The 143,133-nt window shown below is 40.2% G+C and overlaps 9 protein-coding genes across 17 annotated transcripts in view; 4 read left to right on the forward strand and 5 right to left on the reverse strand.

Annotated features, from left to right (window-relative positions):
- Window positions 1-9,776: 9,776 nt before the first annotated feature.
- On the reverse strand, window positions 9,777-19,050 carry rab15 (RAB15, member RAS oncogene family). The gene is made up of 7 exons (XM_087805716.1): window positions 18,804-19,050; window positions 12,735-12,795; window positions 12,607-12,667; window positions 12,459-12,536; window positions 11,003-11,092; window positions 10,870-10,935; window positions 9,777-10,800 (listed from the first exon to the last, which is right to left on the reverse strand). Exons 1-7 carry the CDS (start codon window positions 18,925-18,927, stop codon window positions 10,639-10,641), a joined length of 642 nt encoding a protein of 213 aa, XP_087661842.1. The 5' UTR covers window positions 18,928-19,050; the 3' UTR covers window positions 9,777-10,638.
- An 832-nt stretch (window positions 19,051-19,882) lies between these two features.
- fntb (farnesyltransferase, CAAX box, subunit beta) lies at window positions 19,883-25,509 on the forward strand. The gene is made up of 12 exons (XM_087806052.1): window positions 19,883-20,084; window positions 20,829-20,893; window positions 21,692-21,764; window positions 22,224-22,315; window positions 23,189-23,335; window positions 23,397-23,480; window positions 23,541-23,627; window positions 23,684-23,813; window positions 23,871-24,003; window positions 24,068-24,179; window positions 25,075-25,189; window positions 25,291-25,509. Exons 1-12 carry the CDS (start codon window positions 19,986-19,988, stop codon window positions 25,408-25,410), a joined length of 1,257 nt encoding a protein of 418 aa, XP_087662178.1. The 5' UTR covers window positions 19,883-19,985; the 3' UTR covers window positions 25,411-25,509.
- Window positions 25,510-26,404: 895 nt separating this feature from the next.
- On the reverse strand, window positions 26,405-32,915 carry max (myc associated factor X). Of its 7 annotated transcripts, none has more exons than XM_087806054.1 (5): window positions 32,735-32,915; window positions 32,478-32,504; window positions 28,404-28,535; window positions 27,896-28,019; window positions 26,405-27,466 (listed from the first exon to the last, which is right to left on the reverse strand). In XM_087806054.1, exons 1-5 carry the CDS (start codon window positions 32,768-32,770, stop codon window positions 27,279-27,281), a joined length of 507 nt encoding a protein of 168 aa, XP_087662180.1. In that variant the 5' UTR covers window positions 32,771-32,915; the 3' UTR covers window positions 26,405-27,278. The 7 variants fall into 7 exon arrangements, with proteins under 7 accessions (XP_087662180.1, XP_087662179.1, XP_087662185.1 ...); XM_087806053.1 differs by having other exon boundaries at window positions 27,896-28,034; window positions 32,735-32,914; XM_087806059.1 differs by having other exon boundaries at window positions 28,428-28,535; window positions 32,735-32,910.
- An 8,053-nt stretch (window positions 32,916-40,968) lies between these two features.
- Window positions 40,969-44,841, forward strand: slc10a1 (solute carrier family 10 member 1). Its single transcript, XM_087806426.1, has 7 exons — window positions 40,969-41,154; window positions 41,223-41,309; window positions 41,374-41,486; window positions 42,561-42,765; window positions 43,647-43,825; window positions 43,882-44,081; window positions 44,771-44,841. The coding sequence occupies exons 1-7, from the start codon at window positions 40,969-40,971 to the stop codon at window positions 44,839-44,841; spliced, it is 1,041 nt and encodes a 346-aa protein (XP_087662552.1).
- Window positions 44,842-45,000: 159 nt separating this feature from the next.
- srsf5b (serine and arginine rich splicing factor 5b) lies at window positions 45,001-49,760 on the reverse strand. Its single transcript, XM_087805799.1, has 8 exons — window positions 49,654-49,760; window positions 49,337-49,480; window positions 48,215-48,285; window positions 47,988-48,152; window positions 47,808-47,880; window positions 46,687-46,760; window positions 45,872-45,979; window positions 45,001-45,788 (listed from the first exon to the last, which is right to left on the reverse strand). The coding sequence occupies exons 2-8, from the start codon at window positions 49,460-49,462 to the stop codon at window positions 45,476-45,478; spliced, it is 930 nt and encodes a 309-aa protein (XP_087661925.1). The 5' UTR covers window positions 49,463-49,480; window positions 49,654-49,760; the 3' UTR covers window positions 45,001-45,475.
- Window positions 49,761-50,688: 928 nt separating this feature from the next.
- susd6 (sushi domain containing 6) lies at window positions 50,689-82,695 on the reverse strand. 2 transcript variants are annotated; one of them, XM_087805913.1, is made up of 7 exons: window positions 82,460-82,694; window positions 74,364-74,526; window positions 57,783-57,977; window positions 56,148-56,342; window positions 55,105-55,243; window positions 53,921-54,396; window positions 50,689-52,889 (listed from the first exon to the last, which is right to left on the reverse strand). In XM_087805913.1, the coding sequence occupies exons 2-7, from the start codon at window positions 74,485-74,487 to the stop codon at window positions 52,864-52,866; spliced, it is 1,155 nt and encodes a 384-aa protein (XP_087662039.1). In that variant the 5' UTR covers window positions 74,488-74,526; window positions 82,460-82,694; the 3' UTR covers window positions 50,689-52,863. The 2 variants fall into 2 exon arrangements, with proteins under 2 accessions (XP_087662039.1, XP_087662040.1); XM_087805914.1 differs by lacking the exon at window positions 57,783-57,977 and having other exon boundaries at window positions 82,460-82,695.
- A 1,884-nt stretch (window positions 82,696-84,579) lies between these two features.
- On the forward strand, window positions 84,580-89,185 carry LOC148067785 (acyl-coenzyme A thioesterase 1-like). 2 transcript variants are annotated; one of them, XM_087805908.1, is made up of 4 exons: window positions 84,580-84,621; window positions 85,359-85,817; window positions 85,883-86,085; window positions 87,535-89,185. In XM_087805908.1, the coding sequence occupies exons 2-4, from the start codon at window positions 85,364-85,366 to the stop codon at window positions 88,123-88,125; spliced, it is 1,248 nt and encodes a 415-aa protein (XP_087662034.1). In that variant the 5' UTR covers window positions 84,580-84,621; window positions 85,359-85,363; the 3' UTR covers window positions 88,126-89,185. The 2 variants fall into 2 exon arrangements, with proteins under 2 accessions (XP_087662034.1, XP_087662033.1); XM_087805907.1 differs by having other exon boundaries at window positions 84,580-85,817.
- Window positions 89,186-90,370: 1,185 nt separating this feature from the next.
- gpr176 (G protein-coupled receptor 176) lies at window positions 90,371-98,881 on the forward strand. The gene is made up of 3 exons (XM_087805909.1): window positions 90,371-90,683; window positions 96,119-96,371; window positions 97,297-98,881. The coding sequence occupies exons 1-3, from the start codon at window positions 90,476-90,478 to the stop codon at window positions 98,474-98,476; spliced, it is 1,641 nt and encodes a 546-aa protein (XP_087662035.1). The 5' UTR covers window positions 90,371-90,475; the 3' UTR covers window positions 98,477-98,881.
- Window positions 98,882-140,880: 41,999 nt separating this feature from the next.
- Window positions 140,881-143,133, reverse strand: part of thbs1b (thrombospondin 1b) — a 12,434-nt gene continuing 10,181 nt past the window's right edge. The window contains exons 21-23 of the mRNA XM_087806596.1: window positions 143,056-143,133; window positions 142,858-142,997; window positions 140,881-142,778 (exon numbers count right to left, since the gene is read on the reverse strand). The exon at window positions 143,056-143,133 is cut by the window's right edge and continues 20 nt beyond it. Coding sequence (XP_087662722.1) covers window positions 142,771-142,778; window positions 142,858-142,997; window positions 143,056-143,133 — 226 coding nt within the window. The 3' untranslated portion in view covers window positions 140,881-142,770. The remainder of the gene's footprint in view (window positions 142,779-142,857; window positions 142,998-143,055) is intronic.

Here is a 143,133-nt window from a genome sequence, read left to right on the forward strand (position 1 = left end):
CCTCTCTTTTTATTTCTATCAATACTTTTCTGTTCTTCATTCCTGCCCTTCATTGTTGTCAGATAATACTGCGTACCTTATCTAGATTAGATAATAGAACATTCTTCATTTTTTGTTATGTCTTTACTTAAAGTACCATGTTTACTTCCTTCCATCCTATCCCCTAACAATAATGATAGTCTGCTAAAATCTAGTCTTTACAAATATAAATATATTTATGTATATTCAGAGGATTTGGAGCAGACGATCATTAATGAGCAACGTTCATGTACGGTGGTCGCTTTTCATGCTAATAGCCGAAACAATACAGTTCTAATTACCGATCGTCGCTGCTTTTCATCTGGAATTTAGGTCACATTTTTGTTTTACACAGTGCTTTGTTCATCTCAAAGGGGGAGAAGCATAAATTAATAGAGGAATTCACTGGTCATTTTGTTTTTGTCGCCTTTGGTTTGACACTGTGGATCTAAAAAACACCCTAAGAGTCTCCAAGAACGTCTTCTGTCACCTTCTTAAACAGTTATCACTAAACAGGTTCTGATCAAAAGATCATCAGATGTGTCGCACAGTTAATGGTTTTATAAACAGTTCTAATCACAGAACTCAGACATACCTTGGTAGGTGGTGCATTTGTTGTTTGCAATGAAGGAAACATGACATAATGAAAAAACATTCGAGAAGCATAAAAGGAATCCAGTGGAATGAGTTAACAAAGGGAGCAAAGGATGACAAAATGGTCGGCTGAGAAAAGGAAGAAAGGATGTTTTGATGTTGGCATTGAGAATGAAATAAGAATTATCTGTGAAGAAAGTAAGGAAGTAAAAAAATTGAAAGGATGAATGAAGGTAAGTGGAGAGAAGAAAGGTAGACATTGAAAAGAGAAGATTGGAAATAATAAATGCTGAAATGTTTGTTAGGAAGAAATAAATAGTAAAACTGGCTAATGAAGGATGGAAGGACAAAGAAAAAAGGTATCAAATAAGTGAGGAGAGGAGGATTGGTGGAAGGAAAGAGAAAAAAGGTTTGTTGAATTAGAAAGGAAAGCTTGAAAGTTTGGGATTCAATAATAAAATAGGACGAACAAAGAGAATGGGAGGTAGGGACATTTATAGAGCTTTTCTAGACCAGTGTCACAAAGCGCTTAAACAATCAAAATAATACTCAAAAAAGATATGCTGTCTAGTAACAAAACTATGGCATGTTATTTTGAGCTTTGTCCTCCAGAGACATTAGAGCTCTTGAATGAAATGTCTTTCATTAAAAGTGCTGATCAACAGCTCAGCCGACAGGTACTGGGGATGTCAATGCGGGAGTCGGGGGGAATTCCTGGTTGCTCCTGGGAGCTGGCAGTGGAGGAAGAAGAATGGGTCCCATTCAGTTGACCCACTCAAGCAGCTCATGCTGCACTAATGGAGATTGACACGAAGAGACACAATCACTCTGGACCTGGAAGAGCTTGTTGTGCACCTGATTGTGGGATTTTACACGTGTTGGGAGGATGTTGAGCCTCGGAGAGGGAAGTGGCAGACGTGTTCTAAACAAGGTATCAGGTGGACGGTGGACAAGGGAGTCCAAACAAACACAAAGCTGTCCGTCTCCATTACGGTCACCGTAGTTTATTGCAGCAAAAATAAACAGGTGAACCTTGAACGTCGGTGTGGAAATGCTTTTTTTCTTGGCTCAGATTTTCAGCTCATGCTATTTTCTCAGAAGTCAGAAGAGAAATTTTACAAGGAAGGACGGAAGGAAGGAAGCGTAGCTATTAAATGGAAGAAAAAAAAGACAAGCCTTATTTTGTAGGGAGTTTTAATTCCGTAAGACATCAGACTTTTTTGTGAAAAGTCTGGATAGACTAGAGACAGAAGTCGTACCATGAGAGTAAAGACACATGAGACTGAGGTAAAGACCAGGTACTGCAGAAACACTAGATGGAAGTAAGTAAGTAATTTTTATTTGTATAGCACTTTTCCAGACCAGGGTCTCAAAGCACTTAAACAATCAAAAAAATACTCAATATTTAAGCTGTTGAGCTGTACTTATTGTTTTATGTAAAAAATCAATAAACAAATATCTTAAAAAAAAAAAAAAATACTCAATAAAGTATATACTTTAGACTATACTAAAGTCTACTAGAATAATACTATCAGTTTAAGATAACATTGATAACACAACAGGAGTTCCAGAAAATCAAAGAAAAGCCTGAACAAATAAAAACGTCTTACGATGTTTCTTAAAGGAGTCAGTAGACTCCATCAAGAAGAAAGTTACATAGACAACTGTTTAAATGAAGACTAAAGTGGACATGATGCACAAGACTGAAGACATCCACGACAGAAGAGACACTAGAAAGAGGACATATACGACTGAAGAGAGAGAGAGAGAGAGAGAGAGAGAGAGAGAGAGAGAGAGAGAGGGAGGGAGGGAGGGAGGGAGGGAGGGAGGGAGGGAGGGAGGGAGGGAGGGATGGATGGATGGATGGATGGATGGATGGATGGATGGATGGATGGATGGATGGATGGATGGATGGATGGATGGATGGATGGATGGATGGATGGATGGATGGATGGATGGATGGATGGATGGATGGATGGATGGATGGATGGATGGATGGATGGATGGATGGATGGATGGATGGATGGATGGATGGATGGATGGATGGATGGATGGATGGATGGATGGATGGATGGATGGATGGATGGATGGATGGATGGATGGATGGATGGATAGATGGCGCTCTCCATCTCTGTCTTTCTTCTTCTGACTCTCTGTTCTGTCACCTCTTGTGAAAACATCACGTAAACACCGAGGCGACAGTCTTTCATTCCCTCCATGCTGCCTGTTAACTGTGCAGAACCGTGCGCACATCCAGTATTCATGGGTTGTTTGAAAATGGGGTGAAACAGACAGAAGTCAGGTTTAGAAAAAAAATCCTTTATTGTTTGCAGCAGAAGAGGAGCTGGAGATTTGAGTCAGAGAGGAGCGGTGGGAGGATGACATCACAGAACCCTGCAGAACAACAAGTGCCCAAGACATGGATTTAGAACAACGTGTTCCCTGGAGCTCTAGCATAAATACTTCTATACGTTCTGATATAGACGACCCACCAGCACGTGTGCGAGTGTAGAGAGACCTCTGATGTCAACATAGTGTTGATACAAATGGAATGGAATTAGATAATGGCCGGTCCAGTTCAATAGCCTCTTGAGTCAGTGCCCTCAAGTTTTAGGTCAGTCCAGGGTAAGAGCACTTTCATCTCGGGACCATAGGTTTTGGGTCAGAGTCCATTGTCATGATCATTTAATCTCAAAAACAGTTTTAGGTCACTATAATATATGTACCCTCTAGACTTAGGTCTCAGGACCCTCTAGTTTTGTGTGTCAGAACCCTCTAGTTTTGTGTGTCAGAACCCTCTAGTTTTGGGTCTCAGGACCCTCTAGTTTTGGGTCTCAGGACCCTCTAGTTTTAGGGTCTCAGAACCCTCTAGTTTTTGGTCAGTACAGTAGTAGTACTCGCCGAGTTTCTGTCCCTTGGATCTCAGGGCTCTACTGTTTTAGCTCATTCCAGTCTCTGGATCCTTTAGTTTTTTTGTCAGTCCAGTATAAGTACCCTCTACTTTTTGTTCCCTTGGCTCTCAGGACTATACAGTTTTGAGACAGTCCAATCTTAGGACCCTCTAGTTTTGTGTCAGTCCAGTATATGAACAATCTACCTTTTTGTCCCCTGGGTCTCAGGACTCTACAGTTTTAGGTCATTTTGGTATCTGGACCCTCTAGTTTCAGGTCTCAGGATCCTCTTCTTTTTTGTCAGTCCAGTAATGGACTCTCTTCTTTTTTGTCCCTTGGGTCCCAAGACTCTAAGAATTTAAGTCACTCCAGCCTTAGGAACCTCTTGTTTTGTATCAGTTGAGTATTAGAACTCTTCAGTTTTCTGTACCCTGGATCTCAGGACTATACCATTTTTGGCCAGGCTGCTCTCAGGACCCTCTATTTTTGGGTCTCAGGACCTACTAGTCTTGGATCAGTACAGTAATAGAACTATTTGGTCACTTGGGTTCCAGGACTATACAGTTAAAGGCTACTCAGATCAAAGATCCTTAGTTTTGTGTTGGTCCAGTATCAGAACTCTCGTGTTTTTGGATCATTGGCTCACTGAGATCTCAGGACCATTTGATTTTGGGTCGCTCCAATATCAGGACTCAATGGTTTTCTATCCCGCAGGTCATAAAACCCTGGAATTGCCAGTCTTGGACCCACAAGTTTGGTTTTCAGTTTCAGTATTCTTCATTTTTCTGTACCTCAAGTCTAAGGATGGTTTTGGGTCACTTTGATCCCAGCACCCTACAATTTCAGGGTCAGGACCCTCTCCTCTTCTTTTATTTGTGAAGTCTGATGGTCAAGTTTCAGCTCTTTCAGCTTTATGTCACCAAATCCTCCAGTTTAAGGGTCCCCAGTCTCAATCGCCCCTTGACTTTAGCTCCTTAGCGCTAAGTCTATGTAACTTTCAACGTAATCCAAATTTTAAGATTCAAATCTTCTGTTTTTATTTAGGGGGATCCCATATCACCGTAAGTAATGACGCTTCCCACTGATGGATGAACACCACACACATCTGAAGGTATGAAAAGGAAACATCTGAGTATCACCTCCTCCTGCCAGGGCAGCTCCACTGTTCCTGCAAAGATGGCAGGAGTTGAAAGAGAGTGATTCATTGTGCATCAGGAAACGTCTCCTCAGACGCTGGAGGACTGGGATGCTGTAATAGGATTGAAGGGAAGGAGGCAGATTAGTGCTCCTTATAGTCAACCTGCTGATGTGGAGAAGAAAACACATTCAACACCGATTTACTATTTTGTAGGGAGCGGGTTTTGAAGTGGATGGTGTGTTTGGATATATTTTAGTTTTCTGAGAGATTGAAGATTATCTCCATTGTTTTGTCTGTGTTTTATCACAGGAATGAAAACACAAGGGAGCTGCAAGAATATCATGAAGGGATGTTTTTGATGTGGGTTATCAATGAATAAAATGGCTGCGTTGTAAATATATTGTACATTTAGTTAAATAACCAAAAAAAGAGCATTAACCTTTCTTTGTAAACAAATTTAATAGATGATTGGCAATGGTAAATGTTTAAAAATATTGAAGATTCCCTAATCTGACACAAGGGGGAGGCAGAAACACTATTTAAAAAACTATGGATTATGGCTTTATCAGTTAGTCTTGCTCATCTTACCCTTCATAATTACAAAGTTTAACGTCTTTTTTTGAATCATAAACGTTTATTGCCAGAGTTATAAACACAACGTAGCATATAGTTTGTGATGTGAGTACAGAATAAAATAATAAAAAAAGATAACACAAAAAATAAGCTTTAGAAAAAACTTAACCAAGCCCCATATATTCAATATTTGAGCTGGTCTGGCTTCAGACCACACTTCTTAGGCCCCTCACCTCCTCTTTATGGTTACTTGCTATATATAGCCAATGTTTTTTTTTTAAATTTTTTCTTCAATATAATGTTGTTCAAGCAATATTGTTTTTTTTCTTAAAACTAGTATTTTTTGTCACATAAGATATCTCTGTTCGACTGAACAATTGGAGAATTTGATGTATGACGTCAAATAGGTTTTCTGTAATATCTATTTATGTTTTTCCCATATTTAGTGTCTGCATATTGATTTCAAGACACAGATCTGTAAACAATATATAAATAAATCCCACTCAATCAACAACATCATGAAATACAACGTCAGAGTCCAGAGCGTTACCACGGACACAGCACGCCATCGACCGAGGGTAAAAAATAGTCTCTAAATGACACGTTTAAGTGGAGGATTGTGAGCGGGGGGGTGCTGGTGTTTATAGCTCCTGCCACCCGTGGTCGCTACCTGTATATCCAAGAACCACCTCCATTCATGCACTTCAAACTGCCTGGCGAAAACATCAGGGGAGTCAGCGAGGAGGAGCAGCTGCTGCAGGAGAGCTGAGGAGACCAAGCTCGTGTCGTGACTTCCCCACGTCTCGGGGGGGAGGTGAAGATGGACATGAGATGAACGAATAAGTGTCATTGGTGGACATGAGAAGAAGTCATCCTGCTATAAAGTGGGCCAACACTTGTCAAAAAATGTCAAACACAAATGGCCGGGGGGGGGCCAGAGCTCAATTTTTGTCCGGACTGGGTCGAGGCTACGTGTGAGTGGCTCAGTAGTTAGCTTGATCGCCTCACTTTCAGTGTGGAGTTAGTATGTTCTGCCCAGTGTGGCGTGGGTTTACTCTGGACACTCAAAAACATTCAGAGGTAATAATGGGCTTCACCCATGCTGCTTTGTTTAACAATGAGTCCCTTGGAGGTGGAAACTTTTCTGGGATTGATAACGCGGGGTCACACAAACCCTGACTCTTGACTAATCACAGCAAAGTTAGTGTGGTTATGGTAAACAAGTGTTTACATATACAGTGGTCCCTTGTTCATTGTGGCGGATACGTTCTAAAAATAAACCCGCAATAGACGAAGATAGAAGAGCTTTATTTTTTACAATTATTATACATGTTTTAACGAGATAAAACCCCTAACCACACCCTTTTATACACTTTTCTCAGGCAGACATCAACATTTTCTCACAGTTAAACACTCACAAAGTTCAGTTCAGTTTAAAAAAAGCAAGAACAATATTAGTAAGTAAGTAAGTAAAGGTTATTTGTAAAGATCTTTGTAGACCAGGGTCACAAAGCGCTTTAACAATCAAAAACAATATACAGTTAAAACTATATACTATAAAAGGCCAAGTAAATAAAACCAAAGATCAAAAGCTGTTTTCAAGCCCAAACATTTTTTAACAAATTTTATTTTGATAATCAATCTACGGGGTATTTCAATGAAAATAGAGTTTTGTACAAACTGACACTGGTGATACAATAAAGGAACAGACACTTGCTCTAGTAGAAGAACTCACATTTCCCCGAACCTTAAATCTCTTCACTGGCTGCCAGTTTCTTTCAGGATCAACTTTAAAATTCTGGTTCTTACTTTCAGATCTATTCATGGTCAGACCTTCCATCAGTGATCTGATCCAGACTTACACCCCAGCTCGGGTTCTAAGGTCTGTGGATCAGAATCTAATCCTGAACACGCTTCCGGACCAGAGGAGAGAAATCCTTCCAGGCTGTTGCTCCTAAACTTGGAACGATCTTCCTCTGTGTTTGATGATCTACTGACTCCTTCAAGAAACATCTTAAGACACTTTTATTCATGCTTTTACTTGATTCTCTGAGACTCCTGTGTTGGTCTTATGTGTCTTGATCTTTTAAATATATATATATTTTATTGGGAATTGTTTTGATTGTTTAAACGATTGGTGACCCTGGTCTAGAAAAGCGCTATATTAATATTACTTAATTACTTGCTGACTTACATCAACACATAAGTTAAACTTTAAGGTATTATTCCCTTATGTGATATGATTAAAGCAGTTGCTTGAGTGACTGAAAAATGCAGTCGAGTGAAAATCTCTCCATGTTGTGATTAGTGAAAGAAGAGACAAACACTTCACAGGTAGAGGTTACGTGACGGCGCATCGAAGCCAAATAAATCCTTTCTGGGAAAATGAAAGCACGTCGTCCTTCTTTCATACAGCAATTACGTCCACATGCAGCCAGTTCAACGTGTGAAGAGCAGCAGCGGAGGCTCAACAAGAGGACACGAGGCCTCCGATAATTACAGCTCCTGAACCTCACATTCATTTGTTTGGAGCAGAAATAAGACTCTGGCTTTGATGTCTCTTCATTTTGACCGAGCACATAGAGGAACACTGACCATCTTCTCCCTGTGAAGCAGCCAAAATAAACATTAAAAATGGATTCCTCTCTATTTGATGACGTTCTTTTATGGGGTTTCTTCTTCTGAAAGTCACACTTTAGATTGTGACATTTTCCCGCCAAGAAAAGGACTTGCACAAGTGACCCGATACAGAGTATGTTGTGTGTTTTTGTCTAACTGAACATCTCTGCGACATAAAGAGCTCTGTGTCTCCCACTGCTCGCCCACGCTCTGCAGCTCTATCCCAAACCTTCACACTCCTTCTCGCTCCATATGGATGAACGTCAGGCTGCTTCCATTTGGTTTGGGATTGTTGCTGCAAGTGACAAATGATGATGTCTGAGAACAAAACAGTTCTACGTGAATATTCATGATTATGATAGTTACGTTGAACACAGCGTCAACAGAGTAAGAGGATCGCACCTATTGAAACACAGGAATTGTACTGACAACTAGTGGTACATCCATGTTACTGCAGCGGTGTCAACTCATAAAATCACTTATTTTATTATATATATGCATTGACATAAAAATATAAACATTATATGATTTAATATGATTATTTCTGTGCAGACATATTTCACAGATCATACACGCCACTGGTTCAACACCTAAATGTGTTATTAGAAGTGACGTCATTCTGATGCTGATCATGAGGACCAGGAATTAATACTTTTTGTTGTTTCAAAGTCGTTGCTGGTTAACTATTAATAAACATGAAAAGTTAATCCAAAAATAGTCGACGATTGGGATCCGTTTAGCGGACTTTAGAGGCGGAGCTGTGCTGCTCCCTAGCGGTCAAACATCATATATTCATTCTTCAACGTCTCCATGAACGCAGACAAGGTTCACTGACTAAATTTAATTTAATGTCTCTGCAACATATTCATATTCTTAATAATGAATCATCTAAATATCCTGACAAGAGCTTGTACTTGCACATCACGAAAATAGTTTAATTATATTTAAGTATTTCTCTGAATATAGGTAGATTAGAGAGTATTTACTAGCATACAAGATAAAAAGCATTAACTATAATAATTATTCTACCAAGAATAACAACAATTATTATTTTTATTTTAATTAAAATATCCCAAAAAAATTAAAAGTACAAAAAAATGTGTTTTCAAACCAGGACGACTGTTCATCAGAAATATCTGTTTTTTAATTTTAAATATGTTAGTTATAGTTAATTTAACTTTTTAAATATCGCAAACAAGATTAAAGGCTAAGAGACATTTTTTAATCCTTTTGTTGACCTGAAATCTGTCACGTTAATTTAAATTTATTTTAAACTTTTAAGAAGCAGGTGACATTTCGACAATCACTCAAAACGATGAAGTCATAAATGAACCCTGAGAGGAAATCAGAGTCATATGTTGATGTCTTAATTAAAAGTGATGTGTTCATGAAGCCACACGGTTCAGGACCAGAAGAGAGAAATCCTTCCAGGCTGTTTCTCCTAAGCTTTGAAACGATCTTCCTCTCTCTTTGCGCTTCAAGAAACATCTTAAGACGTTTTTATTTGTTCAGGCTTTTCCTTGATTTTCTGGAACTCCTGTTATCAGTTTTATCTTGATCTTTAAAGTATATACTTTATTTAATATTGTTTTGATTGTTTAAGCGCTTTGTGACCCTGGTCTGGAAAAGCGCTATACAAATAAAAATGACTTAGGCGCTATATAAATAGAGATTATTATTATTATTATTATTAATATTACTTACTTACTAACTTCATGCAGCAGTATCATGTTGTTCAGAGTCCACTAGATGGCGTCTCTGCACTATTTTCCTTTGTCTTGAACAACTGTTATAATGAAACATTACCTTATTTTGAAACGGATGACGCCACCTACTGACCTCTGAACAACATGACACTGCTTCATGAAGCTTCATCAACACATCTCTATTAATTAACACATTTTCCAGGTACATATGATGAAAAAACAAACAAGGATGCCCCCTAGTGGCTAAAAATCACAATTAACTTTTTATGAGAAAGAAAAAAACGCAGACACGTGTGTATTTTGTCAGCCGACATCTTCGCTCGCACAACAGCATGAAGCACGAATACAAGTCATCAACAGGTTATCAGAGTTTCAGAGTCAAGAGCGGGAACAATAGCGTCGCCATCGCCATTTCTAACTTCACTGAAGTTGAAACGAATCAACGGACACAGGGGACGAGTCACATGCAGAAAGTGGTTCCCGTGAGGAGGTGGAGCCGTCCAGAGATAAATACGGAAAAGTAGATCATGATGAGGTCCTGCAGTCGCTCGTATGTACACGGTAAATGTTTTCATTTTCCAGGCCTCGTCCAGGCGTCTACATCCAGACTTCAATGTACATAGTGTCTTCATCTGTCCATCACTCCAGAACAAAACCTGAAGGTTCATGACCTCCACCTGCAGAAGAACCTCGTCTCTAACCTGGTTCAAGACAGACTAGTTTATATTGTGTAGTTTGAATCCCACTGGTTTGTATGTAAACATGAGGCGAGAACTTCACGTGATTCAAACATTAAAACATATTTACATCCATTGAAGGCTTCATTCTCCAGAGTCGTGAAGACTCGAGGGTGATTTTTGCTACTGATAATATGATGACACGACTTGTCTCTGTACCCAGCTTATGTCGACAAGTTGCCACGGTAACGGCATCCCTCACCATCTTGCGGTGGTTTCAGTGCCGCTTCACTGAATGTCTAAATTGAAAAAAAATCGAGCGGTTGATGAAACGGCAGCGAAGACGAGACCTTCATGATAAATCGAACTTTCCTGGAGGTCTCTTCCGGACCCTCAGAGTCCAGGTCCGTCTCCTCCCTCCTTCAACACCAGCAGCCTCTTCCCTCCTCACCTGCCGCTCCGTCACGCAAACCTTCTTCCTCCTCCAGGTCGGCCAGGTTCAGCTCTTCGTTCATGGACGCTCTGAGAAGATCCAGGTCCTTCTTGTTGGCTGCAAGAACCTGCTCGGACAGTCGCGTGAACGTCTGGAGAGAGTGAGAGAGAGAGTGTATGTGATGAGTGTATGTGTGAAGGTGCGTTCAGGGTCTGCTCACCTCCGTGATGTTCTGGTTGGTGAAGGCACTTGTCTCGAAGAAGTCCATCCCGTACGCGTTGGCGAGCTGTAAGATTCAAGAGTGATGTCGTGGTTCTCTTGAAGGTTGGTTCTACTGGAGCTGGAACACTCACTTTAATGCCTTGCTCAGTGGCCACCTGCCTCTTCCTCACGTCATCCGATTTGTTCCCGACCAGAATCTTCCGGACCTTCTGAGGAGCGTACTGTCAGGTTCGGGAAAGTAAGAAAAGAAGTACATTAAAAATATAATTTTATTTTTAATTGACTTTGTGTTATAATTTAATACGAATCCATTGTTTTCATTTTTTAATAAAAAATGTACAGTATAATTGTATGTACTAATAAAAATGCATTGTTGCTAAAATGTTAATTATAGAGAAATAATATTAATAAATAAATATAAGAATAAAATCAAAAAGGTGCTAATATTGAACCGAAATGTGTTTTAAAATAGAATTAAATAAGTTATATATATATATATATATATATATATATATATATAGAGAGAGAGAGAGAGAGAGAGAGATAAATAAATGATTAAATCAAGTCAAACTATAATTAATGTTAATACTAATTTCATGCTATTTGTGAAAATAAATAGATATTTTCAGCAAATATACACTTCTTTTAAAATGATAAACCTAAATATACTGCATTAAAACTACAATTTTAAAGAAATTATTCATTTCATAAAATACAAGTGATTAACTGTGTTAATCACTTGTATATGTTGCCTTTAATCAGGACACAAGTATGGAAGTATATCAGTGACATCAGAATATTAAATGGTTGAAATGAATATTAAAAATACTGAAATGTATTCTCTCTTTTTTTATGAATTTAATTATAATTTTGCGAAATTTTCTATTTACAATTTACATGCAAATATTCACTGTGTTTGTTTATCAAATTTTGCAATTATACTTTTCATTAAAGATAAGGAACAATGAGATCCTGCTAGATCCTGAGGCCTGAGGATGAGAGGATACAGTGTACTCCAGCAGGTTTTAAAGCTGATGTTTGGACATATTTTGTGTTCGAAAAAAATGAAAGCAGTTACGATGTCATCAAATTATTTTAATAATTGGAATTTGGTAATTTCTTTATTGAACAGTTGCATTTATTTTTTTTTAAAGAAATTGAATTTAATAATTTCTTGATTGAAATTATTTTAATTAAAAAATATGTACTAGTGCCACCATGATCGGCTCAAGGTTCGTTAGTTTTATACCAACATTTTTACATTGAATGTAAAAGGCTATGAATAGAAATATTATAATATTTATATTATATAAAACTCCAGAGTATTTTATTTTATATTTGATTAATTAAAAATAATTATTAAACCTTTTAATTTAGAAATTCTTGAAATCAATAATTGAAAAAAAAACAGAAAAACAACAGGATTTCAATAAAGAAATGAAAAGTTCCAAAATTTCAAATACTCAACTCAACTATTAGATATTGTGATGGCACTGGTATACTTCCGCACAGTGTAATACTTCATATTTAAGCAGTTTTAAACACAATCCTGAGGACGATCTGATGCAAACATCTGGTGATCTTCACCTCGTCCACGTCGCTGGCCCACTTCATGATGTGCTGGAAGGAGCGCTCGCTGGTGATGTCGTAGACCAGGAAGATGCCCTGAGAGACACGCGAGAGGAACGTCCATGAAATCGTGAAACATAAACAGTTAGATGTCGTGGACAGGGACCTGGGCTCGTCTGTAGTACTGCTTGGTGATGGTCTGGTAGCGTTCCTGCCCCGCCGTGTCCCTGCACAACAGACAGGCTCAGAAACATCCAATAAAAGCGACTTCAGATGTTCCAATATGTCTCTCACCATATCTGTATCCGGACCTTGATACCATCTATTAGCAGAGTTTTCATTTTGAAGTCCACGCCTACAACACCAGGACCACGAGGTGAGACAGACGCACAATATTGTTGCTCACAGAATATTGACAAAACAAAACATGGTCAGTCTACAGCAGCAGGATCATCTGTGAGCTGTGGTTCTCAAACTGTGGTCGTAATCTTTTGGCCACAGGTTCATAAAGGAAGGAGATCGTGAGAACAGGAAGTACAACAAAGTCTTGTTGATCTGATCTTTCTTTTGTAAACTCATCCTCTTCTGATCCTTCGGAACCAGTTTACACTCTTACTTGTAGATTCAAGAAAACATCGATAAACTTAAATATCGCGATATTATTTTTCACGATACTGTATCAGTATTCAACGATACTCCTTTTTTTTTTTTTTATAAAAATTAGATACTTTCAAAATGTTTCATCGAATTAATTAATAACCTTTTTTTGGTTTTCAAAAACATTCTATTTTTATAATTGTTCTTTTATGTTTTATATTTACAAAATACAATTATGCCATTTTTCTATTTACAATTAACATGCAAATAAATACCATGTTTGTTTAATTTTTGCCAGTACTTGGCGGCGTTCATTAAAGCTAAAGGAACAATGAGATCCTGCTAGATCCTGGCAATGACTGAGGACGAGAGGATACATTGGACTCTGCTGATGTTTGTTTGTTTGTTTGAAAGCAAATGAAAGCAGTTACGAGGTCTGTAAATTCTACAACACCAGATTCAAATACTCGACAATACTACACATATATATTTGTTACTACAGTTTACGTTATATAGCAATATATTGTATTGTTGGCCTTGTGTATGGATCACTGGATGAACGTGTTACACACTTTCTTTGTCAACTTCTATTCTTCAAGTGAATTCGATACAGATTTTATTCACACATTTCTGTGTTTATTTTTTAATGTGAATTTGATTTTTTTTAATGGTTATTTTTTGTTGGTAAATTTTTTTTAAACGATACTTAAAACTATTTATTTTTTACCACACTTTTACACTTCGCTCTTAATGTAGCACAATATATTCAACCTATTTACTTTGAACTTTGTTATCTTTGATATTTTGAAATCACTCAAATAATAATCTGTTCAATTTTAAAATGAAAACATTTTTTTTGACAAATTATTAAAAATTGGATTATGAATTTTCACTTAAAAATAAAATCCTTTTTGATTTGGAATCAACAATTCCAGACATTTTAGTTTTGATATTGTGTAATGTCAGGGTCAAGGTGACCCCAAGGCCTGAAAACAAATGTATGACGTCCACCACTGCATTTGTATTTATGGAAGCCAGGGAGGTCGTTCGCCTTGACCCAGAGACAACACAAGGGATACCACAAACACATTTGTTTTCAGGCCTTTGAGTCACCTTGACCCTAAAAAAACACAAGGGATACCACTAACACATTTGTTTTCGGGCCTTCGAGTCAACTTGACCCAGAGACAACACGAGGGTTGAAAAAAAGTATTTATTAGTTTATTAGTTTATAAACATAGTTTAATGATAATATTTAAGTTCGTTAATCGTATTGCATTAGATTGTACATTTTAAACGGTTAATTAAAAACAGTGTTTCATAAAATATCTTTATAAATATGGTTTAAAATATACATGTACATCTCCCTCTGGGTGTATCACAGCATGTGAAGTCATGGGCAGATAATGATCACGATGATAACTATTAAAGGTTGGAAGTCTACTTTGGAAGCTGCTGACGGTTGTCGACGAGTTCTCTCGAGGTGAGGACCGACATAAAGGTCGCACTGATGACTCACTAAGGTGGAGGTCGGAGCCATAAGAAGACAAGCAGGTTTGTGTGGTCGTTCCATTAGTGCCCCCTGCATCCCCCGCTCCTTAGAAAATAGTTGGTGGATCCAATGAAAAGACCATCACAAAAAGAATCCAGGCCAATATTGTAGATGGACCTCTGGACTTTGCCCATGTTTTCCAAGCAATACGAGTAGAACGATACTGGGGGTGTTCGGAAAAAAAATCTGAGCCGCTCTACTAGAAGAACTCACATTTCTCTGATCCTTAAATCTCTTCACTGGCTGCCAGTTTCTTTCAGGATCAACTTTAAAATTCTGGTTCTTACTTTCAGATCTATTCATGGTCAGACCTTCCATCAGTGATCTGATCCAGACTTACACCCCAGCTCGGGCTCTGAGGTCTGTGGATCAGAATCTACTGATGGTTCCTGAACACGCTTCAGGACCAGAGGAGAGAAATCCTTCTAAGCTGTTGCTCCTAAGCTTTGGAACGATCTCTGTGTTTGATGATCTACTGACTCCTTCAAGAAACATCTTAAGACACTTTTATTCGTGCTTATACTTGATTCTCTGAGACTCCTGTGTTGTTCTTATGTGTCTTGATCTTGTTTACTCACGTTGTGACCCTGGTTAGAGAAAGATCTTTACAAATAATGACTTACTTGTACAAATGCCAACAAAAGAATTTGGATAAACTAAGTGACAATTTGAAAACACTTCTCGTATGCTTCATTTATTGGACCGACACTGACAGGAACCAGAACCGTGGCAGTCGTCTGTTAATGGAACATGTTGGAGGTTCGGTACCGGCGGAGGGAAGTCCATGTAAGACCCGAGGAAATATCCAGAGCCGACTCGTCTAATTACCGGGACAAGATCAGCTACGATAACGTCGAGGATGACACGAGCCAGAAGTCGTGTTTTCTTAGTAGTTTTTCACAAAATAAACAATCGATAAGAATGTTTTTTCCCTACGATGAAAAAGCATTTGCTTCGTATTCTTCCTGATCCAGGCGAGCGAGATGAGAAATGAAACAGTATTTAACGGCCTTGTGATGAAGTCCAGATCACGAAAGAGGGTCAGTGAAGTCTCTGTTGATTTAGTGACGACACAGCAGCTCATGTTCCTCAGAGACTGTGATGATGGCGTCACCGAGACAACAGGAGGTTAAACTCAGCTGACCTTCCACAGCAGCATCTTCTCACATGGAACCCTCGTCTCTTTCACACTTTTGTTTTTATGTTACGACTCTAAGTCTATCTCTTCTAACAACTCAACGACCGATGACCGTAACTTACGTCCCTCAACGTCACAGCGAAGGTTGTGAAATTATTTATTGATCGTCCAATCAGAGGTCAAGGGATTTTTTTATTGACTCATTTTTCTCCACATGCTTGTCCCACATTTACCACATCTCACTTTAATCCACAAACAAGTCCAACTTCTCTCCCTTTTATTTATTTTAATTTTCATATTTGTTTCCATATATTTTTTTACTTCAGTATTTCTCAATATTTTTCACGTTTTTTTTCTCCAATATATATTTTTTAATTCATGAAACATTTTCTTCACATTTTTTTTTAAGTCTTATTTTGCAACATTTTTTGTACATGTTGTGCACTTTGACAATCAGAATTCTCATATACATTTTCACCGAAAAACATATTTTTCAACAAAAGTCTTTTTTCTGTTTTTGAAGTCATTTTTGATCCCTTTTTTCAGCATTTCTCTTCAACTTTTATTTGCATTTTTCCACGGGACTGAGGATGTTTGCTTTGCTTGGTCCTCCTTCACTGCTGTATCTTTGGGTGATATTTCAGCACTATTGAACAAGATGACACCCTCCTCTTGCTCAGGTGACGTCCTTCCTTGTAGGCTTTTTATCAAAGTATTTGATGTAATTGGCCCCTGGGTAACCAATATGGCTAACCTCTCCCTTTCCACAGGGGTTTTTCCCAATGCATTTAAACATGCCATTGTGGAGCCTCTGCTCAAAAAAACAGGCTTAGACCCAACTGACCTCAGTAATTTCAGGCCTATTTCTAAGCTCCCTTTCTTGTCCAAGATCTTGGAGAAGGTGGTGTCTGAGCAGCTGTCTTTGTTCCTGGATCAGAGCGACATCCATGAGAAGTTTCAGTCTGGCTTCCGTAAACATCACTCTACGGAGACAGCTTTATTGAAAGTGTCCAGTGACATCATGATGTCGGCTGACTCGGGTAAATTCACTGTTCTGGTTCTCTTGGATCTGTCCTCAGCCTTTGACACAGTTGATCACCAGATCCTGCTGAGAAGACTGAGGGATGAAGTGGGACTGTCTGGTTCTGTGTTAGAATGGTTCTCATCTTACCTTTCTGGGCGCAGTTTTAGTGTATCTGCCAATCAAATGAGGTCTGAATCGGCAGATCTGTTGTGTGGAGTCCCTCAAGGTTCTGTTCTGGGTCCTTTATTGTTTTTGCTGTACTTGATTCCCCTCGGTAAAATCATTCAGAGATTTCCAGATGTTTCTTATCACATTTTTGCTGATGACATCCAGCTCTACTGCTCTTGTGATCCAACTGAGCCCCAGAGGCTGAACAGCTTAGTCAATTGTTTGCTAGAAATCAAACAATGGCTGAGTGAAAACACTTTACAGCTAAATGTGGACAAAACTGAAACACTGGTGATTACTCCTGATGATAAGATTCCGGGGTTGAGTCAGTACTTGGGTGACTTAGGTCAGTCTGTCATACTGAGCCTGAGAAACCTAGGTGTTGTATTTGATAAAGACATGTCTCTTGTTCGACACTGCAGAAAACTGACCAGAAACTGTTTCCTTCAACTGAGAAAAATCTCTAAACTTAGGAAAATGTTGTCGGAACATGATCTGGAGCTTGTAATCCATGCGTTTGTTTCTTCTCGTCTGGACTATTGTAACAGTTTGTTTTCATGTCTTAACAAGAAGGAGCTGTCTCGTCTGCAGTTGATTCAGAACTCTGCAGCGAGAATTCTGACCTGCTCTAGTAGAAGAACTCACATCTGTCCGGTCCTTAAAACTCTTCACTGGCTTCCAGTTTCTTTCAGGATCAACTTTAAAATTCTGGTTCTTACTTTCAGATCTATTCATGGTCAGGCTCCTCCTTACATCACTGATCTGATCCAGCCTTGCACCCCAGCTCGGGCTCTGAGGTCTGTGGATCAGAATCTACTTGTGGTTCCTCGCACACGGCTCAGGACCAGAGGAGAGAAATCTTTTCAGGCTGTTGCTCCTAAGCTTTGGAACGATCTTCCTCTCTCTTTGCGCTTGATGAAGTCTACTGACTCCTTTAAGAAACATCTTAAGACGTTTCTATTTGTTCAGGCTTTTCCTTGAATTTCTCGAACTCCTGTGTTGTTCTCAGTATTATCTTTATCTTTAAAGTATGTACTTTTTTGAGTATTGTTTTGATTGTTTAAGCGCTTTGTGACCCTGGTCTCGAAAAGCGCTATATAAATAAATATTACTTACTTACTTACTTTATTCTCCCAGATGAATGGTTCCATTCAAGGAAAATATTATTAAATAAAATGATAAAAACACTGAAAATAAAGGAGAGTAAAAGCCCATTGATGAACCCAGTTAAGGATTAAACGGCGACATCACACAAAAGCCAGTCTGTAAAGAGTGTTTTTAAAAGAGATTTAAAAAAGAAGCCAGTGTTGCCAGATGTTCCAATATTTGTGTAGTAGGACCTGCTCTGAGACGTCCACGTGGGGTCGAGAGACTCACATTTATTCTCTTATCATTAAATAAAAAAGTCCTACTTTTTGTCCGTCAGTTCGACTAAAATTAACATTTCATTAGGACGTGATTAACAAATGATTGATGTCAAAACATATTGACTTATCATTCATTATAGAAATGTGTATTTATTTGACGCTTCTTGTCATTTGAGGGCAAAATTTTGAGGGATTTCTTCTGAATAAACCAAAACTAACTCAAGTATTCTTTCCAAACAAAGACCTGCAGTATGTTTATAAACCACTAACATGGATTCTCCATATAAACCCTCCAAAAAAACTGTATTTAAAAAAACTGTAAACCTGACATTGTCAAGATTCCTGCTCATGTAATTTAATGTAACACTATTTAACCATTATATTCGTGTGCAGAACAATAAGTCTATTTTAATACATTTCATTGAACCGGTTTATTGAATGCACCTGAGATACTTTCAAACTTGATCATAATTCTCTGCTTCAGGTGAATCAAAAATAAATGTCAATAAAGACTTACCAATGGTGGAGATGTGTGAAGGATGGAATTCATTGTCGGTGAATCTGCACAACAGGCATGTTTTCCCGACACCGGAGTCTCCGAGCAGCAGGAGTCGGAAGAGAACATCGTACTGTTTGGCCATGGCTGGAGGAGGAGGAGGAGACGCGCGAGCTAACTCGCTGGAGCTCGAGCGATCCTCACACACATGCGTCCCATGTCCACGGAAACACTCGACATCAGTCTTTGTGTTCCAGGGATGCTGAAGGATCTCCGGTGGGTGCGGTGATGGACCGCTGTCAAGCGCGCGCGGGCACACGACTTCCGGTTTGCTTAAAGAAAATAAAGGCGTACTCAGAAATAGAATAAATACTCATAAATAAGTACTCATAAATAAAGCAAAACCTATATATTTTCTCTGTATATTATCAGAGACACAACTTGTAGATGGTGATGGAATCAATTCACAACATAATCCAGCTGTGATTATGAATACAATCTCTATGTTGTCAAATAATAACATTGTTGACGCGGTGGCAGCCAACAATACAATATAAAATAAATACAAAATGATATTAATAATGATAGCGAGTAAATATAATACAATTAAAGTATATAAAACAAAACGTTTGAATTAAATAAATGTACAAAATAAATAAATCTTTAAATTCATTTCAGCGCTAATAATCAGATTATTTTCCAACAGATTCTCCGAAATAAAAAAGTTACCTTGGTTTTTATGAGACGCCATCTTAGTGGATGTTTTCAACACAGTATAAATTATTAAATTAATCATTGATTTAAAGTTCAGGATTAAAAGTATATGAGGAAATGAATTTCATATCCGAAACATTTATTTACACTTTTGAATCTTGGTTTGCGCGACAGTTTTATTTTGAAAGATTTGTAAAAAGCAGATCCGGTTTAGTAGCGCGTCCATCCACCTTATCCGCACTGTCTAAAATAAAATACCGCTAGATTTAGTATAAATGTATATTTAAGTTTTATTTCAAATAAACTAAACACATTTTTAAAGCGCGTGGCTCGTGGTTTAGCGGCTTTATTTTTGTCCCAGCGGGGCCGTCGCCGCGGATGTGACGTCACTTCCAGCGGCTCAGCTCGTGAAGCGGATGACTGACCAAAACAAACTCTCTGAGCAGTTTTTCCTCGCCTTCGCCCCCTCGACACGCTCTCCGCCCCGCCATGGAGGGCATCACGACGCCGCTGCGCTGCTTCAGAGACTTCCATCACGAGGAGAAGTTCGCGGACGACGAGGTGCAAACTGTGACTTCGGTGGAGCAGGTCAGAAGCTAATGTGGCTAATGCTAACGTGGAAACTGTTCGCGACATCCGTTATTGACGAGGATTTAACACTTAAACTACCTTCATCTTCTTCAAACCCGTTACAAACTCTCAAACATCTACGAAAAAACACATTATTTCAGTGCATACCGGTGAATTCAAAACGGCGTCCGGTGGCTTTTAGTTAATAAGATTAGCTTGGTTGACTGATCGTGTTAAATGCGAAATTTAAACACAACTTTTAAGCTTTTAAAAAGTACACTTTGTTTAACCATTCACGTATATATCAAAGTTACATTTAATGTAATCGATTGATTAAATGTATCAAACGTTTAAATTCAACAAAACACGTAAAACAAGTATTTTTACTCGTACGTTTGTGTTGGTTTTATGATCAGAACTAGTATGGCACTTGTTTTACTAAAAAAAAAATATATATATACACAAATATAACGCCAAGTCATGGTATTGTTGCCAGGGTTACAAATACTATGTAAATACAGATGTTTAAAAAAAAAATCCCAAGAGTGTTCAACAAACCTCTAAATAGAATCTGAGTAAATAAAATCCATTAAAACAACAACTCACAGCAGATTTGACGCTGATTCGGTGTCTCACCACTAGGTGGCAGTATCAAGTCCAGGATGACAGGTGGAGCGAGAATCTAATAAGTGTGATGTAAACTTATGATCAACTCTGTGACCTCAGATGTCCTCGTAAAGATGATTGTTCTTTTCTTGACAGAAAAAAGTGGAGCGCACCATAGAGGAGGTCATCAACGCTTACAAGCAAATGCACTGTTTACCAGAGTGAGTGTGTTCACGTGTGTGTACCTTTACTGCCTCATTGTACATGAGGGATGTTCTGGAGAGAATCTGTTTTAAACGAGTATGATGGACCAAGTGACAAGTTATGGATGATTATCACAAGTTTAAATGCAATGAAAATATATAATATAAAGGCAAAAGAGAGATGGAACTCCTGTTGTGTTATCAGTTTTATCTTGATCTTTAAAACATATACTTTATTGAATATTGTTTTGATTGTTTAAGCGCTTTGTGACCCTGTTCTGGAAAAGCGCTGTACAAATAAAAATTACTTACTTACTTAATTGCATATTTTGGTTCTAGACACATGTTGTGGGTAAATTTAAGTCCTGTCGACAGAAACAAAATGTCTTTTTGTTTTTTTTGATACTATATCGATATTAAACAGCACTGTATTGATTTTGTTATTTGGCTTAAAATAAGAACATTTATTTGCAATAACCATGCAAATATTCAAAGCGTTTGTTAATTTTTGTGTTGCAATTAAACTTCCGGTAGCTAGATGGCAGCAGTCGTTATGTCCTCCAGCTAAAATGCCAATGAAATCCTGTTATTGTTTGGATATATTTTGGTTTGAAAACAAATTAAAGCAGTTACGACTTTGGCAGGAGTCATGTGGTCAGTAAATTCTGCAACACCAGAGTCGAGTACTCGACAATACTACAAATATATCCTTATTAGTAAAGTAACACTATATATCGTTGTCCTGTATTGGGTCCTTGCCTACATTTTTCCTAGTAATTCTAGCAGCCATTTTGATTCTCCTATTCTTGTGCACAGGCCGACGCTCCTGCGCGAACAACACTACCAGTATCTCAAGAAGGGCCTACGACATCTATCGGACGCTTACGAGGTCGAGTATCACCGGAAATGCATTGAATATTATCTTTTTATATTCATTTGTGCTGCATGGACAAGTTAATGGTTGACGATTCACAACTTTCTGATTATGAAAAGTGGGAAAATGAGTGAACAACACCATGGTCACACGTCTCTCCAGCCCGTTATCTGTTCTCATCTCACAACGTGCTCCTGATCTGTTGCCATGCCAGCTCACAGATGAAAGTGTTTGCCTTTAGCTCAATGTCACACTGGCTGTTAGAGACTCTGTCTTTGAAGCCCAGAGAGCAACGCACGCACTCACGCACGCGCACACACACACACACACACACACACACACAATGGTGTCACTTAAGGAATGTTCATGATTCTGAGCTCACATGTTACGACTATAATACAACATGTTACTGTAATGTTTTTTTAAATGTAATATTTTGATATCTTTGAACCTGATCATGTGTGGTCTGTGCAGTGCCTGGACGCCAGCCGGCCCTGGCTCTGCTTCTGGATCCTTCACAGTCTGGAGTTACTGGAGGAGCCAATACCTTCTGCCGTCGCCTCAGAGTGAGACCTGAAAAAACACACACATAGTGTACATTCTACACACACATATACATTCTGGGCATGCCCACATATACATGCACACAAACATACACATTTTACACAAACATCTGCACAAACACAATCAACACTCCCTGACATCATGCAGACACCCACACACGTATATTCTGCACACAAAAAACAACTTCTGGACACAGACACGCACGCACACACACCTCAACACAAGCATGCATACACGCATTCTGCCACATACACAGGCGCACACACACAAACACATTCTACATAAAAGTATACACACACTATAAATACTACACAAACTCATTCTATCCACATGCTCACACACACATAATATACACGCATACACACAGTGGTAACACACATCAACAGCTGTGAAGGCGTCATGGTGTGATGTTCCTCAACAACACAGTGGCACATGACACACCACACATGGAGGCGTCGCACACAGATGGGACACACAAGAAAAACAAGCACACACTGAAACCTGTACAGATGATGCACAACAGACAAAAGTGAGAATTAAAGCAGATTAAATAAATAATTTCAGTATTTGTTTTATTTTTATTTGCCAATTGAGTCACTTCTTTATTTCACATCACAGTGTAGCCACAGCACAACAACCTGTGTTGTTTTTGTAATGCCAGCTTCTAGAATACAATCCCAAGAAATACTTTTAAGTAGAACAGAAGGACGATTAAAAGAGTAAAAATTTTCGTATTTGTGTTTTAGGTCAATTTTACAATAATTGACACACGTCACTTGCGTTAGTTCACCGACCTGCCAGTAGAGGGAGCTCATTGCCTTGTTCATTTGTCAAGTGAAGCGCGTTACTATGCGCCTTTATCCCCTTCACTCTAGCGTGTGCCACTTCCTGTCCCGCTGTCAAAGCCCGACGGGGGGTTTCGCAGGTGGACCAGGACAACACGCCCACCTCGCTCCCACCTACGCCGCCGTCAACGCTCTCTGCATCATCGGAACGGAGGAAGCTTACAACGTGATTGACAGGTGGGTTTTTTTGTGGACTTGTCCTGTATTTACCTGAAAAATGTATGTTTATCTTTTCAAGGGAGAAGCTGCTGGCGTTCCTGTGGTCGGTCAAGCAGCCGGACGGATCCTTCGTGATGCACGTGGGCGGAGAGGTGGACGTCAGGTGAGAGAGAGACTGGCGCTCACACTTGATTGACGCGGGAGTGACTGGGGTGTGTGGCAGGAGTGCGTACTGCGCGGCGACGGTGGCGTCGCTCACCAACATCATCACCCCTCAGCTGTTCGAAGATACCACCACTTGGATCCTCAGGTACCGACGAGTCCCTTCAGCTCAGAGTGTTTGTTTCTGACGTGATCCGTGTTCAGCTGTCAGAACTGGGAGGGCGGCCTGAGCGGCGTGCCCGGCCTGGAGGCTCACGGAGGCTACACCTTCTGCGGCACGGCCGCCCTCGTCATCCTCGGCAAGGAGCACATGCTGGACCTGAAGGCTCTGCTGGTGAGACACGAGGACCAGGAGTCAAGGTCTGTGGTTTGATTGAGCGTCTGTCTGCAGCGGTGGGTGGTCAGCAGACAGATGAGGTTCGAGGGAGGATTCCAGGGCCGCTGTAACAAGCTGGTGGACGGATGCTACTCCTTCTGGCAGGCCGGACTCCTGCCGCTGCTCCACAGAGCGCTCTTCAAAGAAGGTCCGCCTCACACACTAGTCCAGGCAGTAGATGGTGGACAGTAACAATGACTCGCGTGCTGCAGGAGAGACGGCGCTGAGTCCAGAGAGGTGGATGTTCGAGCAGCAAGCTCTCCAGGAGTACATCCTGCTCTGCTGCCAGAACCCTGCTGGAGGTCTGCTGGACAAGCCGGGCAAGTGAGTGAATGCACGACACTCTTGAACACAACACCAGTAGACAAATGACACAAGTGGCTACAACATGCACTGTGGCACTGAAGAGAAGGTGGAAAAAATGCAATATCACACAAATGTGTGCACAAACAAAGAAGACAAATGCACAAGAAATGCAAACATACACGCACAATCACCGAACACGTATGGGCACACACACAAGAAAGACAAGAAACTCATACAAATGCACCCATACGCACCCATCACACATATATTCACAAGAAATGCACACATTATGTGTACATACATAGGAAACACACACATGAATGCACACATACACAAGAAACTGACACACAAAGAACACACGCACGAAAACAGCTTCCCCAGGACACACTAGTGTCAACATCTACACGACAACGAATCATAACAATTTGGCTGCAGATCAATCAACACCAGCTTCTGCTTCAGTGTTACGTGTGTGTTTTTTCAATTGTGTCGATAAAGTTTTCATGTTTTCTCACAGCAATGACTCTTAAGCTTTAATGAACAATTTTTGAACAATACAAGTTCATAGTGATTGTTTTTATTCAAGTTTAAAATGTTGGTAAATAAAATATCACTGTTGATTAAAGTAAAGAATTTTAAGTGCACATTAGTCAGAAACATACAGTAAGTTCTATCATTTATCTTTTGTTTACTCTAACTACGAATCTAAAAGAAAAACATTTTTTTGTCTAACTACTGGAAGGGCTTTGATGTCGGATGATCAGGTGTTTGAATGGATTAAGAAAACATCAAGTGGTTTTATAGAGCAAATGCGTGAATCAAAGGTGAAACGTTCACACCTCTAAAGCAGTGATGACTGACTCACAATGAAGGGGTTCTGGTTGTCTTGACGAACCACCTCTCTGTGCTTCAGGTCCAGAGACTTCTACCACACCTGCTACTGCCTGAGCGGACTCTCTGTGGCTCAGCACTTTGGGAACTCTGACCTTCACCACGAGTTGATTCTGGGCAAAGACGAGAACCGACTGGTAAGACCTCTGTGACCCAGAACCGTCTCCGATGAGTCTCCGTCGTGACCTTTGAACTTTCACCCGTCACAAGGTCATAACGCAGCGTTGTTCCTCCTCAGGCTCCGACTCACCCCGTCTACAACATCTGTCCGGAAAAGGTGGCTCTGGCGCTGCAGCACTTCCACCGGCTGTCGACCGCAGGAGACTCCGGTCACATCTCAGAACCAGCTGCAGAATGAAGTCCTCGACACACACGTGGAAACTCAAGAGGCAGGAAGTTGTCACAGCTTCAGTTTGTTGCTAAATAAGTTAATAAATGTTTACGAAAGCTTTTTTTACATTCGTCTCTGGAGCTCCTTCATTTACCCTCGTTTCTAAATGTTCTCATCGACCACTGAGACGACGGCTGCGCTCCACGTCTCTCACAGATGACAGGGGGCCTCAGTTAGCAGCAACCCTTTAGCTGTGATCGATTTAAATGACTTGATTCAACTTCTGCGATCAGATAAAGTAGTGGTAAACTAGGTTGTCTAAATGAAAACTAAACACTTGAGGATTGTAAAACAGGGAAAAGAATAAACATTCAAATGAGAAATCAGAAGTGCTCTCCGGACGGTCAAAACAAAGTGGAAGATGCAAGAGAATAAACTCAAGAAATGTCAACAGTCGACACAACCTGTTGAATTTAGAAAAAGTACCATCAGCTTAAAAATGGGTTTCATTGCCCTCTTTTGAATAAGCAAGAGGTCGGAGGTTTGAGAGTGAGAGTAGCAGCCAGGCAGAGAGAACAACATCTAGACCAGGGGTCTCCAAACCGGTCCTCAAAGGGCCAGGGTGGTGCAGGTTTTTGTTCCAACCGATCAAGAGTCTTCAGAGTGTTATCAGTTGATTAACAGTCTGGTGTTGCTTGTTTAAGATGAAACCTCATTGGTTCAACTACATGCTTGATCGGTTGGAACAAAAACCTTCCCTTTGAGGACCGGCTTGGAGACCCCTGGTCTAGACAGTCGTAGAAATCTTTGAAAATGAATCTAAAATAAACTAGGTGGAAAAGACTTCAGTCGGTGATGATTTAAATCTTCAAAAATAACTGAACCAGTCCTGACCCGATACATCAAAAACTACTCATAAATAACCTAAAGGTCGACAATGAACACAAAAAAAACATAATGGAGGTGAAAGACAACACGTTCCTCGCTCCTCTTTGAACTCTTGGAAACAGGAAGTGATGCGTTGAAAGGATAAAATAGTTTATTTATAGTCTCATAGTAAAGGTCGGCCTCAACTTGCAAGACGATTGTTGGCAGTATGTACAACATACTCGTAAGTTCCACGGAATGGAAGCGGACATTGTAGCTTGTCGTGTCCTTCCGACTGAAACGATACTCAAACACAAAATTTTCCTAAACACACAAAATGCTTCCACCCCCCCCCCCCCCCCCCCCCACGTGGGAGGGCGGGCGGGGGAGGGGCAATATCTGTGTAAAGCACATCACATGACGGTTCTTGAGACGGGAGCTGCTGACATTCAGTATCTACGAGTGACTCCCCGGTGTCTTGGTGACTACGAAACTATTTTTTTTAGCAAACATCCAATCACGGCTCACCTTTTCTTTTATAATGTCATTCTACGTTCGACTACTAAGAGGACAAAATACCACACGAGTTCAGGAATATTAAAAAAACATCAATTTCAACAAAACCACTTTTTCTTCCGTACAAACGGTGGCGGCAGCAAAAAAGCTGCGGTGGGCCTGAGGTGGGTCGGTTCACATTCGTTCGTGGGGCGGAGAGAGGCTAACTGAGGAACAAATGAAACAGTGCTGGAGAGAAGCTCCGAAAGACGACGGGAGGAGGAGCTACACTGGGGAGGGGGGGGCGTTGAGTCCTTGAGTAGCCGAGCTGCCTCTTGTGGGGTAGTTGACCAGGAGACGGAGGCAGAACTGAAGCTCTTGCGGTATCGTCTCGCCGAGCTCCAGGAGCGGTGGGAGGTTCTCCGGCTCCGGAGGTCTGGAGAAGCCGGTGGAAGAGGGTGGACGGGCCTCGAGAGTGACGATGGCTCCTCTCGCCACCGAGCCGCCGGCCCACAGCGGGGCCCATCGGGTCTCTAGCTGGCCTCCATGCGCAGCTTCTTCCTGCTGGGCGGCTCCTCGGGTTCCGACTCGGAGCTGGAGTCGGAGCCGCCGTCGAAGGCGGAGACGGCGCTGCCTTTGGGGTTGGTGTACAGGCTGCTGTCCGAGGACGAGTAGTTGGTCTGCAGCTGCGTCGAACCCTTCACCTTCTCCAGGGCGCGGACTGAGGGGGGGAGACGGACGTCAGGGAACACGCTGTTGGAAGTACCGTATCGGTCCGAGCACTTCCTTCCTAATGAAGTCACACGCCGCGAACAGGCTTTTTAAAAGCTTTTCTACAATTTAACAAAACCAACCGTGTGGTATCAAGGCTCCTCTAATCAAAGTTTCGTTCTTGCATAAAAGATTTTAAAAAGACGTCGGCATTTGAAGCGTGTGACGTCAATACTTAAGGAGAGTCTGGCCAGAACGAGGAAGTGCTTCGGGAGGTCCACGAGCAACAACCCCAAATTTTAAGAGCGGAACACGTCGCCCACAAACCCTTCATCCACCGAGAAACATGCAATCAGAGCGACACATCTGTGTGTGTGCGTGCACTCGGGTCCGAACTAGAATGTGCCGTGGTTGGCTGTAGGAGAGTCACTGCAGTTACCTTGCTGCTCCAGCAGGGCGTTCTGCCTCTTGAGGTCGTCAATGTCCTGCTGGTGCGTGAGGTTTTTCCTGCGCATGTATTGGATATACTCTGTGGCTTTGTCTAGGATTTGAGCTCGCGACGCCTGTTTGGTAGACTGCTGTTAGTGACACATGCAGAGGTTGAAGCCATGGCGCCAGGGGAACATTTCATCATCATCACCACCATCATCATCATCCACTCTTACCATCTCCCATTCCTGCCTAGACCTCAACTAGTATGGTACTGGTCTACTTAAGATCTAAAGTTTCAAAATGGACTTGATCAAATTCCTGCTCCACTCATCTATGTACTAACCCTATTGAATTACCACCCCCCACCCCCTTTCTCTGAACATCCTAACAGCATGCAGAACTACAGCTTCTCTTACATCATCACAGCTACAGCATCTCATCACAATTACTGCCTGACCTCGACCTAGCCCCAGACATCCATCCACCAAAGATTAAAAAAAAGAAGTTGACTTGACCAGTGGTTGTTGAAGTGGACCGACCTTTTCTCCCTGCAGGGCGGGCACAGAGTCCCGCAAGCTATGGAAGCTGTCTTTGATGTGATCTCTACGCTTGCGCTCCAGAGCGTTGTGGTGTGCCCGCTTGTCTGCCTGCAATGACAGAGTCACAGGACCTTCAGAGCCGGGCTGCGGGGGCGGGAGTGGGCCGCCACCCGTGGACCCGCTCTGCTGCCCAGACACAACATTCACAAGCAGCCGAGGGAGATGGATGACGACATCTCGGCGTCTCTGAACATGAGGTTTTTGGGGGTTACAGGTGTGTGCGTGTCCAAAACTAGGGTCAGATTATAAGTGCTGAACCGTTTGAAACTCAAACCTACTACTAGCTGACTGAGGCGTCAAAGATGTATTGTATGTAATAAGTGTATTCTGGGTAGAGCAGTTTAATTAGATTTTGTTAAAGTTCAACTAATGTGAAGACTTAAGTGTCTTGATCTTGGACTCTATTGTATCATCAGTGTGTGTCGGTACAAAACTCTCTTTTCATTGAAATATTGACGTTAGAAAATTACATTAGGCACCGCCCACTGAAAACACTGTGTTGGTGGTGTGCGCGTGTGTCCATGTTGTGATGGTGCATGTGTGTCCATGTTGTGATGGTGCATGTGTGTCCATGTTGTGATGGTGCATGCATGTCCATGCATGTGCGTCCATGTTGTGATGGTGCATGTGTGTCCATGTTGTGATGGTGCATGTGTGTCCATGTTGTGATGGTGCATGCATGTCCATGCATGTGCGTCCATGTTGTGATGGTGCATGTGTGTCTATGGTGGTGTTACTTTTTGTCTGATGTGATGGTGCCTGTCTCTGTGTCAATTATATGATATTATACATGATAGTATGACGGATCTCCAACAACAGCGAGAGCTACACGTCTAAAAACCTACGGTGTGAGACCCATTCCTTTTAAAATACTGTTCTTATGTAAAATATCGATAAATGTGTGAATAAATATTGTGGATCTATTCTTAAAGTAGCATAAGTCAAACATTTGTGGTGGTCTGGGCTGACGGTTTCGTTCATGCCGGTCCAGGACTTGTTACGCAACCGCACCTGAAGCTACCACCTCATCTCCTGCTGGAAAGACCAGCAGTTCCAATAAAGCTGCGGCAGAAGCATCCGACAGAAGGTCGGTCCCGAAATAAAGCCCAGTCCTCCTGCCAGCTTCCTAATCCTGCCAGCTGAGCCGGAAAATATCAGAAAAGCCAAATATATTGAATTAAAATAGGAAACAAGAAGTGGACGACTGATGATGGACCATGTTTAACAAAAGCTAATAAGCCCTGGATCGGACAAACAACCATTAACACCACCAGAGAAATATCTTGACATGTTTTCGTCCATCGTCGAGACACTATCGCGCTGATCCAATGATAAACAATAAGGTTCAGGAACTTTCCAAATTACTTGAGGATTTCATTTTTTATTTCATCATATCCATCAGATGAGTCATTTATCGTATATGTAACAATTATGTATTTATAATATTAATTAATAAACCGAAAACGATTTTAGACAGATTTAAAAAACATATTTTTATAACCACTTTATTTCATCTAAGCCTTATGATTAACAATAATGATTTCAAAATATAATGTTAATACATCTATCTGGTGAATAGGTACAATAATTGATCAAATTAATTTATAAATCAATTAACAATTGACTAGTTAATAGTCAAATATAAATGAAGGTCAAGACTGTTGACATAATCCAGACTGAAATCCACCTAAACTGAAACCTATTTTTTCTAATCATCTTCCATCACTAACTAGAATGAGGTTGTGACATCACCAGGTCACATGATGCTGTGGACCAATCAGGAGTGAACACATCACGGCAAACACAGAAAACCACAACAGTGGAGTTTTCTGCACATACTCAAAATAGAATTGAGATTCATTTCTACATAGTCACTTATTGTTTGGGGATAAATCTTGGATTATATTTCTATTTTGACCCAGTTAACCGTTTAAACGGTTGTATACTTTTAATTGCAATTATTTTCAACCTAAAGTCGCCTCGAGAATCTGTTGTCTGGTCTATAAGACCTCAAAGAAATGTAGCTTAAATTGTAGCTTATTTAGCTACAATGTCCAAATACGTAGCACAGACAAAGTTGACTTTGTAGTTAAAGCTTGATTTTTCAACTAGCTTCACAAAAATGCAGAGTTTATGTGAAACGGTCTGAGTTCCAGTTGTTTGTAGTTTGTTTTCTGCATCTACGACGAGGCAGTTTGACAACCTGTGTCGATTATGTCGATCCTCGTCTTGTATCAAGAGACACGACAACAAAAGATACATTAGTCAATCGTGTGAAGCAACAGCCATGTAGCAACACCTAAGGTGGACACAACAAGGAAGTTGTAAGATCACAGAGTCTTCCTAAATAATCCAATAATGAGGTTACTCTGTGTCAAATAAAATAAATCTTATTTATTGTTAACATGCAAATATTTGCTGCATTTGTTTATTTTTGTAATTTCACAATTATGACATCATGCTAAGATTACGGGAGCAAAAAAACGGGGGCTGTGACTGAGTGCCAGAGGATACAGTCGACTCCAGCAGAATTTAAAGCGGATGCTTGGACATGTATTGTTTTTTTAAAAAGGAAAACAGAAGGGCTGCGTTATGATTAGAATGAATATTTGATTAGCGCTGGTTCACTTGCCCTAAGACGTCACACGGAGGGCAGGGGAGCCAGAGGGGGATTGAAATATATAAATTAAACACACCGGCCCTTGTTCACTTAAAACCCAGAATATCATGGATCGTATAAACCCCATCAACCACACAGAATACATAATATAAATTAATATATAACCAGCCATATTTATGTTTTTTTCATTGTGGCCTTTAATGCAATAAAATACGTACAAAGGTCGACACAATGACAAACTGAAGTGGGGATAGATTATTCAGTTCGACATCATCTTCCAGTCATAATGCATCGCTATAGACACATGGAGACGTTATAGTATACGATTTATACTAATGTTTAATTATTCTAAAGATTATTCTAACGCATGTACTGTACATTTAGCAGCAACAATAGAAAGCCTGATGTGCATAATTAGTACACAGGGCAAGTGAGCGAGGGCACGTTAATCGATTATTGAAACGCAGCCCAAGATGTTGTCAGAGTCAAGTACTCTGGCAATACTATAACATAAGTATAAATTCGAACGAGTATTGTTTGGATTGTTGCGCTTTGTGACCCTGGTCTGGAGAAGCGCTCCATAAATATAAATTACTTACTACAAATATATCCTTGTACATACAATATCACAATATATTGCATCTCCAGATTCTTGCCCCCATTAGTTACGTTGTACAGCTACATTTAACCGTCTTGCGTTTGTAACAATCTTAGAATGTAGCGCCATGTTACCTACCCAGTTAATTTGTTTACATTTTAACCAATTCTAATAAAGAGGCGTCGCCATGACGACAAGGATAATAATTTGGGTCAGTCTCTACAGCATCCCATTTGGGTGCAAACTTCTTGTTGCCCTGATATTACATCCCAGATCTACAACATGGATCGTTGCATTGAATCCCTTCTACATATATGAGCCTCACGAACATGTTTGCTACCTGGCGCCAGCAGTGTGTGGGTGGATGGAGTCGTGTCGGGTGTTTTTTTTTTTTTCTTAGCCAAAAGACGCAGATCTACGTCATTCATTGGAGCTCGAGGCGAAGAATCGGAACCGACGACGCTCTGCACCATCACATGGAGAGAAGCTCGAGGTTGAAACTAGAAACCGGGCTCGAGAAGATGGTTGGTGGATGAATAGAATCGAGGTCACGGGGAAAGACTGGAGTAGAAGGATGAAGGTTTTTTTTTATCAAATCTAAATTTAGACGTGGATTAGGGGTTGCACTGGAACAAGCGTTTTTTAAACGATCGCAATTCAAAAAAATGTATCCCAGCTCCACACACTGGTCTCCGTCTGAATTCGACGCAGAAAAGGCGAACTTTAATCTAACAGAGCGTCTGGATAAATCCACCCCCTCAGCGTTACGCACCACAGGGTGATACCTCGAGGATTCTTCCTGCAAAAAAACAGAACAAAAGTACAATTGTAGCCGAGGTGTCTCACTTGGTTCTGTGAAAGCACTAGAGGTGAAAGGAAAACGTAAACGTGGCGAGAAAGTGCAGAGAAGAAGCTGAAGTGTGGCGTCAATAACAGCGAGCAGCAGAGGCTTTACTAGATGCTAGCGCTAGCATGAAGCTAACGTACGCCAGCGAAGCAGAACAACATGGAGGGAGAACATCTACTCACGTCACTGTCGACTTCGATGTCATCGTTGTCGCTCATTCTTCGTCGAAGCGGTCGAGTTTGAAGGGACGCGAGGCTAAAAACACAACATGGAGCAGTTTAGCACCGAGCAGGACTGGCTGACCGAGGTGGACCGACTACACGTGACTACACACGACTGACGCTGCGTAGGGCGCAGGCGCGGGGCCGCTAGCGCCTCTGGGAATTGAAGTCTTTTTTTTCTTCTGTTGATGCTAAGGATCTTGAGCGGATGTTTAAAGTATGTAAGACATGATTCAATAATAATGTGAAGGTTAATATTGTTATTCTACCATCATGTTAGAGATGTAAATATATATGACCTTATGATAGTTTCCTTTCTCAGGTAAAGGGTTACAAACATAAGTACATTTGAATTTAAAGCGCCACTGTGAGAGGCCCTTATTATTATAGGAGGAAATGCTTCATTAAATTAAGGTCGAAATTACCTTCAAAGTCTGACCATCAAGGTTTTCTCGTATTAAAACTTAAAACAGAAAAGAGCATGAACGAAAAATAACTAATGTTAAGTATTGAATAATACCACTTCCCTCAGAATATTACAATTAAAGTTAAAAGACGTTGATGGTGCGTGTATGTGTGTTTTCTTTTATTAAATGTAAATGTATTATTTAAAGCTTTTGATTTAAAAAATATATATATTATTATCTTTATCGTATTTTTGAATTTGTTTAATAAATTGGATTTAATTGACCATTTTAATTAAATAATTTATATATTAAAAGGTTTCATTCGTTTTTATTGAATACCTAAATTCAATTATTTGTGTATTGAAGGGTTGGATTTGTTTTGTCATATTTAATATGATTATTTATTTAATTTTAAATAATGTAAATTAAAACTTTTTTTTTTATATATATACATTGACTCTGGTTCATATATTGATATAAATAAATCATAAAAGTGAAGTGCATAAGTTATTTCTTTGTGGGGATATCTTTTCCAACAGTAACATTGTCACATTCCGCTTCCGGTGAGCTGAATGTGGGACTTCTTAATGTTCGCTCCATTACTAATAAATCCTTTATTCTTAATGATCTTTTCACAAGCGTTAATTTGGATTTATTATATCTTTCTGAGACTTGGCAGAGAGAGGAAGAGTTTATTCATCTGAACGAACTCTGTCCAGTAGGGAGCGCTGTCCTGGGGAAGCCTCGCCTCTCTTGTCGTGGAGGAGGTCTTGCTACTGTTTTTAGGGAGAGTTGTTCTTGCAAAGTGATTCAGACACAGGAATTCACTTCTTTTGAATCTCAGATGATCTTGGTTGGTTCTACAAGACCTTTCTATTGTGTGTCAATCTACCGTCCGCCTGGTCCTGCGGCGATGTTCTTGAAAGACTTTAGTGACTTCTTATCTTCCATTATTCAAATGGAATCTGTCCTTATTCTTGGAGACTTTAATCTTCATGTTGATGACGTCACATGATCACATCTTGTTCTGCTAAAGAACTTAAACAGAAGCCTTTAATTTTGAGCAACATGTTTCTGAACCCACTCATCAAAAAGGCCACATTTTAGACTTAGTTTTTACTCTTGGCCTGAACATTTCTAATGTATCTGTACATGATGTCCATCTGAGTGATCATTCTCTTGTCTTGTTTAACCTGGACTTCATCCCTGAACCTAAGCCTTTGAAAGTTAGGTCTCAGAGGCGTGTCATCTCAGCCGATACTGCAGACAGTTTTTCTGCTATGTTTGACCGTCTTTCCTTTGATGACTGCCCAGACGTGGACAGTTTGATTCACTGTTTTACTGGTCATTGTGTTGAAATACTGGATCAAGTGGCACCTGTTAAATCGAACTTGAAAATTCAGAAAAAACGGTGCCCTTGGACAAATGAAGATCTGAGTCTGAAGAGACTTTGTCGAAAGACTGAGCGTCTCTGGAAGTCCACTAAACTTGAGGTGCATAGACTTCACCTCAGGGATCTGATGACTTCTTACAATGAGATGGTAGAAACTGCTAGATCTGATTACATCAGAAAACTGGTAGCAGCAAATAGGAAAAACCCCAAAGTTTAGTTTGACACGATTAATTCTCTCGTGTCTCCTGCTCCTCAAATCACGCCTGTCTTCTGTGAAGCTGACAGCAATGCTTTGTTGAGATTTTTCATTGACAAAATTAAATTGATCAAAGAGAAAATCTCTCCCCCTTTGTTTGGAACCCCTACTGTCTCTGAGCCCCTCTCCTCCTCTTGGTCCTCCTTCACTGCTGTATCTTTGGGTGATATTTCGGCACTAGTGAACAAGATGAAACCCTCCTCTTGCTCAGATGACGTCCTTCCTTGTAGGCTTTTTATCAAAGTATTTGATGTAATTGGCCCCTGGGTTACCAATATGGTGAACCTCTCCCTTTCCACAGGGGTTTTTCCCAATGCATTTAAACATGCCATTGTGGAGCCTCTGCTCAAAAAACCAGGCTTAGACCCAACTGACCTCAGTAATTTCAGGCCTATTTCTAAGCTCCCTTTCTTGTCCAAGATCTTGGAGAAGGTTGTGTCTGAGCAGCTGTCTTTGTTCCTGGATCAGAGCGACATCCATGAGAAGTTTCAGTCTGGCTTCCGTAAACATCACTCTACGGAGACAGCTTTATTGAAAGTGTCCAGTGACATCATGATGTCGGCTGACTCTGGTAAATTCACTGTTCTGGTTCTCTTGGATCTGTCCTCAGCCTTTGACACAGTTGATCACCAGATCCTGCTGAGAAGACTGAGGGATGAAGTGGGACTGTCTAGTTCTGTGTTAGAATGGTTCTCATCTTACCTTTCTGGGCGCAGTTTTAGTGTACCTGCCAATCAAATGAGGTCTGAATCGGCAGATCTGTTGTGTGGAGTCCCTCAAGGTTCTGTTCTGGGTCCTTTATTGTTTTTGCTGTACTTGATTCCCCTCGGTAAAATCATTCAGAGATTTCCAGATGTTTCTTATCACATTTTTGCTGATGACATCCAGCTCTACTGCTCTTTTGATCCAACTGAGCCCCAGAGGCTGAACAGCTTAGTCAATTGTTTGCTAGAAATCAAACAATGGCTGAGTGAAAACACTTTACAGCTAAATGTGGACACAACTGAAACACTGGTGATTGCTCCTGATGACAAGATTCCAGGGTTGAGTCAGTACTTGGGTGACTTAGGTCAGTCTGTCAAACTGAGCCTGAGAAACCTGGGTGTTGAATTTGATAAAGACATGTCTCTTGTTCGACACTGCAGAAAACTGACCAGAAACTGTTTCCTTCAACTGAGAAAAATCTCTAAACTTAGGAAAATGTTGTCGGAACATGATCTGGAGCTTGTAATCCATGCGTTTGTTTCTTCTCGTCTAGACTATTGTAACAGTTTGTTTTCATGTCTTAACAAGAAGGAGCTGTCTCGCCTGCAGTCGATTCAGAACTCTGCAGCGAGAATTCTGACCTGCTCAAGTAGGAGAACTCACATTTCTCCGATCCTTAAAACTCTTCACTGGCTTCCAGTTTCTTTCAGGATCAACTTTAAAATTCTGGTTCTTACTTTCAGAGCTATTCATGGTCAGGCTCCTCCTTACATCACTGATCTGATCCAGCCTTACACCCCAGCTCGGGCTCTGAGGTCTGTGGATCAGAATCTACTTATGGTTCCACGCACACGGCTCAGGACCAGAGGAGAGAAATCTTTTCAGGTTGTTGCTCCTAAGCTTTGGAACGATCTTCCTCTCTCTTTGCGCTTGATGGAGTCTACTGACTCCTTTAAGAAACATCTTAAGACATTTCTATTTGTTCAGGCTTTTCCTTGAATTTCTCGAACTCCTGTGTTATTCTCAGTATTATCTTTATCTTTAAAGTATGTACCTTTTTGAGTATTGTTTTGATTGTTTAAGCGCTTTGTGACCCTGGTCTCGAAAAGCGCTATATAAATAAATATTACTTACTTACTTACTTACATGACCAGAGCCAAAGGATAATGTTTTGGTAAAAAATCTGGTAATTTTAGTTTAAGTAAATCAACTTTCAAACAGTATTAATTAAATAAAAACAAGAATTCTGTTCAGCCTGATGGAGAATGTGTCTCTGATATACGGGGCCACCATTAAGAGCCTTCTTTCAAAAGTACACATGAACCAATAGCCTTCCTCAGATTATCTCATGCTTACGATTGATGCTGTCGCCCCAAAACAACTCACCATTTACAAGTGTTTGTGTGTTCAAACGGGGTCGTCACAGCGAGGGGGGGGGAAATAATCTTCCCTTTCCACAAATGTGTGCTATAGATAAGGAGCTTACCCTGTGGATTATTTTGCACTCGAACATTCGCTCTGTGATTGTGGGAAAAGGGTTGTTGAGTGGGGGGGGTGGGGGGGGGGTCAAGAGGGCAGGGCAGCTCTAGGGTGAGACACCCCGACCCTCCTGCTATTTTTCCTGCAGCGTCAAACAAGGTCACGTAACTGTGGAGCCATGGAAGGGCTGCCAACACAATAAGGGCGGTTTTAATAATGCAGCTGCCGCAGAAGCGTGCAGAGCTGCGGATGCATCTCGGATAATATTTCAGGAAAATCATATAGAGGTAATGGAAGGTAGAGGGTTTCACACACACACACACACACACACACACACACACACACACACACACACACACACACACACACACACACACACACACACACACACACACACACACACACACACCCTTCCTCTTCCCAGGCATGTTCCTGAGAAGATCAACATTGATTAGCTGGAACCAGAAGAAAAACTGTGAGCAGACAGTAATTACACCCCCTCCCCCTCTGTTACTGGGCCGGCCGGTTAGACCAGCTCTTACCCCCCCCCCCTCACACACACACACACACACACTGCACTGCAGACATATTAGAGCGGCACGTACGCGATGATGATGTTGTTGTCGGACCTATAAAAGAAAAGGAGGGAAGACAGTGTCCTCATAAAGGGCTTATCCAAGTGTTAATAAAGTTACTTTCGAAAGCCTCCGAGCACATATTTAAAGGTGCAGTCACGTGTGTTTTTTCTCGTTATATGTCACGACAAATTTACAGCAGCAGCACCAAAGCTGATGAAACCATGATGTCCCGATGTCCACAGCGTACTTTTACAAAATCTTGAAGCTGCTACTTTAGTCGCACATTATTTGTTTTTGATTCAACCTATTTTTGATAAAGTACTACAGTTATTGTATACTGATAATGCAACTTCTTTTAAAAACATGTTATTAATATTTTCTACAAATACCTTATATACATCCATGACTACAATCACGTTAAACAATTATTACAACATTTACCTCTCAGCAGGTTTCCACGATTCTTATACATACTATAAATATATCAACTTCTTCTTTACAGTTTGTTCCATTTCTACCCAAAAATATTCCCTTCATTAAAGATAGCAAATACAAGTATCAATGTATTTTCCACTTTTGCAACTTATTTTCTTTTTTTTCCAATTCTTATTTATTTTCATATAATGTAAAGTACTTTAGCCAATATTTGCATTACTGCCCCAATACATTAAAATTGATATTGATTGATTTTTCTACACAAAATCCTTCAAAAACGCTTTTTTTCTACAACAAATATTTTTACTGAAACTCCAATTATAGTAAGTAAGTAAGTAATCTTTATTTGTATAGCGCTTTTCCAGGCCAGGGTCACAAAGAGCTTAAACAATCAAAACAATATTCAATAAAGTATATACTTTAAAGATCAAGATAAAACTGATAACACTACAGGAGTTCCAGAAAGTCAAGGAAAAGCCTGAACAAATAGAAACGTCTTAAGATGTTTCTTGAAGGACTCAGTAGATCCATCAAGCGCAAGCTAATATTATCTGCTTAATTTAATAATAAAGACTATTATTCATATTAATGACACGACAAGTACTTTATTTTACCCTTTTTTAATGACATTTTTTTCAATATATTGTGATTTCCTGATTTGAAACAGACCAGAACAAAGTGTGGCAACAGGAAACCCTTATATAAGATGAAGTTCTTTGTTTTATATATGTGTTTTATTTTCAAAAAAAAAACCAAACATATAGGACATAAAGTGATTTCATATCATATCATGGCAGCAAGACGCTCGATTCACTTAAGAATAATATAAAAGAGAGAGTCAATGAACAGAATAAGACTCACCAAAAATCGAATAACCAAAAGTGCTGAACAAAACGTGTCCAGGCCAATTAGCAAAAATATCCAATAAGGGAACAAGGTCTGAGTTACCAGGCAGAACTTTAAAACGAGCTGACGCTAGACTATGGAAAGTCTGGCCTATATGAAGGGCTGGATCATTGCAGATTGCTGGTGTGGAACCTCCCTGTAAGCAAACAAGGGAAAACAAAGAAAAGTAAAACAAATGCCACGTATATTATTATTTATTCACTTGTTTACTGTTTGATTCTTCACACTGTCTTTCTACGGCTTGACAGTCAGTCACAGTTGTATGATGTAATATTTGCCCACCACTGAGTTATAATGTGGCAACACAAAGACATGGTTAAAAAATAAGAATGCTAAGAGAAAAACCAAACATCAGTCATCAATAAGAAGTGGATTTAAATTACTTTTATTCTTACATCGTTGAGTCCACATTTTTTTTTTACGTGGTTTTATTTTCAAATTCAACTTTTAATTTTTTTTTCCTTAACTAAGTCCACCTAGAAAATTGTATGACCAGTACATTTTCTTGGTGATTATTTTTCTTCCTACTGTGTTGATGTGTGATTCAAAACCTACCTAACCTAACCTAAAACCTCCATTATCTGAAAAAACATTGCAATGAAAGAGAGAAAAACCGCGGCCTCTGTCGTTAGATGTAAGAACAGCACAATCAACGCTCCTTGCCCTTTGACCCACCATTCATAAACTATTACGACATGTTATGTGAACATCAGGTAAGGAACGACGCGCTCATGGACCACAGGATAGTTTCTCCTGCATAGAGATCCACACCGACTTGGACATGCTTTGATCTGCAACCCCAACAAGTGAGCCTTCTTCTTTTTTCTTATTATTTTATTTTGACATCATAGCTTCTTCAATATCAGGAGATTAGGTCCAGTCAACTGGTGGACATTTGTCTCATAAAACGAACTAGTCCACGTCACTCTTAAAAAGCTACTAAAGTAAGTATTTTGTTGCTCAAAAATGGAGTTAATTAAGGAAATAATGTGAATAAAGTAAAAAAAAAACACTAAGAGGGTGTCTCCGGAACTATTTAAAATGTTATGGTTGTATTTTGGGAACGTTAAAGCAGCACTAAGTATTTTTTATGACAAATATCACCATGTATCTGCAAAATAGCTTTAAGGTAATGGGGGGAGACGGAAATTGCGTTTGATTGCGTTCATTTCTATCTTCGCTGAAGCAACAAGAGAATGTTTTTATTAACCCTCTTTGTTTTCAACAAATGGACTGTGGCAGGAGACGCTTCTGTTTTCACGACCATGCAATTACACGGTTCCAACATTGTAAACAAAATATTGCCAAAAAGAACACAAACACTGAAACAACAATTTCAACGGCCTTGCTTAATACATTAGTGCTTTTTTTGTTTGTTTTGAGAGAATATTAGCTTCATTGAATCATTGCTTGACCAATCCCAGCAAAGTGGGTGTGGTTATGGTTGACATGAAGTGTTGTCAGTGGGCGGGGCTTAAGATCATTTTCTTATGTAGGTTTAATTAAAAGAAAAGAACATTTGTTTGAAAACTTGAAAACAACATCAATAGTTTCACACTTTTATACCAAAGCAACAGTTCCAGGTGTTCAATTAAAACTGTGGGCAGAACATTGTCAGGTTACATTTGACAAGAAAACAAAATATTTTCAGAAAAAAAAGAATACAGGACATTAATAATAAATAATTGTATAATGTACAGTAGCAGACAAAACATTTAAATACCATAAAAAAAAATACAAAACAAAAACACAATGTACTTTTTTTTGGTATTGAGGTATGTTCCAAGTATTGCAAACAATTTTTTTTCGGACTATTTGCCACAAATAACTCAGTCGCGCCTCGACTGCCAGGTCAGTAACGTTCTCTCATTCGGTTGAAGATATAACTTGTCTTATTTAAATGTTACTCTTGGAAGTTTTTTATTCCTGCTTTTTTAGTTGTACGGATACTTTGATGACTTCTTCAATCACTAATATTACTTTAAAATCATTTATTTCTTGTCGTCTCCAGACAGAGAACCTTGGATCCACACAACATGGAGTCGACCGCGGGTCCGGACGTGTTGCGTAACAGCAGCTACGACTTTGAGTCCGGCACCAACAGCTCGGGTCGGCCTCTGTTCCCTCCGGCCATAGACAAGGCCGTCAACATCTTCATGGTCATCGCCATCGTCATCGTGATGATCTCAATGGGCTGCACCATGGAGGTGGCCAAGATCAAGGTATGTCCTCAGGCGTGTCCCCTCTCTTGTCCAGATCTCACTCACCCCCCCCACCCACCACCCTGCAGATGCACATGAAGAAGCCGAAGGGCGTGGCCATCGCGGTGCTGGCTCAGTACGGTGTGATGCCTCTGACGGCCTTCATCCTGGCCAAGGTCAGTGTTTCTCCGGCACGTTAACATGGCTGTGCTGGAGTGAACACTGTGTTCTCCACTGCAGGCGTTCGGGCTCACGGGCATCTCGGCCATCATGATCCTGATCTGTGGATGTTGTCCTGGAGGAAGCCTGTCCAACATCCTGGCTCTGGGAATCAAAGGAGACATGAACCTCAGGTACACTCCAAAGACAAAATACACTTTTGAAGTTAAAGCATCTTCAGTTCATTGGTAGTAAATTCCCTTGTGTTGTCTCTTGGTCATGGTGACCCGGCGTCGAAAAACACACGTGTATATGGTATACCTTGTGTTGTCTCTGGATCAATGTGATCCGGATGCCGAAAAACAAATGTGTATGTGGTATCCCTCGTGTCTTTTCTGGGTCAAGGTGACGCGAATGACCTCCCTGGCTTCTAGAAATAGATATGCAGTGGTGGAGGTCGTTCACCTTGATCCAGAGACAACACAAGGGATACCACAAACACATTTGTTTTCTGGGCCTTCGGGTCACCTTGACCCTGAGATAACACAAGGGTTAAAGATGTTTGAGAGACACCTCTGCCAAGGATCTGATTAAAACTCCTCACCTTATTCGGTCAAAGAGGAACATGTAGAAAATGTTTCCAATAACTTTATTTTGTACTCATTATTTTTTTGTTCTGACTTTTTCTGAATATTTTTTCAATTTGGATTACAAATTGAGATCATCTTTCCAACACAACATCTCTTCCATCTTATATGTATTACAAACTGGATTTAGTTTTTTTTTATGTTGATGTTTTTTCTCTTTCCGTCTTTTAAAACCACCATATTTTCATCCCCTCACAACCGAGTATATAATGAAGACTATATAACTCTCTGTGGTGCAGAACAAGCTAATTCTGGTCTTGTGAGTTGTGTAGCATCATTCCCACCTGCCATCCCAACAGTATTGAATGATGTAGATGAATGAATGTCGGACAATGATATTTTATTGAAATGTGTGTAAATCAGCCCCTTGGCAGGTGTCTGCACTTTCCGAGTGCTTTTCCGGTTGATGCTGTTCCGTTCATTCAGCAGACGTGTACGATTATAACAGTTTTCTTCAGTGAGGTGAACACAAGGGTCACAAAATAAAACATCCATAAACATCTCTTACGACGTCACATGACTTTGTCGTAAAAAGATGGAACAATATCAAAGTTCTCCGAGTGCGAGGACTTTGAACTTGTTTGTGCGGCGCTGGCCTGACTTGACTCGTCCACTCCTCAGCATTGTGATGACGTCCTGCTCCACCCTGCTGGCTCTGGGCATGATGCCGCTGCTCATCTACCTCTACTGCCACAGCTTCCCCAGCCTGCAGAGCGCCATCCCCTACAAGGACATCACCATGTCCCTGTTCCTGATCCTGATCCCCTGCGGCATCGGCATCCTCGTCAACCACTTCAGGCCCAAGTACGCCCTGATCATCACCAAGGTGGGCGAACACGAGTGTTTTAACAAAACAATACGACTCTGTCTAAGCATAAATAAAAAGTATTAATGTATATCTCAATGTAAGTTATATGTCTAAATAGGAAATCTAAAATATTAATCTATAACTAAATGTTCAACTCAAATATTTTAATCTATATGTTCAATCTATATTTAAATATTAAAGCAGAAGAAAACTATCTTAATTTAAATTTATGTTGTAATGTTTCAAACCAAAACATTTAAATCTATGTTAAATCTATGTCTAAATATAAAATCAAACATGTAGATCAACACTGCAGAAAACTGTTTCCTTCAACTGAGAAAATTCTCTAAACTTAGGCAAATTATGTCACAACATGATCTAGAGCTTGTAGTCCATGAGTTTGTATTTTCTCGTTTGGACTATTGTAACAGTTTATTTTCATGTCTTAACAAGAAGGATCTGTCTCGCCTGCAGTTGATACAAAACTCTGCTGTGAGAATTCTGACCCGCTCTGGTGCACCCGTAGAAGAACTCACATTTCTCCGATCCTTAAAACTCTTCACTGGCTGCCAGTTTCTTCCAGGATTTTCAAATTCTGGTTCTTTCAATCTGTATCTAAACGTTTTATATATTTAATGTTAAATGTATGTCTCAATATTAAATAAAAACATTTGAATGTATATGTTAAATCAATATTTAAATATTAAATCGGAAATAATTTTTAAATATATCTTAAGTCTAAATGTTGAACCAAATTAATACATTCTATATCTAAATGTTAAACCGGTCCAAGTATTAAATTCAAAAAGTAAATCAATGTCTACATGGTAATAAAAATAAATCATTTGTGTCCTCGTGTCTCGTTCACTAACTCTGGCTTTCTCTGGTGCACGCCTCAGGTCGGCCTGGTCTTCATGGCGGGGGCGGTCATTGCCATCTGCACCTTGTCCACCGTGGCGGCCGGAGGCTCCTTGCTCAACATACTGTCGCCGCCCCTCATGGCCATCGCGTCTCTGATGCCGTTGATCGGCTTCTCTTTCGGCTACATCATCTCCTCCATCTTCAGGCTGAAACAGAAGTGAGCTCCAGACACTGATCCATGACAAAACACTCTTGGTAACTCCATCTACTCAGGGAGCGGAGGACTGTTGCCATGGAGACCGGCTGTCAGAACGTCCAGCTGTGCTCCTCCATCCTGAAGTTGGCCTTCCTGCCCGAGGAGGTCGGCGTGATGTTTCTCTTCCCGCTGGTCTACGGAATCATTCAGCTCATAGAGGCGTCCATCCTCATCGTGCTCTTCAGGTCCTACAGGTGCTATAGAGACCGGGCTGGAGGTAACTGTACCACAAAATAGAAAGTACACACACGACATGGCCAGAATCACAACTTTCTCGAGCAACGCAAATTCCTACTGCGGTGATACATTTTGATACACTTTACATTTTCTGAAATATTTTAAGAGCCACTGATTTATCTACTCTCTTTTTTTCTTCTTTCCAAAATATGGCCAAACATCAGCTTTAAAAGCAACTGGAGCTTTCTGTATCCTCTTGGACCAAGTCATCGTCGGGGTCTTGCAGGATTTTATTGTAACTTAAGAGGACGCTGCAGAGGATGTAACGACTGCTGCCATCTAGCGGCCAGAAGTTTAATCGCAACACCGTTGCTTTAAACAAAAGCCACAAATATTTTCTTTATTATTTTATTGTATGCAGAGATATTGTAATACATATATAAAAAAAGATAAAAATAAGTGTTAAAATAAAATGCTGATATCAATACATTATCGTGAAAAGAAGTTGTTTACTTGTGGAGGTGTATGTCGGAAAAAAGGTCCGATATGAAAGGTATAAAAACATTTAGTATTGTTTCTCAAAACAACCTTTTGGAAATAGAAAAACTAGTCGCCTCTTTGGTGTAAGACATGTACTGGTTTGAGGTGACGTATCCCTTCTCCAAATTTAAGTAGAAAACAAACCAACCAAAGATGTCTTGAGTCTAACTTCAACTTTGTCCTCCACAGAATCGTACTTGCCAGCAGCCAAGGAAGAAAATGGAGTAAAACCTCCTCCCGAGTCAACAGAAGAAAAATAAGTCTGTACCAACATGGCAGACAACCTTTTGTTTTTCTAAGTATAATACTGCATCAATACAGTCATTTAAAGTGTGTGTTGAGTTGATAAAGAAGGAAACATTTGTGCAAAGTAAGGATTTTTTAACATGGTGTGGGAAAAAATATTTTGGAATTCATGATTCAAGCAAAACGTGTTTATTGTGCATTTCCACCAGTCGGACACAACCACATAAAACTTGCACCCGGCAAAAAAATAATAAAACATGTACATAAGCATCACTGTAACACTAAAAGAATAATAATGCAGTCACATTTCAAGACAAATAAAAGTCAAGACAGCCCAAAGTGTGAAGGAGATCAGAAACCATCTGCATGTCCAACAATTAGCTGCTGAAGAAGTATTTACAAGGAGTGTGTCAAGACCATCTTGAGCGACTCAAAGAACAAAACCTTCTACAAATAAAAATAACGTAACAGACCGAGATGGAGTGGCAGGAAGTTGGCATGATGACCCCACACAATTGATCCCAGCAATAACCACAATATATATGCTTGGTTTTCAACTTTCGGGGGTTGCTCCCGTTTTTTGATTTGTGGTTAAAAAAGGTTAAGCCGTTGAAAGCAGAAGCTCCTCAGAAGAGTCCTGCACGTGAGCTAACGCTGGCTGTCGGTGGAGCGGGAGCGAGAACGTGAAGCCGAGCGCCGGGTTAACGGGGACGGAGGAGTCTTTGAGGAGCGCTTGGCCTCCTCCTTGGACTTGGAGGTGGGCGGGGAGGAGCTGCCGGCCGGGGACGGGCTGCGCGAGCGGTGGTTGGACTTGGCAGGACTTCGCGAGCGCCGGGGACTGCGTGAAGCCGAGCGGGATCGGGAACGGGAACGGGATCGGGAGCGTGAACGGGAACGGGAGAGAGAGCGGGAACGGGAGCGGGAACGGGAGCGAGAGGAACTGCGGGAGCGACTTCTGGACCTGGAAGAGAAAAAAAAAAAAAGAGTCATGAGGAAAACCAAAACCCTGGCGAGGTCCTGGAGACACGTGGAGCGGGAGGTCACCTCTTCTTTGCTGCTTCGATGAGCTTGATTTTTCTGCCGTTGATTTCCTTCCCAGAGAGTTTGTCGAGCGCGTTTTTCAAATCGCTGTAAGAGGCGAACTCAACCACCCTTTGGCAAAGAAGCAAAATAAGGAACAAATGACGCAAGAATGATTCGAAACACGAGCGTTGTAAGCGTGCAATTTATTCATGCTTTTGACGGTTATTACGCACCAATAGTATGGCTTGGCATCATGGCTAAATCCATTTGATATCAATTAAATATATTCTGAATCGATTAACTTTGAATCTGCTCTTGAATAATGTCATTTTATTTTCTCCTGTTTAACAGTTCTACTTCATAGATGCTCTGCCCTCTACAGGCTGTTGCTATGGGTCATCTCCTGAGGAAAACCATAACAACAGCCTGTAGAGGGGCAGAGCACAAATTCGTAGAACCATGGTTATTACTGTGACCTGATATATATTGGAATACAACATTTAGTATAAATCTTAAGTCAAGTTCTGTTACTTGTCGTCGTTTAGTTGGAGCTCCTGAACGGAAATCAGTGATTCTCTCACATTCATTTTGTATATTGTTGTCAGAAGCTAATGGGAGCATTTTCAAGTGGGATCTGACCCAGTTCTACCCCCGTCGGTCATGGTAGGCATGTTACGCAGGCTCCTAAAACTTCATAAATGCACCGCTACGCAATGAGCAATTTCATAATCGAATGATTCACATTGTAAATATTATATGAAAAGGATCAAACTGTTCAGCTCTACAAATAGCAAAAGAAAACCTCTTTGATGACTTCATGCATGGGATAAACTCACCCTTCATTAAGTTTGGGACGGTGTGCGTCTGCGAAAGTCACCTCTCCAGCTTGTCTCATGAAATCTTTCAAGTCCTACACACGCAAACATTAGTCAACGCTCATGGGAAACCAACAACAGCAGAATTCAAAAGCTATGATAGAATCTCTACAAAAAAGGTAACAAAATGAAAGTCCAGAAATCTCAAAATGCTCAGATGAGATGAAGAAAAAAAAAGATTTAAAGGCAGTTTAGCTGGTGAATCAGTTTTTTTTGGAGAGGTTGAGATTCCTGGACTGGTTTTCTTAACAGCTACAAAGAGATTAACACCATCTGCATGTACTGAGCTGCAGTGGAGGCGCCTGGGCAGAATTTGGCACAAACAGACCCACTTTTCCCCCCGACAGAGGGCACAGGGTTCTGCACCGGGACCGCCCCTGTCTCGGCACCCCGCCTCAGTAAAGAGAGTGAACAGGGTGGAAGAGAGGAAACTACTACCTGAGAGCGAAACCCTTTGGGATAACAGCAGATTATATCCGTGGGCACCAGGGAGGAATTCACACCCTCTTTGTCTCGCTCGTGTGGAACACCGGAGGGGGAGAGGAGGGAGGGGGAGATATCGATCGATCGTAGTCCCTCAAATTAACGAACCATCGATCAACACGCCACCATCATCGACTCTCGCTCTGCTTCTCTCTCTGCCAACTCTCTGTTTCCTCTCTCGCGCTCTCAGCCACACACCGGGCGCCCGTTGCGATCGTGTGACGGGCCGCCAGCGCCTCTAGTGCGGAGCGAGCGCTCACGAGGTCAGCAGGCGTCAACTAGGAGTAGGGCCGACTGGCTGACAGCTCAGGCTCAAACCAGACAGAAGGACCCAGAAGGGGTTTACTCCACCATAAGCGAGTTCTTCCACATGACACAACAGTCAGGCTGGCAAATAAAGGGGTGAAGAATTGGTTAAAATTTGAAAACAAAGAAACTTTATTTTGAAGGTGCTTATCAATTAACTGGATAAATACACTATAAAACTAAACATTTGTAGCTATGAAATCAAAATATCTTTACATTTATCAAGTTAACTGGCAAAATAAATGACATGTTGCGTCTAACAATTAAACACAGGTGTATGCGACTGAACTCACCTGCCAGCTGACTCTGGAAGACAAGTTCTCCACTATCAGGCGGTTCTCAGTTCTCATCGGAGGAGGGTTGCGGCTACAAGACACAAATGAAGCGAGCTCCACATTGTGAGCCTCACACACCAGCGAACATGTCAATCAAACTCATATAGGATGTAATGCATGTTACAACTCGATCATTACCTCCGACTGTTCTGAGGACCTCGTCCATAACGATCAGAGAAACGTCCACCTCCTCCTCCTCCTCCTCCGCCTCCTACTCCTCCACCACCACCTCCACCACCTCCTCCTCCACCACCTCTCCCGCGTCCACCCTTCAGGCGAACACGAGCGTGCTCAATCGTTACCCTGGCCATCCAAAGAAAACGATTAGGAACAAGTATTAACGTTTAACACTCAAAAGATAATACCTCTCATTGCAGAGCTCTTTCCCATCAAGTTCATAAACAGCGTCCTCGGCGTCTCTGGGATCATCAAACTCCTGTAATGCACAGACTATGGCTTAATTACATAATTCATGATGTTTGGACAGTTGGTCCTTGATGATTCACTTCATTATTTGCATAGTGAATCATTCAATCTTTGGTATCACACATACATAATGTATATTTTTGCACATTTAAATCAACATTAAAAGGAAGCTGTTGAACAGTTTTAATGTGTCGGTTTCCTTCTCAATTACCGGTTGATGCTGGAATTTATTCTGCTACAGGTAGTCAGAGAATAATGACTCAAGTGCTCTGTAGGTTTTTAGATTGTAGGAAACCAGTCACAACAAAGAACATACAAACTCCTCACAGAACGGACCGCACCATAACACTGAGAACAACAACTCATCATCAACAAGATATAGAGTTTATCTTTCCCTCTTGTTCACTACTTATTTTTCTTTTAGTTAACCTGACCAAAATAGTATCAATAGATTCTGATCCACAGACCTCAGAGCCCGAGCTGGGCTGTAAGGTGGGATCAGATCACTGATGGAAGGTCCGACTATGAATAGCTCTGAAAGTAGTCACATGTTAAATGAGGACCACAAGGCGGCACTCTGTAAATTAGCATTAAAGGTTGAATTTTATATATTTTTTTAGTACACTTGACCAAAATAGTGTCTTGACAAAAACCTGTTTTATTCCAAATAAAACATCTTTAACACAATAATAAATTGATTAAAATAAATTCTCTAATAAATTAATTTTCTACTGCGTCATGGACAGGTACAGGTTCCCAGCCCGGTGGTTCAAATCGATTTCTAATAGGGTTTATTACGTATTATTATGTGTATAATCTATAGAAGGCCATTGTATTTACTAGATTTAGGACGTAACACGGTGTGATTTGAATCCTTTACATTACAAACGAGACATTTCTGATGTTCACAAAACATGTTTTACGATTATTAATGAGGGATATTACACAAGAATAAACCAGAGTAGGAAAGGGAAAGGGTCGAGATCAATCACATCGTAGTTTAAATGGTTGTAACATTTGTATTAAGACAATAACAGTATTTGTTTTTGGAAGAAACTTACCACGAATCCAAACCCTCTCTTTAGGTCAATATCACGAATCCTTCCGTATCCCTTGAAGAACCTCTCGACATCCTTCTCCCGGGCGGTGGGGCTCAGTCGGCCGATGAAAATACGACAACCACTCATTGTGTTCCTAGATATGACCTGAATCAGGAGAACACAATGAATCACGTCATTGAGCTTCAGTGACTGGAATACAGACAACGAGAGTCAAAGCTAACATGCTAAGCTACTTCATTCTGGACCAGACGTCCACCGCTTTTTTTTCAATTCAATAAAGATATACAGGTGTGAAAAAAACGTATATCCGCGCATACCTTGACGCTAATAACGTTATATTAGCATCGACAAAAAGAGCGATGAGATAAACAAAATGGAGACAGCTGCTTCTTCTTCAGATGAGACTGACAACAAACCATGTGACACATCGCAACCAGTCACTGGTAGCCGGAAAAAGCCAGCGTTATTTTTCCCGGACGTGACGTCAGATGTTCACGAAATGCACCGCTCACGTTCAACCACTAGATGTCAGGAAAGGAAGGATAATAAATACGGGCAACACAAAAACCGAAATTAAATATGTTAAAGGTCGATTTGAAAAATGTAATTCTACACGATTTCATAACATAAATATAAATTACGTGAAATATAATTTACATTTTTTTTATGTACCTTCGTCATCATTAATTCACTTTTATTTCTAGGTCAATTTTTTTTATAATGTTCGGTTGCACAGCGATTTCTAAAGTCGGTAAAGCCTCATTAAAATCGTCAAGTTAAAATGACTATTCTTGTCTCTACGTAACAACTATCCGGTGATTGTCCACGTGACTTCCAAAGTGATTTACAGCAGTGTTTTATAGGAAGCACTGATGGAAAAGATGAGCAACAGAAAAAATGAATGAAACAGTGAATGTACGTCTTTGCAGTTACACTATTCGGACACATCGAGAGCCTCTAGTTAATGGTACCGAATTAATCACTATATGGCATAAACTAAAATTGACTAGATAGATAGATATAGAACTAATTGAAAATAGTAAAGCTTATTTGTAAAGTGCCTTTCTAGACCAGGTCACAAAGCACTTTTAAAATCAAAAACAATACACAGTTAAAATATATACTGGGATGTAAGGCAGGATCAGATCACTGATGGAAGGTCTGACCATGGATAGCTCTGAAATTAGTCACATCATTAAATGAGGACCACAAGGTGGCACTCTTTAAATCAGTGTTGTACCCAAGTTGGATTAATGTCACCCGTTTATATACATATATTTAAAATATCTATACAATTATAAGAAGAAAAAAAACAATCAGCATTAAAAGGTTGAATAATTAAGTGAGACATCTTCCACATTCAAAAGAAAGCTTTAATTAGAAAGTTATATACACACTTTAAAATTAAATTAAAACTTTATACAAATATTAAATTACTATTTTCACACCCACTGCCATGTACAGAGGAAAAACAGAAGCTGAAAGCATTGAACTCAAAAGTCATGTTTTTTTTTCTCAACCTGGGGGAAGCGACGCCATACAGCGGCGCTCTGGAGCATAAACATTAGCCACCTTTTAATGCCTGTTAGAAAAATAAAAGTGAAGAGATTTCAGGTGCTCAAACGTCCATCATTAGTAGCCTGAAAGAAAGGTAGAAAGAAAGAACATTCTTTCAGTCGTGTCCACAACAAACACCTCGATAAACAGACCAGTTTATGCATAGAATAGAAAAAGAATATGGAGTAAGGCCTTTGGGGAATAATCTGAACATATTGAAAAAGCAACCAGCGAGGAGGCTTAAGATTACACAAGAAAGAAAAAGAATGTACAAATCTAAGGCAACAATTTGTTTGAATTAACAACACAGATGTGAAATAAAGCATTCCTCTCTTGAAAAGTAATTTTCAGGATCTATTAAAACCGTGCTGTTACCAAGGTGACCAGCTCATCCATCAAAGGGGGCGATAAAAACAAAACAATAACAACGTGGTTCCATCTTTGTGTGTGGCATGGGGACGATTATTTCACTGCAACCAGTTGCAGTTGTGTCAAAAAACAGACTCGAGTGGTGCTTGATACGACAGTGAGTGATGTTTGGTGGGAAAACCTTGCCAGCCAATATGTCCATATGTGAGCATGATGCTAGTTGTGGTCCCTAAACGGCATTAACGGTTGCGCAACAGAATGGAGCGAAATCACCATCAGGTTAATAGACAAAGACTTTGCTTTTCGACACATTTTTTTAATGCCATTCTTTGGGTGTTTCCGTGAAGCAGCAACTCGCCAGTCTAATTGGTTGAAAGCCAATTTCCTGCCTAAGCTTGTTTGCCAAAAAGATCCTCCTAACTTCAGAAAGATTGAACGATCTGTAACGGAAATGGTTGCATTTGCGCCGTTTGAATATTTGTTTCTGCGTTATGGCACTGCACAATCTAACCATCTAGGCAGCACTGTGGCCGTCTGATGGCTAAAGCTAGTGGAGTCTAGAGATCTATGGCTACACGTATCATCTGGTTGATGTCACAAGACATTTTAACGGCTGCTTAAACGGTTAAATAGCATTTTAAAGTTAAAAAAAAAAGCTCATATGAGGCTCTGCCGAGGTGGTTCCGTTAATTTTTCTTTCAGCTTGTTTAATTTTTAAAGACTACACGACTGTCCAAATGGAAGGCATTCATCTTCTTATGGGTAAATGTGACAATAAATAAGACACAACATTTACATTTTTCCAGATTACACAATTGACTCGGGGTCACGTGAAGTACAAAACGATCCCGGGGTTCGTTTCCTCGTTCAAATTCCTGAACATGACTCTACTGTTGGCCTGCGTTATAGGACTGTGAGTGGAAAAGATTGTGTGGCGATTGGTTGGTCTGAGTCATCCGCAGATTTAAACACTCCAATTGTACGCGTGGAGCAAAAAATAGCCTGGCCCTGGTAATTACAGGTTCACCGGGAACCAGCATCATGACAGCACCTTCTAAATCCGAGGCTGCCGGAGAGCGTCGCAGATACAGTGTCTGATGTTAGCCGGACACGGAGAAAGCGAGCTGGAGAGTTGGTGGAGGCTTCATGCTTCATTCGGAGTGGACCTTCCGTGCTGCGACAGCGATGCGCGCAAATAAACAGGGGGAATAAAACAACATGCAGCATCTACAAATCGGGCAGCGAACTCCTGCCGCAACTTTTCAAGTATGGCGGGAAGACGATTGTGACCGCCCTCACTGCCAGGAGCACACGTGTTCCCTTCCACCCGCCGCCGTGTTGATGGAGAGAGCGTGTGATGGTCACAAAAAAAAACGGTGTCACTCCTACAGGAGGCGATTTCTGAGCTGGCACCGAGGTGTCCGACATTGCTTGATGACTTTGTGTGGATATGATGGATAGTCTGTTCCTCCCGCTGACTGCTGAGCGGGGGGGGGTGTTGGGAGAAAGAGGGGTCGACGGCCACGGACAGCCCTGGTCAGCAGTGAGAGACGAGGAAGGGGGAGATGGATGCTCTGCTGCTGATGGCCGGCTGGCAGGCTTCATGCTTCCTTCAGCAGGGGAATATCTGCAGAGGAAACGGACATTAGAAGAGAGCACCGGATCCGGAGTCAGCTTTTCCGCCCACCACACTCCCATCATTATATCACCACAAACAATCATTAGCAGACATGTGTCCCTCCCAGGGAGAACTGGAGTCCACGGGATGAGCAACACGTATGGGAGAGTAACAACTGCAACGCAGCGCTTTCTTCACTAGTCACTGCGGAACATTATTACGATAAAGGCTAACTCGCTTATGGCTAGAATTCTACACACTTGTGTAGAAGTGTTCCTTTTTTAAAAAGATTTATGGCTGTTTGTGTCCAGATGAGTGGCAATTTTCGATAGCTGTTGGTTATTCAACATTACTGTGTTTTTGAAACACTGTGTTTAGAAATGGACGTAAACAATTTCCCAAAGGAGACCTCCAGAGGGATCAATAAAGTTTTATCCATCTATCTAAAAAGACTTAATAAATGGAAGTAAAATCTAAAATCAAATGATCAATCAAGTAAAATGACTTGCTCTCACTCCCTCTCACTGAACTTGTCGCTGGAGCTGCATTTTTCACATCATTATGCATGTACATGCAATCTATCCACATAAATACCTTTTTATCCAGAAAACTATTCAGGGAAAATGTTGACCAATAAGCCAGTGTTGCTCTTGACACACTGGTCTGTATTTGGAAAATCCTACTATTTTTATTTCTTGAGTTAGATCACAAGTAAAAAATAAAGTTTTGTATAATTGGAAGCTAATCACAGGTTGATATATTTGTTGTAAAACCGGCATCACTGCATGAATTGTTAACAAATATTGTCTTATTTTTCATTATTTTTTGACTGATTTAAACAATGTGTTCTGAACTTGGGTGTCAAAATCTAAAGTGATGACTTAAGGCTTCTTCAAGAGTCTGAAAAGTTGTAGTGCAGCTACGGTGACGATGACAACCAATCGATCCCAAATTATAACTTGATTGTAGTAATGTAGGTGAAGATAATTCTAGCTATAATGGTGGGTTTCGTGAAAAGATAAAGGAATCAAGAGTCCTACCGTCAGAAAAGTCGTCCATAGAAGTGATGGAGAGGAGACTGTTCTGGTCGCTGCTCTCAGAATCTCTGCGGAGCGGGATCGGGGCGGCACAGGCCCCCCCGGGGTGCTCTCTGGCCCATGACGACGAGGAGGAAGAACTGGGCGCCTGGTGAACCAGCACTGTCTCTGCGTGCCGGCGGGAATATGAGGAGGATGAAGTGGATGGGAGGCAGAAGTCAAAGTCTCTGTGTTGGCGGGTTCTGCTGGGGCCTGCGCCGCCCGTGGCCCCTTGAGGGAGCCCCTCCGAGAGGACGATGGGGACCCGGGTCTCCGGAGGAGCCTGAGAAGGCGGTGGAGGAGGAGGAGCAGGGGGAGGAGGATCCGAGGCCTCGCACGGTCCGCCGTTGCCATACACGGCCTCCTCGTAGGAGGGGAGGATCACCTGAACCCCCTCGACCATGATGGAGCCCGACTGACCCGAGACTCCTTGTTCTCTCCTGATGGATGAGCAGAGAGTCAGAGATGGGTTCAGAGTGGAAGTCATGGGTGTTACATCTTTCAGAGGAACTGGGCGATTAGTACAGACTCTCTTTATATCTGGCCGCTCTAAGCCCCGAGGCCAACAACACAATTAACCAGCGCGCCAATGAGCATTACATCAAACCGCTTTATCAGAACCACTGCAGAGTCAGGCACGGCTCCGATTGGATTATGTGGGTTAACTTTTAATTTCTCAGGTATTTTAAAAATGCGACTCGAGGAACAAGCTCCGTCGTCTTGTGATGTTGTTTTTATTCGACTTGTCGTCATGGGTGTGACCGCGGAACGACTATCTGAGGCACGGCTTCGATCGTGACGACCAAACGACTTCGCAAAGACACGCGAGCACCACAGAGGTTGTGAGGTGCAACGGTGTCACGACAAATTACATTTCTGACAAGGTTCATCCCGGCAGTGCAGAGGTCAGGTTAGTGCAGCAGACGAATCCAGGAGGTTTAGCAAGTTGTCAGTCCCTTCGTGAAGACAGTTTACAGTTTGTAATGAATGAAGACGTCTTCACCCGAGGCACAACTGCCTACACTTGCTTTCACACCGTTTATTTTTATCTCCATCATCAACAGTTGCGTTTCACTTTGTTTGGAATCTTTGTTTTTCACATTTGAAATTCAATAACAAGATATGGAAAAATGAAACAGTTATTTTACCTGCTATGATGGAAGGATTTCAGTTTGGGCTGAACGAGGACAAAGAGAACGACTAAAAGCAAAATGAGAGCCACAGAGCTGGTGGTGGACGCCACAATGGACAGTGCTGGGATTTCCAGCGGCGAGTTCGGCTCATTGTCTGCAAGAAACCAGCGGAACGTCAGTTAAAAGGACTTTTCTATAAGTACAAACAGTGGCTGAAAAGAAGCTGCCTGAAGGTTGCAGTAGAGGAAATTCAAGTAGGAAAAAAGCTTTTATTTAGTAAATATTGTGCCTTAAATAATTCTGAAACGATTTAATTGATTGAGTTGCTTATAAAAATAGCTAATTTAAACAAAGTTACCATAGTTAAATTGAATGAATCACATTCAGTTAGTGAACTTCTTCAGTGTAAAAACACGTCATTTACATATTTAATTGTATGAGTATTTAGTACCTTGAATTGCAGCTACCTGGATATATAATTTATATATTGTAGGGACTTAAAATAGAAAAGCACAGAGGGCAATACCTCCCCTAAGAAGCTTGTTTCATGACACTTTATAAAACTCAGCATTATAATGAAATCAATAAAAAAACAATGATTTAACAATTGTGTCGACTCCGACGCTTTCAGCAGTTTTTACAAATTGTTATTTACTTTAGTGATTAGATTTTATGCCGCGTTTAATCAAGAAAATGACTAGTTTGGTTTTGCCGAAGTAACTATGGAATAGTTGTGGAATCTTAACTCTATGTATAAATATTGCAGGAACACTTTATTAATTAAAATACATTAATAATCCAAGCGTAGTAAAACAATAAGATTCAAAGTTACATAAGCAGATTAGACCAAAATAGTTCAAAGGTCATGAGATATGAAGCTTTTTCACATGCAAGAGTTCGATCAAAATTCAATTATATAAATGTAAACATGTTTAAAGTAAGCTCCTAAGACACCGTTCTCTCCATTATCGTATTGTGGAAATCAACAGAAACAAAGGAGCCATTCAAAGTCAGGATCTGCCGCATCGATGCCAACAATAAGACAGATCTGGACTGACCTTGAGCGAGTCTGCAGCTGATCTGCATGGGGCCGTCCCACTCCCCGTTCTGGCAGGTGAGGAACTTGTAGTCTCCCTTCAGTGTGTATCCCTCATCGCAGAAGTACTCGATGACAGTCTTGTGGCTGAGGCGGTGGCAGGGGGTGGGGTGACAGCGGTAGCCTCCATTCTCAGGCTCTGTCGGGGGCGAGCAAACTGGGAAATAAAAAGGGAAAAGTGTTATAGATAGATAATAATAATAATAATAATCTCTATTTATATAGCGCCTTTCTAGACTAGGGTCACAAAGCGCTTTGACAGCCATTCACACATACTGATGGGAGTAGGCTGCACCACGTATAGATAAATAGATACTTTATTCATGGTTATGGTTGAATTGTATGTAAACACACATGAATAAAACTAACAACATAACAAATTTGTATCGTTAATATTTTATAGCTTACATTTTAATCTTATTTTATCTTTGTCATTTTAATTGAACATTTGCACAACACTGTTTTTTGTGTTTTATATTCTAATTGCTATTCTCTTTGCTAATAGCTACTAGAAATTTCAATTTCTCTCTGTGATAAATAATAATGCATCAACATATCTATAGTTTCTATCCATATACACTACCATATATATATAGTATCCATCTATAGTCTCTTAAGTATCCATCTAAAGTATCTTTAATATCCATCTATAGTATCTTTAGTATCCATCTATACTATCGTTAGTATCCTTTTATAGTATCCATCTATCTTATCCATAGTATCCATCTATAGTATCCATCTATAGTATCTTTAGTATCCAAGGTATCTATAACATCGTTCTATAGAAATATCGATATCATCATGTGTGATAATTTATCATTTTTTATTGTATAAATCAAGCATTTCTTAAATGCGCACTTTGACCAATCAGTGTCATGTTCTGTAAAGTTGTCAATGTGTACTTCTACTACTGGTCTGTCTGTCTAATGAGTTAAGTTGTTAGCGTCAGATCATATTGGTCAGGTATTATTGATTTGGTGATATCACGATGCGTCGGCGGCGTTTCACAGGAAACCGATGCAAGTCCCGAGAAACTGAGCGCTAAAAGTGATATTTTGCTGCGATATTTTTTCTGCGATCGAAATCGGCACCGAAGCGCGAAAATAATCGAAAGACAGATATCGCATCGCTTTCCTTCTTTAGAATCCTTCTATAGTATCCATCCATCGCATCTATAGTATCTTCATAATTCTTCTATAGTATCTATAGTATCCTCTATAGTATATTTAGTCTCCACCTATAGTATCGTTAGAATCATTCTATAGTATCCATCTATAGTATCCTCTATAGTATCTTTAGTCTCCACCTATAGTATCTTTAGAATCCTTCTATAATATCCATCTATAGTATCCTCTATAGTCTCCACCTATAGTATCCTTCTATAATATCCATCTATAGTATCCTTTTCTCTACCTATAGTATCTTTAGAATCCTTCTATAATATCCATCTATAGTATCTTTAGTCTCCACCGATAGTATCTTTAGCATCCTTCTATAGTATCCATCTATAGTATCTTTAGTATCCTTCTATGTACAAATAATCCGTCTTTAGTATCCGTCGTTTCATCTGTATCTTAAACAGAAAAAAGAACCTCACCATTGCTTCTGACGCATCGTGGCGGTTGGTAGGACCAGATGCCAGAGCTGGTGCATATAATGCTGGTGGGTCCATCTGCTGTGTAGCCCGGCTCACAGCCATATGACAGCAGGGTCCCAGGAGGAAAGGAGCCTCTGTTGGCCTCAGTTGTGTTCAGCAGGTCGCCGTGCTGCACACCAGGCGGTCGTGCACAACCTGCACAGACAGAAGACAGAGCCTTAAATGATCATTTCTTGAGAAGACAGAATGTTCCGATTTAAGTCTCATAGAAGATACAAGGGCAATCTTCTACCCAACTCTGCTCCCTAGAGAATAATGCTGCTATATAGGCGTAATGACCATTAACAGCAACACTCTGAAAACTCCTAATTGTTTCGCAGCGACTTCGCTGCTGCATTAACGTAGAGCCACGAGAACAATGTTGCGTCTTTGTGCTGACATCAACGGTCCATCTCCTCGGCGAGGCGGCAGCCTCTGGGTCAAACTTTGGAAAGGGAAACTTTGTCAACTTGACAGGCTGCGCTGATAATTAAAGCTCAGCGGTGTCGTTACAAGATGAGACTGGGCCGATGGAGAAAACGGCACATTAATATGGAGCTAGAGATACAAGGAACAACATAAGAGCTTTGGGGTGGATTAACGTGTCGCACGCTTGAGCTCATTTCTCACCACTATCTTCAGCTCATTAGCCAGGGTGAGGTCTGTGTGGCTCGGGGTGATGCAGAAATGTTTTACGAGACTCGAATGGTTCAATAGAAGCTCAGAGGGCAACAATAAACCCGAGATAGGGACTTGATTGTTTTATGATACACCTTTTTTTTTTTCTTTCTATGAAGGTGAAGTGCAACATCATCTCCTGGAGTCAGAGGGATTGGTCCAGCCATGAGAGCGAGTGAATTTGTTCTGCACCCCCACATACTCTCAAACACACCTGGGTAACTGAAAGTCTGGCTGTGACAGACAGGGCTCAGGCTTCTGTCTCTAGCGTGATATTGCAGCACCCGTGTCAACCAAGACCTGACAGCAGGAGGGGAAATTAACTTCCACCATTATTTCTTATACCCCTGCTGTGAGCGTTCGATCAGAACAAACACTCAATTCCATCAGATTGATTTGAATAGAACCCAGTGTAGGGAGCCTGAGAACAGCATTGATAACTCCAACAGTGATGCCACAGTTAACGAAGATACTTTGACATAAAGAGCATTTTTACAAATGGGTACCATATTTTCAACACTAGTAGACGCACTCCCATGGTAACGATGTTCAAATGATGTTTAAAAGGTTTCAAGAAGCAGCCTGAGTGACTGGTGTTGTGAGCAGACAAATGTGTAGTGCGCAGCAGTGAAGTTGAGCGCATGTATGACAGCTAGAGTGTGCGCATGGCATGTTAAACTCACGTTTAGGACGCGCAGCAGAGTGATTTTGAGTGTAAAATAACCAAGACACAATCGCTCAAAGCGGTGGGAGTAATCTCACTCCATAGCCGTCCGCCATGATGTTATGTGCATCGTAAATCCCACCCTGTGATGACGCAATGACGTAACCCCGCCCACAGCGTGTGAGCTCAGTGTCATGAAAGTGTTTGTAAACAAGTCACCCACCAGGTAATGTTCATATATAAGGTGCTTCGGATTATACGGCGCACCCTATATATATATTGTTTTATGAGAAAATTAAAGGCTTTTAAGTGCATGCTTCAACCATTCCAGACCCAAAGCAAAGGTTGAAATACATTTAACAAGGGGCCAAGATCTTTTTTAACAGTCAATACTATAAATCTCTGTTTGTGCTACGTCACCAAACACTCCCAAGCAAACCATTTCCTTAAACATCAGTTTTTCTCTTATTGGAAGTCACTGTATAATAGTTGACATCAATCGCTGTTCTTCAACTTATATTAAAACGCTTGAAAATGTATAGTAAGTAAGTAAGTAAGTAAGTAAGTAATTTTTATTTGTATAGAGCTTTTCCAGACCAGGGTCACAAAGCGCTTAAACAATCAAAACAATATTCAATAAATTATATATTTTAAAGTTTTACTGAACGAGTCAGCTGTTCTTATTCCTAATGTATTAAAATAAAAGCTTTAGTTGGACCCTTTCTCCGGAGGCAGCCGTTTGTGACGGCTTTTTGCTGCCAACAACATATTTAAAGATACTTATCACCCTTGTCAAGAGCTGCAGGGAAATGATCAAGACTGACCGATTTCAAGAGAACAAATGAGTCACTTTTAAACTGTAGGAACTGTCCTCACTATCATGACGCATGTCAAGCGTCTTTATTTATTATAGTGTTTACCATCAAACATGCTTCATCCGTTCAACAGCGAGACTTCGATGTAAACAACGCACACGCGTCACATCCGACCACTTTGTCTCAGACACGTGTGTTTAAAAGATTTACAGCGAGGACAAGCGTGTCTCTGACATCCTGTAATCTCTGGAGAGGTATGGCTCCAAACTGTCAGTGGGGAAGATGAAAAGCAAACACTCTGAAGAGCCACAGAAAAGGGTGCGTTATCGGGCCTGAGATAGAGGTGATAGCACAATGGATCTAGTTACAGAGCAAAAAAATATCGTGTTGACGCCCGATGCTGGGATCTGGTTTTAGATTCTCTTCACGGCAGAAAATGTCACAACTCTGACAAACGGTTGATTCGTCTTCATTGTTACAAATCAAACTGAAGAAAAGCCAGGATCAGAACCGACGACACATTAACCTGAGCTTGATGTGCTCGAGGGCACGGTGATGGTGCTAATAAGGGGAGCAGAGGTAATGGATTTGTGCCCCCAGGTTGTGAGGCAGCAGGGGACATTGATCTTAAAGGGGCATTAGACGACAAAGACCCTTTGTGATTCACTTTACGGCGGTCAATGGAACTAAAAAAAAAGTGTTTGAACACATGCAGAAAAAAAATGTTACCTCTAACCGAAACTGTCGAACGGTGAGCAGTCTTTGTATGCAAATGTGCGGTTGATGAAAAACATGAGATGGGACTCGCTGAAGGGTCCAGATAATGGTATCAGCAATCATCACGTATCATCAAGCATCGACCAAGGCAGAAGGCGGGAGGGATACAATTGGTTCTTTAAACCATTAAACTGGAATTCTTAAGGCTCTTGTAGTTTAAAATCGACTCATAACATCTGTAAGTAGATCATACACAAACAGAATCAGTTAGGATAAAGTGATTTTTTAACCTACGTTTGACTTAATTTTAGTCATAGATGGCTTTTATGGAAAAAAAGGTTATATTTTGGTGAACTTCAGATGGAAATATTTTACTAAATGATTTGGTTAATAGTTGTATTTACCACTTTATCCACACTTCAAAGACACACATGAAGATTTTTAAACTACAACAGATAAAGACAGTTTATTATTTTGAAGATGGTCAATGTCCTTAAAGCTTTAAAATCATACAGACTGTCCTACAATTTTTATTGAATCCATACTTCTCTCCTTCTGGTCTTGGGTATAATAAGATATATTTTGGTCTTATAAAAAACTCAACACCCCATGGTTCATCACCTTATCTCCCAATAGTCTTGACTCAATCCTAAAAACCTACTTCCTTCATTCTAAGCCGATTCTTTAGAAATTGCTTCAACACCTTTAAAGGTTTGGCTAAGAAAGAGCTCTGTAAATATTTGTCACGCATTAAAAAAAATGAAGGCCAAAGACAACCCTACAAGTAGGTCTTTGGACACGTTTTGGTCTCAACTACAACATGTCCATTATAGATCAATTATATCAAATTGTTTGACTGACAACTGTAATTTAAAAATCTTCTTTATTGATCCCAAAATAAGGAAATATTGGCATTTACAACTCCTCAATATCCTCCAGTATTCCAAACCCTAAGCAAGTTGTTCTGTTGGCGACCTCTCTTGCCATCATCGATCAACGACCCCAATATGTTTTCGTCTCTTCTTGACATTTACACACATACTTTCCTATTCCCCGGTGCATATTATTCTCAGCAATTGCTCGTCGAGGAACAAACAGCAATTCCGTAGTAAATTGCATTTGAACAACAAGCCTTAACTGCTGCAGTGGTGTTAAAAAGCAGAACAGGCGTTGTAAAGGTATTGAAGAGGGACGTGGGGGATGGGATGGCGAAGGAGAGAAAAAAAAAGGATAAGGGAGCAGAAAAATGGCAGCATGGCAGAACACAGAGGCCCCAGAGCAATAATAAGACTGAAACAGAAACGTGTTTCGGCAGGACAGCCGGTGGTTCAGCGTGTGATGGAATGCCCCAGAACATAACATATCCCTAAAAAAAGGTTGACTCATACTGGATGTCTGAGGCGAAAACCGGTGGTTTATTCAGAATGTTGTGAGAGTGGGAAGGTTTTGCTCTCAGATTTTTCTTCCCCCGACCGCACCTGCTGGGATTATTGACTTAAATAAACCAAGAAGATTAAAGCAATGAGTAATTTGCTAGGGTCGAATACAGGGTCCCGTTTTCTTTTTCTTACTGATGAGTCATATTTCAGCACAAACTGTCTTCCTGTCTGCTCGATAATAAACCGTATGATCTATACATTATAGAAATGCACAATAACTAAAAAATTCAGAATGTTGTGAGAGTGGGAAGGTTTTGCTCTCAGATTTTTCTTCCCCCGACCGCACCTGCTGGGATTATTGACTTAAATAAACCAAGAAGATTAAAGCAATGAGTAATTTGCTAGGGTCGAATACAGGGTCCCGTTTTCTTTTTCTTACTGATGAGTCATATTTCAGCACAAACTGTCTTCCTGTCTGCTCGATAATAAACCGTATGATCTATACATTATAGAAATGCACAATAACTAAAAAAAAAAGTGAATTAAAACAATATCAGACCTGCACAAATTAATCTGAATTTTGCTGTGAAGACATCTACTCTGCAGATTTATGAAAGCTGATAGGTGGATTTAGATCTTAAAACGGTTGCAGAAACACATGGTGAGACGCTAACTGGACCGGTATAATTCCTAATCCCGATTTCCAGATTCTTAAGGCCATGCCGGAGGAGGGCATACAGGGGGGTGTTAAAATCCCCTGCCTTGCTCTGAGGTGTCTTCCTGGCTGTGAATATCTCCCTTTCCCCATCTGTTACCGAAGGCGTTAGCAAAAACAAGGCTGGGGGAGGCTACGGCTTTTAGCGCTCTCAGGCCGAGCAAATTACATTTTTAATTATCCTCCATTACAACGAGCCAGTGCTGGAAAGCAGATCAGATACTGACGACTTCTGCAACCAGCTGTTTGGTCGCTCCGCTGAACAATGGGCTGTAAAAGTGGGTGTGTGCGCAGAAGCCGGGGAATTTCATCGCATGAATTTATGCGAAGGAAAGGGAGGAGGGGTGTGCGAGCATCGGATTAAGCTTAAAACCAAGAGGATGATGATGCTCTCTTCTGCCTTGTAAATATGTTTTTGTACCTTTGTTGGCACCGGCTCAGCTTTTGAGTTGTTTTTAAGTGATGTTTTGGTATTTTTAGATAGGCTGTTGTTGTTTTTTGTGTGCCTGTACTGCAGTTTTTTTTAGTCCCATCTGATTATCCAGGCGATTTTAAACCATGCAGGCGTGCTAGTAACTTTCTGCAGTATACACTATGTCAGTACTTTTAGTTCAAATTCAAATGAATGGAACAGTCTGTTGAGGCAAATTGAAATAAAACCTGAAAAGCGAATTTTATATAGACTTATGATCTTTGAGTTTACACTAATAGGATAAATACCCTTTCAGCAGTTAATATTACAAATATAACACATATTTACTCAAACTATCTCTGATTAACCACTTCCGTCTGGAGTTATCGCCGACAGCTGTAGCTAACTAGAATTTGATAAAAACATTCCAACTTTTATAGTCCCTTTGTGTGCTAGGTTACAACTCAACAACTTTAAGAGTCAAAAAGAAAGTGAAAGTAAACAGTTAAAACAGCAAAATAACTTTGAACCTTTGGATTCAGAGGATAGCAGTGCTTAAGATCTTCAGTCAAAGGCAGTAATGAAGAAAGAAGTATTCAAAAGATATCACAGAAAGACTCTTATCGTAGTGTCACATCTGACATAGACGGCGATAAGGTCCGCAAAAAGGGATTCAAAGTGAGTTCACATGAGAAGTTGCAAAGTAGCACTGACGCACACAGGCTCGCAGACGAATGAACTCATTTCTGCTTTTTCATGTGCAGACAGCTGGGCTCTGACTCAAACAGCACATTTCATTAAACAGGGGAGAGGTCATGAACGGAGTGTGTGGAAATTAACCAGGAGTCTCAACACATCTTCTTGCTTCGACTCGGAAAGGCTTAACAGGGTTGTTTGTTTTTTATGCTGTGTGGCTTTCACCTCTTACGATGTCATGCGACTTCCTGTTTCTTAAATTGTTCGCAAACACTCGACGGGCCTCTGAGATGCAAAGCTATACGGCACACAAACTGATCTCAATGCCAACACGGGAAACTGAAACATGCAACGGCATGTTAAGGTTTCAACTCCACAGAAAGGGTTCGAGGTCTAACTGCTGCCTCTGAATAGGCATCATCATCATCCCCCCCATTTCGAGAGCCACGTGTGCTGCCATTACACTCAATTGTTCCGGGCGGCGAGGGTCGGGGCACAGTGGCAGATTTCAGCAGCGTGCCTCCGAGCAGAACAACGGACCAACTTTGCATATGAAGGGTCCCAAACTCATTCGGCTAAAGTAGTTGTAGCAGGGGAGGGGGGCGAGTGCCATTGTGTGACCCCCGCTAGTAACCTATAAATGCAAGCCAACACACACACTTGCACTAACTGACCTCTAGTAACAGATGGGTGGATATTAGCGAGTCCCCCACCTCTCTCTTCTATCAGACTCACCGCTGAGGACAGCTGGGAGGCAGACATTCCTACTTCTCAGCTTTCACAGCAAAACAAAGGAGAGTGTGCGACCCCTCCTATGAACATGTGCATGTGTTCAACCCCACACACACAGTGCAGCCCCCTCCCAAACTGTCAAAGCAACTGTGAGCTGATCAGATTTCAACCGCCTGGACTTGCCTGAGAGAACAAGTGTCGAAACCTGGGACCTCTGCTCAAGGTGAAAGTCAGAGGAAAATAAAAACCTAACCCTTGTTACCAGGCCCGGCATGTTGATCGGTTCAAACCCTCAGAGGCTGCAGTGAATCGCACTAGTGGACAGGGAAAGGTTTATTTAAAAGAAAGGACTGTGGAAGAAACAAAGGTAAGGCGAAAAGTAAACCACAGTCGCCTTCTGTGCACGTCTAACACGTGGTCCTTCAAGTGAGTGGTCATGTACATTTCGTCATTGCAAGAGGCAGGAACATCTCTCGTCACCCACTGGCAAGTCAGAAGAGAGTTGAATATTATTTCTCAAGAACCACAAACACATCCAGAACAGAGATCAAACGATTGGCCTAAAAACAGAAACTTATAGTAGAAGTTGAATTATGGCCCACTACACAGTTCCAGCCCTGTCTGCTCCACAGCTCTGTTGTGGCGAGTTGTGTTTCCACCAGCCCTGCTGCCTCGGAGCCGCCATAACATATTGTGGCGAAGGTCTGGACCTTTACCATGAAAGAATTGTTGGTACCAATTATGCGGTTTCTTTTATAATGGTGGGATTGATTCTTGTTTTAGGAGTTTCACTAATGACTTTTCAGTGATGTCCACTATAAACCAGAGTGAAGCAGGTGTATAGAGGACATAGTATCTTCTTCAAGGTCCTACGCTGTTGGAAGCTCAACACAATAATTCCCCTTTTTCCGACATTTTGTTATGTACCATCATATCACCACAATAGGAAAAAATGATGAGAAATGGAACAAAGAAAAATAGTGAATAGCATTATAACTAATGGAATCCAAATAGAAAAGTATCCAAATCCAGGATGACTAAACACATTGGTTTCAAATGCAGGAAAATACTGGATTTACGGGTGTTTTTAAAGGCCTGCGTCTCTGAAAAATTACTGTATGCAGCGACAGGATATAGCAATTGTTGTGCCATGTATGATGCCTACAGAATATTTAATGGTTAATAGTAGTTGATAGTATCTTAGATAATAAATATAGATATTTGCAATCTACAACAACAATACGGAACACCAGCTGAAGGTGTTTGAGAACATTATAATCAAATCACTAAACCACACTATGAGACCAAACACACAGAGCAGATCTGTTGCCTCACACTATTCTTTTCATCTGGAATCACTCAACAGTGTAATGAGTGCGGAGATCCTGCATCCATTACCACCCTAATGAAGTCGGAGTCGACTGTGACGGAGCAACTGGTCGGCGTCAAACCCAAGAGGCACGATCTGAGAAGGGAAGTGGCGTGTGGTGTGTTGCCAGAGTGTGTCGCACATCGACGGCGGTGAGTGCACAAAATGATCGACTGACGAGGGTTTTGTGTTTGCATTCAATATGAAGAGCCACTAATACTTATTGACTGAACCTCACTTCTTGTCATTTGGCACCTAAAATAGACAACTTTACTTTATTTGCCGTCTCCGTCAATGACTGGCAAGCGATGATCCGTTTCCAGACATAGTCCTCTATACTAAAACAAAAAAAACAGTTTATTATTATCAAGTCAGCTGGTTGAAGACAAGTTAAATCAAAGCTCAGTTTGGTTTTCTTTCCTACACCTCTTGAAGATCTTGCACTCGAGCGGGAACAGGACAGGATGTGGACACTCATCAACGTTTACCGTCATAACTTCCACTGAAAAATGTTCTATTTGGCACATACAGAAAACAGGATGGGGCCTATCAGATGGGACCCTCTCTGAAAACAGCATTCATTGTCTTATGCAATAAGAAACATTTTGCTTGACTAAACTCCTGAGGCTTCTGCCAGACCCACATTGTATAAAGAGAAAATCCTTCGACAATGAGGAAACCAAAAGAGTTGTCGCTAATATATTATCTTCGAAATAACAATTTCATGTTGTAGTTTTTCCGAAACAATTTCATTTGGTATTCTATGAAATTAGTGAAGGATGGACTTCCTCCAAGACATGACGTCAACAAGTGTTGGTGTAAAATTTGGTTAGCTCTTGAAAAAGTTCACTGAAATAGAGAATGTCTGATGATGTCTTCATGGAAATTTTGGCTATTTGTGACATTTTTCATTAATTCAAAGATTTAGTTCAACTTACTGAGACAAGCCTCACAATCACCGTCGTGTTTTTTGAATGCAGCCATTAGCCCTACACTTGGCATCCACCAAAAAAAATCTGTGGAACCAAAAGTTTTGTACTTTACCTCCAAAGTCACGATTATAAATGATCAACAGTGATTCTCTCTAAATAAAACGGGATTATACAAATGAATGTGATCCATTCACACACGTGATGTCACGCATATGATTTTTGCTCAAATGATTCTCCACAGCCGCAGCATTGACAATAAAGACAATAGATCCAACGTTAATCCTCACGGCTGAAACATTATTATGCCATACATGGATCTAATGAATCCTAACATAATTATCTAAATGGACTCACCATCGGCCGTTGACAAAGACCTTCCTTATTTGGCTGCTGTTTGCTGTTGACAGATGATGTAATAAGGACAGCGGGTATTAGTGTGCGGCTAAGCCAACTGGCCACTAAATATCTCAACGGTCCAACTAATGCCATGGAATAGCAAACAGCGTGCGAGGGAGGGGGGTCTGGCAGAATAACAACTAAGGGGAAAAAACAACAGATTAGGTATCCACTTTGTTATTCATTGTTGGGAACTTTAATGATGCTTGTTTTGCTCAACAGCAACAGTCAATAACATTAACACTACACTGTGTATTATGAGCGTAAACAAACACAGATATCTAGGTGACTTTTTTGAGTAAGTTTCATGGTTCTTACTTCCACATTATCAATCAAAGTTATGGGATTCATTTTCAGATGAAATAGGGTTCCATAAAATATAGCCAGAACATCAATTTTAGAAAACCTCACAAACCTATACATATCAAAATGTAAGACCTGTAATAATTGGTTGTTTCCTTTGAGTATGCACATAGATGAAGAAGCAGACAATTATAATTTAACATGTAACTACCAAATATATAGGAAACGGGTAAAACAAATAAATATTTTAAAGTATTTTGGGTGTTTCACATGTATAATATGCGTTTATAAACTTACAAATTTCTTCCCAACTTAACTGAATTATTCTGTCCAAATAATGACTACAAAACAACATTATGAACTTAGATTATTGTGAAATATGATGAACTAGGAGCAGTGTTGTGTAATGTTCTGAATGTTCCGCAGAGCAACAGCTGTAAACCATATTCTCACCACAACACGTCTTATTAATGTGACAGGATAGCACTTGCAGAGACCAACCCTTCCCCTCCTGCCAATATCAGTCAGACGTAACGGATATATCGACTCTCAACCCCAAAAAACCCACTTCTCTCTATTTCATCCATTGATTTCTGATGGTAGGAAACAGCTGGAGTTTGCGCTGAATCCTTAAAAGGGTCTCCTTTCACCTTTCGCAAGAGCAAATCCTGCTCCCCTATTTCGAGGATTGAATCACAGATGCAAGGCGGTTTGGAAATCAAAACCCATTCGCAAATTCATCACACGTGTGTGTGGGACTACGGGCGCTTTGTGTGTAAGGTGATGGGCTTGTTTGAACAGGATCCTAATGTTGACTAACTGTGTGACGAAAACTCAGCCCACGCCGCTTCAGTGGGCCGGTGGAGAAAACATCAAAGACAGAGAGGCGACAGAGATGAGGGTGCAGTGAAAAAAAAAAACTAGAGCCGCTCGATGAAGCGAATGATGGGAATACAAAGCAAAGACAATGAAATAAAAATAAGCATCAGAGAGGGACAAAGTGTTGGCTATATTTAGCTGCTTGTTAGTCAGACACTCTTTAGCGGGATGGCTCTTCAGCTGAGGCCCTTTGGAAATAATTATGACCGTCAGCTACTCCAGACTGAAGATACAAACTCACTGGAAAATATTTACAAGCTTCTCCTGTCGTTTTGCTACATTGAAAAATTAAATCTCTAAAAGGTAAATCTGAATGGTTTAACTTTTCTTTTCTTAACCCTTTTAAAAACAGAAAAGTCAATTTTGTATATAATCCAAACACATATGACCTCCCATGAAGAATTCTTCTGTCAAAGATTTCACCAAGACTATGGTATAAACAACACTAATGGCTACACACATTTTTAGTGAAGTAACTCATAACTGCCGATTACATGATTCTGCAATGATCCTAAATACATCTATATTAATTTCAAGGACAACAGAGACAGATTTTTGAAGCATTGTAATGCCAACTTTTTCTAGAGAATGCAACTGTAACATTTTATCAGCTCAAGGAACAAGTAAACGGATATTTGTATTTGTACAGGTACACACTACTTTGTCACACTACTTTCAAAAGGTGTGACGCTGTGGGGAGGGACTTTTCTTTAGTAAACAACTCACAAACAATTAAAAAAGACATTTCTCATTTATAAACTGTATTCTTCGTTTGATCTACAAACGCATAGTAATTGATTCTCTGCTGGTTTTGAACACTACAGGTGTCATTTAATGTCAGCTAAATTTGCACATTAAGCCTCTGGAAACACCATGAGGGACTGTAGTCCCGATATTTGAGAAACACACATTTGTTGCATCCTGATCAATGTGTCAAAAAGAAGTTCCAATAGCCTGACAGGCTCAGCCGAAAGAAATAAAAATGTGACTCCAAATATTAAAACTGCCCCCTTAAATGGAAGGTATGGTGACAGTGCTGCAAGTCCAACAATAACCCTGTGGCCTTCTGGGAGATTCACCAGTAATGGAACTGTCTGCCTGACTGTTTAAAGGGGAATGAAATGGTCTTGTGCCTCTTGTCCGCAGTGCAATATCTGTTTCTGCCGAGAGATTCTTTTTCTGCCGAGGCGTTTAAAACCCCCCTCCAGAGCCCGATTGGGTGGTAGGCTGTTAAATGACACAGGGCGAGAGCCGAGAATGAGGCCTGGAGCGATAAACACACAGGTAATGAAAACGAAAGGCTGATGGATTTGTCCAGACTGCCATTAACACTCTCAGAGGACTAACATTGGTAATGGCTGAAAGAACTGGGGAAGAGGATGGCAGATGCAAGGTTTTTGACACACACACATTTGCACCGTTTCACATGTACGTCAGCCGAGCTAATCTCAGGCCGCTTACTTAGAGGAGGTACAAGTTGCTGTGGTTAGGCCTGTGGCTTCAAACACCCCCTAAAAAGCCGTCTTGGTTCTCATGTTACAGTTAAGGACCAGAAGAACAGAGGTTGCCTTACAGCATGCTTAAGAATCACATTTTAACATGGCTTAAGCTTGAAGATCGAGTTGGTTGTTGTCTTTTTGAAACAAGGACCAGAATGGGTAATATAGTGGTCCCTCATTTATAACAGGGCTTACATTCTGTAAACACCCACATTTAACGAAATCCACTGTGTAGTGACCATTCCATTTTTAACTACTCAAAATACACGTTTACGCCTCATAAAGGTCCCTATTCACTCTTTATGATCCTTTTACAAACCGTCATAAATATGTTCAACATTCTCTCGCTTCATAACCTACATCAAGTTAATATCACAATGTTTTTAGTCATTTCAACAAGAGGATGGACAAAGTTTTAATTAGCTAAACTGACATTACAAATTTACTTGTACTTTAAAAACACAAAATTGCATACGAGGTGCCGACCCTATAGGTATCGCTACTGAGAGACTAGCGTGTGTAAGTGTTTAGTGTGTAGAAAAGCGTCATGGAAGTTCACGTTTTTGTTGGCACCATTGGTAAGGTGGGTGCGGTATTACGTGTCTGCCACAAAGGTAGTGTTGAAGATAATATGCTGTCCAAATAGAAAAGCAGCTTAAAAAAGTTTAAACCAGGACCACAAAAATAATAAATATAGAGACAGCAAGAGCATGAAAGGATGAACTGTGCTATAGCGATGGACCACTGCACTCCATCTTAATAACAAAATTGTACTACAACGTCACAACAAAAAAAATGAATTAAGAATTCAACACATGTACTAAATCATTTTCAGAGATCTTGAGACGCCCCTTGAATCAGCTCCGTTTTTACTGACCACAGCAGTTTGAGGTAAAATGCTTGTGTAGAAGCTACCATGTTTGTAAAGGGAGTTGTCAAATGTTTTGCTTTGATAGCCTTCAATTCAAGAGGACATCCTCACACTGCACTCTGAACATTACTGCCCAAAAAAAACCCAAAAAACTGCAGTCATGGCTAACGGAATTTTTGATGAGCTCATTACAAACCAATTCGGGAGCTTTATTCTCCTCTGTTCAGGAACCATAGAAGACGATATATTTGTGTAAGCGGAGGGAAGAATGAGTTGTGTGTTTTGTCTCCTGACCTCGGACACTGACTCAGAGGGAGTATTTGTAGTTGTAGCAGAGCTGACGGATTCAAGTCGGGAACTTGTTATCAGTTTCCATAGACGTACTTCCTCAGAAAAATGGCTGCTGAAGTTTACTGGATGAGTCCAACACAGTGTGACCACAAACCCAGAAACACCCAGGAAAGAGTTGAACACAGTAAAACTCAAAAGCCCCCTTGACTTAGCCTTTGTTTACTTGGAGCCCAAATGCTACTTTGTTTGCAGACTTTGTTTATCAGCAATCCAATTGGGTGTGAAAGGTATTTTGGTTGTGGATTTACCATGAAGGAACAATGTCTTGGATTGTTGGGAAAGAGCTTTTATGCGCTGCACCTCCTTTACAGAACCAGCTGTGGAACAATGGAAAACTGAACACAGACTTGCTAGAGAACAGGCAAGCTGCCGTGTGTGCTGAAATGGGACAACAACACAATGAAGTAACACGCCTCTGGGTGTGGGATCTTATGTTGAAGACCAAACACTGGAGAGGCTTGTTGCTTCAGTGCAAACAACTAGCAAACAACTTCAAATAAGAACAATTAACTCCATCACTTCACATAAGAAACAGAAATCTGTCAATCCAGTTGACCCCCCCCCCTCATAAAAGTACCAAGGTATCTAAATCGTTGGAAGGAAACATTATTCGTTATAGATCCTCAATCTAGGTCACCAATGATCAGATCTCTTTAAATCGTGTGCGTTAGTCGCTGGTGATCCGAGCACTGAGATAAAGAGGTTAAAGTTAACAAGGTATCATGAGGACAAGTTGTTAACGGACTTGGAACTTGTTAGCTTGGTGGCAGAATCATAGTCTTATCTGAACACAGAAAAGGGTTGACTGAAAGGTCAACTCTTTGAGATTGTTTGTGTAGGTGATCTGCTGTCAGTTTTAAACTGTGTAAAAGCCAGAACATGCAAGTATTATTATTATTACTTAAATCTAGATTTTTTATAAAATAAACTATAGCTTTATTTGTAACACTTATAATTTCCTGAATAAGGATCAGACTCCAGTCAGTCACAAGTTACTTGACATTGTCTTGACTCGATATACAACTTCATAAGTCATCCCTTTATAATGCGTTCAGATCGTCTTTGAGATGACTCCAATTCAACTTGACCTGAAGCATTCTTAGTATTCAGTGTTTTCCGTCAGTATTCATAGACAACACCTTTGAATGCAAATGATGTGCTGTACATTTTTAATATCCATTTCTATTCCTACCCCTGACAGAGACTTGTGCGAGTCTGGAATGAGCCCCTGAGCAGTGGAGAAATTTCATATTCATGAATATTTCCAGAGCAATCCCATTATACCCGAAACACAGCGACTGGTCACCACTGAGAATAATGTATGGTTGGCTGTCGAGACGGAAGCCGCGGGGGAAAAAAAGGAATCAATACGAGGATGACGATGAGCTTTCAAAAGATTAGTTCCTCGACTTCCTGGTAATGTACACAGCTAGTGTAAACTTTATCCATCCCAAAGACATTTTCCCGAGAGATTAACAAAGTTCTATCTACCTCAAGTTCGTTTTTCTGCATCTGCTTTCAGTTCTAATAAAAAGCAAGTGTAGCCATTACTCAGCAGTTATGAGCTTTGAGGAAGTCATTACACCACAAATGTACGACAGGAATAACCTGTGTGTCAACGGCAGATACGATCTTGATCCTTCGACTGATGGTAACCTTTAAGCACTCATGAATAAGAATAGGTATGTGATGGTGCCTCAACACAGAACAATGTTTGACATCATTTTATATACAAGTTTATGTATAAGTAATTAACATCAACACATCAAATGTAATCATTTATATTGCTTTGGATATCCATTAAGAATGGAACAATTTCTAAAGAAAGTAATAAATAAAAGGTTTCAAATGAATGAAGTATGCTTTAAATAAAAAACAAGACGTAGCTCAAGTTTTTATTCAGAATGTAGCTTTAAGTTGATGTAAATGGTCCAGTGATTCATATTTTACACACCACTGGTTATTCTGTCTTTTTTATTTCCAATGCAGCCACATTGTAAACTTTAACAAAATACAAGTACCAAATAAATATCATAATCATTGTCGAAACAAATATATTGACTTTTCTTGCAGCTCTAAAGAACAATATTAATTATCAATAGAGGGCCTCAGTTGCTTTTATAACATTGCCGTTAAGGCTTTTTAACACCATCCATCCCTCCAGAGAACAAGTCATTTTCATAAGAAAAGGTCTGTGACAAATGAAGAGAAAAAGATGAAGCCCTACAGTAAGTCGAGCAGTCAAGCAGGGGATATTGTTCTGCGTTTGAAGGCTGTGAACGTGATTCCTCCAGGCTCTCCATGAATCATGTGTGTGTTTGTTACATAAGAGAAGAGCATAAGAATCAGAGGGATGATGCACTTAAGCAGGGTTCCTTCAGTAGCTGCAGCTTTATCCAAGTATTTTTTACGCTGTGGCATTCATTTTTTTTAAGAATCAACGAGGCAAGGACTGAATGGACAGAATACAGGAGGCTAGTTCAATATAAATGACTTAAAGCGTCACACATGGTTAAAATAAATCACAAGTTGTTACAGCAAGCCAAAATACACCACTGGATTTAAATCTGGACTTCCACACACTCATTCTAATCGCACTGGAACGATGGGACATCTGGTGCATTCAGGCGGTGTGTGTGTGAGTGTGGCGGGGGGTTGCTGCTTGTAGGAGGCACACGTGAGCACGAGTGAGAAAACTAAAAAAGGACCTTCGCGAGTAGATGGTAGGCAATCATTTCCCCCTTTGAAGAGCAGAGCCTGACGAGCGACGTTCAAGAGCTGAAACCTGACGAGAGTCTCTGCAGAGAGGCAGCGACTCAAACCTGCCAAGTCGGCTAAAAGCTCCGAGAGGACAGTAAATGTCGTGGGCTGATTAAAACCGTATGACAGCAACGTGACCGCAGACAACATCCTCTCTGTTTCACTCAATCATGGCGTGAACCGTAGTGACTCATAAGGCACAGAGTGAGCTCTGGGTCGGCACCGAGAGTACGAAGATGCTAATTTAATAGCGCTGACCCGCACGGCGGCAGGGAAACAAACGCAGATCATTTCACTAGAGGCCAGCGGGAAAAAAAATGGCGGCAGGGTCGATGTGGACCGGGCGGGGGGAGAGAGAGGCGGCGTGAGCTTACCTGATGCGTGACCATGAGGGAGGAGGAAGAAGAGCAGGAGAAGCAGGGAGGCAGCCAGCCTGTGGGCTCCAGAGGAGGCGAAGGACAGCGCTCTCGTCTGAACAGCTACCATTCCATCGCACATCTTTTCCTCCGGCAACCAGCAAGTCCTTTACGGCTTAACCTGTGCGGGTCACATCGGGAGGGAGGGACGGAGAGAGGGGGAGGGAGAACACGGATTACTATCAACATTCAGCTGGGATTATGTAACCAGAGGCAACTTAGACGGACGTGGAGAGTAAAAATCCTGCGAGGCTCACGTCATCAGATCAATCTGCTGCCTCTTCCTCCCAGTGCTCTTTAAGCACCACAAACAAACTCAGACAACATTAGCTTCTTTTTTTTCTGAACCAGCCGCCAGTGGCTGAATCGGGAGGAGGGCTTTTCTGATCGACATCAATTTCCACACTTCACTGCACCACGAAATTAAACCAGCCAAGGAAATAGACCCAACGTTTAGTCAATATTGTGTCAAAGCTTTGAGCAAAATATGAAAATGAAACAAAGTCAACAAAAACTTAAAAGGCTGGATAGAGAGATAGATATAGATATAGATATATATCTATATCTATATATATCCAGCCAGTCACACATTATTCATGTACTACGCCGTTTAAAAATTGTGAATCAAGTTCTGCATGCTTTTGGTTGCTAGCATAACAGTTGACAATCCTTTGTAAAAACAACGCTTATAATTGGCTTGATGATGTATTAATAATCAATGTTTTAATTGTATGGTTCTAGCTTTTACACTCACTTCATGATCACTAGAGAACATGTGGAAGAGAAAAAAAAACCCACAATGTTAGTACAAAGGTATTACTGTGTGTCTTTTTAATGCTAAAATAAAGTGGATGTATCCAAAAGCGCATGGAAAAAAATAGTACACCAGGAAAGACTTCACAAAGGCTTACTATTAAAGATGAATTTTCCTTCAACTTCAAGAACTTTTCAACAACAAGACTCAACAAGTCGTCTGATCTGTATTCCTTGAAATGTAAAATATGATTTAAAAAACAAACTATGATTCAGAGACCCATGGATCGGAGTTAAAGAAGTAAGGAAAAAAGATCCTGATATTTTGAAAGAAAAAGATCTAGTAGAAGTAGAAAGGAGTTTAAAATAAGACAAACATTTTTCAGTAGTGACTATAACGACTTGTTGAAGCCGTCTTGGTTGTGAATGACTGAGAGATGAGGATAGTGTGGGAGAGTCTGCATTATGTGAGGAGATGGCTGGACAGCTGGGCTACATGAGAGAGCAGCAGAGTCCATTAACATTGGACAGGACCGCCGGGCTAATGGCTATAGTAATGGTTGCATTTGGATGTCAGTGGCTAATAATGCAAATCAGCTGCACGGTCCCTTACAAATAACCCATGGCTTCAGGGACACAGGTACTCAACAATAACCTGAGAGCAGAAATGCATTGCGTGTAAAGCCTATGCTGGACTTATTTGAGTAATGCATCGCATGAATTCGATTACGCCCACACTTGTATACTTGCAGCGTCCACGCTTCCCGTCTTCCCGATTCTCCAATTACAACATCTCAAACACTTCCTGCCAACTCACTTCTTGAGTCAAGGCTACGAATGATTGACTTTCAACCGATCGGGCAAAAGTTTAAAAAAAAAACACTTGGTGCAGTCGGTCTATGAGACCTTGAGTCTCACGCCGACACTTCGACCCTCAATATTACTATGCAACGTTTCAATATCAAAACTTCATTCTAATAAATCATTTTGCCGGGACAGGAAATCCTTGCTTAGTTGAACAAGGTCAAAGTTTATTGACTGTTTTCAAGACTTCCCTTTCTCATTCCACACAAATCTGACTGAGGAATTATAGGCTGCTCTAAAGCATGATGGGAATTTTGAAAATGTTTTAAGGAAAAGTGATATAAGACACATAATCATATCTTGTTTTGGCAAAGAATGATGTTCTTCGTGTGGAGGTCAGCAAATCACAACCATTACTACTTTGATGGCATATTCTGCCGGGGTCTTTGGCAGCCATCTTGGTTTCTCCGATATGGGGCGTAATGTCTTGACGCCACAAGAAAATGGTTTCTCCCTGAATATGGTTAATAGGCAAAATAAAGTAGTTTAATGGCACAGTGCCCTGAAACTTAATGGTTTTTCGTGTTTGGTTATTGTAACCCTGGTAACACATCGTCGTCATGGTTCCTCATACGCCTCTGACATTAGCCAATTACCCCCCCTTTTCCAGATTGAATTCAATAATTCATCAATAATTTCAAGTCCGACACCCCTGCAGTTATTAATGGTCTCAAAATTAAGGTTTGGAGTATTCAAACTAAATAATTACTCGGTGCAAATGGTTTGTACATGTTGTTTCATGAAGCAGAAAATGTTTTCTAATCCAGGCACACGGCAACACTATATCCACAGGGGGTCCGACTGTCACCAGCTCCGTGACGTCTCCCCCTCTGAGGCAATAATGAAGAAGCATACCTGCATGCAGGGCTGGCGAGAGGGAGGGAATGACGCAGGTAGGATTTGGCAGAACAGTTTGAGTCCTTTATTGAGCCAAAGGCAGCGTTCAGAGGCATCTTACCATCACAGCCACTCGCCGCTCAGGACGGCATTTGTAATGCAGGACTGACCTCCAGCTGAGTTCACGGTATTGAGCAGCGCGGTTGTGCGGACTGAAAAAATTAAGCAGAATCGGCCCGGCACGTGGCTGGAAGCCATCAATCCCCCGCGGACAGATCTAAGTGCTCGAGCGAAACACTCGATGATGTGTTCAACAAAACGTTTCTCACCTTTAGAAAAATCTCTTTTTTTATATTGACGGTATAATTCAGTCTCTGTCTGAAGGTCTCACAGTTGGCATAGCCTGGAGATTAAAAATACTATTTGAAATAAGAGAGTAGAAATTCAACATGTAATGTTTTTTTTTTTTTTTCAACATTACATTACTATACATCCTTAAAGACGCTTTCTCTCTTTCTCGTTGAAGGAAAAACATACAACTGCTTTCCCATAATTCATTACATTTATCATCTAAATTAGAATCACTGCCAGATAGAAATCAACCCATTAACACTCTGCACTCGCCATGGGGTCAAGATATAAACATGAATTGGGTCAAGCTTGTACTGCTCTTTATGCATTATTAAAAACAATTTTAAACTCTTTATGCTTAAAGATTTCTATTACAATTACTCTCTTCATACATAGAGCAACATTTAAGGCATTCAATTGATAAAACATGAGATCTACTCTCATATTTGAATCTACAAGCCATCGACTTAACTCAACCGAGTGAAAATCCCATCGGCTACACGTAGCACATGAACTAATTTTAGTTGTGGTTTCCTGTAGGACCATTTTAGAAAGAACACTTAAGCAAACACTTAATTTCCTGTCTGCAGCTCCGTGGGACTGAGTAGTGACACCATTAGTCTTCCACACACCAGGGACAGAACAGTTGACATGTTGCGAGGGCTTATTTAGTTTATCTTTGTAACCATCACTAGTTGGACTGTGTACCTTGAGAGGAACAACCACGTAAATTATGAAGCTGGGACGGGCCTGCTCCTATAAATAGATGCCATAAAAACAGATTGCTTCCTTGTTTCATGAAACATTCAAAGGTGTGTGTCTTCGGGCGTTATCTGAATAATTGAGTAGTATCGGTTACAGGGAAACTAATGCGACTTACCAAACCACCGAGAATCATCTTAATAAACAACATTAGGAATTTGTAAAATACTCAAATCTACAAGCTTTATTGTGTACAAAGTCCAATCTCTTTGTCAACCGACAATACATTCCGATTGTTAGAGTCCACACTGCTCACCAAACGGTTCCTCAACTAGTAAGGGTAACCCTTTGGAACAGGGGACACATATTAACTATCAATAGGCTTTTTACCTGCATTATCAACAAAGGAACACTTATTAACAATTATAAAGTACTAACTCACATCATTGGGACTATATTCTTCCCTTAATAGCATGATATTCATGGATTTCACACACAAGAAAACCTTAATTTCTGATTATTAACAGTTATTATTAACAAAGTGATTTAAGATTAACTTTTCTTCATGTTATGAGAAAAGTTATTCACTATTGATAATTCCGGCTATAACATCAAAAATGTTTTACACTAAGCAGTCATTTTCTACCGGGGTAAAACGCCAATCTAAAAGTATTAGCAGCATCGTAATTACTGTACACGGTCAGAACCTAAAATGCTTATTTTTGAGTAATTATGTTATGGGTGCCATTAATGCTAGTATATTCCCCATTTTTCTTTAAAGAAGACAATATTATTAACATTACTTTATTGTTAAGTTTGTTATCACTAAATTTCATTTTTACTTCTCTATTTTCTATTAATAATCAGTGATTATCAGTGTAAACGTGTCATAGAACAGAATGCCTTTATTTATTATCTGTCATTATAAACGGAATTAGAGCCCCACTGTCAGGGCAAAACAAACAATACCATAAAAAAATACAATATAAAAACACTTTCAACATAAACCCTGTCAACAATATAACCAGATAAATAAGCGTATCAATTGTTCATATGTATTCCCTGTTTTAAAGGGTTACCAAAGAAGGATTAAAGTAAATATGAATTCATTTCAAACCGCGAAAGGCCACACTGAAACACGTAACCACATTTGACCTGCAAGCTATCAGAGCAATATGCTCACAAACAATAATCACACGGAATGATTGTAGTTTGACGTCGTGATGGCAAAGTTAATTAACTACCCCGGGCACGACTCATTAGGTACATTTCCTGATAGTGGCTACTTGCTCTAATGGCTTACTCCTGAATTTCTCGGTTTAGGAAATGGATATTGAGAGTAACGGTTCAGATGCCAGTGTTAGTTAGCAGCAGATTTTGAATATGAAAGTAGAAATTGTAGACCAAGTTAATTTTTAGATGCACAAACAATCTTGATATTAAATGTTAATCTAGCATATTTGTGGGTTTAAATATATATATGTCACAGTACAGATTGGAATCGAATAGGATCTGGAATCCTAATAGGACAGATTGGAATTCCAATATTCAGATCCCAATACAGTAGTAGGGTCTGTACTAGTACAGATTGAAATTCCAATCCCTACTAGTAGGATTCCAGATCCTACTGGATTCCAATCTATACTTTGACATATACATTTTAAAAACCCAGAAGGTATGTGATTTTAATTGGTATGAAGCCACGACACAAATGCTCTGAACATGTGATTACACTTTTGCATTTGTAGATCATTTCAAGAGCAAAACTCATTCGTCCTAGTTTATCGTCAGTCACAACGAAACCACGTATACGGAGATGAAGTTTTGTTGGACGTGCTACTGAGCATTATCATCAAATGACCGTTAATCAATAATGCAAGCGACGGCGGCGCCATCAAGGGCATCGGGAAAGTAAGAAAATGCCCTCCCTCCGCCCCAAAAAGAAAACTGGGCAACCGTCCACTTCAGACACGAGTGAGACAACCAGCCGGCCAGCAGGCTGCTGCTGCAGTTTTTCAGCTGCCCGGGGCTCCAGGAATACACAAGGATTCAAGCAGAGAAGCCACACAGGCATGTGTCCGGGAAGAGAGAGCCCCCAGTGTGCCAGAGAAAAAGGAGATTTCCACCCGATAGGCTCCAGTGCTGCTGCTGATGGTTAGAAACCTCAGGGCTCTGCACGGCAGCACAGAAAGGCGCCTTTGTTTTTTAAGCATGATGAAGCTAGCAAGAGTCCTCTTAACCTTGTGTAGTCACAAGAGTGAGGACTATCTTGGTACACAACTTGCAGAAATAAAAGCAAAATGTGATTCATAAAAACAGTTTGAAAGTGGAAGCTAACCAACCTAACATTCTTATCTCCATGCACAAGATGTTTTCTTCAGAAGTGGTTGTCAAACATAACCCCCGGAATTTTGGACCTGAAGCTGTACAAAATGGCTTTTGTTGTAAAATCATATTTCAATAACCAGGCAACATGGGGAGTTGTTTTTTTTAAACTTATCTTTAAAATACAGTGTGTTAAAGCACATCTTGAAAAGAGCGTTAAAAATGAGCCTGATTGTGCGAAAGAAATTCAAGCAATAACACCAATCTTCAAAGTCTAGCGAGTACCAAGTGAAGAAATCTGGGAAACAATACAACATTTATCCCGCAACTCAGGCTTGACTCGCATGTTTTCACCAAAGTAGGGTATAAGTAGTAATACTAACGACAACTTTATTGGTTTGATAAGTCATGATTTCACACCAAGTTTACACTATACCACGATAAGGATTAGCGTTATTCAGTAGTTAACAGGAATTGGGTGAGTGAGATAACATTTAAAACCACAACAACCATAGGAATTCTTAGAAAATAGCAGATGGAATCAACCCAACAATTATCCGTTGTTTCCAGCAAGTAGTACAAGTCAGCAGAGCAGAAATGCAACATTGACAATTTGTTACTAGTTAGCACGTACACTATCCTGATGCATACTAACCTCCAGTGCACTGAGAAGAGAAGTATGTGATTTGAGACACAGCAGGGGAAGAGGTTAAGTATATAACAAGCCAAACGTGTGAAGCTAGCTAATATTAGCACTCACCGTTTCTTAATAACGACCCAGGAAATCCTTCCAAATATAAAAATAAAAGTTACATTATGACCATACTAAATATTTGGTTGCCATAAGCCTACATAACACATCCGCAGAGGCTTTCGAGTCATTGCTGTTCCAGTAGTACTTGTCGGAACAGTTTAGTAAACAACCATGTTTACATGGTCATCAGTTGTTAATACAAAACTAGTCAACTTGCTTTCGTTAATCGTCGTTTTCCACCTTATTTTAGTACCAACAAGAGAAACAAGCCCAGGCCTATCTTAGCACCAGTTAGTTCCTTAGGACACAGTTTTTACATGGTTAAAGTTAAAAATGAAGCCAGAGTGTTTCGTATACATCATATCATGCGTGTCAACTGACTAGTTAGGTGCTAGTCAACCATGTGTAAAGATAAGATTTGACTTCTCCTTGCACTCAACATTTCTCCAAGTTCGATCGTGTTCAATCTCAGACACGACGACACAGCAGGTATTATCGATCGTATTCGTCATCGAAGTGAGTGGGATAACCATAAAAACTTCATGAAACATTTAATAGATTATTGATATATTTGAAAAAAAACAACATATTGGCCCATAAGAAATGAAGAGAATCCAATTTCAAATTAACATTTAAATCCAGGTAAATAACAAGTAACATAGAACCAACAGTGAACAGGATAGTCCTGAATTTATTTCAAGGAATTTAAGATTAAACACTTTCAGCCCTTTAAATATCAATACTGCCCTTTGTTGTGACAGCCATGAGAGCCAGCCTGCGAACAGGAAATGACTGAAAGTTTATGGGAACCAAATAATAAGAGAAAAAAACAAATCCAGTGATGGGAAATGACAGCCTTGCAGTTTGAGGAACAGTTGAGAGGTTACAGGGGATGAAACTAGTCAGTGGAAATGTCTCAGGCGAGCCTGGTGGAGCTCGGAAGGCAGTCACACGCTCGGACACGTGAACATGTACTGTGAGCGAGTTGAACAAAGAGTCTGCAGGAGCACATTCACTCACACACCAACAACGTGCTCAGATCGACAAAAAAAGAAAGAAAGTATCAGAAAATCCCTGTATTTAAATGGTAAAAAAAGAAGCATTTATTGTTGACTCATGGCGACAACGCGAAGCGTTACAGCTGTTTAATGTTTACACTCGCGAATAAACAAGATTTTAAGGATTCTACCCAGCAAAACACAACAATAAATGTGATACTGGTTAAATAATTCAGTAATATAATATAGTATTTATTGTTTATTTATCACAAACAACTCAAATGTATCCTGAAAGACAGCATTCAGGGCTTATTCATAAGCACACTTCGCTGTTAGCAAATTAGCTACATTTAGTTTTCGTTGTCGTTTAATTCGGATATATTTTACGAGAAATACGAGGATAAATCGGGAATCATACGAAGCTGAGGTGGTCTCTGTGCTGAGCTGGCGGAAAAAAAAAGTCGACTCACCAACGTAAAGGTTAGCAGCAGCGGCGAGCCTTCCTGTCTTCGACTCACATTCGAGGCATGAATGCGGATGTTCAGAGAGAGGGTCGGAGGCGGAGAGAAGCGGAGTTAAAGTCCAGGTAGATCCGTTCGCCGTCGTGTGTTGTTGTTCCTCGGAGCCGTCCTCTTGTTTTTCCGTGCTCGGCTCTTTATTTTAGGGGAGCGGAAACACTCCAGCAGCTGCCTGCTCGCTCTTGCGCGGTCTCCATGGCGACATGGTCGGTGGGCGGGGATTAGCAGGCAGCCTTCAAATTAAAAGCTCGAATGCGGCCGAGAGGACAAAAGAATATACGAAGAGAAAGTAGAGAAGTAGAGGGTATTTAGGAAAAAAACAACTGAACTCTTTTGTTATTGATTCATGAGTGATACTTTCTGAAAATACTTATCTCCTCTTCTCCTTATCACCCCTGCCACCATCACAATGGCCTAATCTTGAAATTACACACCCACAATGACAAGAGCAATATTCCAACCACTGTGCAGGTTTCCAGCCGATTGGACAGATGTCTAGGGTGACCCTTCAGTTACCGCAGGGCGAGTTTCAGAATGCTTAAAAGTCGGAACAATTAATGAGCCAATCTGAGTGAAGAAAGAGCTGAGCCAAAAGGCAAAGCTCTGAAGATTACAGATGCTAGTGAAAGTCAACAATCTATATTTGACTCCAGGCAACTCCAAGGACACCTTGTGACCCGCAGGGTTACCGTCAGTTAGTAAGTAAATAAATAATGGTTGTTTGTAAATTGTTTTTCTAGACCAGGGTCACAAAGCGCTTTAAATAATCAAAAACAATACACAGTTCAAATATATACTTTAAAAGATCAAGACATGTAAGACAGGAGTCCCAGAAAACCAGGGAAAAAGGCTGATAAGAATGGCTTAAGATGTTTCTTGAAGGAGTCAGTAGATCATCAAACACAGAGGAAGATCGTTCCAAAGCTTAGGAGCAACAGCCTGGAAGGATTTCTCTCCTCTGGTCCGGAAGCGTGTTCAGGAACCATCAGTAGATTCTGATCCACAGACCTCAGAGCTCAAGCTGGGGTGTAAGTCTGGATCAGGTCACTGATGGAAGATCTGACCATGAATAGATCTGATCCTAAAGGAAACTGGCAGTCAGTGAAGAGTTTTAAGAATCGGAGAAATGTGAGTTCTTCTACTAGAGTGGGTCAGAATTCTTACTGCAGAGCTTTGTATCCATTGCAGGCGAGACAGCTCCTTCTTTATTAGACACCAAAATAAACTGTTACAATAGTCCAGATGAGAAGACACTGGTCAGTTTTCTGCAGTGTTGTACTAGAGACATAGTCAAACCTTGCTGTAATCACTTAATACAGTATATATTATTTTGGATAATAAATTATATTCCTCTAATACAGTGATTACATGGTATATTCCTAAATAAACATCAATGGTGCAACAAGAAAGGAAACACAAAATCCAGATAGTAGGATAGGCCTGCATGCACTACCCCTGTATTAGAGTTTTAACTATATGGTCTCTTTCTTGACTCTTAATAATAATTATAATTAATAATTATTGACATCCTCATCCAGGTGACACTGTAGTAAAATAACTCATTTAAAAAAACGCTTTCTTCTCTGATATTTCTCCCGAATTAATAGATTTAAATACATATAAAGTACATTCAAATTACCTGCATCAACACGACAGTAAAAGTAAACATTATTGCTGCAAAAGGAATAACAGCAACTGAAATTCCTCGAGTTCATAATATTGAAACATTTTTGTATGAAAAACATTTCATCATATTTGTGACATTTACATGTGCGTTTCTTTTATGGGGTATCGTTTCAAACGACCATTTTGCGTTATATACGTCTGCGCGTCACTAGTGTGTGTGTGTGTACTGACACCTAGTGGGAAGAAGGCAACATGACACGTTTAAACTTCCCAATTTATTTCTGACATTTATTTTAAAATAGAAATTCGACAGCCTCCTCGGTGACTTTACTGTAACATTTTGAGTACAATTTATTTTTCTTTATTAACGTTGCATTATTAAAAATAGAAATATGCTCTGGCGCCCACTAGGTGGCAGCACGGAATCACACAAACCAGGAGAAAAACAAAGAAGAAAATAGGCAACTACATTTCCGCAGGGGTTGATGGTAAAGTTATACATTCTTTTTTCATGTATTTATCATTTTTTGATAACATCATTTGACTAACAGACACGTATATAAAATATGCATAGTGTTTATTACAATAGATTATTATTTCCCATAATAAATCCGTAAAAACGCCGGATTAAAGTCGACTTTACGCCTCATTTCTAAAGATATTCGGTCTGGCCTGTTGTTCGAAATTCAAAAGAACAGAATTCAACTTTTTAATTTAGTTTCTTTACATGTATTAATGCACTTCTGTACACAAGTAGACGCCACTATATATAAGTCCTCCCTCAGGTAAACAGGAGATGTTTACTTATGGTTCAACCTGTCAGTGTTTATCGTTTCACTTCTTCTCTTTTGCTGATATTGATAAATACTCCTTTTGGTAGCTTTGTAAGTATTTCTTCTTCTATCTATATGTGTTTAGACTTACGGACTTCACGGTACAAAAACAAAGTTAAAGTTATGTTATTTATAAATCATATTTCATTATCGACATCAGTATCCATCCTTCGTTCAGCCAATGGAAGTGTGGAAACAGAAAAATCGTTGCAAAATCTTGCGAAGTTTAGCGAGTGCTCATGGGAAATGTGGTTTCCCGTCGGGCTAAACACTACCACTTTTGTCCACTGGCGTCGCTTTACTTACAATCGCATAGAGCTGCTTTAAATTCAAGTGTCTTTATCTTAACAGATGCAGTGACTGAATGTGGGCTTTAAACCTTCTGTTTGTAGCTGACATGTCTTCCCAGATTCGCCTGAGAATCCTTCCCAGTGTCCGCTGTCTTTATGACAAGCTGGTCCAGGTGAAAGTAGAAGGACTCCCTCCTCACAGGGACGTGGAGTTGAGGTCCAGGCTGGTAGACGATCGAGGGGTGGTCTTCAAGGCTTCGGCTCGCTTCCGAGCAGACCGGAGCGGTCGGGTGGATGTTAGCAGCTCGCCGTCTCTGGGGGGAAGCTACACCGGCGTGGAACCCATGGGCTGGTTGTGGTCGATGACGCCGGAGACTCCACACAGCAAACTTCTGAAGAAGAACGTTCTGACCCCAACGCTGGTGGAGCTGGAAGCTCTGAGTGCAGAGACGGGGGAGGTTTTGGCCCGAGAGACCAACGAGAGAGGGTTCATGACGGAGGGGATGAAGAGAGTCCCGGTGAAAGAGGGGAGAATCCGTGGAGTTCTCTTCATCCCGCCAGGTTTGTCTTCAAGTCGCTCACCCATTTATGACCAGCTGGTCATTAAGTCATCCGTCTTGTCGTAGGAAAAGGCCCCTTCCCTGGAGTGGTGGACCTGTACACGCTGGGTGGTGGACTGTCTGAGCCCAGAGCCAGCCTACTGGCCAACAACGGCTATGTGGTTCTGGGTTTGGCTTTTTATGGCTACCAGGATTTACCCAAGAAGATCAAGGAGCTGGATTTGGAATATTTTGAGGAGGCTGTTACATACCTGAGGAAACGACCAGAAGTAAGAGAGCGCATTCAAATAATAACATATAAAATCAATGTTGCATCCTTAACTAAGATTATTCATTATTAAACAATGAAGTGATCATTTACAGTATGTTATGTAGGGATGACATTTCATCAAATTTCACTCATTGTCTCCTCTATGTCGACCTTGTTCTTTTTCATAGTTATAGAAAATTATTTGAATTTAGTCTTTGTCCAAAAAGACAGTTAAAAACACCCAAATACCTCCATACTGCTCGTCTTTAACGCCCATCTTGTATTAAGTCCTCGTCAGGAGGAATTGTTCCGGAAAAACTTGAATGAGTCTTTATTTTAAGTTAGTTTTTAGAGGAAGATCCCAGACCATCAGCGTAAATCTTGTAAACTGACCCTGTCAATGTGTTGAGAAAAAACTCGAGGCCGGAGCTGAGAGACTTGAAGCTTCTGATGCTACAAACAAGCTTAAAATAAACAACTTATTCAAGTTGTTTAGGAAGTTCTCATGTCGAGGCTTTGATACAACGTCGACATTCATGGAAGTAAATGAGTGTTTTTAAACCTTCAATTTGATTTTTTTTGTTTTGTTTTGACGTACATTTTTTTTTTCAATGCAGGAAAAAATGTGTAGAAATAATTAAATGTAAAAAAAAAAAAATTCAGCTCAAACAATTGATTGAAGGAAATGTGAAAATTAAACTTCGAAAAAAAACAATGTAAAAATGTTCCATTGTAGTCAATTCAGTGTAAGGAATTAGGTCACGGTAAGTAGGAGTGAGCCATGGCAACCAGCACGCGTGACCTTTGCGTGATGTTGCAGCGTAACCTGGCGGCTGGGATCGATTGATTCTCTTTGGTTTAATTGATTTTACACCTTATTTCTTACACTACATGTATTCGCATTTACAAATCTATTAAAGAAAGTAAAAGTGCTTTAAATCGGATGGTTTTTCAAATTTAAAGTCTGATTTTGACTCTGTAAAAATTATTTAAAGTCTGATGGCACACACTAACTTCTGGTGTTAAGACACTTTTATTTGTGCAGGCTTTTCCTTGATTTTCTGAGACTCCTGTGTTGGTCTCGGTAGTGTCTTGACCTTTTAAGTATATATTTTATCGTGTATTGTTTTAATTGTTTAAGCGCTTTGTGACCCTGGTCTGTAAAAGCACTCCACAAATACAAATTATTTACTTACAGACAAACAGTATGGAGGTATTTGGATATTTTTAAGTGTCTTTTTGGATGAAGATGAAGACAACTGAGCTCCAGTCGCTACGTGAAAAAGAACAAACATTTTTGTCTATAACTCTAAAAAAGAATCCCTTTAGTCGACATGAGGGTGATTAGAAAATATAGAATTTTAGGTGAACTAACACTTTGAGAAAACGATTAATGAATCAACAGAATTGTCAACGCTACTAAAAGAATTGATAGCTACAGACTAACTGCTAGCTGTTGTCTGTGCAGGTGAAAGGTCCAGGTCTAGGCATCGTCTCCATCTCTCAGAGCGGCGCCCTGGCCATGTCCATGGCGTCCCTTCTGCCCAACATCTCAGCGACCGTTTGCATCAACGGCTGCAACGCCAACACGGTGTTTTCGCTTCGTCACAAAGACCTGGTCATCCCCCCGATCATGCCTGTCCTTTCCAACTTCACGGTCACGGAATGCGGTTTGTTGGACATCCGTGACGTTCTGCCCGATCCGTCCCTCGAGGAAAACCGTGCATCTTTGATTCCAATAGAGCGAGCCGCCGGTCACTTCCTGTTCGCCTTCTCCGAGGCTGACCGCAACTGGAACAGCGCCTTTTTTGGCTGCCAAGCTGCGGCGCATCTGAAGAGTCACGGCAAAGACAACTTCGAGGTCGTGCCTTATGCCAAAGCCGGGCACTTTTTGGAATACCCGTACCTGCCGTGTTGCACGAGCGCTTTCCACGCAGCGGTTGGAAGCGTGGTGAGGTTCGGGGGGGAGATGAAAGCCCACGCAGACTCTCAGTTGGACCTCTGGGAACAAATATTACGCTTCTTCAAGAATCATTTAAGTCATGAGAGCAAGTTATAGATCATTATGTTATCATAATAATAATGACACTAACCTCTCAGATATGTTCATAAATTTAATGTTTTTATTTGTTAATAGATTTCTGATAGAACTAATTAAAGTAAGTAAGTAATATTTATTTATATTGCGCTTTTCGAGACCAGGGTCACAAAGCGCTTAAACAATCAAAACAATACTCAAAAAAGTACATACTTTAAAGATCAAGATAATACTAAAATGTATTTATAACATTTTTTCAGCCACTGATGTGCATTATAATTAAATGTAATTATATGTAATTATAATCTATTTCCCTTTTATAACACCTTATCTAAAAGTTAAAACATCTAAACGTTCCAATAGATTCCTGAGAAACTTGATCGGATTTCACTTGTCAATAGTTTAAAAAAAAATGCCTTGACCTATTTTTTCTTAGAAGTTAAAGATATTGAGTAATTTAAAAACAAATAAATTGACGATCAAGAAATGTCCATAAAGGTGAATCAGTTGACGTTACAAAACTAAATGGCAAACTGGTGAAAGACTAATGAAAGTAATAAAAATGGAAAAAGATATTTGGTTGTCACGAAAGTGCTTCAGTCTGAGGAAAATATTTTTAACCGTGGACAAAAACCTTTGAAAAAAAACCTGCAGTGATTAATCACTCTTCTCTGGAGAAAAGCTGGATGTCATCATAAAAAGTTGATAAAAACTGGACGGAAAAAGAGTATTTATAGTCCAGACCCGTAATGCTCTTGTAAATATGATGGTATTTGCGTCTCGGGAACCCGTTTGTGTTGATATATTTGTCATGGGAAGTCATCCGAGTTGGTGCTGTGGTCGTGGGATGTGGACCAAGGGTCGTCGAAAAGTCGTGGTCCATAAATCCGAGAGGAAACGTTTTTTTGTGGAGCTGATCATCGATGGCGTTTTTACTGCCTGTCACACGTGCAGCTCTCTTGGAATTTCTCGCAGGCCCAGGAGGAATGTCACGAGCTGCTGTGAGGGAGAAAGTAAATCAGGTTTAACTTTCCTTCTCCTGGTTGTAAATGTGACTCCTTTGTTAGAGCGGAGAATAAAGTTTGTGTTACTGATAAACAATATTGCTCTTGAGTCTATGTTTGTTTCAGCAGTATTTATATACCTCCCGTAACGCTTCAATGTACTGACTATTAAAAATACACCTTCACACACACTCACTGAAAGCATTACAGGAGCCAAGGTGTCAAGCAGGCACGTTCCCACACAATTTGAAAAATAATTTATTGCTTTTTGGGTAAAAAGACAGGGTCAGTTAAGCTACACCTTACTGCCCCGTAACACATTATAGATGGTAACTGTTGAAATTAAATGTATAATAACATGGAATGTAAAGTTAATTTTAAAGTGAACGCTGTACCTGCAAGCTTAGCGATTACAAAACCTGCCTAATGCGGATTGAATCAACCGGTAACACTTCTTTACAAATTACAAATATATTTAAATCTTACTATCAGTAATTGTCAAATAACACAGGAACAAACCTATAATTTTTTCTAATTGATAGAGAACATTTTAGGCTTAAACAATGTGCATCTTTTTTTAAATTTGGGGTCACAGTAAAAAATATAATATACATTATTATACTCGTAGACCAGCACAGGGTGGGCAATTAAAATTATTCAAGGGCCAAATTACTGTAAATGATGTGAATGTTGTTAGGGGCTGTCGAGCAAAAAGAAAGACGAGAAAATACCCCCAAAAAAAGGACATTCGTCATTAGGGCGTGACATTTATTAAGCTAAATAAGCTACAATTTTATTCTTGTATATTTGAGTTTTTTTCAAAACATTTCTTAAACTAACTATAAACAAATATTTTGAGGGATTAATACATACTCAAAAAATGACATACAAAAAGGAGAAAAAAAGGAAATAAGTGTTATGTGAAAATGTAAATGTAAATAAATAAGAAATACAAAATACACTTTTTAAATGCATTAGAACCATTTATACATAATTACTTGGACATTACGAGGGCCACATACATACAAAGGGCCGCATGTGCATGAGGTGGGAAAATATTTATTTAGGTTATTAAATGGGTCCCAATCAATTACCACTGATCCATAAAGAAATATTTCAAGGGTCTCACTGCTTGTCACTCACAAGTCTCGGGGGGGCCTGTGAGAGGAGGAGGGGCCTCTTGGTCTGAACCGCAGCAGCCTCAGACTGGTTCAGTCTCAGCCCAAACCCGCCTCACGATGTCGATCAAAGAAAGTGGATTTCTGCCTGGACCCACCACGTTTTTCTGAGGATTACACCTGTGGGGGGATCTGCGCGACCAAGCCCCAGAAATGCTGCCGCAGCTCCGGCTCGGGTCCTGAGGCAGGATGGAGAGCTGGGCTGCGATGTTCGGGGACGCGGCGAACACCACGTCCGCGCACCTCTGGGTCCACCTGGTCAACACCTCCAGCCAGCCGAGCCTCTGGGACGGCAAGACACCGGCCGAGGGGGTCAGATCCACGGGGAAAGACAACCAGGCGTACCGGGACTTCAGCACCACCGTGCAGGTCTTGGTCCTCGTCGTCTCCCTGCTCGGTAAGTCACGCTTCTCCCTTCTCGTTTTACCTACTAAAATATCATGTTTAACATTATTATGAAAGAAACAAACCCGCAAAATTCAGATCATGACGTGATATTGAGACGTAAACCCGATCAGTATTTTTATTTAGTGAAACGCAGATGCAAGTATGTGTCTCTCATCATACGTCGATGTTTTTTTGTTTTTAAATCTTCTTTAACAAAGAAAATTTCATGTGGATCCACAAACCGTCACAGAAACTCATTTTTTAAAGTTGCTCTATGTAGAATCTGACCCAGATTTTTTTCTTTCATGTTTACTACTCCAGACAAGACTAGTGGTGTCTCTGGATCTGACAAAACTAGGATCCTGTCCAGACCAAGGTGGTGTCGGCCTGTGTCGGACTGACCTCTTGTCCAGACAAATACATTTGAATTATACTATGATGTACATCTACATAATACATGTATTTTCCCCACCTATCACAAACAGACACAAATACACTGCAAATAAATAACATTAATAATTAAAAAAAGTAAAATTCAAATTTCGTTCAAAAATGTTTTGCGCTGCCAAGTGATCTAACCTAGCGAACAATATGACGTGCACAGTTATGTATGGAAGGTATTAAAGTTGTATTAAAGAAAATAATTCTCTGACACTTTTGCGACAGTGAATGATTGACTGAGTTACAGATGTGACGACACTGATGGGCTCTTCAAAGAAACGACCCCCAGATGGACCGGAAATGACGAACACAAACTAACCCGCCAAGCATTTGTCCGTCTAAAAGTCGTCTTAATGTCCTTAGACGTCTAGGCTTAAAGCGGTTTACCACAAGTCTAGAAATTAAAGTTTTTTAGCCGTCTAATAGATGTTTAAAAGACGCCTAAAAGACGTCTCAGCTAAGACTAGCCATTTTATAGACGTCTAAGCTAAGACTAGCCTTCTAATAGATGTTTAAGCTAAGACTAGCCGTCTTATAGACGTCTAAACTAAGATAAGCCGTCTAATAGATGTTTAAAAGACATCAAAATAAGTTTTAGCTAAGACTAGCCACCTTATAGACGTCTAAGCTAAGACTAGCCGTCTAATAGATGTTTAAAAGACGCCTAAAAGACGTCTCAGTTAAGTATAGCCGTCTTATAGACGTCTAAGCTAAGACTAGCCGTCTAATAGATGTTTAAAAGACGCCTTAAAGACGCCTAAGCTAAGACTAGCCGTTTTAAAGACGTCTAAACTAAGATAAGCCATCTAATAGATGTTTAAAAGACATCAAAATAAGTTTTAGCTAAGACTAGCCATCTTATAGACGTCTAAGCTAAGACTAGCCGTCTAATAGATGTTTAAAAGACGCCTAAAAGACGTCTCAGTTAAGTATAGCCGTCTTATAGACGTCTAAGCTAAGACTAGCCGTCAAATAGACGATTAAAAGACCCCGAAAAGACTCCTAAAAGATGTCTAAGCCAAGACTAGCCATCTTATAGACGTCTCAGCTTAGACTAGCCCTCTAATAGACGTTTTAAAGACGGCTAAAAGACGTCTAAGCTAAGACTAGCCCTCTTTTAGACATTTAAAAGTGCCAAAAAGACGTTTTACCTAAGACTAGCCGTCTAATAGACGTCTAAGATAAAACTTGCCGTCTAATAGACGTCTCAGCTTAGACTAGCCGTCTAATAGTATTTTAGATGTCTAACTTTATTTCAGGCGCCCTGAAATCATAATCGGAGGCGACACGTCTCCATAACTTTTGCGACAGTGTTTGTACAGAAATGTGACGACACTGATGGGCTCTTCAAAGAAACGACCCAAGATAGACCGGATATGACGAATGACAACACATATGTATTTTTTTTTTTCGTTATTTTTTCTTCTCTTTCTTCTTCCGTCTGTCTTCTTGTACTCTTGTGGTTTGCAAAGTTCTGTCACATTCCCACATACTCAAGCCTATGAGTTGACTGGAGTGCATCTAGATGCCAAATTATGGGTTGGTAAAGATGAATTAATTAGTTGTACTATTAAAATAAATGTTTTGCCTAAGGTGGGAAAAAATTTCCAACATGTGTATTCATGACTTGCCTTTTCATTTAGAAAATATAAAGTGGAAAATGTCATGTTCCTCACTTCCTTCCTCTTGATCCTGCTACAATTTTCCATCCAGAGGGTTGATCTTCATGTTGCCTGGCGACTTAGATGATGAGAAGTCAATTGTGTGTGAGTGTGTGAGTGTGTGCAGTGTGTCTTTTTGCACTGAAATTGAGGGAATCTGTGTAATTAGGTCTAAAGAACAGCATCTGTGTCGCTGCCGACTGATGTCAGGTCAGAAGCATGTGGCAGCTCCTCTAGTGTTTCTGCCGTGAGGTCACCTTTTGTGCTTTTCCCTCTTGTCAGCTTGCTAAATTTAGGAAAGACGCAAGTTCCTGATGAAAAACTCTCAATGAAGAACCATTAGGAGTCTTCTTTTCTCTGACTGAGGGGAACGTCTCGTTCTATTGTGTTCTCACAAGTAAGCTTGTAGAGAGCAGGAGTGGTTATAACTCTCTATAACTAGGCGGAATTATGGACGTTTTTCTACTGAAAAAATAATTGCTGACGTGTTTGTGGTAGATGTTTGTTGTCCTCCAGACATCTATCTCTTGCCTCAAATCCACTCCATGGCCATTATTTGCATCATGTTTGTTTATTCAGATGAAAGTAACCACGAACAAAAAGTACACAGAAAGGATTACTGTCTAATAAAAGCACATTGTTTTTATCAAAAATGAGTCTCTTTGAAGAGTCTTGCTGCTAATGAGTGGCACATTTCTCTCAGAAAAAACACTTTCAGAACAAAAGGAACCTGGAATACAAACAGAAAGCTCAACAAAAATTGAAAAAAAATCTCTTAACAACAACTAAAAAGGGAAAATAGAAAACAAATTTGGAGACGACAGTAATAATTATAATGAAAACGTTGAGATTTAAACAAAAGTTATTTAAAATAAATTTTATCAACTTAAACAAACCCACAATAGTTTATTTTTTGATATTAACAGTATCTATAGTTTTTTTTGTTGTTCCAACATTGCTGCTGCTAAAAGTTCATGCCAGGAAATGGAAAACATTTTTGAATCTTTAAAGAAATTTAAATTTTTTTTGAAAAAGAAGCATAATAACTATCGTTGGCCAACTGAAATATTGGGTGATTTAAAGGGAACTGAATTGTCACGAGAGATGCAAAGATATTTTTATCATCATCTTCTCATTAGTTGCTGACGTTCTAGGTCACCAGTAGTGAAAAGCTGTGGCAACCATTAACTTGGCAACAGACGGAAACAGTGATCAAACATTGCTGATGTTGGTAACACCTTTCTCAACTATTAAAATACGATAATCAACGACCTCTGGAGGTGTCTCTGAGGTGTCGCTGGTATTGAGGAGCTGCTACTTTTTTTTTTTACAGTTTCACACTTGAAGAATTGAAGGATAATAAAATGAATGGTTGAATAAATGGTGAATTAAAATGAAATATGTTCTAAACAAATCCATGACTACATAAACGACAGATTAAAGGATGAAAAGTTAGATGAAAGGATTAACGTCGACTGTCAAGACTGAAATGTAAACAGATTGATCAGTATTTGGATAAAATCAGTGGCAAATGATAAAGGGATGGTGGTTTGAGAGCTGATAAAGGATGCATGAAGCATGTTAGGTGGATGTATGGCTGGATGAATTAAGAGAAGCAAATTTAGGTAATATTAGAAACAATGAATTAATGTCCAACACGTGGGTGGAAGTCTAGATGAAGGAATGATGGATGAGCAAGGGAAAGGAGGTAAAATAGGTGTATAATAATAGATTATTAAATTATGGTTGAATACATGAATAGATGACCTGGAGAATGGACAATGGATGGATGGTTAGCTGGTGAATGGATGGATGCATCATGGATATATGATGATGGGTGATGGAATGATTGGTGGATGGATTGATGATGGGTTAATGATGGATCTAAGGATGATATGTGATGGATTGGTGGATTTATGGATATATGGTGGATGGTTGATGGATAGAAGGATGATGTATGGCTGTCTTATTGATGAATAGATGGATGGGGATTGATGGGTGGTTGGACGATTGGATGATGGATTTAAGAATTATGGATGTATGGATGTATGGATGGATGTAGGGATGGATGAATCAATGTATAGGTGTATAGATGGATTTATGAATCTATGGATGGATGTTTAGTTGTTTGTATGGTGTATAGTTGTTTGTATGGATGAATGAATGTACAGATGTATGTATGGATGTATGGATTGATTTATAGATATATGAATATATGTATGTATGTATGTATGTATGTATGTATGTATGTATGGATGGATGGATGGATGGATGGATGGATGGATGGATGGATGGATGGATGGATGGATGGATGGATGGATGGATGGATGTATAGATGTATAGCTGTATGTATGTATAGATGTATGGATGGATTTATGGATGCATGGATGGATTTATGGATGCATGGATGGATTTATGGATGTATGGATGGCTTTATGGATGGATGAATTTATGGATGATGTATGGAAGGATATATGGATGTATGGAAGGATGTATGGATGCATGGGTGGATTCATGGATGTATGGATGGATTTATGGATGTATGGATGGATTTACGGATTTATGGATGGATGAATTTATGTATGGTTGTATGGAAGGATGTATGGATGTATGGAAGGATGTACAGTATGTATGGATGGATGTATGGATGTATGGGTGGATGGATTTATGGATGGATTTATGGATGGATGTATAGATGGATTTATGCATAGATGTATGGATGGATGACTATATGGATGTATGGAGGTATGGATTTATGGATTTATGAATTTATGGATTTATGGATTTATGGATGTAAAGATATATAGATGTATAGATGTATAGATGTATAGATGTATGGATGTATAGATGTATAGATGGATTTATAGATGTATAGATTTATGGATGTAGCGCTGGATAGATGTATGGATATATAGATGTATAGATGTATGGATGTATAGATGTATAGGTGTATAGTTGTATAGATGTATGGATCTATGGATCTATGGATGTATAGATGTATAGATGTACAGATGTATAGATGTTTGGATCTATGGATTTATGGATGTATAGATGTATAGGTGTATAGTTGTATAGATGTATGGATGTATGGATGTATGGATGTATAGATGAATGGATTGATGGGTGGGTGGATGTATAGATGTGTGGATGTATGGATATATGGATGATCTATGGATGGTTTGACCTGTAAATTGTAGTGGAGCACCGGAAGATATGATGTCAAATAGACTCATGTAAAAGATGGTAAAGATAAGATCACTAACTACTACTACCACTAACTATAGAGCTAACCTTCATGTGCTTGATCTGGCAGCCATCTTAAAACCTCCATCTGTCTCTGCAGGAAACATCACCATGCTGTGGTGCACCTGCTGCACCAACGTCTTCAAAACCGTCACCAACCGCTTCCTCAAGAACCTGGTTTGCTCGGGCATCTGCGCCAGCCTGGTGTGCGTCCCCTTCGACGTGGCCCTGAGCGTCAGCCCTCGCTGCTGCTGGTGGCTCCACACAATGCTGCTCTGCAAGGTCCTCAAGTTCCTCCACAAGCTCTTCTGCTCCGTCACCGTCCTCAGCTACAGCGCCATCGCACTGGACAGGTCAGTCCTTGGCCAGCGATGACAAAGAATGTCCTCATACGGACTTTGCCCAGGGTATAAGACGGTCAATTAAAAAACACCCAAGATGCTCCTTCTCTCCACTTGTTGAGGGTTTATAGATCCACTGATCATGTCATCAATATGCCTGGTGACCAAGTCAGATTCAGTTAGAGAAGCTTGTCAAGAGCTCAGCTGTTCGCGGCTACAGCACGAAACACTTGTTTATTCCGAGAACACAAAGTCCTTATCAGCCTCCATTTACTCCCCACTGTGGGGATGAGAGGAGAATCGATGTGGTGAATGTAGAGCACCGCGGAGTGGCGTTCCCCGCAGCGTAGAAAAGTGCAGCCCTTCAAGTCATTTTATGTGGCCTGAAAAAGCTTCCAAATAAAATGAAATCCTGATTTAAGGTGCACGACAGATTGATAGAGAGAGAGAAACCACTAATATGCAGTATTGTCTTGAGAGAAATACATCATGTGGAAGCCATGACCAGTTAACAATTTCTTTTGTTTATCCAAGAATGTATTTATGTATTTATATAGTATATAGCCACTGCTATATGAGATAACATTTAGAAGCTATTGGCACAATGACGACAAACACTATGACAACAAAACAATAACAAAAGCTGTGAAAGAAACACCAATGCTAACAAGCAAATGTTTGTTGTATGCTGATGATGTGTTAATAACAACATTCATAAAAATTTCAATCGAAAGTAGTAGAAAGTATTTGTTTTTTTATGCAGTGCAACAAAGTAATCTTGTTTGACACAAGTGACAAAGTAATGACGCTACATAACAAATTAATGCTAACTAGAAATTTGCCACTGCCACATAGCAAGAATGTTACAGAAATGCTAACGTTGACATTTTGCTAACCAAAAATATTAGCATCTAAATATGAAATGTCTCATTCGCAGATACTACTCGGTACTGTACCCACTGGAGAGGAAGATCTCGGACGCCCGATCCAGAGACCTGGTCATCTACATCTGGGTGCACGCGGTGGTGGTGAGCCTCCCTGTGTTTGTGGTCACCAACGTCACTGACGTGTACGTGACATCGTCCTGCTCTGAAGAACCTGCCCGCTCCCTTGGCCACATGGTCTACGTGCTCATCTACAACATCACCACGGTAATCCTGCCGCTCTCCGTGGTCTTCATCTTCATGCTGCTAATCCGCCGAGCGCTCAGTGCCAGCCAGAAGAAGAAGGTGATTATCGCTGCTTTACGGACTCCTCAGAACAGCATCTCCATCCCGTATGTGTCCCAGAGAGAGGCGGAACTTCACACCACCCTGCTGGCTGTGGTACTGGCTTTTTCCATCTCCAGCGCCCCCTACGGGGTTCTGGTGGTTTATCGCACAATTTTAGTAGATGCTGTGGACCTCCCTGTTTCACTCTATCTTACTGCGCTGTGGTTACCCAAAGTCTCCTTGCTCACGAACCCCGTTCTGTTCATGACCGTAAACCGCTCGGCTCGCCACAGCTGGATGGATCTTCTGGTCCGGATTCATCGACGCTACAGCAGAAGGAACATGGTCAGCGCAGGGGCGCTGGCATCCTTTGGGGCGGAGGTTGTGATCGGGGAGCCGGAGGGGCTGGAGACTGTCGAGCGCTCGGGGAGTCAACTCTTGGAGATGTTCAACATCGGCCAACAGCAGATCTTCAAACCATCAGAGGAAGATGAGGAGGTTCCTTCACAGGGACCAAGGGAGAATCACAAAGGTCAGCCGAGAATAGGGAGCGGTAAAGAAGACGCGATAACCGATTCCGTAGGGGGTCCAGGTCTCATAATCACCAAAGAGGCTCCAATCATTGCTCCACGGACTTCACCGGTGCACACTTGCACATACACCTCTTGCTCACAGGTGGCGCCGGCCACACCAACAGAAGCAGAGGACACGACACAGTTTGGGTTTGGGCCGTTTGAGTTACCGCCGCAGTGGCTCCCAGAGACCAGGAACAGCAAGAAACGGCTGCTGCCTCCGCTGGGAAACACGCCCGAAGAGCTGATCCAGACCAAACTGCCCAGGCAGAGACCAGAGCGGCGCATCAGCCGGAACAACAAAGTCAGCACTATTCCCGCCGTGGACCTCTGAACTCATCCACGGTTCATTTGAAAAGATTAAAATATATTGAGGATTCTGATCTGAAAGGTGTGGTACAGGCATCCGCTGCTGAGTTTTTGAAGCAGCTGAGATCTATTTTTTAAACCCGGATAGAACACCAGCACAAAACTTTCTACCAGAAATATTTTGTCACGCGTTGACAACGTTTCCCCTTTAAATGTCAGATTTTGTGATCCTCAGTTCGCCAAACGAATCAATCGGTCACGACTCAGTTCCAGTTTGATCAAGTCTGAATCTCCAATGGAGACAATCTAGTCATTAAAAAACATTTGTACCCTAATCAAGACGACAATGTGAGTCGAAACATACCCCTGATGTGAGTTCTGTCTCTGTAGTTTCTGTGAGTGACAATATGCAAATACATGTTAAAAATACTTTTTTTGAATTTTGTTTGGTCTTATTTAGCATCAACCGTCTCAAATGTGTCGAACCTAATCCAGCCTCACATTTTATTAGCGATTTAACGTGAATAACTTCAAATACATGTCGGTATTTTACCCCAGTGTTTAAGATTGACCATTCTAGGAAATCTTAAATCTCTTTGGAAAGTTTTCAACAGTGAAACAATTATGCAAATGGAAGAAAACTGATTATAATGAGAAATCAGATACATAAAGATATACTCAGTAAATATCAAGTAAAAGACATGTTTATCTAGACTTTCATCCTGCATCATGACACCTTTTTCTTAAAAACAAATTGTCTCCTTGAGGATTCGAAATCTTTTGTGCGACGTCCAATATCTTTGGCTTCAAGCAGGTCTTGTGACTCCTCTGGATTCACAGACACAAACATGTTTATCAGTGTTTAAACATGCGTCAGAAGTTAAAGACGACGGGTTCAGGTTGTCAACTGTAAATTCCATGTCATTGTTCGCATCCAGCACCGACACACACACGGTCTTCCTATATAAGGTCTGGAAAATACTCCAGAGTCTGGGTCAGTAGGGCACACATGCAAGTTCCCAATATTTCCAATGGTTAACATTACTATAGTTTTAATTTTTTAAGGAGGTACAACTGGATGGAAAAGTCTAACTACAAGAAGCCGTTGCTGTACCAGCGCTGGGTAAGTGAGTCATGAGTGTTTTGAGCTACTGGAACCACAGATTCGATTCATTCATGTCTTCGTACAGGGAGGTTTTGATTGGTAAAGACGTCATGACCCTTTCGCTCTAGTAGAAGAACTTACATTTCTCCGATCCTTAAAACTCTTCACTGGCTGCCAGTTTCTTTCAGGATCAACTTTAAAATTCTGGTTCTTACTTTCAGATCTATTCATGGTCAGACCTTCAATCAGTGATCTGATCCAGCCTTACACCCCAGCTTGGGCTCTGAGGTCTGTGGATCAGAATCTACTCATGGTTCCTGAACATGCTTCAGGACCAGAGGAGAGAAATCCTTCCAGACTGTTGCTCCTAAGCTTTGGAACGATCTTCCTCTGTGTTTGATGATCCACTGACTCCTTCAAGAAACATCTTAAGACACTTTTATTTATGCTTTTCCCTGATTTTCTGGGACTCCTGTGTTTGTCTTATGTGTCTTTATCTTTTAAAGTATATTTTTTAACTGTGTTTGGTTTTTGATTGTTAAAGCGCTTTGTGACCCTGGTCTAGAAAGATCTTTACAAATAACCTTTACTAACTTACTTACTTACTTACTATTCTTTCGATCCTAAAGTCGTCATTCCACAGCAACAATGGCTGGTCCGCGGAAAATTGCTTGTTCTGCAACAGCTGTTGAAAATGAGAGCAGGAACTCTCCGGCGTCACTTTCATTATAAGTGCAGCAAAAGACAGCGAAACAGAGAGTAACAAACACAATTCAATCGTGTTTTATTTCCTAGACAGGAAGCATTGTCGAGAAGTATGCTAGCTTGGTTAGCTTGTTACAGAAGGCCCACTTTTTTTTTTCTTCTAAGATCCATCTTAAGTTTTGTGCTCGATCCAAGTCCTGTCAAAGTTCAAAGGCATGAGGTGAAAGCGAGAAGGAGCCTGAATCAACAGTTTCAACTGAGGCGATCCATCACCAAGAAAAAAATCTCCTCCGACGATCCGACGGTGATTAATTTGACAATGATCGACAGAACAAAAGAATGTAACGGATGAAATATTGATGTCAGATCGATGTTCTGCAGCAGCCGAGTCGACTCGAGCTGGAGGTAAACACAGTCATCTGTACTTCAAATATTTATCAGTCAGTCAGCCTGGAGCTACCCACAATCCCCTGCTCCGTTTACAAAGCAATCAGCTTCCTCCCTAGTTTCTGTCGCTCCAGTGTGCTTCGCTCAGAGGAAAATATTACCATCCTTTGTCTCTGTCAGCGTCCATATTAGGGAAAACCGAGATGAGCATTAGTAACGCGAGATGCTCTTAATTTAACATGTTTCACTGAACAAAGAGACGTTTGATTTTCTCGGTGGTAAAACAAGGAACGCCTCGAACACAGACGTGTTTACAATCTCACCCTGCGTCAGAGGTTTTTGCAGTTGCAGGGTCATGTGTTTGTTTTAATGATTCACAAATGTCGATGGACCCTGGCGAGCTGCTCAGAACATCAGAAAACCTGTTCAGAGAAGAACCCCAGAGAAGGTCAGTATCATGAGCACAACCTTGACATAAAAATATAGTGGAAAAAAAGAGGAAAACAATGGTTAAAAATATGTTTCCGGCATTATTTAAATAAATCTCATTGAAGGGAAAATTGAAGAAATACTGGACAATATGACAATCGTCATAACAACTGAATTATGAACTGAAAGTCGATTCTTAGAATTGTTATCTTCCGTCTAGACTAGTGATGCATTTCTCTATCGCAGACTTATCGGCTAAGAAACGACACATGAAGAGAGTAACAATCGCTCTATTGTGGATAATCAGCTTTAGACGACTGGAATCTACAATTGTCGTCAGCGGGGGGATTTATGGCTTCGCGTTGACCCGATTGAGTCAAAAAATTCTTTCCTTGAATTAAAAGAAAAACACATCGTTTACCATCCAGATCAGGTGGTCGTAATATTATTGCAAATTATTTTTCTTCCTCAACCAGGTCACGTGACCTGAAGTGAGCAGTAACTGACGGCAACATCGACACAACTTCACTGTCCAAACACTGGAGTTAGAGGCTGATTTGATTACAGTGGTTGCCTAGCAACAGATGACCCTGGGTGGCATTTTCGGTTTTCACAGTTGCTCTTCTCTCACCTTGTCGAGGCGTCAAAAGTGACACATGCTGCTCGAGGAAATGGAGTAAAAAAATCATATTTAATCATTAAAATATGATTTTAAAGAACATTTTTAATAAAAACAACAAAGATAAATTAAGAAATATTTAAAAACCTAAAAAGTACATACAAATAATTATTTACTTATATTTGACAAAATAAAATGCTAAATATTTAATAAAACAAATATTTTTCTAGCATTGAATTGAAAATTATTTAAAATGTAGTATTTGCTCCAAAAATAAAATGTATATAGTGTGAAGATTATATGGAATATCAAATAAATCTCATTATTTAAAATGAAATATTACAATATTTGAGAGAATTCTAATGACTAAATGTAAAAGAAAGATGAACAAGTAAAAAAAACATAATATAGTGAAATAAAATAAATACAGGTTATATTTACTTCGATAAACTAAATAAGTGAATTTTTGGCGACTCCAGTCATTTGATCGACTTCTTATTGCTCCGATTCTTTATGTTATTCCCATCATCGCTCGTACAGTATGTTCAATCCGCGGGAAAGTGTCACATGAGTGGTGGAAAAAGATGAATGCTGAGGTGGAATTAAGCACCATGGCAACCTGGAGCTGAGGAGGAAGATGAGAGAATAAAAGGTTCCTCTGACGTGACCTGCATCCTGATGTTCTTCTTCTGGTGGTTTGACCTCTGGCTCTCATGCCGGAGGTCAAACGTACATCTATCCATCATTATTTGACTTATTTATACTTTCCTGATCAGATTTGTATTAATATTGTTTTTCACACACAATCGAAAAACTTGTATTTAAAGGGATGGTAATTATAAATATCTTTCTAACTGTTACAGTACTTTGAATTCTCTCGTTCCTTGAAAGTAATGCTTTCTAAAAATAATATTTTAATATACTTTGTATTGTATTCATTATGTTTAAAACAGTATTACTATTTGTAATCTAATATTTTACAACAGTATGTTTATGTTGTTTTCAATTTAATTAAAAATAATCCACTCAAATTCACATTAATTAACTGATTTGTTTCTTATCCCTTCGAATAAAAGTTATTCATTGGAAAAACATTTATTATATAAAAAAAAATATATATAATTTTATAAACACATTGAGTGTAATAATGGAGTAATCAGTAGAGCGTATATAAACAGTTTCCAGTTCCCTTCACTCACCAAAACCCCTTTCTTCCGCTAGATGGCGTTAGAGTTCCATTCGCCTCTCAGGTGAGTCTCAAGTCACCTCTGAATCGCAAATCCTCACGTGGACACGTGAAGACTGGCCCAGAACCACAGTTTCAAGCTCGTAACTGTAGGTTTAAAAACCCTCCAGGCTTTTTGTTATTGATTCACGAGTTTCACTTGAAGTAGTTTTATGTACTTTTAGGTCAAAGGTCATGCTGCCAGAGTTTTCCACCAGAAGAAAATGAGGATGTTTGAGTGACGGCGAGATTTACTGGGAAGTGTTTACAGAAAGTTAGTGATTTCGTAATCACGTGAATGAAATATAATATATATATATACATATACATATATAATATGAAGACATAGTTATCAATACAATACCCTCGAACAAAAATAAATGAATAATAAACATATATAAAAAAGAAATTAAAAAACTGAATAATAATATATATATATATATATATATATATATATATATATATATATATGTTAACACATTTAATATGATAAATACAAACCAAAAAAACTGTATTTATTTCGAAGAGACCACTTACAACTGGACAATAAATAATACAACATATGAATATTAAGGAAAACATGTATGAATTCTAATTTCTAACAACATATGATAATTAAATTTAAATATATAATTAAAATGATTAAAAAAAACACAAAAGTCTGACTCAACTGTATTTTTTCACCTTTAGGATTTAAATAGATACATTTTAAGGGTGTTTTATTAAAATAATATCTCTTATTTGATGTATTTATCATGTTTTTTTCTAAAAGTGTTTGACGCTCATTAGATTGTCTTGTGTCGTCCAGTTAGACATGACAGCAGTAACACATGAGTCGTGGAGAGACTCAGAGAAGGAAACAAAGAGAATGTTCTGCAGCTGTGAGCAGACAAAGCTGCAGGTTTATTATTGTGGAGCCAAGAGAGTCATCGTCGTGACTTTAACGACGCCAGTCACGGCAGGACGTCGCGTTTACTGAAGCTCTTCACTCGCTTCTTTGTTCCGAGGAGCGTTTAAATGCTTCCCTGGCGCCTGTTGCTGAGTTCCTCGTCTTCCTCTCTCTTCGTCAGACCCTGTGATGAGCAGCAACAAGCCTATGATATCATGAGGAGACGACGCTCCAGAGGTTCCAGCTGGTGTTGAAGAAGTCGGTGAGGGTGGTGAAGAACATGTAGGAGGCCAGTGAGACAGAGGTGTGCTACATGAGTGTGAGAGGATCTGCCTTCCTTGTTGCTATGGTGACGAACAGACAGTAACTTAAGTTAAAAAAGAAGAAAACAAAGTTTATAAAACCCTCGACATTTTTTTTATTGAAACTCAATAAAAATAATTAAATGTATATGCAGATAAGAAAAAGATACATGTGCACAAGAAAAAAAAAAAGAAAAATTGGATTTCAACCTCAATAATAAATATAAAAAATCTGGTGTGAAAAAAAAGTAAAGAAAAATAATAATAATAATTGTTTTTAGTTAAATTAAATTGTAAAAATCTGGCCTGACAAAATTATTTAAAAAAAATCAATTTTAAAAAACTAAAATAATAATAAAAAATGAAATGAAATAGAAAGATTCTGGTCTGACAAAATTATATAAAAACAAACAAACAATTGAAATAAATAAATAACAATTAAAAATTAAATTAAATTAAATTAAATTAAATTAAATCAAATTAAATTAAATTAAATTAAATTGAAAAAAATGGCCTTACAAAATGATAAAAAAATATATATATATTATTAAAAAATTAATTAAAAAAATCTGGTCTGACAAAAAAGAAACCTAAACATTTGAAGTAAAAGGCTGTAAAAAACACTTGCTGGTCAACTCTGGGCAATAAAATAGATTACCTTAAAGATAAAAGAGGTTGATTATTTTCACAATATAACAATTAGAAGAAGTTGATGGAAACGAAAAGCAAAAAAAAAAATGTAAATAAAAGAGAGGAGGGGGAGACAAAACGGGCCTTCTCTGCATTTTGTGTGACCCATGAGTGCTTGAAAATGGTCGCCCTAAAAAGTAGAACTAATATGATATAAAAGTAGAAATGATTGACAGATGTTTTGAGGTGACAGAAGACAATTGTCTACTAAGTAAAGCAAGTTTTTTGTGTTTCAAATTTTGGCGCACCATGTGATTCAGTTATTTTGGGTCAATAATCCTGGCACAGATGAGCAGGTGAAGAAGAGAGTGAAGGCAGGATGGAACAGTGATGAACTAAAGGGGTTCAATCACTGACCAACCTTGACTTCAGGCCACATGTTTTCAACACATGTAAAGGTCGATCCTTCTGCGGTCCACCTGTGGGAGCCACTGACCACTGCAGCCTCGGCTAAAGAGGCACATCGGCAGCGCGAGTGGCTGTGAGTGTCTGACGGTTCAGAAATATTAGGAGGTTCTGGTTGTTGGCCCGAGTACGACCAGCTCTCTCGATCAATAAGCGTCTGTCGTCAGGACTCTGAGGTTTTGGAAAAGTTGCTTCTTCTCAAGTGTCAGAGGGAATCATAAAACATGTCCATTAGACGAGTCAGGAGCAGCTTTTCAATCTTTCCACAAGACTCGGGTCCAACAGAGCGCACGTGAGGGTTCCCTCACCAGCTGAAGCTCTCAGAGGGTCTACACATGTGAGCCGGGTTCTCGGCTGGAAAAGCTGAGCTCAGGGTTCAGGTCTTTGGAGTTTCTCAAGGATCCCTCTTTAGAGTCAAGACCGTTTGATACATCATTAATGAACATGATCTGATCCTCCAGAGGAGCAGAAAAAACAAACACAAGTAAAAAATGAAATAAAAAAGATAAAATCTTGCTTTTAAAATAGGATATAGACCAAGAATCAAGGAAATTCTTGAAAAGAAAAATCCAAAAAGTAAATTTTAGAGGAGAAAAAAAAAACTTTTCGTGTCAAGCACAATTTAGCACCAGGAATATAACCAGAGACTGATTTTGTGTGGTTTATGTAAATTTTGTCGAGGATCAACTGAACTTGAGATGAACAAAAAATAAATAAACATTGGAGTAGAAAATACCCAATAACTTGAAAAATCCAGAGAAAAACTGCAAAAAAAAACATGGAAAAGAAAACAAAAAAACAACAATTGGATTGGAATAAGTAAGAAAGAAGATCAGAGCAAATATAAGATAAAAAAAAATGACACATCGTTGACATGAAACCATAAAATATAAACTCAATTATAAGTAAGAATGAAAGGAAAGTAGCTCATGGAACAGTGTGAAATTAAACAAACAAAAAAATAAAACTTTTTGAGAGAAGTCTATAAAGCAAAAATAAACAATAAAAAATACAAAAAACTTAACAAAATGCAATTTCTTATTTAGTTATTGATAAGTTGACAAAAACATGAATTAGTTTAAATGTATTTAAAAAAAAAAAGGAAAACGCCATCAACAGGACAAAAAAGAGAAACAACATCAAACAACAACAAAAAAGAGAAACAACAGCTGATAGAGACAGCACAAGGGATACCACATACACATTTGTTTTTGGGCCTCCCGGTTACTTTGACCTTGAGATAAACACAAGAGTTAAACCACAACAAATATATAAGTCCTGACAAAAGAGAGACTAAAAGTTACTTGATAAAAATAACAATATTTTAATATTTTAAATAAATTAAAAAAATGTCATGAATAACAGAAAATTTAAAGATAGTAGCCAGGTATTTGATATAGTAAACAACTGAACAAATGTATAACAAAAATGTAAAAAATAAGAGGAATTACTTTATAAAAAGCACCAATAAATAAATAATAATAAAATAATCTGTTAAGATATTAAGAAAATCCTCCCTGATACTCAAAGTACATCTTAATAAGGATGAATATGTCTGGAGAAGTAAAAAGAAAAGCTGAAAAAGAGGAGATTTTCCACACAAATAGTTTTAACCAATGACAAAAATCAAATATCATTTTTTTGGATCTATGGAGATGATGGGGACTTTATTAAATTCAAGAAACAGCAGAAATGGTTAAACCTGGTCAAAAATCTGAGCAACTGACTTTGACTAAAATAATCTAAGTGAGTCAGAAAATCCATCAGATGGTTCGACTCCAGTTTCAAACCAACAACTAAAATCATCCCCTGTAGCATCGACAGCTTCATGTTGCTCACTAGTTTAAGCTAATCCTTTCAGGGATTTGAATCAAGACTTTGACACTTGCCTTCTTCGCTTTGGTTCTGTGGTTGATGCAGAATAACGTCACATGGAGACACCTTCACGTCCACGTGTTGCTTTTTCAAACAACATCCATGTTCGCTTTTATGATGTTTTCCACTTTGTCACAGGTGCCAGTTTTAACGGTGCCTCGCAAAAGGTCGAGGGATTTTCACGTTATTAGCAGACGGGGTTTGTGTTTTTCCACGCCGTGTCAAGGAGCGTCCAGGAAATATCTGCTCGCTGACTCACCATTTATGTTTTCATACATCTTTACTGGTGCTCAACAACATCTCAAACTAATGGATGGATCGGTCACTCAGAGGTTTTTCACTTCTTAAGTAAAGATTAACATATGAGCAGCAATTATAAGTCACAATGTAAGAGTTAAGTGAGTGAATTAGTTAAACCTGGTCAACCGACTGAGAGACTCATGTCTAGAACTAGAACCTCCCCCACTCCCCGTCCCGTCAACTGAAGCACCCACAGAATTGAGAATTTTGGAAGGGAGCCCCCTGGTTGCCACAAAGAACACAACACAAAGCCAGGTTAGCAACTGTTACAAATATGTCTAGAATACTACATTAAAAATAGACAAACAAGTCTATCAAGTGTTTATTTCAGTGACATGAAATGTAAAATAATATGAGACCTACGTCCAAAGTCCACCCTGAAGGCATTTTTTCGCAATCTCTGAGATAAAATCTATTATTGATCTCTCAATCCAACATAATTTCTTAAACTAAAACTGTCAAAAAGTCACGTTCAAGGATTTCTTAAATCTAGCAGTTATTGTCATCTAATAAAAGCACTTTATTGTCATTGTACCCAGGGTTCCTGAACATTTTATTCACTGTATGGTTAATACTGTGTGCTTTATTTTCAAAAAACGACAAAAAACGACCTTAATAAAGAAATTAATAATTTAAAAAGTGCTGAGTCAGCAGAAGAACAGTGCTGGTTTTCTACAAGAAGTCCAACTTATTTTGACTAGTTTAGAGGATTGTTTATTGAGTAAACTTGACCAAAACAAACACCTTGACTTGTCAATCGTCACAAACTAATAATGTTACTTCTGGGAAAATCTGAGCTTTTTTATCCCCTAAATAAAACCTCCTTCAGACAGTCGTAATCAATAGAAGGTTGAAGCTGTTGCTCATCGACCACATTTGAAATCCTGCTCTTTTAATCCACGTGTCTCGACGCATTAAACAGTTTTTGTGAATCGTTCACATGTCGGAGACGCACGCCAGCGGTCTGTGTAAGTTTCTAAAACAGAAGCACAATCAGCGGCGTCGAGGGAATTCCCTGCAGGAATAGTCTTTCGTGGTTATGAAGTCAGAGTTTACTGCTCGTGTGGAGAAACCAATGGAAACGTTCATGGAGACACAATAAACAAATGTTTTATTTTTTTTCAAATACATGAAAAAAAATCGGTTTGAACTCGATGACCACGACGCAAAACTCTGCGTCTTCAGGGAGAACCTTCGACAGCTACTGACCACTGCAGGTCGGACCAAGTGTGGATAAACAGGCCTATAGGAGGTGGTCATAATGTAAGTCTATCGTGGAGGTTAAATGAAACATTCCTCACTCACCAAATATGTCAATAAAGAACCATTTAAAGCTCAGATTCCCTCCAGATGATGAGCGACACTATCCGTTTACGAACCATCACGATTAGCCTCATTGTCTCAGACCACACTTGACATCCGAGCCAAGAACGATTGTCGGGATTTCAACGGAGAAGCTTCAACTCTCGGTCCGGGCGAGGGTCTGCAGCTGCTACGAATGAGCGCTGATCAAACGCTGTGACGGACACTTTGATGGCGTGTGGAGTTACAGGGGGAAGATTTGGTCGCCGTCTCCGCGGGTGTCTTCCAGCTCTGAGGGAATGTCGAGCACGAGCGCCGCCTCGGCCCGAAAAACCACCGCTGGCCGGATCACAGGAAGAGAGATTAGAGGAGTGACATCAGTGCCATCTTTCACTGATTCAAACGCTGGGCATAGCTCTGCTAAAGCTGTGTTTGGTCGCTGGTTTTTGTCTGTTCCTGTCATCTTCAGTGGCCTGTCCTTGAAAACTGTGCCTCAGAGTCTTAGTGGAGGTTTTTCTGGTCCTAGGAAGTACTTAATGGATCCTCTATGGATCTGAGCTCTGATATCCTCCAAGTCAGAGATTTAAAAAAAGTCAACATGTTAACCCTTGTGTTATCTCAGGGTCAAAGGCCCGTGAACAAATGTGTTTGTGGTACCCCTTGTGTTGCTTTTGGATCAAGGTGAACAATCTTGGGGGAGGTCGTTTAGCTTGACCCAGAGACCACACAATGGTTAGGACAGTCTGACAGATGAATTACTTATTGTTACACACTTCACAAAACAACACAAATCTCTCGGGTACCGGGCGATTTCCACAAGCGATCTAGTCGGTCTGGAGTTCAGGTCAGGATGAGACGCGCAGTCGCGATCGCTCGGAACAACTCTGACGTCATCGGACGTCATCGATGTTTGATCGACATTCCTCTCGCGGCAGAGTATGACGACACATCAGCACTGCCGTCTGTCCAGACCTCAACAAAAGGTGGTAAGATTTTTTCATTTCCTCTCTTTAATTCGGCTTTTACTACCGAGTTGAACTTCAGTGACAGCTGGTACCCACGTGACCGCTGTTCGCTTCAAAAGATCCCGCTCTGCGCGCCTGTCAGTGACGCGGCGTCGTCAGTGACATCATCGGTGCTGAATGTGGGACTTCTTAATGTTCGCTCCATTACTAATAAATCCTTTATTCTTAATGATCTTTTCACAAGAGTTAATTTGGATTTATTATGTCTTTCTGAGACTTGGCAGAGAGAGGAAGAGTTTATTCATCTGAACGAACTCTGTCCAGTAGGGAGCGCTGTCCTGGGGAAGCCTCGCCTCTCTGGTCGTGGAGGAGGTCTTGCCAGTGTTTTTAGGGAGAGTTGTTCTTGCAAAGTGATTCAGACACAGGAATTCACTTCTTTTGAATCTCAGATGATCTTGGTTGGTTCTACAAGACCTTTCTATTGTGTGTCAATCTACCGTCCGCCTGGTCCTGCGGCGATGTTCTTGAAAGACTTTAGTGACTTCTTATCTTCCATTATTCAAATGGAATCTGTCCTTATTCTTGGAGACTTTAATCTTCATGTTGATGACGTCACATCTTGTTCTGCTAAAGAACTTTAACAGAAGCCTTTAATTTTGAGCAACATGTTTCTGAACCCACTCATCAAAAAGGCCACATTTTAGACTTAGTTTTTACTCTTGGCCTGGACATTTCTAATGTATCTGTACATGATGTCCATCTGAGTGATCATTCTCTTGTATTGTTTAACCTGGACTTCATCCCTGAACCTAAGCCTTTGAAAGTTAGGTCTCAGAGGCGTGTCATCTCAGCCGATACTGCAGACAGTTTTTCTGCTATGTTTGACCGTCTTTCCTTTGATGACTGCCCAGACGTGGACAGTTTGATTCACTGTTTTACTGGTCATTGTGTTGAAATACTGGATCAAGTGGCACCTGTTAAATCGAACTTGAAAATTCAGAAAAAACGGTGCCCTTTGACAAATGAAGATCTCCTGAGTCTGAAGAGACTTTGTCGAAAGACTGAGCGTCTCTGGAAGTCCACTAAACTTGAGGTGCATAGACTTCACCTAAGGGATCTGATGACTTCTTACAATGAGATGGTAGAAACTGCTAGATCTGATTACATCAGAAAACTGGTAGCAGCAAATAGGAAAAACCCCAAAGTTTTGTTTGACACGATTAATTCTCTCGTTTCTCCTGCTCCTCAAATCACGCCTGTCTTCTGTGAAGCTGACAGCAATGCATTGTTGAGATTTTTCATTGACAAAATTAAATTGATCAAAGAGAAAATCTCTCTCTCTGAGCCCCTCTCCTCCTCTTGGTCCTCCTTCACTGCTGTATCTTTGGGTGATATTTCGGCACTATTGAACAAGATGAAACCCTCCTCTTGCTCAGATGACGTCCTTCCGTGTAGGCTTTTTATCAAAGTATTTGATGTAATTGGCCCCTGGGTTACCAATATGGTGAACCTCTCCCTTTCCACAGGGGTTTTTCCCAATGCATTTTAACATGCCATTGTGGAGCCTCTGCTCAAAAAACCAGGCTTAGACCCAACTTGATTAAAGGATTAAAGGCGCCGACGAGGACGGCTGCCTCTTCCATAATTTTCTGTTTTTTATTAATTTTTTACTATAATTTTTTTAAATGGATACTTTTGAACATGGAAAGAATCGTCTTGTTTACTCAAGAGAGGGTCTACTGTCGCTGAAGTCAATGGCACGGGCTGGAGATCGCCACGAGATCCCGATCGAACTTCAGCGCCGTTACAGATGCTGTCGGGCAGGGAGGAGGCTAAAGGCTAAGCTAACGGACAATTGGAGACGCCACAGACCAACGATCCCAACGATCACGATGGGGAACGTCAATTCACTGACGAATAAGATCGACGAGCTGTCTGCCCTCAACAACCAGCGGATCTACAGAGAGAGCAGCTTGTTGATCTTCACAGAGACGTGGCTCACTCAGCTGACTCCGGACGCATACGTGGACCTGCCTGGTTTCAGCACCGTCAGAGCGGACAGAGACGCGCACGCGTGTGGGAAGCGCAGAGGAGGAGGTCTGATCATGTACGTGAATAAATGCTGGTGTAGTCCAGGACACGTTACTGTGAAGAAAGTCTACAGAGCCAAACCTCTTCCTCCACTTGGAAGGTCCGAACATAACCTGGTCCACCTTCAGTCACAGTACATTCCTCTGGTGCAGAGACAGACTGTGACCACTAAGACAATCAGAAAGTGGACACCAGCTGTGGAGGACGCCATCAGAGACTGCTTTGAAACAACAGACTGGGATGTGCTGCTGAGGTCTCATGGTGAGGACATCGAGGGACAGACACACTGTCTAACAGATTATTTAAATTTCTGCTTGGACGTTGTCGCCCCCACTAAGACTGTCCGCTGTTACCCTAATAATAAACTGTGGGTAACAAAGGAGGTCAAGGATGTCCTTAACAGGAAGAAAGTGGCAGTCAGGAGCAGAGACAGGGACGCCATGAGGTCAGCTCAGCAGGAGGTGAAGCGATGCTTGAAGGAGGCAAAGGACACCTACAGGAGGAGGTTGGAGGAGAAGCTGAGCCGAGAAGAAATAAGAGAGGTCTGGGATGGTGTTAAAACCATCACTGGACACAAGACCAAGGCCTCTCTGACTGCAGTGGACACGGTGGAGGAGGCAAATGGACTGAACAACTTTTTCAACAGGTTTGAGCAGGTCACCTCACCCTCACTGCTGCCCGCCTCAGGACCTGCCCCACCTTCTTGTGCCCCCCCCCCCAGCTCCACAGAACCACTTCCCAGCTTCACCTCACTCCAGGTACAGGATGTACTTCGGAGGATTCGTCCAGGGAAGGCTGCTGGTCCTGATAAGGTGTCTGCTCGACTGCTAAAGACCTGCGCTGCTGAACTAGCTGAGCCACTCCAGCATGTCTTCAACCTCAGTCTACGGCTGGGGAAAGTACCAACTCTGTGGAAGACTTCCTGTATCGTTCCAGTCCCTAAAAAGATCCGACCGAGTGTGCTGAACGATTACAGACCGGTGGCACTGACTTCGCAGCTGATGAAGACACTGGAGTGGCTGATCCTCAAACATCTCACGCCACAAGTCCAGCACGCGCAAGACCCCCTGCAGTTTGCCTACCAGCCAGCAGTTGGTGTGGAAGATCCTTTCACCTCCTGCATCGGACCTACTCCCACTTGGATAAAGGAAGCGGTTCAGTGAGAATCCTGTTCCTGGACTTTTCTAGTGCCTTCAACACTATCCAACCCACTCTGCTGCAGGACAAACTGACTAAGATGCATGTGGACCCTGGTCTGGTCTCCTGGATTACGGACTATCTCACTGATCGACCACAGTATGTCAGGCTGAAGGACATCAAGTCTGACACTGTGGTGTACAGTACAGGAGCACCTCAGGGGACAGTACTGGCCCCTCTCCTCTTCACCATCTACACTTCAGACTTCTGCTACAACTCAGAGCTGAGTCTCGTCCAGAAGTATGCTGACGACACTGCCATTGTTGGATGCATCAGGGACAACAGCGAAGACGAGTACAGGAGTCTGATACGTGACTTGTGGACTGGAGTGAGAGGAACCACTTGCAGCTGAACACCTCAAAAACCAAGGAGCTGGTCTTGGATTTCGGGAGGTCCAGGACAAAGCCACGTCCAGTGTCCATCAGAGGCGACGAGGTGGAGATAGTGGACAACTATAAGTACCTCGGTGTGTAGATGGACAGTAAACTGGACTGGTCCTGCAACACAGACCATGTATATAAGAAGGTTCAGAGTAGACTGTACTTTCTGAGGAGGCTTCGATCATTTAACATCTGCAAGAAGCTCCTCTGCATGTTCTACCAGTCTGTGGTGGCCAGTGTCCTGTTCTATGCTGTGGTGTGTTGGGGTGGAAATGTGTCCAAGATGAGTGTCAACAGGTTGGACAGGTTGATCAGGAGGGCTGGTTCTGTGGTTGGAATGAAGCTGGACTCACTGGTGACAGTTGCTGAGAGGAGATCATTGAACAAACTACTGTCCATCATGGATGATGACAGTCATCCTCTGAACACTGTCATCAGTGAGCAGAGAAGCAGAATGAGTGCACGAATGCTCCTACCCAGGTGCAAAACAAATAGACTCAGGGACTCATTCATCCCTCGGGCTATTAAATTGTACAATTCTGAGTTCGGGGGCAGGAGTGGAGTGAAAGTATCTGGATGTTCTGTTCCATGTTAGTCTTTGTATCTTTGTCGTTGTTGTTTTTCTTTCCTTGACCTATGTCCTTTGTCTTTGTCTTTAGACTTAGATTGTGTCATCTTGTTCTTCCTCTTTATGTTCTTCTTATTTTATTTTTTATGTATTCTTTTTTATTGTTTATGAAAAATTGCTGGCTATTAGTAAAAAACAATTTCCCAAAGGAGACCTCCTGAGGGATCAATAAAGTTTTACCTTACCTTACCTTACCTTACCTTAACTGACCTCAGTAATTTCAGGCCTATTTCTAAGCTCCCTTTCTTGTCCAAGATCTTAGAGAAGGTGGTGTCTGAGCAGCTGTCTTTGTTCCTGGATCAGAGCGACATCCATGAGAAGTTTCAGTCTGGCTTCCGTAAACATCACTCTACGGAGACAGCTTTATTGAAAGTGTCCAGTGACATCATGATGTCGGCTGACTCTGGTAAATTCACTGTTCTGGTTCTCTTGGATCTGTCCTCAGCCTTTGACACAGTTGATCACCAGATCCTGCTGAGAAGACTGAGGGATAAAGTGGGACTGTCTGGGTCTGTGTTAGAATGGTTCTCATCTTACCTTTCTGGGCGCAGTTTAAGTGTATCTGCCAAACAAATGAGGTCTGAATCGGCAGATCTGTTGTGTGGAGTCCCTCAAGGTTCTGTTCTGGGTCCTTTATTGTTTTTGCTGTACTTGATTCCCCTCGGTAAAATCATTCAGAGATTTCCAGATGTTTCTTATCACATTTTTGCTGATGACATCCAGCTCTACTGCTCTTTGATCCAACTGAGCCCCAGAGGCTGAACAGCTTAGTCAATTGTTTGCTAGAAATCAAACAATGGCTGAGTGAAAACACTACAGCTAAATGTGGACAAAACTGAAACACTGGTGATTGCTCCTGATGATAAGATTCCAGGGTTGAGTCAGTACTTGGGTGACTTAGGTCAGTCTGTCAAACTGAGCCTGAGAAACCTGGGTGTTGTATTTGATAAAGACATGTCTCTTGTTCGACATTGCAGAAAACTGACCAGAAACTGTTTCCTTCAACAGAGAAAAATCTCTAAACTTAGGAAAATGTTGTCGGAACATGATCTGGAGCTTGTAATCCATGCGTTTGTTTCTTCTCGTCTGGACTATTGTAACAGTTTGTTTTCATGTCTTAACAAGAAGGATCTGTCTCGTCTGCAGTTGATTCAGAACTCTGCAGCGAGAATTCTGACCCGCTCAAGTAGAAGAACTCACATTTCTCCGGTCCTTAAAACTCTTCACTGGCTTCCAGTTTCTTTCAGGATCAACTTTAAAATTCTGGTTCTTACTTTCAGATCTATTCATGGTCAGGCTCCTCCTTACATCACTGATCTGATCCAGCCTTACACCCCAGCTCGGGCTCTGAGGTCTGTGGATCAAAATCTACTTATGGTTCCACGCACACGGCTCAGGACCAGAGGAGAGAAATCTTTTCAGGCTGTTGCTCCTAAGCTTTGGAACGATCTTCCTCTCTCTTTGCGCTTGATGGAGTCTACTGACTCCTTTAAGAAACATCTTAAGACGTTTCTATTTGTTCAGGCTTTTCCTTGAATTTCTCGAACTCCTGTTGTGTTCTCAGTATTATCTTGATCTTTAAAGTATGTACTTTTTTGAGTATTGTTTTGATTGTTTAAGTGCTTTGTGACCCTGGTCTCGAAAAGCGCTATATAAATAAATATTACTTACTTACTTACTTACACAAAAAGCAAACTGTTCGAAGTGACGAACTGTACGGAGCAAGTGCCAGTGAGTCTCAAGCAGATCACACGAGTTGTGATGAAAACAATTTTATTTAACAAAGTCCAATTACAAGAACCAACAAGAGTCCAGTATCTCATACATTAATATGAGTCCTAAATCTAAAATGAAATGTCCAAAAACCAAAAAGTCCCCCAACTTGGGGGAATACATTTGAATACTTTTGGTTCAGCAGGTGGTAGAAGTACGGCAGGTGATTACTTGATGAGCTCCAGCCCTGTGCCGTCAGGAGAGGGATGAAACAGGAAGTGACCAACCAACATAATAGGAAAACATAAACACAAAGTTCCACTTCGTTCAAGAATCAAAATCTTTATAAAATTCCTAAACATTGTTCTTTAGAGATGTTAAAGTTATAGTCTCTCATTTTCTACTCACCCTCATGTCGACTAAGGGTTGGAATTATTTTCAGAGTAATCTGTTCTTTTTAGAGTTATAGACAAACACGTATGTTTATTTTAATGTAGCGACTGTAGCGACTCCAATAAAGACACGGCCATCTTGTATTGAAGCATCGAGAAAAATAATTGTTCCGGAAAAAATTAAATAGTTCTCTTTTTTATGCTAGTTTATGGCAGACGTTTAAAGGAAAAACAACGATATAAACAGGAAGTACTACCAGAGCGACTTTCTACAATGGAAGCGCTCCCAATATTTACTTAAGAGTACTTTAATGAAGTACTTGGTGCCTACTTTTATTTAGGCCCCAAAAGCTGGTTACCTCACAAGGATTCGAACCTACAACTGTCCCCTTGATCGCCTTATATCTCAGCATCTCCATGCCCTGTGTGGTCTTCACATCTGTCAGGGACACGCTTGGGGTCGATGCATCCGTGAGTCTCTTCTGAGGTCTGTGTGGTGGAGTAATAAGAAGGACGTTCCGATGTTGCCACGAGGAAGCAGGTTATGATTTGATGGAGACATCCAAGGATAATAGCCGGTTGGTCAGGGTCGTAAATAGAAACGGGGCACCCGTTGGGTTTTTGGGGGAAAGAAAAAAGGAGGAGGTCCAGGGCTGCTCCAGCTGCTCTGAGGTCAGTGACCAGTGTGTGTTTCTTCAATGAGACACTATCAAGGGTTGAGCAACGAGCGGCTCCTCAAGGGTTCCTCACCCAGACGGACCCACATCAGCAGCATCGAGTTTCTCTAGACAACAAACTCAAGGAAATTTGGGGCAGTCGTCAGATGTTCTGGATGATTCTGTGCAATACACTTCGAGTGCAACCTTCTCCTCTGGACAAGGATAAAACATTTTTTTTGTTGTGGATTGTTTGCTCCTCACTTGGAGGCAAATACAATTTTGGGATCCAGCCGAGCGTGTCGGACAGATTTGTCCAAATGTCAGCTCTCTTTATCCTCCAATGAGGCTTTTTTTTCCAGATTATTCCGGAATTTCTTTTGGCATTTTGCGTTTCAGATGCTTTTCAAATTGTTTCTTATTTTGATGTTTGTGGATTTAATGAACTCCAGCTTCATCCATCGATGCCACCTCTGCAAATGTTTACTTGAAATGTTCTCTGAACGCTCCGTCCACTCGTGCTCAATATTTCTGACCATAGTGTTTACATCTGATTTGTTTTTGGAACTAAAGGACAATCTTACTTTTTTATCAGGGACTTCTCAGACCTTCCGGTTTAAACATTTTATTTTATGTACGCTTCTTTATTAATTCTGTCCTGGACCCAAAGAAGAAGAAATAGTTTGAATTATTATCTCTAGATCTTCCTATTTGATTACAAATATGATCAAACCAGACAAAACGTAAATGAATATAAACACAACTTTCAAATAGTATTGAAAAAAGTTCATCTCTTAAATAGTCAGTAAAACGACAATATAATCAAAAGTGGAAAGAAACTAAAAAAAAAAAAAAAAGAAAAAAAAACCAACAACAATCCGACCAGTGGAACATAGTTTAAAAAGGTCAAACACATTTAAAAATGTGAAAACATGAAGAAAACAAAAACCTGAAAAACAAACGTAAAACCAATCAATGCACTTGAAATAAATATAACAAACAAAAAAAAAATTAACTTATTCAAAACAACTAATGAATAATCAAGAAGATAGTATAAACTAATAAAGAAAACAATAAACAAAAATGATATGATGACATGATCTTAATACAATAAAAACAACCATAAAGCACTTTATATTAATACAAAATTAAGAAAGAAAGAAAAGTAAAAACTACTGATTTGAGTACAAACTAAAGTCATAAAAATACAATTGAGCAGAAAAGCTAAAAAAAATGATCAACAACAGACAAACAATGTAATAAAAAGTGCAATAAATTGCAATAATATTAGTTTAAAAAAATTAATAAACTAAACATAAAACAATATGTTCTAACCAATGCAATACAAACTCAAAAGTATTAAATAAAACCATAAAACAAGCAAATAATAATAAAACCTTCAAATATTCCAACCAAAACTATAAACTGAAAATGTTAATGAGAAATTAGAGTTTAATGTGTCCAGATGTTGGATCGTAAAGAAGTCGACTCATCACGAATTCCAGCGTGTCCTCCTGCCATGATGCTATTTTCTCATTTGATGTCTTCCATTACTTCACACATAAACAAGACCTTCTGTGTTGACTGACGTCAACGTGGCCGGCCTTCTCCGGATTCCTCAGAACCGGCCCAGAGGTGACACGGCGGCTCGGGATCACGCCGGGACACGCAGACATCGAAACGCCAGTTAGCGAGCGGGTGCTAATGAAAAGCAGGACTTTGCCTAAAAACTTGGCCTCGGCCGTCCAGCATTAGCCAAAGGAAATCTCCGCTACTTAACATACTTCTGAGTCTGAGCGAGCTCCAGCGACCGCTCTGTCCACCTCCTAATGAAAACAAAATTGAATTAGCCTAGCGTGTTGCCAACATGCTTAATCCTGTGTCCTTCATTTTTCACTAAATGTCACCGCCTCAACCATTTCGGTTTGAATGTTCCAAGTCTAGCTTCTGGTCGCTCGGGACATCAGTTTGCTGAAAGAGGCAACATCATTTTTTTGTCATTCTTGTCATGAGAGAAGAGGGCGCTAAAGCCAACATTGCGCTGTAGAGCAACATTAAAAAATGAGTTAAGTAGTTAAGAATGTAAATATAATTAACTTAAAATGACCCTTGGTTTATATTCAACCCTGAAGAAGGAAAGCACAATATTATCATTTAATATGAAATGTATTACCTTTGCCAAGAAAGTTTGGTTTATTGATCGAACGGTTCTGAATGTTTTTCAATCCCTTTTTTCTTTTATTAAGAAGTTATCATGGACTTGTTTATTCTTCTAACTACCGTGGTGCACATAAACAATACAGCTTTAGAAACACAATGTGTTGTCTTAAGCATTCAAAATAGTTTTGGGGTTTCTACGTTCTAGTACTTAAGCTCAGGAATACAGCAAAGCTACCTTCATCACGAAACTACTACTCCACACGCTAAATGTCATGTATCCTGAAATGTTGTCTAATGAGTTTGATTGTGAGCAATGTTTTTGTAAAATCGTCTGAAATGAGCCAAAGTGTTTTACGTCACAAGGGATCCAGTGGTTGACAACATCCCAGCCTGCAAACATCTCAAGACTTTCATCTTTAGCGACGAGGGGCGTTGTCTAACTCGCCCAAGACCCAGTGGGATAATCTTTACTGTATGAAGATTTACAACAGGAAGGAGAATCTTGACGAGCTGTGTTGGAAAAGTTGGAGTGAGTGTTTGTAGAGAGCTGGAGTGGTTGTTTGTCAGGTGGTTTCTGATGAGGTATTTTAGGGTCGTCACAAACTTTCGGTCCAAACATGGCAGCACAAGAACAGGTCCAGCCAGCTAGAACTCCAATGCAATACATCTAAACTGGTCCTTGAGCACTCCTGGGGAATTGCAGAATTTCTATTCAGCTGGAAGAGCTGTTTTCTGGGATTTAGTTCCCAATTTTCTCAAAATATGCTTTTGGAAGTCGAGCCTTTTCAACCGAACAGCCCTTGAAGATCCATACCATTTTAAAACTCAGCTAGGTAGCTACCTAAAATGGGTTAAACCATAGATCCAAGACAGTTTCATAAAGACACCTTCATAAAATACTGGACCAGGACTGAAGATGTCTTCTTTAAGGCTGGTATTCCCCTCCACTTCTATTTCCTTTTGAACGTTACTCTCGTCTCGTTTTCTACCGCTTACCCGGGTTGGGTTTGTGGGGACAGCGGGGGCCCAATGCGGGTACAGCCTGCCGGAATTAGTTTTCTCTGCAGGGTGGCTGAGCTCTCTCTTAGAGATAGGGTGAGAAGCAAGGTCACCGGGAGAGGCTCAGAGTAGAACCGCTACCTCCCTGGTGAGGTGTTCAAGTCATGTCCCACCGGTAGAAGACCACAAGGTAGAACCAGGACACGCTCACATCTCGGAGCGCCTTGGGGTCCCCGGGAAAGATCCGGACAATGTAGCTGGGGTGAGGAAAGTCTGAAAGTTGGGCAAACAGATTAAGAAATAGATACACAACGCAATAACTGCACTCATATTGAAATAGCAACAACTTCGCTGTACTTTGTTGACGGCACAGACATCGTGAAACAAAAGGCACATGTGTCTTTTAAGAGTTGCACGCATGTATGTCCATATGACGCTTCCAAATGGAGTTCACTTTTCTTTGTCCAAAAACATTCCAGAAAAACATACACAACATACACAAATACCTCCATACTAGTCGTCTGTAACGTCCCTCTTGTATTGAAGCTTCAAAATAAGGAATTGTTCCAGAAAAAACGTCTTGTTGGGGTATGATTAAAACAGGACATCACAGACGAGCAGTATTGAGGTATTTAGTTGTTTCTAAGTGTCATTTTTGAAGAGGAGGACGAAGAACGTCCTTCATGACTCATATTCACACACATTGCTGCCAAAAAGGAACAGATTACTCTGAAAATAATCCCAACCTTTGTCGACATGAGGGTGAGTTTGAATTTTGGGTGAACAATATCTTCAAAGGGCCGGATATGAAAGTTCAAGTTCAATAGCCCTGCCCTACTACTCTAGCTGTCCTTAAGGACATCATTTATTTCAAATCGTAAAAAGGTTGCGTCTGTGTTCCATCAGAATTGCACAAAAATGCACAAACAAAAACTCTCCAGCTGCGCCGTGGACTCGTCCCAGAAACAAACCAAACCAGTCGAAGCATCTCGTTTTTAATGTCGACCACATTGCGAGCTCGTTCTCTTGACTAAACAGCGGCGCACGTGTTGTTTGTTTAGGACACGATCGAGACGAGCTTAGCCGTCAACTTCGGTCGAGTGAAGAGAGTGTCATTTACACCGTTCACCTCTGTGTTGTCATGTTTTTCTGTTTCTTTTTGTAATGTAAACACAGGTTTGTGACTATTTAAGATTTAAAACCTTCCTATCCAGCCAGTAAACGTCACTTGTAACAAGGTAGATCTTCATTGATCACTTCAAAACCGTCATATTCATTCTAACAATCGATTTAATGATGTCATCAAAGTCCACAGAGACTCTTCTGTCGGGTCCAGATCTTCCCTGAGATCTCGTCCTGGTTTCCAAACAATGCGAGGCCAGATAGATGTCATTACTTCCTGCCTCCAAGGGGAGCGAAGGAAATATTCAAAGTTCTTGTCAGTACTTTGTCTCACTGCTACCAGATCTGTGTCGTATTACACGCATCATGTGACCGTTGTGGCGAACTAATAACCTGCAGCTCCGCGTCTGCTTTCCTTCAACTCAGGAGAAATATCTTGAGAATGACCTGATCCAAGCCTCCTTAGTCTCAGCTTCTGATTTGCAACAGACAACTGTGGTGAATAAAGATGGTAAGAATAGAAAACCAAACTAGTATCTCATGGGGTCACCAGTTTTATCCTGGTCCGGGCCCTTTAACACGTGGAAGAACTGACAAATATGAGGGAACTTTTTTCCAAACTAAAAACATTTATAACAAAAAGACATTTGTCAATCAGGCATCTGTTTTGTCACTTCCTGGTCTGACTATTTGGATTACCAAGTAAAAAGGCCATTGATGATGTATTGATTACTGGTTAGTTTAAAAAAGAGCTACACGGCTAGTGTCGTCGTCACATTCTGTTGGAGTTAAATTCACATCTGTTTGTTAATGTAAATGTTTAATGTGTCGTTCAAAGTGCCTGCAAATCAGTTGGTCAGTAAAAAAGTTTTTCAAAAGTTGTTTCTGATTGAAGCATGTGACGTCATCATATAGGAAGTGCCTGGGCGGGGCTATAATGGTGCAAAAATGTCAAAAAAATTCTTACCGGAAATTTTTAAAAAATCTGAAGAAAACATTAAAAACCATAAATGAGGCACCAAAGTCTGTGTTGCTTTTCGGTTCGGTTAGTGCCAACTATATCGCAATATTTTTTATTTCCAATACTGTATCGATATTTAAAAAAAAACCCAACCATAACCTTTTAAATAACATTTTATTTTAATTTAAAGTTATTTTATGGTTAATATTTCAATAGTTTGTGTCTATAAAAGACAATCATTCAATGTTCTATTTTACAATTAACACTCAAATATTTACGGCGTTTATTTATTTATGAGGTGCAATTAAACCTGAGGCCACTAGTTGGCAACATTCGTCATTTCCTCCATGACAAAGTAACAACAAAACCGGTGAATGAGTGAAAAAGAAAAGATACACCAGAGTCCAGCAGCTTTTAAAGATGACGTTTGGACTCATTTTGGCTTTAAAACACATATATTACATGTTTCTCCAGGTTGTTTGTGTTAATGCAATTCATTGTTAATATAAGTTTACATTTTTTGTTAATATTTGGAGAAGAACTTTCCTACAAACACTTTCACATTTGATTAGATTGTATTTGCTGGAATTCTTTGTTGTAAAAGCCAGAAAAAGAAACAATATATCGTTTTTTGTACAGTATCGCGATGTATCGCAATATATATATCGTATCGTCACACATGTAGGTAGGTAGTAAAACTTTATGCGTGATATATATTGTGTCACCAGATTCAAGGTTTCCTAAACATTTGAAAGCTTGTGTTTTCCCAGGAAGTGTTTGTTTGTTCATGGTGTGCACTTGGACAAACAAGAAAGCAAAAATCTAAACACAGAGCATGAAGTTTCCTTTGTCTTCCAGACGGTAAAAAGTAGCAACACAATGTTAAACATCTGCACCTACTTACACTTCATACGATCAGTGACCTTAAAAAAAGTGAAGATATTTGTCCAATAAAACGTGTTTTCCTGACGAGAGCTGGAACACCAACTGACATGGACCTCCCAGGTCTGACCCGGAGCCCACAACACCAGCTCCCGTGTTCACGTCTCCAGTTACGCCGCGGAGATGATTCTGTGGTTCTTCTCCCCTGTTTGGCTTCTTCAGACTCGACCCGACATAATGAGCTGTCTGAGGTTTGTTTGGGTTGCGAATTTGCCGCCGTGGCTTAAATCAGTGGCCTCGACACGATGAGACGTCGAGAAGCCACATCAGAGCCGACTCGGTTCACGGCTCAGGCGCTTCCCGTTGTTCAGGTTTCTCCTCCTGGCGACCGCGAGTACTGTTTCTGCTCACATTCATCCTTTCACCCGAGGCTGGTGCTCTCAAGTCATTCCAAAGTTTAAAGCTTAAAACCTTTATTTAGAGCGGAATAATAATAATAAGCGTAAAAAGTAATAAAAAAATAAAAAAATTGTAATCTACAAAAAATTTCCTTTTATTTGTCTTTATTATTAACCTTATAGACCACAGTTTTTTCATGTATATTTTTAAATAAATAACTGTATATTATCCCTTTCTTTTTATTTATTTATGAACGAAATCTGTTTTTTATTTGCTAGATTTAATGTTTTCAAAAACATTGTTGATTTCTTTCTTTTTTTATGTTTATCTTAGATGATTGACTTTTTTCTTGACTGATAAAATGATTTTTGTTATAGTGTATGTAGTGTATTGTTATAGTATTTGCCAGACTTTTTTCTGTTTAAAAAAAAAAAGGAATTTATATTGTTTATACAGAAGTTGTTTTTACATTCATTGAATTATTATCTTTTTCTCACAAACGTATATTAAACGTTTGTCTTTTTCATTCTCTTCTGCTGATTTTCTTACCGTAAGTTAAACATTTGTATTTTATACTAAACTAAGAACAGTAGAAACATTCTGATTAAACCTGGTCAACGATTTGAGCAAGTCGTACCTGTATGAATTTTCTTTGAATCATCTGCTTTCTTTTTTTAATCAAGAAGTTCCATAAACAGGATCATTACATGTATTAAAACTTGATCAAAACCTTCCATGATTGAAGTCATGGATCAGATTTGAATCACGTTTCTACAGTGAAGAGGAAGTTGATTGATGAGCCGTACGTTGCGAGCAAGAATACAAGTAAAGAGGGTCAGGATGTGTAAAAGAGCCGAGGAGGGCGAGGTCTGGACAGGGAGAGACTCTCTGTCTGAGTTGTGCAGTCCAGGGAAGGCACGTGCAGCGCTTCACCTTTGTAGGTCAACGGCAGAGGAAAGTTATTACCAGAGACAGAGCTGCACCTCCCTCGCTCCCTCCTCGTGTACGATGTATTTATACAACACTCCCGGGCTGTAATCGCGGTCTCCTAACCATGTTCCTGGGACGCTGCAGTGGAAGTGTTTATCTGCGGAGAAGTGGCAGGAATAGCTGGTGGCAGTCGAACATGAAACGGCCCCCGGCTCTTATTTTTGGGTCTAAAACCTCCTTCAGGCTTCTTTTTTAAACTCTAATCAAAAGGCTTCAAAACCGCTTCGCTCAAGAAAAGACAAGTATAAACCGGCCCGAGCTGGGTTTTTAAGTTTTAGCTGAGTCGTCGATAAATTTGGATTTTTTGTTTTTAGCACGACTGCTCAGGAACTTGCTGATATTTTTATTTGGTGTGGAAGTGGTGAAGCGGTCGGTGCTGCAGGATCCCAAAGGCTCAATTACACAGAACAACCATCAGCCATAACATTATGACCACCAACAGCGTGGGTTACTCTGGTTGGAAGGATGACAAGCATGTTAGCAGCCCTGTCAAACTAAGCTTTAACTTTTACCAATATGTTGTGCAGATTTCTAGATAAAAAACCCCACTATAACAAGACTTGTCATAATAAAAGTACCTGTTTAATTGTCATAAACAGGAACCATGTAAAAATGAAATAAAACCAAACCAACGGTTAAAAAGAAGTTGACCTTCAGAAACAAACAAATACATAGAAAAGAAAGTAAAATCATCAACATTTTGGGAATTATATGAGGTAAGAAAGAGACAATATCAGTCGAATATAAATAAAAACATAAATAATGAAAAGGAAATGACATTCAAAACATGGACATTTACTATAGTATATGAACTATAAAATAATTACAACCTAGACTGAACAATAGAAGTTAGTCATCATTCAATTATTTGTGATGCATAAAAATCACAATTAGATCATAGAAAATAACAAAGACTTCATGAGGGAATAAAAAAAGGAAAACTTTATGTTGAAAACTTTATTGATATAACATTTCTTGAATGATTAAATGATAGAAAACAATGAATTTTATTGTGATTTACGTTTTTTTTTATAATATATTTTTACAATAAGAGAAAGAAGGTTTTTATATTATCTTGTTTTTAATCTTGTTTTAATTTTCTAATTAAAAAAACAACAGTATTTATAGATACTTTATATATTATTTTAATGAAATAATTAAAAGAAAATGTAATTTAAATTTTCCGGTAAACTCTTCTCACTGCTTTTGTTATTCATTGTCTTTATTGTTGAGTTTTCAAGTGTCACACGTATAATGGGGAAATAACCGAAGTACCAGCGTTGACCCGGATACATCAGCCCGTGAACCTACAAGACTGAAACTGAACCCTGGACCTTGTTAAACAGGGGCTGTTTTTTGAGATACATTGGCCAAAAATTACCATTTTCCGACTGGACCTCATTGTGTGGAGACATTTGCAGCGTCCAGCTGTCCCCATTCTACACCCAAACACTGGGGGTCCCCGTGAGAGACAGGCTGCCCCTCCTTGAGAGGCGCTAAGCCCGGTGACGTGGACGTCAAACAAAATCTCAGCGCTTCTCTAAATCCTGGTTGCCCGGGAGGAAGACGAGGAATGTCGCTGTGACAATGGACGATTAGCAGCCCTGATTCCTCAAAAATACTGACATCAGTTGGTTTTCCTGTGAGAGTCCTGGATACATCCAGAGGGTCTTTCACTCAGAGTTAGGGGCGATATGTTTTAACATCAGAGAAAGTCCCACAGACGTCTTGGGTCGTACGATATTCCGTTATTATCGTAATAGAGAATTAAATGAAAACCCTGATTTACAAAACTCTCTTTCAATTGAATTGTTTATTCATCAGAAAAAAATCCTAAATCCTGCCCACTGAAACCGCTGTTTTACTGCAGATTAAATCCCCTACCCCGACCACACCCACTCTATTGTGAGCTGTTCAATTTCCCTGATGTGAACTCGGCTGGTTACACTCCCAGAGGTCACCAACGAGAACATAAAACCCAAATCTACGCGCAGAAATGTTGCCGAGCTCGAACTTGTAACCTCCTCGCTGTGAGCCACTGACCAAGACCTTGAGAAGCAACACAAACAGAAAAAAACCACAAAAAATAACTGTTTCAAGTCGTGACAATGAAGACCTTTTGTGCTGCACAGTTATACATTATGCTAATTCAGTAACTCAGGTTTCAAAGGACAGGAAGAGAAAAAAAAACTAACCAGACAAGAGAGGATTGGTTACATTGGGATGATGAACCAAACATAAAGTGTTGACAGGAAGTTCATTTGACTCACGGAATCTTTGAGTTACAAACTCCTTCGACTCAGGTTTCTAAATGGAAGTAGTTCCAACTAGTGGTGTGTTCCAAATCGTGCACTTCTGCACCAACACTTAATATTTTGAGTGCACACGTGCGTTCTCAATGAGCAGTGTGCGAAAATGTAAAGCATTCAAACAGCCAGAAAATTTAGTTGCCATCATAGTGACGTGGATGACGCTACGTCTAGAGCTACGTCGCTAAAAAGTAGATACGTCATTGACGACACATCCGTCTTGATAAAACACTTCTTTTTTTTTTTACCACAAAACAACAATAATAACAGTACTACGCTGTCGAAATGTGCGCACTGCGCAAGGACGTGCACTACTGTAAAGCAGTGCACTTAGAGAAGTGCATGATTTGAGACACAGAATATGTCTCAGTTCTAAAAGTTTCTTTAGATTAACAATCGTTCATGAAACTTGTGTAACTGACTGGAAAGGTCTGAACTGCTTTAAACCGGTTTAACAGCCATGCTCCGGCCAGACCTTCTCTGTCACCAGAAGGACCAGACTGAGTCCAGACTGGTGCAGAGGTGATTTAATCGCTCTACTTCTCCAGGCTGATTATCGTCTGATCCAGGAAGTCCCAAAAGTTCCCTCATCAGGAGTCCAGAGCAGATTATGGGGCTCAGCGTGATTAGCTACTGTGGTAACAAAAGTAAATCAGATTGAGACTCCGCGGGCAGCAAACAGGTCAGTTATCCTAAACAAAGGGTCATTTCAAACAGCCGTGGGTAAACAAACACCTTATGACTTACATGGAGGGAACATGGACGCCGCCTGAGCCACAACGGTCATGAACGCATTGTTGCGTAAAGCGATCATCTGTTGGTAACTGAGGTAAATGTATATAAATCAAGTTTTATCTGTGACTTTTGTCCATATGTACCAAAACACGGAGGGAAAATGCAGAGTACAAACATTCTGCAGACAGCGTTGTGTTTTCCCTGAAAGGTTACGGAATACGACTTCATCTTACCCTACTAAGCCATAAGTGCAATACTTTTCCGAATGCTAGTTTGGTTACTTTTAAAACTAACTATACATTTATTTGTCAAATAAGAGAGAGATAATCGTCCAGACGGATGAATATAAAGGGAGGTGAAGAAGAGAGTGCAGGCAGGGTGAAACAGGTGGATGGGACAACAGAACCGCTTCAAGAATAAAAGTTCAGCATCTGGGACAGTAGCGTTTACTGCCATGGGGGTTTAGATCAGAGGTCAACAAACCAGTTCTCAAAGGGTCGGGGTTGGTGCAGGTTTTTGTTCCAACCAATTCGCTTTCGTCTGAAACAAGCAAAACCCGACTGACAATCAACTGATCACAATCCTAAAATCCATATTGAGTTAAAAGATGCCCTTATGGTTGGTTGGACCAAAAACCTGCACCCACTGCGGCCCTTTGTGGACCACTTTGGAGACCTCTGGTTAAGAAAGTCAGGAAACAGAGTTAGAATAGTTAGAAGATACGGTGGTGGAAGTTGAAAGGATAACGTTCAGAAAGGTTTGAGAAAACAGATGGTTTTAGCCATGATTATAGCCAGTGTTGGACCAACAATGTTATACGTAATTCAGACGCCTGATTGGTTCAACTATATGTCCTCGACTGGTTGGATCCAGAACCTGGACCAGTTTGACACCTTTGTCTTAGAGCATTCACATCCCTGTTCTCTTTCATCCTTACTTCTTGACGCACCCTCTATTGGTCATCCAAGATTCATAGAACCGTAGTTACATATGTAACTTTCGTTTTGGTTCACTTAGGAACCAGGTTCACATTCATCCCTTTGAAGACATTTTACTTTCTACAGCTTATTAACTTATTGGAATAGTTCTGGACTAAAACCTATACTATGGCTGATTCTAAAACGTGTCTTCATTCTTAGCTAGTCCAAAAAAAACCCAGAACACGCCCATCCCGGCTCTAAGATCCGACGAGCAATAGACTAGATCCACATATCAGCAACATTTACAAGTACGACAATTTTAGAACACGTATATGACGCCTGCCAAACCCAACGATCACGTTATATGATGCTATTGAAACTTTATATAGCTTCACATCTCCCCTCTGTAATTTTGACATCAGCCACTTTTATACAAAATATATTTTTAGCCAAAAGTCCCGCCTTGGTTTAACCAGCTGTGGTTGTATTAGCACCCTTCTACCACCTGAGGCACCAGAAACACCCCAGAATTATCTGCGGCAGCTGTGGGACAGGTCGATCACATCTGGACGCTGCTCCCTCCGTCTGTTTATAGCTGGAGCGAGACTCTTATTGGTGTTTAAGTGGAACCAGGCTGTCCAGTAGCAGTAGAAGCAAGGTGGGGGAATTGAGCTCTATTCGAGAATGCACGTGTTTTCTACTCTAAATATAATATTTCTCCATGAATTATTTCCCTGGCTTACGTAAATACACACCCAATTCCTGAGGTAGTTCACCTTGACCCAGAGACAACACAAGGGATACTGCAAACACATTTGTTTTTCGGGCCTTCAGGGCACCAGGATACTGAGATAACACAAGGGTGAAAAGGTTCAGTAATGGGAAGTTGTGGGCAAACACAGTTCCATCTATTAGGACTATTGTGGATTCACTTGGATTGATAAACAACTTTTAGTTTTTATGTTTTAGATGGTAAAATAATATATTTAAAAAAAAGTTCTGTTTTTCAGAACAGTTAAGAAGCTCTTAATTCTATGTTCTTCTTTGTAGCACTCTTAAGAACACTGTATAGTAATGATGTAAGCTGGAGCTGACCCACTCTTAACAGCCTTCTAAGCGAGCAAAGCCCACTAAGAGCTTCTTACGAAGCTTCTTTGTCTTGAACTTAAGGTTCTCTTATAAAGGAACTTAAGAACATGTCTGGGAAACACCTGTATCTTAGCACTCCTTCTAAGCCGAACCCTCCTTAGGAGCATTCTTCAAACCTTAAGAACGATCCAATCTGGGAAACCTGGTCATTGTCTACTTTCTACATTAAAATATAAAATTGCTGAACCATGTTTCCGAACATGATAAGAAACGCTTAGCTCCTTTTGCTTAGCTAGTTGCTAACAGCTTAGCAACATTTAGAATTGTACTGTTTTATTGCTTCAAATGTTGTTCATAATATATTTGTACTTATGATTGTTTCCAAGTGAAAGCTTGATAAGCTATTTTTTATTGTATGGGAAAAGCTAATTTGAAGATATTTACCATGCAAGTGTTTACTCCGTTTGCTAAATGCTAATTGATACAGCCGTAATGCTTTATAAGTGTGACGCATCTGAACTGGACGGACGCAAATGTCCAATTAATTGTGCGTATTTTAGTTTTGTGTCTCCTACCACCATCACTGCTGATTATTTTTTATTTATTTTCAATTGAATTGAAAAAAACATAAATTCTCTGGACTCCAGACAAGCCAGACATAGTTTCTAGAAACATTTAACGACGCTATTAGCATCAGACAACTTGACAACTGTGACAGTTCCGAAACTCGCACTGTAGAAGCTCTGTTGTCCGCCAGTGATGCGCACGCGGTGATGACATCACAACGGGACAGCTCAAGCGAAAAAACAAATAGAAACCGATGAGGTGTGGTGACCCCGGCTTACTGGGCAGTTGTGGCTGACGCAACTCAGGACCCAGAATTCCAAAGAGGAGTCTATTGACTGGCTTGCCGGGACTCATTAGTGAAGGTCGGACGCAGATCCTTTTCATTTTAGACTGTGGTGCTGCTGAGTAGGCAGATATGTTATCGCATACATCATGCTAGTAGTAGCAGCTTATGTTTTAAGAGGTGGAAGATGATCAGAGTAATTTATTCATAAAGTAACAAAGGTTTATTCAGCGTCCGTCTTCTCTGCACGTGTATTCCGATGTCTGCGGTGTAACTTCATACGCGCAGGTTATGACAGGTGTATCTGGACTCCAAGCGACGAGTGTGTGTCAGCAGTGTTTTTCATTAAGCGGAGACAGAACCTCATTTGTCCACGTCCAGCTCCAGCGCCACATAAGGAGCCCACTGTTCCTCTAAGCCGCCACGTTCTGCTCAGCATCCACCAGAGGAATGCCAGTAATTAGCTTGGTAATCGTGAGATTTGGGAAATCTCCTGCAGAATAGACTTTGACACAATGGAGATGAAAATGCAGCTGCAGGACACGTTTTTTTTTAATATACAGTATATATATTTATATTTTTTTTAATTCAGAAGACATGGTAAAAGAAAACGTTGATTGTTAACCGCTGTTGCTACTGTAACTCACTGACAATCTTTACTTTGAATTAAATGTACAGTTAGTGTAACATAATTACCTTCAAGTTGTGGCACATGAAGTAAAAATAAAAAGACACAATTGTCAAATTCATAAAGCCTTACTTATCTAGTGTTTTTTTCTTTCAGGACTGTGACCTATAAAGTGGCCCGAGCCAAAGAAGGATTTAAATGAAGGTCCATTTAAGGAAATAAACAAACAAAAAGGGAATAACTCTATGTAATAAACAATTTGATGTGTTCATTATTGTCTTTTGATATAAACAGATACACAGTTGCACACACAAGTTCACTCAAATTTCACTTATTTTCTACTCACTCTCATGTCGACTAAGGGTTGGGATTATTTTCAGGTTTATGATCCTCCAAAATGCACACTACAAAACATCCAAACGACATGAGGAATTGTTCCGGGAAAACTCTATATTTTAAGCTTGTTTGTAGCAGAATCTTAAAGGGTAACATGTCTCACAAACAGGAAGTACTTTGTGTAAATATCACAAGTGTATCCAGTCTATTGTCTACACTATTGTCTACTGGAAGCGCTCGAGATATTTAGCTGGATTAGTTGGTGTAGCATGTTATTGTTTAAACTTCTGCTACAAACAAGCTTTAAATATAGACTTGTTTAAGTTTTTTTTCCGGAACAATTTTATCATGTCGAGGCTTCAATACAAGAGGGACAGAGTTGAGCAGTATGAAGGTATTTGGATGTTTTTAAGTGTCTTTTTGGACGAAGATGAAGACGAAGACAACTGAGCTCCAGTCGCTACATTCAAATGAACAAAACATGTTGTCTATAACTCTAAAAAGAACATATTACTCTGAAAATAATCCAACATTAGTCACCATGAGGTTGAGTAGAAAATGGGGAAAGTTTACATTTCGGGTGAACTTTAAGTTATTGTACAGAGACACACAGTTATCAGCGTTTGTCCGTTTCCAGGGAGATTAGAGAAAGTTGTCGAACAGGTGAATTCTCACCAGGGAACCTACCTCGACTCAAACCTAGCGTCAGTGGGTGGGGAGGACCCTCAAGGGGAAGGTCTGTGTCTACATTATCGAGGTGACCCATCTCCCCTCGCTGCTGAGTGCTCCTCGAGGTGTACCGACCAGCTTGCCAGTCCGTTTAGAGAAAGAACTCCATTCTTCCACCAAAGTGCAGCTCAAGCTCTGGTTTCTGTGGCCCTTTTGTCTCGTTCCTTCAAAAAAACAGATCTGGTGGGGGGGCAGCAAACCTCAGAGCACTCACTTTTCATTTACAGGAATGAAGCAGGAGGAGATGTTTAGAGAGAGAAGTTATTTTTTAAAATAATCTGATAACAAGCACAGCACTATCCTCCCAAAGTGACCTTTAAATTGGAATTTCCTGCTTCTGCGCAGCTCCGTCCCCGGTGAGCCGCTCGGTAAATCAATGCCGGTGACCCAGTAACACGAGCAGAAAGACTTCCTCACAGGCGCTCTGTTCCGCAAACACCAGAGCCATCAGAGCTGTGACTGCAACTGGATCGTGTTGGTGAAGGAATGCTTCTGGTAAACACCGCCATGTACGCAGCACCACATTTGACCTTTTCCAGTGCTTCAGAACCAGAACACGATCACCTGCAGGTAGTCCAGAACCTTCTGTATCAGCGAGAGAGGAAACGATCGTTTCTGGGCTAAAATGTGAATCAAGGCAGGAAGCTCAGGGTCACTACCCGGAGATGAGGGAAAGTATCTTTGGGCCTGTTTCATGAGTGATGGTAGGATGGGATATCTTAAGGAATCGGCATCAGTCTGGGAAAAAAGAGCTGAGCTAAATAGCTAAATTCTCAGTTTTATCAGTCCTAATCTCACCTTTGTTCAGGTGCTGTTAGCGGTAGCGGAAGTGGTTTCCGGCAAGAAATGGTTCAATTCTGGAGTTGACAAACATCCATGAATTTATAGCAAGTTTTATTCAAAGCTTTCTCTTATCAAGATACATCAATTTTCATCTGCTCTAGTGCAAGACAAGCAGCCTTGTGTTTGTCACTGTTTTTCCACTTCGCCACGATAAATTCCTGTTTTGTTTTTACAAAATTCCAGTTTTGTTCTGACATCACTGTAAATAACGTTATTTCTAATTCTTGTTCTGATTCTTAACCTGCAACTGGTTCATGCCGGGCTGAGGGATTCGTCATGGTTCCCTTGACATGTAAAAACTGAAGCCGGTGTTCATTTCTCTAATACGTTCAGGTTTGTTTGCTCTGTACGTTCGGGTAGCGAGCGCTCCAATACGGCTATGGTGATGGACTGGTGACACTCAATCAAACATCCTGTAAAAGCTAGTAAAACACAACATAAGCCTTATCGTTCCATTCAAATATAAGTATGTTTTGTAAACTATGGCCCAAAATACATACATATTTTTGTTTCATTAGCATGTTGAAAAAAACATGTGATTAAAGCGCAGGAAGCAAAGGAACAAGCAAAACACGCAGCAGTCATCCTTCTCTAGTGAAGTTATCTTCTTATATTGATGTAGGAAGCAGCCAAGGCACCTCTCAGCAGGGGATAAAAAACAGCTAAATGCATTCAAACCTGTGTGAAAGTGCATTCAAAAGTGGAAGTGGACTAATAATAATGTCTGTAAACAAGCAATCGGCTCTGAGAAAAACAAGTCTTATAAAGCATGTATCATCTGTGTCACTGGGTCACACGTGATCATGCGACAGAGCATCAGTAAATCTCAACACTGACTCCAAAAATCCTTTTCTCAAAACAGATACATTTGGCTGCAAGATGGACGTTTACTTTTCCAGCCGATCAAGTGTGTGCGTCCGCCTTGATCTTGACTGCCTCTCAAACAAAGACAGGTGTCTCCGTCCGGACTGTTTACATCCTTGTCTGCCACACAACCCCCCCTCCCCGGGCGGCTGGGATGTTCAAGCGTCTTTGTGAAAACTCGACTGCCACAGTTATTCCTAATATTTCACACCACGCTGAGCAGAGAGTCGGCCGGCAGACGGCAACACTCAAGCGGAGGAATTTGAACGGACAACATCAAGTCTCTGAGAGACGCTTTAACATCAGATTTAATGTGCTTGTCTTTTAAAGTTCTGTGCCAGTGCAAGTTGAAAACACAATCAAGTTTTGGGTTTTCCGTTTTGAGGGGTACTGGGGTAGTATGGAGTACAAATTAAGTACAATTCACACATGGTGGTCATCACACACTTACCAATCAGATTAAAAATGAAGAACAATTAACACAAATGGTGATCAACACACACTTACTGATCAGAGTCATATTAAAGTACAAAACACACGTCATGGTCAACACACACTTACTGATCAGAGTTAAAAATGAAGTACAAATCACACATGGGGGTCAACACACACTTACCAATCAGAGTAATATTAAAGTCCAATCACATTTATTGGCAAACAAACTCACAGATCACAACTAAAACCTGATGATTATGATTTCTCAATGTCTTAAGCATCTTTAAAAAAAAAAAAATTCTCCTTAGTGGTAAAACTGCAGCGCCCTTTAAGCTTTTGTAACATTTTCAACAACAAAGAGCTTCAAACCTTTCAAATCACAACTAAAGGCCTCTGATGGTTCTGCAGAAACACCTCGAGTTGTAAAAGCACCACGACTCGGAGGAGCTGATGACAAAGACGTTTTATTTGACATCTCTAATCCGCTCCACCATGGCGGCCTCGAACCGTGAAACTGCTCTCTGTAATGGACACCCTTGAGCTTCATGCTGATGTGTGCTGAAGTGTTGTGTTACCACGAGGACCCCCCACTGAACGCCACCTCTGCCCACCCCGACAGATCCACAGGCGCAGGAGGAAAACCACCAGAACACACAGACCACACACGCCAAACGTCTTTCCACAGCGTGAGCGAGTCAGCGTGTTTTTGGCTGAACCGAAATTTTGTCAGTTCTGTCACGCTTTAATCTTTTTCCACCACCAGAGTGAGGATGACTTGACTTGTTGACTTGATCTGGACCAACCAAACAAGGCCATTAAGGACAGTACAGTTAACTGTCAAGAGTCAAGAGTCTATCTGGATTCAAGTGTCATTACTTTGGACTTGACTTGGACTTGACCAGCAAAGAGTCAGAACTTGGATTGGACTTGTGACTCACAACTTAACTTGAGCAACAGCAATGTTTGTCACTTCAATATTTTGACTGTGGACTTGAACACACTTAACTGTTAAGCCTTGACTTGGTCTGGCAAACAATAAGTCCTGATTTGAGACTTGATTTGATTTGAGTTGGACTTGTGAAGATTTGAGCTCAGTCGCTTTAACACATAGAACTCTCCTGTTCTTTTATTATGAGGGTCAAGTCCTCTCTATTATGACGTGCTTTAAACTCCGCTGACTCAGGTTGGGATTGTTGGCCGTTTTTAAATGGGTTTCCTGTCCAGAATGTGCTGCGACCTCTGACCTGAGTCTTGAAAAAGTCAAACGGACGAATATTTTGACGGAAAAGGGACATTCATCACCTCGCTGAGGCTTCAGGGAAAAACAAGACCATAAACCGTGACTTGGACTTGACTTGTAATGTCCAAAGATACACCATTTGACTCAAGCAATAAAATTCTTCACTTCAGTGACCTGAGACTTTAACTTTGCACTGACTTGTGACTTATAATACTTTTCTATAATGACTTCATTATTCGAGCAGTAAATCCAAAACCACCAAGTTGTTTTATGTGTCCGGCCGAATGGTTTGGCTCACATCATGTAGACTGATGTTGATGTTGACGCGGTGACCTATAAAGATGTCAGTGTTTAAGATAAGATAAGGAACAAAGGTTAGATGTGTCAACAATTATACAGAGTTTTAGAGAATTAACTTACATTCAAATTAAAACTGAGGTTAAATGAATTTGATGGTAACGCGATGATTTCTTTGGTAAAAGACAGTTTAGTAAATACAATAAATTTGTGAAAAAATGTTACAAAACTTGTAACAAGTTAATCATTACTGTGATTTACTTGTTACCTCATGCTGCTCCATTCAATTCAGATCAGCTCACTTGGTGTGTTTGAATTATTTGTTATATATTTTATCGCTATTATTGTTTTTATTAAAAACGAGTCTATGATCATGTTTAAAAGAAAAAGAAATTGGGTAAAAATCTGTATTTTATTGTTTATTTGTGTTGTCTTGGCATTTTAAAGTTTTTTTCAATTGCATGTATTTTTAACTGTGTATTCTTCTGTTGGTCTGCGAAAGGCACTTCCCAAATATAAATAACTTACTTTTTTCCTTAACTTACTTATTTACTTCTTACCTTTTGCCTGATTATTTGAATTTTGTCTTACACTGGCCGGAACACTTCAAATAAGACTTTCTCCCTCCCGAACAAAAAGTATAAACTACTTCGAGTAGGAAGAAGGAACTAGTTACTCTAAAAGTTTTTTACTTTTGAAAAAGTAACTAGTAACTGTAACTATTTCAAAGTCCCTGTTAAACACTGTTAGTAACATCAGTAATAATTGTACTTTGACAAGTCAAAACTCATGTTCAATCTGACCCAACAATAATTCAAGCCTTGGACTCGGTAAGTTACACTAGTCCTAAGCTAATTCTAACTTGGTTTAAGGTAACATTTCTCCATGTGTGCCTGGTTTGATCCTGGAGCTCTGATGTTCCTAAATACTTTAATCTGGCAGTTTATGTTTCCCACAATCCAAAGACAAAAGTAGCTGAGCTGCTGATAAAAACAACACAAGACAGTTGTGTTTCCATTTGTTCTGCAATTACGGGCTCAGTGTTCGACACCTGTAACTACCACAAACCCCCAATTCATGGTCTTGGAACAACAGGCCACTCTCCAGGAGCTGAGATGGCAGAACCCAGCCCAGTCTTCACAGACGGCACCGATCTCCAGACGATACGAGCGTTCAATAACTGGCAGCAGATGAGAGAGGAACGAGGGAGCGGAGGAAGACACGACGGCTTTTAATTTCCTGAGAGGAGCACGCCCTGCTCCTGCACTTGTGTTTGTGCAACGGCCTGTAATCCCTCGGGGCCTCGTGGGTCCACTTCAAACGCCGCTTGAGTATCACTCCTAGATCTGACTCACACCTTCATTACCACGAACTGTGGGCCGCGGAGCAGCTGAAGACGAGTCGCTCCTGTCGGTGTCCGACGGAGTCTCCTGATCCGCTCTTAAGTGACCGGATACAGAGACGAGTTGTAATCACAGCGTCCAGACCCGTCATTGTCGTCAATCTCTTAAGACTCCCGACGAGGTTACCTGCACGCAGGTGTGCTGACGACTTGAGCGCTCAGTGAGTTTTTTGGGGAAACAAATATTTGAAATAAAATTGATAAACAAACTCCCTAGAAACACATATTGGAAAAATATATATATTTTAAAAACATAAGAAGTCATTTTAAATTCCATTAATAAATGTGTAATTATTATCAATATAATATATGATTTACACCTGAAATTGGCCTCTTTTACAGTTAAAATAATTAGGTTTGAAGTTTTATATATAAGGAAAATGCATAGAAAAGTATGTTCTCTTTACCTGTTTCAAATATCTCGTTTTTAACAATATGTCTTCTGAATGTTGTTATGTTACAGCCTTATTTTAAAATGGATTGATTAAATGTTTTCCTACTTTTTTTTAATGGTTGCAAATGTATTGCAAATAAAAAACACTGAAAAGTATTCACAGCCTTTGATTAATAGTTTTCTGATGCACCTTTGGCAGAGATTACAGCCTCAAGTCATTTTAAATACGAAGACCTTCATCAAGAGTCCTGGTGGTTTCAAACCTCTTCCCCTTACGGTTGATAGTGGCCATCGTTCTCATTGGAACCTTCAAACAGCAGTTCTGTTACTTTCCCCAATCTTGTGCTTGGAGACCATCCTGTCCTGGGGGTCTTCAGAAAATTCCTTTGTCCTTATGCTGGGTTTGTCTTTTGACATGCAACTGTGTGACCTTCTATACACAGGTGTGTTTCCAAATCATGACCAATCTACTGGACTTACTACAGATGGACTCCGATCAAGTTGTAGTAATATCCCAATGATTATCTATGGAAACAGAAACTCGCGTCAAAGCCTGTTTTTAATACATTTGCAACGATTTCAAAATACCTTTTTTACGGTGTCATCGTGGGGTGTTATGAGTGTTTTTTGAAAATGTTAATTTGTTCTATTTGGAATAAAGAAATGTGGAAAAAGTAAAGCACTGTGAATACTTTCTGGATACGCTGTATATATGTGAGTATGGGTAATATTTCATTAGATATAAATCATTGGTTTGCTGGTGTAAATGTCAGCCTACTGTACATAATTGTATTGTATGAATTTATAAAAGATTTATATCATATTTTTTTATTGTCAAAATATATTAATCAAGTTTAGGTCTTTGAGCATTTGCACATAATGTAATTGAGTTTTATTTTTTCTCCTGAATATTCCGATTTAATACGTTATTACTTTGTCCTCTTTTAATAATATATAATAGTATATTAAAATATAACAAACAGTATCCCATACTTGTTTTTGTCTCTGTAATCGTTAAGATAAACTGGACCTAATTTCCTAAGAGAATGTTTTTCACTCGACACTTGATCATCTCCACATGAGTTATGTCACGGAACGACAGTGCGGTCAAATATTCTGTTAGGTTTGTCTCCTTTGGGTGTCGCAGACGGTGTGAGAGTGAACATGTGGGTGTTTGTGGACGGATCACACCGAGGTGGCAGAACCACAGCAGGTGAGAGGAAGTCCAGTTTCTGCATGAACCAAGAATAATTGAAGTTGCTTTGACATCTACGTCGGGCTGCACATATAAGCCGAAAAAAGGTCGATATAGGCACAAGAAAGGTTCTTGGTCTAGTCACGGTCGACGGACCAGTAAAGCTTCCTCGAGCTAACGGTCAATGGATGAATGACGTTGAGCCATGTGTTTTGTATATTACCCTGAATTTAGACAAGAAGAAGAAGACTCGTCCAGGTGAAGAAAGAGCTGAGCCAAAAGATTGTCTGATTGATGTGTTGTTTTCTACTTTCATCTGTGGTCACCAGCCCTGAGTAGCAGATCATAGATTAAAAGAAATCTCAACATATCTGAACTGATATAGAAGCCAGGACAACTATTTCAGACTCAAAGTAGAAAAACTGCTCCTCCAAGAAAGTGAATTTAGATCAGACTGGGAAAAACCTGTGTAATCCATCAGAAGAGCCAGAGGAGGTTTCTATGGATAAGGAATTTTCAGTGTCCTAAATTTAAAATCGGATCAACACTAGAGTTATACAAATCTAACTTAAAAACAGACCCTGTCCTGATCGATCCTAACTAAAATGGCACCTGAGTGTCGCCCTAGTTTCAACAATAGGATCTTCTTTGCTCGAGGGACTAATGATTGTGAAACCCTAAGACTAAAAGAAGAATTATCATAGATCTCTTGAAGTTTCTCTTTAAACTCTAAATGTTCTCAATAAGGGTTCAGTGTCATAAGTAGCCTAGTGCAAAGAAGATTCTCCTGCTTGAGCCACTTTTGTTTCAGGCAATGAATCATAATTACTCAAAACCAGCGAGGTTTTCTTTGGGTCCAATATTTATTCCCTTGTGTATATTGACCTTTCACTAAGGGGGTCGGCGCAGATCAGAGAGGTCAGGCACATGAAGCTGTGGAGCAGACGTCTGTGTCACATTCCTCATGTGGCCTTCATCACAAAGACCATGTGTATCTGTCTGCAGGCAGGATGACCTGAAAACACAAGCCTGAAACGTGCCCCCGGGAACTGGGCTATCACTCCGACGCTCAGTGGTTATCGCAGACGTGCTGAATCTGTGTTTTTTGTTGCAGGTGGAAAAAGACATCGAGATGCTCAGCTGCAATGATCTAGTCTCAGAAACCATGATCTAGGTCAGAGCCTGACCAATGATTGTGTCAAAACCAGTGCATTAGCCTTGAACCTCACTCCTCAATACTTCATCATATGGAGCCATTACTTTCCTGCCTTTCATCACCAGGATACTTACGAAAGATAGCCATCTTTCTCCAGATTTCCCTGGAAAATATATAAAAAAAATACGCTTCAGACAAAAGCTCAGTTATCAAGAAGTTCAGAGAGGAATTTTAATCACTAGTTCCCAACTTGCCTCAGGTGGGAGACGATCCATTTGACTGGATGGTTATTGCAGACATGGTAAATCTGGCGTTTTGGTAGATTTTTTGTATCGTGTCTGCTCTTTCAAAAATTCTGCTGGCTTCATTAGCGTCATTGATTTCAATCCTTCTATTGACTTTTGTGTTCTGGTCTCAGGAGAGGGCCCAGTCTAGGATAATTCCCAATGTCCAGGATCACTCTTCCAGGTCTTCAAGGTGAATACAGAGGTTCAATCAGAGATATTATCTCTCTAGTATATGTAGTATCTAGTATAAATCTCCCAAAAGCTGTTCCTTAACCATCTACTATATTTGATGATTTTTTGAGAAGCATGTAAAACTGATGACCACTGGTAACAGTAGATACAGTGTACTAGTGAATGAAAAGCTTAGTCTTTTGGCTCAGCTCTTTCTTCACCATAACATACAGAGTCATCATGACCGAGGAGGCTTTTCCAATCAGTCATTCGATCTTCATCATTTCGCTGCTTCTGAAGAAGACCAAGATATTTGTTCACCTCATTTCTGACAACTATCATCTACGACTTGGACAGCCTGGCTTTTTTAACCATTACTGCAAAATCAGATTCAGAGGAAAACTCATTTTGGCTGCTTGCGTTCAGACACTTTCTGTCACTACCTTGATCTATTGTAAAGCTGTCAATGGGTCTCTGCCATTGACCGTAGATTTGGTTGACATCTTGTAGAGCTTTGTGCCCAAAGTGATGTTCATAGAAAGAGTTGGTATCAGTTCTTTGGTATGCAGTTTATTCATGGTTGTTAAACTCAGCTCGAAAAGCGCTATATAAATAAATATTACTTACTTACTTACTTACTATGAAAAGAGCCAGAATTCAGACACAATCCAAAGTGCTAACTGAACAAAATGGTGATCATCATGGGTTAGAACATAAACATGAATCGTAGGGAGATTTTTATCTTGACTCAAAATTCCCACCTTGAAAGAAAAGACACAAATTCAAATTTCTATAAACTATTTATTGTATTAAAGAGTGTAACAAAATAATCACTATAAAACCTTTTTTTACATCTACAAAATGACAGACAAGCAACAAAAAAAAAAAATCTAATTGTACAAAAATAACGTTGATACACAAAAGTAAAAATGAAAGAATCCTCACATCAGTGTGCAAACCGTTTATACAGACGGACACGCGCCTTCTTCTGTAAGGCACCAAATCCTGATAAATTATTTAAATAGCATTTATCTACACGCACACACACACACACACATACACTCATCTACGTCCACAAACTGCCAAGAAAACAAAAAATAACTTATCTGCGAAACAACAGCATTTCAGGATAGAGCAAACATTTGTAGAAAAAGATCTCCCACTTTTTAAAGAATTTGGGTAGAAAACTATGTACAACTCATGCAACCGTCGCACTAAGATGCTCTTGAAGAATAATGGAAATGTGTTCATATACTCATTGGAATTATCAAACAGCATTGAGGTAATATTTGCATCAAACATTTCCTTGTGTTCCATCTGAAGAAACTAAGAAGCGGAAGGTAAAAAGACAAGATAAGAGCAACATTCCAAAACATGATCGTTATATTGGATGGACTTTTTCATTTTTTTGTCAACTTTTTAAAAGCGTCTCAAATTACCTTTACCTACACTGTAGGCAAGAGTCAATAAATTACATGTATTTACAAAGTCTCTAATTCAATCCTCTAAAGTGAGGCTCTGACATGGGAATCACTTCAGCGACTTTAGGAATGTCGACTGTAGGTTTTCTACGATACTTCAGTTCTGTGTGATGTCATAGAGCCAGCTTGACTACTCTCTTCTTGCTTGAAAACTATAAGGTTACTTTAGCAAAGTGCAGATTTCTACTAGGAAAACAGGCTACTCTCCGTTTAAGAAAATACAGCCTCATGATGGGTTCATGCCATGCACTTCTGGATGCTCTCGCTATTGCTTTAATAAAAAATGTCATTACGTATTCATGTTATTAATAGCTGCTTTGTTTGGAATAAACTAATATTTTCTTGTCTCTAAAAGAAAATGGTTGAGGATTAATAAACCATTATTTAAAGGAAATATTTGCAGTGACGCCATTAGCACAGTTGCTCCAAACGGTTTGATCATAATATATGATAAGTTTGTTTAGTTGTTGGCAGGTTAGGTTTAGGGGAATCCAACTGAATTACCAAACTATAGGTCCATCTCTTCCTGAGAGTGGCATGTAAACCAGACAGCTCACTTTGGATTCCTCTCCACATGGCTACTTTTATCAGGACTTACTTGTCTCATATTCACAGACACACTTGTCTCACCCTGAGGTGACACTCAAAATATTGCCTTCTCACTGGTTGCTTTGGTCACCATCTACACATCAATGTAAAGCTAAGATTTCTTTGGAAGACCGTCCAAAAGTTAAAAGAAGGAGGAGCAGAGCGATAAGACTGATGGACAAGGAGCGATGTTGGATATGTTTTGGAGTGCATAGTTGTCTACTGGCGGAACCCTTCCCGCACAGAGATGAATGCAGTCTTTCAGAGAGCAAGAAAGCAGGTAGAGCATAAGGTTGTTGGTGTCCTACTGGTGAAACGAAAGGGAATGCTTTTTATTTTCTTTGCCATAGCGAGCTCTCACGGATCGTCGGGGTGGAGGAGAAGGGGCTCTCTGATCCTCAGCTGGCAGTCAGCCGGTTGGTGTCCTGCCCATGCCAGTTTCAAGTTACCCCGAGGCCAACCACATGCCCCTCACCCCGTCCCGACTGTGCGTGTCACAGAGAAAGAGTCGAGGGATAAAAGTGGTCCCTGCTCTTTACAATTGATACAAAAGTTCAAACTATAAGAAGGTGCAAATCTTCAGAGCTCCCAGGGCTGTGCGTTTATATATCTGTGGAGAGAAACGTGAGGGCGAGTGAGTGGCTTGGACTTTACAGACAAAGTGGATTAGTAGCGTAATGAGACCTCACCTCTGCATTCATACTTGAGGTCCGAGAAGTAAACCATCTCCTGAGAGAAGACAAACAGACCCAGTCTGCCGCCCAAGTATGTCCTGTCGTAGATGCTGCCAGAATCTGCCATCATCTTCTTTCCCTCATACATCACGACTCTGCAAAAAGTTTAATCAAAAATTGCATTCTGAGATGCGATCAAACACCTTTTCTTACCTAATAAGTCCTGTTCGTGGTCTGTGGATCAGGTGCCACCTGTAGGCAGTAAAATCTTTCCATCCCACGTTCTTTGGG

Source organism: Callionymus lyra, chromosome 13 (genome assembly GCF_982586985.1).
Source record: "Callionymus lyra chromosome 13, fCalLyr1.hap1.1, whole genome shotgun sequence".
NCBI lineage: Eukaryota > Metazoa > Chordata > Actinopteri > Syngnathiformes > Callionymidae > Callionymus > Callionymus lyra.

What these genes read in the sequence shown, in the direction of transcription:
- max (XM_087806053.1), bottom strand. Translation starts at nt 32,770, where the DNA reads ATGAGCGACAACGATGACATCGAAGTCGACAGTGAC. An exon ending in ACATCGAAGTCGACAGTGAC is followed by an intron (nt 32,505 to 32,734) that starts GTGAGTAGATGT and finishes GTTTTTTTGCAG; the next exon opens with GAAGAATCCTCGAGGTATCA. An exon ending in CCTCGAGGTATCACCCTGTG is followed by an intron (nt 28,536 to 32,477) that starts GTGCGTAACGCT and finishes CTGTCATTGCAG; the next exon opens with GCAGACAAGCGGGCACACCA.
- slc10a1 (XM_087806426.1), top strand. Translation starts at nt 40,969, where the DNA reads ATGGAGTCGACCGCGGGTCCGGACGTGTTGCGTAACAGCAGCTACGAC. An exon ending in TGGAGGTGGCCAAGATCAAG is followed by an intron (nt 41,155 to 41,222) that starts GTATGTCCTCAG and finishes ACCACCCTGCAG; the next exon opens with ATGCACATGAAGAAGCCGAA. An exon ending in CTATAGAGACCGGGCTGGAG is followed by an intron (nt 44,082 to 44,770) that starts GTAACTGTACCA and finishes TGTCCTCCACAG; the next exon opens with AATCGTACTTGCCAGCAGCC.
- susd6 (XM_087805913.1), bottom strand. Translation starts at nt 74,487, where the DNA reads ATGTGCGATGGAATGGTAGCTGTTCAGACGAGAGCGCTGTCCTTCGCC. An exon ending in ACGATGCGTCAGAAGCAATG is followed by an intron (nt 56,343 to 57,782) that starts GTGAGGTTCTTT and finishes TTTATTTCCCAG; the next exon opens with TTTGCTCGCCCCCGACAGAG. An exon ending in TATGGACGACTTTTCTGACG is followed by an intron (nt 52,890 to 53,920) that starts GTAGGACTCTTG and finishes TTTCCTCTGCAG; the next exon opens with ATATTCCCCTGCTGAAGGAA.
- gpr176 (XM_087805909.1), top strand. Translation starts at nt 90,476, where the DNA reads ATGGAGAGCTGGGCTGCGATGTTCGGGGACGCGGCGAACACCACGTCC. An exon ending in CCTCGTCGTCTCCCTGCTCG is followed by an intron (nt 90,684 to 96,118) that starts GTAAGTCACGCT and finishes CTGTCTCTGCAG; the next exon opens with GAAACATCACCATGCTGTGG. An exon ending in AGCGCCATCGCACTGGACAG is followed by an intron (nt 96,372 to 97,296) that starts GTCAGTCCTTGG and finishes TCTCATTCGCAG; the next exon opens with ATACTACTCGGTACTGTACC.
- srsf5b (XM_087805799.1), bottom strand. Translation starts at nt 49,462, where the DNA reads ATGAGTGGTTGTCGTATTTTCATCGGCCGACTGAGCCCCACCGCCCGG. An exon ending in AAAGAGCTCTGCAATGAGAG is followed by an intron (nt 48,153 to 48,214) that starts GTATTATCTTTT and finishes TTGGATGGCCAG; the next exon opens with GGTAACGATTGAGCACGCTC. An exon ending in CTTCCAGAGTCAGCTGGCAG is followed by an intron (nt 46,761 to 47,807) that starts GTGAGTTCAGTC and finishes TTGCGTGTGTAG; the next exon opens with GACTTGAAAGATTTCATGAG.
- fntb (XM_087806052.1), top strand. Translation starts at nt 19,986, where the DNA reads ATGGAGGGCATCACGACGCCGCTGCGCTGCTTCAGAGACTTCCATCAC. An exon ending in CTGCTGGACAAGCCGGGCAA is followed by an intron (nt 24,180 to 25,074) that starts GTGAGTGAATGC and finishes TCTGTGCTTCAG; the next exon opens with GTCCAGAGACTTCTACCACA. An exon ending in GCAAAGACGAGAACCGACTG is followed by an intron (nt 25,190 to 25,290) that starts GTAAGACCTCTG and finishes GTTCCTCCTCAG; the next exon opens with GCTCCGACTCACCCCGTCTA.
- rab15 (XM_087805716.1), bottom strand. Translation starts at nt 18,927, where the DNA reads ATGGCCAAACAGTACGATGTTCTCTTCCGACTCCTGCTGCTCGGAGAC. An exon ending in TTCACACATCTCCACCATTG is followed by an intron (nt 12,796 to 18,803) that starts GTAAGTCTTTAT and finishes CTGGTGTTGTAG; the next exon opens with GCGTGGACTTCAAAATGAAA. An exon ending in CCACTGAGCAAGGCATTAAA is followed by an intron (nt 10,936 to 11,002) that starts GTGAGTGTTCCA and finishes TGAATCTTACAG; the next exon opens with CTCGCCAACGCGTACGGGAT.
- LOC148067785 (XM_087805907.1), top strand. Translation starts at nt 85,331, where the DNA reads ATGTGGGCTTTAAACCTTCTGTTTGTAGCTGACATGTCTTCCCAGATT. An exon ending in AGTTCTCTTCATCCCGCCAG is followed by an intron (nt 85,818 to 85,882) that starts GTTTGTCTTCAA and finishes GTCTTGTCGTAG; the next exon opens with GAAAAGGCCCCTTCCCTGGA. An exon ending in ACCTGAGGAAACGACCAGAA is followed by an intron (nt 86,086 to 87,534) that starts GTAAGAGAGCGC and finishes TTGTCTGTGCAG; the next exon opens with GTGAAAGGTCCAGGTCTAGG.